General features: G+C 51.4%; 5 protein-coding genes across 6 annotated transcripts; 2 read left to right on the top strand and 3 right to left on the bottom strand.

Moving 5' to 3' along the window:
* Positions 1 to 41436: 41436 nt before the first annotated feature.
* Positions 41437 to 48963, top strand: LOC311195683 (endothelin receptor type B-like). Its single transcript, XM_084269106.1, has 7 exons — positions 41437 to 41910; positions 44355 to 44467; positions 44942 to 45146; positions 45930 to 46079; positions 46824 to 46957; positions 47610 to 47718; positions 48585 to 48963. Exons 1-7 carry the CDS (start codon positions 41461 to 41463, stop codon positions 48732 to 48734), a joined length of 1311 nt encoding a protein of 436 aa, XP_084125232.1. The 5' UTR covers positions 41437 to 41460; the 3' UTR covers positions 48735 to 48963.
* A 2845-nt stretch (positions 48964 to 51808) lies between these two features.
* LOC311195593 (DNA-directed RNA polymerases I and III subunit RPAC2-like) lies at positions 51809 to 58711 on the bottom strand. Its single transcript, XM_084268998.1, has 5 exons — positions 58652 to 58711; positions 54683 to 54780; positions 53464 to 53540; positions 52358 to 52440; positions 51809 to 52016 (listed from the first exon to the last, which is right to left on the bottom strand). Exons 1-5 carry the CDS (start codon positions 58688 to 58690, stop codon positions 51969 to 51971), a joined length of 345 nt encoding a protein of 114 aa, XP_084125124.1. The 5' UTR covers positions 58691 to 58711; the 3' UTR covers positions 51809 to 51968.
* An 89-nt stretch (positions 58712 to 58800) lies between these two features.
* VAMP7 (vesicle associated membrane protein 7) lies at positions 58801 to 75925 on the top strand. 2 transcript variants are annotated; one of them, XM_084269077.1, is made up of 8 exons: positions 58801 to 58858; positions 65295 to 65453; positions 67876 to 67933; positions 68531 to 68668; positions 72277 to 72367; positions 72636 to 72703; positions 73318 to 73410; positions 74077 to 75925. In XM_084269077.1, exons 2-8 carry the CDS (start codon positions 65308 to 65310, stop codon positions 74143 to 74145), a joined length of 663 nt encoding a protein of 220 aa, XP_084125203.1. In that variant the 5' UTR covers positions 58801 to 58858; positions 65295 to 65307; the 3' UTR covers positions 74146 to 75925. The 2 variants fall into 2 exon arrangements, with proteins under 2 accessions (XP_084125203.1, XP_084125202.1); XM_084269076.1 differs by lacking the exon at positions 58801 to 58858 and adding an exon at positions 64632 to 64845.
* Positions 75926 to 78402: 2477 nt separating this feature from the next.
* Positions 78403 to 100391, bottom strand: LOC311195890 (SLAIN motif-containing protein-like; the record flags this gene model as incomplete). The annotated part of the gene is made up of 8 exons (XM_084269338.1): positions 78403 to 78509; positions 80257 to 80575; positions 80729 to 80866; positions 81788 to 82105; positions 83562 to 83702; positions 87873 to 88022; positions 90699 to 90835; positions 99682 to 100391. 8 exons carry the CDS (start codon positions 100389 to 100391, stop codon positions 78443 to 78445), a joined length of 1980 nt encoding a protein of 659 aa, XP_084125464.1. The 3' UTR covers positions 78403 to 78442.
* A 6392-nt stretch (positions 100392 to 106783) lies between these two features.
* Positions 106784 to 135307, bottom strand: ZNF185 (zinc finger protein 185 with LIM domain; the record flags this gene model as incomplete). Its single annotated transcript, XM_084269366.1, has 31 exons — positions 106784 to 106885; positions 107921 to 108019; positions 108537 to 108639; positions 108791 to 108871; positions 110385 to 110453; positions 111949 to 112050; positions 114610 to 114705; positions 114974 to 115096; positions 116412 to 116570; positions 117412 to 117513; positions 117714 to 117794; positions 117958 to 118068; positions 118487 to 118585; positions 119062 to 119160; positions 119657 to 119740; positions 120563 to 120649; positions 121046 to 121090; positions 122602 to 122685; positions 123976 to 124044; positions 125259 to 125339; positions 125917 to 125991; positions 128320 to 128394; positions 128964 to 129002; positions 130179 to 130262; positions 131207 to 131287; positions 131924 to 131998; positions 133067 to 133141; positions 133734 to 133772; positions 134316 to 134375; positions 134904 to 135042; positions 135283 to 135307. 30 exons carry the CDS (start codon positions 135305 to 135307, stop codon positions 107921 to 107923), a joined length of 2541 nt encoding a protein of 846 aa, XP_084125492.1. The 3' UTR covers positions 106784 to 106885.
* Positions 135308 to 139213: the final 3906 nt, after the last annotated feature.

Below are 139213 nucleotides of genomic sequence, written 5' to 3' on the forward strand. Positions count from 1 at the left end.
CTGCAGCCCATGCCTGCAAAGAGATGAAAGGTGCTCCAAGAAAACAAGTTACTCCGCAAGCAGAGGAACTAATGAAGTCCAATTCCCTGTAGGTTTGCCTCTTGTAGTTGGATTCTCTGATGTCTGGAGCTGTGTGAACTCAGACGAGAAGATGCCCCACACCCAGGGCACTCTGAGCAGCTTTCTTCTCCCAGGTGGATTCTCCAGTGTCTCATTAAGGTTGAACACGTGCTACAGGCTTGCCCTCTCTCAGGCTGTTTGGAGGGTTTTGGTGTTACATCCGATTGCCTCATTTCATCATATCTTTGTAGACCACATTTCCCAACCACAGCTAAATGCGGTTAAAGCTGGCCAATGAGTTCAAGTGGCACTGGGTGGAAGGCAGGTGGTAGATGCACACACAAAACCCTGTGTGTTCTTTTTCCCTTATTTTTATCTTTTTCCCCCTTGGAAAACAGTTTAAAAGTAAGTGTTCTATTTATAGGTGCCACAACATTGCGGATGGCCCCTGTTTGAGGCTGGCCCAGAACCAAATGGACACAAGTTTTCAGCTCAGTCCATGAACACAAGAGTTTCTTACCAGGAGGAAGCTCAAAGCATCCTCCCCTCCCTCCCCATAGCCCCATCAAGGACTGCAGCTCGAGCAGGACATAGAGGTAGCAGTGCCCTGAGCTCCATCTCAGCACCAGCGAGCGCGAGCGCACATGATGAAACACCACCATGGACTCAGAAGAGCAGAACAGATGAAGATAGGGAAGCAAAGGCGTGCATTTGTGAGGGTGTTTGCACCAACCAGCTTATGTGCACGTGGTAGATCAAAGCTGACATACGTACTTACCCAGTTCTGCTGTGGGTACTGCAAAGTCAGCATGGGTCTCGCCAGGATCAAGGTGCTCAGGGAGGTCACTCATTGTGGTCTCGTGAGACACTAACACTGAATTGCAAAGCTGATGGAGTCTTCTGGTGAGAAATAAAAAGCACATGCAGCTTTCAGCTGGACTGGAGGGCTGTCCCTGCTGCTGGAGCAGGGTAACATGCCTGATGTGTACAGTGTGTGCAGATCAGGAGAGCGCTCACTCTCACAGGCAGTGATGGTGGGGTGTAGCCCTTCCACTGGGGAAGAAGGAATCAGTATCAAAATCAATAGCTCTTCTTCAGAGGGAGGAGAATTACCTAAGCAGGGGGAAGTGATTCCCTTGCAGCTGGTTGGTTTTGGTAATCCATTATTAAAGCTCAAGTTACAGGCCTGGCACTCTCAAAGGTCATGTTGGGGTAAGAGCACATCAATTGTTTCCAAACATTTCATCCTGCAGCACCTCTGCTGTGGCCTGGGGAGTTCATGTGGCAATCCTTGCTGGCCTTTGCCTGTGGTTTCTCTCTGTCTGATCTTCTGCCATGTACCGTGGCAGAATCCTGGTATGAGGGCAAACACCAAAACACAACCCATTCCTTTGGGGCTGCACGTCTGTTGTCCCTGCCAGGGAGGAGGAATTGCTGGGCAGAATTTTGTCTCCCTTGCCACATTGAGATGCTCATTTCTGGAGCATCTCAAAGGGAATCGGTGGTGTTATTGGTATGGGACCTGAATGAAAAAACTAAGGGTGCAATTGAAAGGCAGGGTGCCAAATTTGGGTCAGGTCACAGTCTAGCTTAGGAGTCTGTTTAGATCCAGACTTAACAGTCTTGGCATCTAGTATTCCAGTGGCTTTGAAGCAGATGGGTGAAGCTGTCTTACATCATTTGCTCCCACAAGATTTCCACCACTTGGAAGGTATGTCTCCCAAGAAGATCTCAAATTTTCTGATAACAACTGTATCACAGCATGGAATAGCTCTGAGCCAAAATCCCAAACCCAGATCCAGCTTCAGACATAAGCCTGCAGCTCAAACCTATCTCCACTACTGGCCAGCCCCAAAGACCCTGAGCTCTAAGAAAGATGATCTGAAGTTCGATTGAGAAAGAGATGATAGAACCTCAAAGAAGATCTTGACTAATAAATAAATAAATGAAATCAGTCAATAGACTAAGTAACTCTTTAGAGTTGAGCCTGAAGCCACAATGGGATAGTAGAGAAGTTCCTTCAGTATGTTTTATGGTAGTAAAAATTTGCTGAGGCTCAGGGTAGGACGGCAAACATTTGCTTTTATACTCACCACCAGGACAAAATGTTCTCCTCCAGTCAGGCACCTTCCTTTTGGTGAGGACAGGGCACAGCTAGCTCGCTTTAGTGCTCAAGCGACATGCAGGACAAGTGCTTCACCTGGTAAGGACCCTAAAGAGAAGGTGACAACGTCTTCAAAGTGAGCAAGTGGTCCTCTGGGACACAGGATAGAAGGCTGCTGTCTGATGGATTTGTGCTGTATGGCTGGAGTCTCCAGTATCTAATTAGCTAGAAGAAGGGATTTGGGGTACTCTGAGGAACAGGTTTTTAGGTGTCTCAGGGGGTAGTTCCTTCCTCTGTGAATAAACATGCCACTTGCAGGAATATTTGCAAAGATGAAGATTACTCTGAAGCACACTTGGGAAGTGCAGATTTCTGTGGCCAGGTTTCAAGGCAGCCAGGGCACGTGCACCTGGTTTCTCAGGTGGAGGGACCTTCTTCAGGGCACTGGGTTGAGCTGAAACAAGCAATGGGAAGGTCATGTCATGGTGGAGATTTCATCCAGGCAAAGTTAAGTTCAGCAAGTTCATTTCAGAAGACCCCAGGCTGGGACCTGAGACCCCACTTGCACACACTTGAAGATGAACAGTGGAGGTCCAACAAGTACTTGCACCACCACAGGACTTTTTCTGTGGGGCAGCCTGATTCTCTTGGATTAAACTGCACCTCACTACATCTCCACAAGTGCTAGAAGCCGTCTCTCTCCCTCTCTATCCAAGGAAGGCAAAGTCTGCAACACAGCATCTTCTGCTGGTATCATCAGGCTGCACACCAAGCAAAGGGCCAATCTGGCAAAGCTGAAGCAAACTGGGCACAGATGGTGGGCAAGGTCACCTGTGGGAGATGCTGAAGAACAGGCTAGGCAGACTTTTAGCTAGATATGGTTTAGACTTGATGCAGCTTCACAACAATGGACGAACTTTCTGAGGCCTCCATCCAGCATAATTTATCAGATTTCAAACAAAATTATTAAGCTCTCTCTCAACAAAAGCTGTGGACAAATTCCATCCCCATCAGCGTCTCATGCTTTATGCTGAACTCCCTTTCCTACACAAGAGCATTTGGTACAGGAAGTGGTGCATGGAATCTGTATGGGATGGGGAGACAATCTGAAGAGAGACACCAACAAAGCCCCCTTTTCCCACTGAGAAACAGAGAGCACAGATGAGAGTAAATCCCAGCAAACTACCCAGGCAGGAGGGAACATCTCCATTTTACCAGAGGAGCTGGTCACTTTGCCAACAGTGATGCTCAGAAATAATGCTTTTATCAATAGCTGGATATACTCAAGCCAGCATTTAAATGACTCACATTAGTGTCTCTATTGCCCCTGTACCATGTCATGAGGTCACCTATTGCACATGTTAATGACCCCTAGGGTAAGAGAGTGGTTTCTGGTATCCAGCCCACACTCCTCTTTATTCAGTCCCTGTGCATGCCCCAGGTTTTCGCCCTTGTCACTTATTTTATTCTGAATCCAAACACTGCCACACAATGCACTTGACCTTTGCCCTGGAGGGAACACACTTGGGATGAAGGAAGAATTCACTCTTTATTCCTTTCTAATTCTAGTTGTTCCTATACCATCACGGACAAATCCCCACTTACACAATAGAAATCAAGTCGTCTGTTCTCACTAGTTCTGAGACCTTCGACAGGGTTTCCTCCTCCTCCTGCCCCAGATGGTCCAGCTTTTGCCCATGTCCTGTTTTCACATTCTATATCTGTCCCCATTAATCCCTGTCACAATGTGGCAGGAGCCATGGAAGGGATGTGTGGGATGGGTTCCCTGCTCCTGACACCCTGGCTGTATATGACAAGGACCTGGCAGAGGTGGGTCGCTGATGTGGCACATGGCACAGCTCAGCACATGGCTCCTTGAGGGGTTTTTTTTGGGTTTCCTGAGATTGTGCATCTGCTGTGGATGCGTGGCCAGCCTAGGGTGAGCTCTGGGCTGCCAACGCGGCATGAAGGGCATCCAGCTTTCAAAATAAGCACCCATCTGTACAGGGCATCCATCTAGCCAGACTGTTGGAGAGCCAAGGAGAAATGGCAGCTCCAGGCTCTGCCAGCAAGGCCACTGCATCCAATTTCCTCAACGTTACTAATTCCTCCAGCTCTGAATTACACACTTAACTGAGGAGCCACGTTATCCGAGGTTTTCTCTCTGGTTGGAAGCTGGTTCTGTTTCTCTGAGATACCAACCACCCTTGGAAAGGTGTTCCCATTTCTTGGAGTCTCTAGCAGGATCTCCAGGGCATCCTTTGTGTTCCTCTGTGGGTCATGTCCTGAGATGCAGACTGAAAAAGTCAGTCACTTCATTGAAGCCAGCAGAGCTCCTCCAGGATGCTGCTGCTCTGAGAGTGAAGGCAATGGGCTAAATGCCACTGCTTAACTAATTGGCTTAAACACCTTAAAACTGGCCCAGAGACTGAAGCCAAGCAGAATGTTTCAAGAACATGTCTAGGAGGGTTTGAATGTCTCCAGAGAAGGAGACTCCACAACCTCTCTGAGCAGCCTGTCCCAGGAACTTCCTCTGCTCCAGCTTGCATCCACTGCCCCTTGTCCTATCACTGGCCATCCCTGAGAAGAGCCTGGCTCTGTCCTCCTGACACTCACCCTTTACAATTTATAAACATTAATGAGGTCACCCCTCAGTATCCTCTTCTCCAGGCTAAAGAGGCCCAACTCCCTCAGCCTCTCCTCATCAGGAAGGGGTTCTACACCCTTTATCATCTCTGTGGCCCTGCGCTGGACTGTTTCAAGGAATTCTGTGTCCTTCTTGAACTGAGAGCCCAGAATTGGACACAATATTCCAGGTATGGCCTCACCAGGGCAGAGCAGAGGGGGAGAAGGACTTCTCTCAACCTACTAATGACCCCCTTCCAATACACCCCAGGATGCCATTGGCCTTCTTAGCCACAAGGGCACATTGCTGGCTCATGGTAATCCTGCTGTCTCCCAGGACCCCCAGGTCTTTTTTCCCTGTGCTGGTCTCCAACAGATCTGTCCCCAACCTATACTGGTACCTGGGGTTGTTGTCCCCCAGATGCAAGCTGGTTTTTCAGTGAAGATGAGTTCCCAACATTTGAAACATAGAGTGAGATGGGGGATGTGGGGCGTGGGGGTTGTGGGGTGTGTTGGTGTGGAGGGATGTGTGGAAAAGAGATTTGCAGAGATTTTCCTCACACCTTTATTTAGCTTTCAGCATCTTTTCAGCATCTTCATCCTGTCTGGATGCTGACGTGTATGACCTGTCCTAGGGACCCTGCTTTGGCAGGGGGTTGGACCTGATGAGTTCTGGAGATCCCTTCCAACCCCTACAGTTCTGTGACTCTCTGATTCTGTGATCTTTTGAAAGTACACTGAAGTCTTTAGTTTCCTTATCCTCCCTCCCTGATTTCATGGACAGAGCTGGGTTAGACCAGCTTTCCCACAACACATACATCTCTCAAATTAACAGCTATTTGTATGGAGTCTACACACTGATCACATGATGGACTCATCTTCACTCATCCTGCACATCTTTGAAACCCGGGTGGTTGGGACACAAACCTGCTCTCACACATCTCAGCTGTACTGATGCAGAAGGCTGAGGTCAGGATGGGCTCATCTTTCCAAGTCCCTGATGTACCTTCGGACACTGATCTGCTCTGGGTCATTTTTGTATCAGTGATTCCAATCAGTAACGGCTTCACATCTTCTTGTTATCTGTTTGTGCTGATTTATTGCCTCAAATTAGCCTAAGTGGACTAAAGCCTCTCTGCACCAAGAGCATTGCAAACCCTGAGTGCAGAGATGGCTCCTAAATCAGAGAGCATCTACCTAAATGCACAGCAAAAGACAGAAGATGGAAGAAAACTGATTTGAAAAAAGCTCAACCCATGGAGACCATGGTCAGCTTGGTGAGCACAGCAACAGCACAACTGCTGTCACAGCTCCTGAGAAGGCATTGAAGCAAAGAAGTTTGGGGAGGGTTTGCAAGAGATCAAGGAGGGACCTAGTATGGGGATGTTTCTAGGGAGGTCCTTCAGTCTGCTGGGATGCACTTTTCTCCACACCAGATGGAGGGGTGGGTGAGGATGTCCCAGATATCAGTCTGCACCTTGGGCCATTCCACCTGCGCCAAACCAGCTGGTGAGGAGCCTCATGGGCTCCCTCACTCCTTAGCTGTCCATCATCTACAACAGGACACCCCAAGGGAGACTCATCTGGAGCCAAAACACTTAACCCCCTGAAAGACCAGTCCCTGCTTGCCCAGACAGCAGACTTCTTCAGCTACAAGCATTTATTCATCCTTTCTTTTTCTTTTTTTTTTCTTCCTGTTGTGTTAACAGAGCATCTAATGTGACTAAATAGGACAACCTGCTCTCCCAATCCCATGAAAAATAAATGACGTGCTTTCTCTCGACTACCTTCCCCCACCTCCTGGCACTTCTCCCACCAGGCAACTCTTGGACCCGTCCTCCCTTGGGCAGACCTCATGGAGGGGTCCAGGAGCCTCCCCCAACCACACCACAGCAGCAGGAGCCATTGGCTTGAGCCAGTCCAAGGACGGTGGAGGCAGGAGTTTGGGGGAGTCAGAGGAGGGTGGGAAGAAGGACGAAGGGGGTGTGTGTGTGCGTACGAGGGGGTGGAATCTATGTGCAGAAAGCAGCCAAGTGGCAGCTTACCCTGTTAAATATTAATCATCTCTGCTTCTGCAATTTCGGCAATGCGTCTAGGCCCACCACTGCTGAATATTTCATTAACACCACTCTCTTCCAACTGCACTTCTCCCACTTCCCTTTCTCCCATAGACCCCCCTCTTCCCATCCCTGCCTCCCAGGCCTTCCCCCACCATTGCCACGGGTGCCGTGACGTCCATCATCCTCCAGTCCCCCGTGGTGAGCACCAGCCCGGCCTTGCTCCATCCATGGCCTGCTGATGGCGGCGGCGGTGCGGGGAGAGAGAGCGGCGAGGCCGTGCGGGGGGAAAGGAGATCATCAACTCCACGGGGAGGGAAACGTAAGTGCCCATCAACAAGTCCCCTGCTAAATAATACATGAGGTGGGCCAGGGCAGAAATGCTGACTCTGGGATGGGAGCTTTTTAAACCACGTAGTCTATGTTCCTTCACCACTGGCTTGCTCTGTGTGAGTACTCGGGGAGTGCAATCAAACGTGCTGGGCTGAGCTTTGTTGGGCCTTGAGCAATTTGCACCCTGAGCTCCTACTTGCAGCGGCCTCCTGCTCGCCTCTAGTCATGGACAATAAAGAGCCCGCGTGAGCTCGTTGGGTGGCTGCAACCAGCCCGGGGAAGTGGCAGGAGCTGGGACTAGACAAGGACCATGCAGGAGGTACCAGGATCTGCCAGGGGAATCAAAGCCATCCTGTGTTCTGGTGCTCTCATCCAGATGTGATGACTCAGTGTGCAAGTCCTCCCCAGACACAGGTGTGAATCTCTGCCTCTCCCTGCTCTGAGCCCTTCCGTCCCACTCCCTCTTTTCTCCATTCCCCACCCTTACTCTTTCCCCTGTCTATCATCACATTACCTTTAAAACTTAAACCAAATTGGTGATTGGAAAGTCCAGGTTGCCCTGAGCAACTACCTCTCCCACCAAACTCAGGTTTAAGTGGTCATATGTGATCACAAGGAGGTGGGGGAAATGAAACAAGCTACTCTGGGTCCAGACTATCTCTCCCCATGGCACATGCTGGCACTTTATTTGCTGGTGGGGATTTATTATGCTGAGAGGGAGATGTGAAAGAGGATTGGAGTCAAGGGCTCTTGCTCTGGTTGGTGTTGGAAGGGAACTTGAAGGTCATTTAGTCCAACCCCCCTGCAATGAGCATGGTCATCTTCAACTAGATGAGCTTGCTCAGAGCCCCAGCCAAGCAGGACCCTTCTGTCCTCATGGAAACACCTGGATGCAAAGCACTTAAACCTGAGCTGGTCCTCTCTCCTTCCACCACCCTTTAGGATGAGTAAAGAGAAAAAAACCCCAACTTGCAGCTCATGACCTGCGCTGGAAGAAGCAAGGCATCCAGGACAGGTTGTGTGAGTCTTGTTTCTCTCTGCCAGCCTGGGGAACCTTGGAGACCTGATTTTCAGGTATCTGGGTGAAAAGAGGCAAAAAGGAGCAGATGATATATCTGAGGTAAGTGAAAGGCTCTCTACTCACCATTGCTTCTGTGTGGTTAAAGATCAGCTAGAAGCAAGGCTAAATTCACTCAGTCTTACGTGTTTTGACATCATCGCTGACGCTGTGTGACACAGCTCCCTACTCACATGGAGAAAGACACTCAAGCATCAACTGGCATTAGTTGTTCCTCTTCCAGCTGCAGAAAGTACGAATCTCGGGCAGGATTTAATGTTGTTATCTGTCAGGAACAAAAAAAAAAAAAGAAAGGAAAAAAGGAAAAAGAAGAAGAAAACTATTTTGATCAATAGCTGGGGGAACGCCTCGAGCCAACGGTATGTCTCTTGCAAGAGAGGGGCTTCTGTGCAGAGCTCATTGGGGGATCGAGATCTTCCTTTTGTGTAATATATGAAATAAAATGTGTGCTGGAGAAGTCACTTGGAAATATTGAATGAGATAACTTCATCTGATTAACGTAGCCCTGCTTTCTTCCCCCCCCCCCCCTTTTTATTAAAAATTCACAAGGCTTCCCATCCCTTATCTCAATTAAGCAACTTGTTTGTCAGGATTATTTGTTAGGCGTTTTCATAAACATTTGATGAATTATATGCAAAAAAAAAATCTCACTAATGTATTAACAAGACTGAGGTTTTAATTACACAACACTCAAGGAGAGGGGGCTTAAGGCTCCTCCAGTGAAGTTAATTGTGCTTCCTCGTGTGTCTGTGCATTGCAAGGGGAGTTTTCCTCTGGGGGAAATCACATCATAGTCTGCAGCAGCAACACACCCACCCAGACTCTCTGCCAGCACCAGCTGACCCAGCATCATTGAATGCAACCACTTCAAGAGCTTTGATGGCCTTTGCTCAAAGGCTGCAACCGCAGCACAGACTTTGGTGGCAAGAAAAGGAATTGGGAGGGGATACAGTCAGTGTTACATCAGTTCTTACTCGTTATTTGTCCCATGAAGGTACCATCTTGAAGGGACTTCCAATAGGACGAGGGAAAGGCCATGCTTGACCACCTCCTTGAACTTGTTGGTTTACAAGGACGAGGAAAGTTTCCACCCACTGGCTGTCCTGGTCTGCTGCACAGTCAGTGTAGAGACTCATGCAGACCACCAAAGGTCAGTACCTTCTGCAGGTGGTCAGGCCTGAGCCCTAAGTCCTCCCTCTTGACTACCCAGGGAGCTGGGCTTTCACAGCACTGGTATTTAGGTGATGTTAGGATAACTCACCTGGACTGAGCTCCTGCTGTTGCGAGTGTCCGAGTGTCTCACATCAAGCCCAGCTGGCTGGTCGGGTGACGTTCACAGTCACCAAGTGAAGAAGAGGTGCCAGGTCTCAGGACAACAGCCTGACCCTGGCATCACAGCTCATGTACCTCAGAGCATCCAGACTTGGTGCTGATGCTGCTTTATCTCTCATTTTTACCCTCTGTACACTGAGATTGATTTAAGAACCAAGAATGGAGACTGGACCTGTTCCAGCCGGTGTTTGTCACTGGTTTAAAGCTGAGCTCAGCTGCCTTGAGCCCACTCTAACCCAGATTTTCTTCCTTTTGGGTTTTTTTGTGGTTTTTTTTTTTTGTTGTTGTTTGTTTGGTTTGGGTTTTTTGTTGTTGTTGGGTTTTGGTCAGGGTTTTTTTTGGAGACTTGGTGACCAGCAGCTCCCACAGCTCCCCAGCAAGGGACACCCACTGTGCAGCTGTCCAGTTTATATCCAAATTCTGCCAAAATGCAAAATGTTCTCATCTCCAGGAGTTCCCCTGTCCTACATCTGCACCAGAATGAGGTGGATCTGCAGTTCTTCAACTGGATCAAAGAGCTAATCCTACCCACTGAGACTGTAGAAGGCTAAAGACATGATAACTCCATCTCTCCCGTGGTCCTTGTTACTGCTGCCTGAGATGCCATCTGCTCCATGTTACTGGACAAGGAGAGGCTGAACAGCTCACTGTCCTCTTGTTATCACTGCAGCTTCATTCACCCATTGTCTTTTGCACCATGGGTCAGGGCTTGCACCATAATTGCAAACAAAATTGGATGTTTTTATGATCTTTTTTGCTGAGGTAGGATTTGTCCCCATCTCTTCCTCCTGGCATAGACAAGCAAAGCACAGGCACATCTCTGTGGAAGACTGATGATGTTTTAAAGCCACAAGAGTCCCAGATGCCCATAAATTCCTCAGTCCTCAGTGTTGTTGAAAGCATCATGGAGGCACCTGGAGCAATAACTCACCAGTTTTCAGGTCAGAGAGTATTTGGTTCAAGCCAAAGGGCCACCAGAGGTTAAGGAACCCTCAGATATTGCTCCAGACTTCAGCCAGTCTGGGACAGAGCAGAAAGACAAGCCTCTGGTAGGCTGTCTTTGAAAGGCTTAACAGAGCTTGTGTCAAAGTGTGATGACCATGTCACTGATGGCCATCCAGCTTGTTCTTTACATTTTTCCTTATAGATGGTAACTCAAGCAAGGAGGAAGAAGGGGAGGATGCTCAGAAGGAACAGAAGCCACAGAGCAACCCAGGCCTGAGCAATGACTGGAGGGTTGCCTGACACTTGCTCAGAAGAGGCAATTTCCCCCTAAAGCTCCCATCTTCATCACACTCAGCCCAGCCTTAAGAGAAACTCCTGCCCACACCTTTCCCTGCTCTGTGTCACCTCCTTCCCATGTCTGGACAGCACTTCTTGCTTTGATGGAGGGCTCTGAACAGCTCATCATTGCCTACGCTGCAGCTGCTCGTGAGAGGTTTCAACACCAGCTCTCTGCTGGGATCTGGGCTCCTGGGAGGCATCAACACCAAGGTTTTTTCCTTTCCAAAAATGCCCAGATCAAAACTGAAACCTTTTTTTTTTGCAAAAAGCATTTGATTTGGACTCGTTTTAGAGTATTTCACTCCCTAAAAATAATTTAAAAGTCCCTGAAGGTCCACTAGGAAATGAAATATTGACTTTGGTTAATATTAACACTTGTGCCAGCATCATTTGTTGACTAGAATTCCTTTAAGCCTCTGTTGGAGCAGTGCATACGTCACTGCTCGTGCGTACTGGTGACGTGTCACTACGTGCTGTGACGTGACAGGCTGGCTGGCTATGTTATTTATTATATTCTTAACATCAAAGCTTCTGGGTTTGTTTTCTGCCCTTTTCACTTGGCAGGTTGGAATATTTGCAGGATTTGAGACCCTTATTTCAGCCAGACAACAATTTGAGACTTTTTTTCCCCTAAAATCTGCTGCTGCCCTAATGAGTACTGAGCCCTTATCTCTTCCTCTCTTCCCCAAGTATTAAAGCATCGAACTGTTTCATTCAGCCAGCCAATGCTACTGCCTTTGATTAATAAAGTGAGCATGCAGTGCTAATTAAAGCATTAAGCCATTCATTATCGCGCCATTTATTTTGCGATACGCAGCCGATAATGGGTCTTACGGGGCTTGTTCCAGGCATCACTGGTTCCCCAGGCAGGGTCTGTCACGATAGTTCACACCCCCCAATTCAGCATTAAACTGGAGGAGCAGAATTTTAAGGAAGTGTTGGATAAAATGGAATTTAGGAAAATACAAATTGCTCCAGAACTCGTGTTCCGCGGGCGAGGAATCTGGAATCCTCCTTTCCAAGCACAGTGACTCCCTGCAGAAGGAGGCTGAGTTTTAACCTTGGAGGTGCCTTCTAAGGTCTCTGATGGCTGGGATGGAGAGAAGGATGAAGGCAACACCAGTACCCCCACCCTGTGTCCCTTCCCGCTTCCTCCACCGCCCGGCGCCGGGGCTCGTCGCTCCCTACCGAGGCCAAGGGCTTCCATCCGGGCATGAGCTGTATTTTTCTTCCCCAGTCCCAGAGTGTGTCTGTGGTAGCCAGTGAATACAAATCAAGGCAGCAGCGTTAATATTCTCATTACATTTAAATCTAAGGGGCTTTTTTAATATTCAGAATCAAAGGCACTTCACCACCAGTAGATTTTTCCTTTTAATACTTTTCTTTCTTTAAGAAAAGGAGCCCTGCATCTGGTTCCACTCTTCCTCCTCCTATTTTTTTTTTTATATTTTATTTTATTTTTTATTTTTAAGCCAGGCTAAATCACCAGGGAAGGGCCGTGCCTATAAACAGATGCCACTCACAGAGGGTCTGGGAAGCCTTCACATCATTAGACGATGGTGAACTTTGAACTTACGATTTGGAGGCTGTGTTTGCCAGAGAGGAGGAGGAGGAGGAGGCTGCAGCAGGGATGAGGCCGGGGTGGATGGTGAGGGGGGGAGCTTGACGGGGCCTCTCTGGTGAATTGCTGGCCTACCCAGCCCAGGAACGCTCAGGACTTCAAATCGGCTCCAGTCACTTTGAAGCTCCTCTCTCTTAATCTCTCTCTCTCTTTCCCTCCCTCCCTCCCTCTCTCTCTCTCCATCTTTTTCCCCCCTTGCATCGATGAATCATTCATGTCTTTTTTTTTTTCTTTTTTTTTTTCCTCCCCTCAGAGGTTCCTTTAGAAAAAAAAAAAGAAAAAGAAAAATAAAAGAAAAAGAAAAAGAAGGGGGGAAAAAAAAGAGGAGGAAAAAAAATCACCCAGGCTCGCTCACACAAAGCCCTGCCTGTGTTTATGTTCTTCTTGCTCTGCGTAGCTTATTATCACCAGTGTTGAACAAATTACTTACACGATGTTTGCGATGTGCCGCCGTCCCTCGGAGCTCAGATGCTCGTGATGGGGCCGAGTAGTTTGTTTTAGATGTTAATGTGGAGCGGGCAGGGCGCTGGGTGTAAATACAGGGGGAGCTGTGTTTACCCAGCCCACGGGAAGGAGCCTGGATCCGGCTGCCGGGCGCAAGGAGGGGTTGGCACAGGAGTTCACCAGAGCCAAGGAGGCAAAGGGGCTGGGTGGGAGAGGGCTGTGTGCTCTTTGTAGGCACATACTACCTGGAGGAAGGGTGGATAGCCTTCGGGGAAGGAGGTGAGCTCCAGCGTGAGCCTTCAGCCGATGCACTGCCTAGTCCTGGGAATTAGATCCTTTGGCTTGGAGAGCAGGTCTGTGCTCCCACACAAACCCAGGAGGGGCTTGGTCCCATGTTTGTGGTTACACCTGTGTTCAGGCTTGGTCTTTGCTGAAAAGAGGGGTTGGACCTGCCTTGCAGTAGGAGCAGACCCTCCCCTGGGCCACCCCAAATGCAACCTGGGTCTCACCTCGGTCCCAGCCAAACCAGACAGTAAGTGTGCCAGCACACGTGCAGCCTTGACTTCAGGTACCAACTGGACTCAGACTCCACTGTACTTTCACCAGGCCAGGGGTCCACAAGGTCATCCCTGGGGCATCGATCCCCTCTGACAGCCAAGAGGAGCCCAGGACCGGCTCTTGTGCTGAGCTTGGGGTCAAGCAGAAAGGGGAAGGAGAAAGGGCAAAGGACATTTGCTGGGAGGGATGGGAGATTCCACAGTTCCCACAGAGGATGAGGGGTCTGGGTGGTGGGGGTGAAGGGGGACGAACCACCCAAGCAGTGGTGTTACAGCAGCAGGTCTTTAAGGGACCAGCATCAGTTTTGAGAAGAATCCCCTGGGTCTGGGCCACTCCAGCATCTGCTGATTTCCTTTGCCACCTCCTGGCTGCAGCCAGTGTGTTTGGAGCGAATGGCACCAACGCCCCCCCACACAGCAAGCCTGAGTGTGGGGGCTTCACAGAGCTGCAGCCTGGCTCAGCTCCTGCTGCTCTGCACCCTGAAGAACACAAACACTTTGGATCTCCTGGGAACAGCTTGCTTTCAGACACCTCACGCCCCTGACTGAAGCCACCAAACTAAACACAACTGCTCGTCACCACCCTACAAGACTTCTTCAACCCTTCTATGTTGTGCACGTCTCTCATGCTCCCCTTTTCTCTGTTCTCTTGCAAATCCAGTCCTGGAGATCAGAGAGATGTAGGTTAGATTCCTGGAGCACACCTCCAGTCCCCAAAGCTAAAGGACAGCCTCTCACCTGGAAATGGGGGAAACTGAGGCACGAATGGTGGTGGATGTAGGTCACTCAACACCACCCAGCTGGCTACTGGGGCTGGGAGGAGAGTCTGGAGCCTGGTGTTGTGCTTTGCATTGCTGTGAGGGTAGGAATAGGAGCTTCACTGCGTTTGGAAGGGAATCCACTGGGGGATACCCAGCTTCCCTTAGCTCCTGGAAGGCCGCAGTAGATTGATGTGGGGTTAATGCCACTGGATGGGGATTTTAAAATGCCGGGGGCTTTGTACAACACTTGTTTCCCCCCGACACCTGGACTTGGCAGCAATTAGTTCCTGAAGCACTTAAGTATCCAGCTAACTTCAAGATTTCAGCCTCTGAAGCTCGGGAAGCTTTGTAGATATTTGCTTAATGATGTCTCTGAAGGGGGAAAAGAGCATTTGCTGTCACCATGTGCCTCCCAGTCACTTCGGGGATCCCCAAGGGCTGGTTGGTGCAATCCCATTTCCAGACTGAAGCCCGGTCTAAGTTAAGTGGTTTATCCATCTTGACACAGGGAATCCCTGGATGGGCTGAGACTTGAACCTGCACCCCCTGCTCTAAGCCCACCTCTTGGTCAGATTTCTAGAACATGTCCCTGGGAGGCACCAGAAGAGGCCACACATGAGGGAGACTTTCAGCACTCCAGCAAACCTCTCTATCACTTTTGAGTAGTGCAGCCAGCCCAGCCCAGGCAGGGGCTCCCTGGTCCCCACTCTCTGTCCAACCCTCAAGTGCAAAACCTTTCTCCAGCCCAACAGACCCAGCACCATATGCAGAGGTTTTATCAGATGAGATATATGACCTATTTAATATGTAAAAAAACAAACAGCTTTGGTATTAATAATAAATATTTAGGGCTCATTCAAGCTGTTCTTGTGTAACTTTGCAATATACTGTCTGCCACTGATTTTGTTCCCCAGGAAAATATTTCTACTGATGCAATGATGCAATGCTTTGTACAGCCCCTGGCTTTGTTCTGTCTTCTTTTATATTTGTCTTTTTTTCCCTCTTTTTAACATATAACCTAAGATTTTTTAAGACCTTTAAGGCAATAAGTGGCTGCAGGAAAACTGTGAGAGGCCACCCACCTCACCCCCCAGGTGTGTGTAATTCATCTCCCTCTCCCTGCCTGACTTCCACCCTGGATGCCACAGACAAGTTGCAGGCTCAGCAGCCAGCACAGCCCAGAGAAGCTGGTCTGAGGATGCGAGGATGTGATTCACCTGGCAACAGGTTCAAGGAAAGCTGGGGCAGCACATCATGAGCGTGCTGGCAGGGAAACTCTGTCACGGGATGTGAAGCTGCCACGAGCAGAGGACATGCACGTTTTTGGGTGGAGACCTGCAAGGTCTCAAGCACGGGACACCCCAAACTCCCTGCTGCTGGAGGAGAAGGATTGCCTCTGAACACGTGCGTTTCTTGTGTTCTTCTCTGCACAGCTGTGACCTGTGGTGGGCATGGGGAGATGGACACAGGGATGCTGGTACCAGGGATGCAGCAAAGGAGGGGTTGGGCAAGGAATGCTCAGCTGGGCAGTTGTTGGGTCGCCTGTACTTCCGTCCTCACAAGTGATGCTTTGAGAAGACACAGGGCAGAGTCATTTCCAGCAAATTTGGAGCTGGCACCAGCGATTGGTGTGGCCCAGACCTCTCCGGTGCTGCCACCAGCGACCTGCCTGCTGCCTCCAGCCTGTAAGGCAGCATCCCGAGCTTTCCTCCAGTGCTTTGCCTCTTCCCCAGCACCCTCTCAGTAGGGATGGCTGCAGGGCTACCGATGGCCGGCACTGAGCCCTGCGACCCCCTCATGCTGCCACCGTAGATCTTGAGGGGACCCATCTCCCCCCTCTCCCCAAAGCAGAGGTACCACCTCCCAGCCCACCAGTGTACACACCCCCCGGGGTGCCATCCCAGCCGGGACACCCCCAGCAGTGCTCAGGGCGGGAGAAGATGCCGCACCGACATCTCAGCGTGTATTGAAGGATCGCTGGGAGCAACAGACCCCGCCCCCCCAATCCTCCCCCTCTCCCCCCCGCAGCCAGCCGAGCATCGCCCCGGTGCTGCTAACCACAGCTCCTCAGCAGAACAGCCCTGTTTCTCCTTGCGTTTGCCGGGCTGGGTCGCTACACCCCCGCCCCAGCCATCTGCTCTGAGTGCTGGGCACGGCGGAGTGAGGGACGGACGGACGGACGGACGGACACCCCCGTGCCCCGCAGAGCCGCTTCGGGCAGCGCCCCGGCAGAGCAGCGGCAGCAGCTGCCGAGCCGGCTCCGGCCGCAGACGCGCTTGAGAGCGGAGCAGGGGGTGGGGAAAACAAAGGTGCTGCCGTTCCTCACCCCAAAAATCAATAGTTTTCCCCCGGAGCCTGGAGGGGAAGGTGTTTGGGTGCTGCGGATGCACACCAGTGCCTGCAGCCTTCGGGAGCTGTAACCTTCCCTGGCCCTTTGCCCCCCCCCCCCAGAATCACAGAATCACAGGGGTTGGAAGGGACCTCGAGAGCTCACCGGGTCCAACCCCCTGCCAGAGCAGCTCCCCAGCTCATAGTGCACAGGTCGGTGTCCAGATGGGGCTGGAATCTCTCCAGAGAAGGAGACTCCACACCCCCTGGGCAGCCTGTCCCAGGGCTCCCTCACCCTCACTGGGGAAAAGTTCTTCCCCATGTTGGTGTGGAACTCCCTGTGCTCCAACTTGCAGCCATTGCCCCTTGTCCTGTCCCCACAGACACTGAAAGGGGGCTGCCCATTTCCCCCTGCATCCCATACTTAAGATACTTATAGACATTAATTAGGTCCCCCCTTAGTCTTCTCTTCTCAAGACTGAACAGCCCCAGCTTATTCAGCCTCTCCTCATAGGGGAGATGCTCCAGGTCCTTAACCATCTTTGTAGCCCTTCTTTGGACTTTCTCCAGGAGAACCCTGTCCTTTTTATCCCAAGGAGCCCAGAACTGGACACAACACTCCAGGTGGGGCCTGACCAGGGCAGAGCAGAGGGGGAGGATCACCTCCTTTGACCTGCTGGCCACACTCCTCCTGATGCCCCCCAAGGATCCCATTGTCTCTCTCAGCCCCCAGGGCACACTGCTGGCTCATGGCCACCCTGTCATCAACCAGGACCCCCAGGTCCTTCTCCACAGAGCTCCTCTCCAGCAGGTCACCCCCAGCCTGTACTGATCCCAGAAGTTATTCCTTCCCAAGTACAAGACTGCACACTTGCTGTTGTTGAACCTCATCTGGTTTCTCCCTGCCCAGTTCTCCAGCCTGTCCAGGTCTCTCTGGATGGCAGCGCAGAGTCCCTGTGTGTCAGCCACTCCTCCCAGCTCTGTATCATATCCACCCCCAGCCACCTCCATTTACAAGTCGATGCTGGCACAATGGGAGCTCAGTCACTGTTTGAGCTGCCACTAAATTAAGGAAAATTAATTTCTCTAGACTTACCTATTAGCAGGAGAGCCAGGCACATTCCTCTGCAGAGAGAAAACACGATGCTCTGGGAAGATGCATGAATGGCCCCTGGACCCTGGGAGAGAGAACTGGCCTGGGGGAGAGAACACACAAGGGTTAAACTCCAGGCTTTGGGGAGGCTCCTAAAATGTCCCTGCTCTCTGCACAGAGCAGGTGAATACATGAGCAGCACGTGTTAAAGCATCAGATCTTCCCAGGCTGTATTGATTTTTGACTTTCATTCCCCCCAGCCATCGCCCGACTCATTAGCTGGGGATCAGGCAGCCTAATCTGAGCTGATCCCTAGATCTTAGGCTGACCAGCCCGAACAAAGTCACCTGCCCAGGCCTAACACACTGTCTGACGGGCCATCTGCCTGCCTCCAGCACTGGAGGATTGCTGGGAGCTCGTTAGGGAGATAGGAAGGATATCTGTGTCCCAGGGTCTGCTGGGCTGGGCAGGATGTTCCCCCCTCCCACCCTGCACCCCCCATCTGCAGTGAGGCACCAGTCTGGGTCAAGGTTAAAAGCAGGCTTTGGAAATTAAGCTTCAAGTGCAGCAGGGACCCTGTGTGCATCCACTGGTTTCCAGAAGCCAAAGGCTGGTGGGACCCAGGTTCTGGCACTCAGCTAGAAGAAATGGAGCAAGCACCAGGAGGCTTGTTCCCTGCCACAAGCACTCAGTTACACTTATTTTTAAGTAGGACCAGACAGGTAGATTATTTTTTGTTGGTGATTTGGTCCAAAAAAGAACAACAACAAAAAAAAAAAGGCTGAAAAAGGAGTTGTGGTGTGTGGGAGGAGAACACCACGGGCTGAGACCAAGCCTAAGCTCTGCATCCCAATTTGCTGAACTTTCAGGCAAGTAACATTCAGCCCACCCACCCTTTTCCCAGGCAATCCTTTTCTACCCTTCGTGCCTCAGTTTCCCCACTCACCAAACAGGGATTGCCCCTGTGGTGTCTCCTTTTGCTTTGAGATGCTGAGAACCACTCTTGGAGGCTCTTACTGTAAATTTTCATCAGCAAGCCGTGCTCTTCACACAGCTCTGGGTCACAAAGTCTGTCCTGTGTGGGTCATGGACAGCTCAGCAGTCACCAGCCTTCCTCACCACTTTGCCACATCAACAGCAGGATTCCACAATATTTTGGGCCAGAGCTGGAAAAATTGTCTTTATTCCTTAAAGCATCAGGCAGCAGAGAGCTGGGGGAGGCAGCCAGAGGGAAAAGCAGAGAAAGGAGGAAAGGGGAGTCTAGAATGGCCAAGGCATTCGTGTCCCATCATACTGTTAGGGCCAGAGGGGAGAGGACTCCCTGTCCCACCCTTTTGCCCTCACTGGTCAGCCAGGATGAGCATTGGCCATCCCTGGAGAAGCCTCTTGCCCAACTCAGCCCACCCCTGGGGCACGTTCTGATCCTGCACAGACCATGCAACAGATGCAGGTGAGCAGAAACACTTGGGGACCACGAGAAGCTTGTCCTCTCCCTCTATCCAGGGTGCTCTGTCCTTCCCTTCCCCACTAGCTTTCAATTATTTAATTTCCCCTTCCCCCTCCCCTCCCCAGCATCTGAAAGCCAAGCGCCTTAAATACAAATCACCTCCAAATCATTACGTGCAGGACCTTTCAGCCCTCTTCAGAGCAACGGGCTGTGAGTAATGAGCTCTGCTGAGAGTTTGCTGGATTTCACGTACAACAGCTGGAAAAAAAAAATGGGGCTGGTGAAGGGGGAGGAAAAGGAGAAGGAAGCTGGGTCCAGCTGGGGAGATGAAATATTCGCCACTCACCTTTCCATCCATCTGCAGCAGACAGAGGAGGCTCAGGTCCTCCTGTGGTCTGGCTCCTGTGACAAACAGGCAGGGTGCAGTGTGGAATTTTAGCCCTGAGCCCTCTGGGCTCTCAAGCATCCTTCCCCTGGTTCTCCCTTAGCAGACCTCATCTCCCCAGAGCTGTCCTCCCCTTCCTTGCATCAGTAGATCCTGAGGCACAGGGCATAGGGCTGTCCAGCTCCTCTTGTGCTTTCCAGGTGATGTCCAGGGTGACACATCCTGCACAGAAACCTCACTGCTGAGACATGGTGCACAGGAACAGCCACAGGCCAGGCTGGCTCCAGACAGAGATGGACAATCCCTGAGCTCACCTGAATCGTTCAACTCCATCCCCTGAAGGACCTTCATGGGCACCACAGTTGGGTGCCTCTCACACGTCTCCATCCCCATCTCCTCCAGTGCAAAGCCAGGTGTTTTGCATGGAAAAAAACCCCACAGCCTGGTGGGAGAGACTCCAACATACCACCCTGCCCACCCAGGCTGCACCTACACCGTGGGCTCTGCAGGTGGGTGTTACTCCACAAAGCCCCTGTGCTACCATCCACAGCATCCCAGGAGCTGGGGGAGGGGGGGTGGGCAGGATGCCATGTGGCTTGGGGTCATCAAGGCCAGGAGAGGCTTTGCACCCAGAGATGGGGTGCTACAGGGTCATGTCCTGAGGACAGCAAACAATGCTTGGGCTGGTGTCTCCTCCATGCACCAGCCCCCAGCTGCCAGGAGAGAGCAGCACGCAGGGCAGCCGACATGGACATCCCTGCGATGAAAGTGGGCTGCCTCCACACTCTGCTTCCCCCCAAATTCCTGGGGGCTGTCAGGACTCCAGCAGGACCAGGCAGGGACCTCCCATCCCCAGGGAGGAGGAGTGCAACTCTGCTGCCATCCCTTTTCCTCTGAGCATCCATACCCAGAGCACGTGGTTTGCTCCCTCCAAGGGCTCTCCAGGCCTGGGCCACCAGCAACCACAGCTTTCCTCCTGCTCCAGCACCAGAAAGCTCCCACATGGAGAGCAAAACACCCTCCACCACCACAAGCAAGACCCCAGCCCCTGATGCTGGGAGAGCCAGACCTGGGCAGGGCTCACCCTCCCCTTCCTGCCTGGGGAAAGGTGGGGATGGGGGGGGGCAGGGAGGGGGGGGGGAAGAGGAGAAAACGAGAGCAAACCCTTTCGCTGCAGACTTCAAAGTCATCATCAGCAGGAGCCTTCGGAACAGTTTAAGTACAAAATGAATTGTTTTAATATTTAATCAGTCTATAATAGGCCCAGAGATCCCAGTGGAGATGGCATGCAGTTGAAAGGATGTCCAAACTGAGTATCCTCGCTTCAGGAGGGACAATGGTCCTGTAGGAGCCCTCACCCCCAAGACACATGTAAGGACAATCTCTCTACTGTCTCCCCTTGATGTGGCTCCCACCTGCTCACCTGACCTGTGCTTTGAGAGCCATCACCATAAATCCTCATCCTGGGGGGCTAGTGATTCAGTTCCCTGATGAGCTCAGAACAAATGCCAGCTTGCACACCTCCCACCCCACAACACCCTTCCAGAAGGGCCAGACCCCCTTGCACCTCACCACTCAAAGGGCAGAGTCCCAGACACTGGCATTGCTCAGGCTGGGAAGAAGCCCTTTGCCCTTCTGGGATGCACAGGGATTTAACCCAGATTCAGCTCAGGGCAGCCTTTCCCCCCCACCCAGCATCAAGCTGTGGCCACTACCAGGCTGTTACCCAGTCCAAGAGGGGTTCAGCTCCTGTCCCACTGCGTTGGGTACGATCCTAAAGCAGCTTCCTCCTGGCAGTGGGATTCATGCCCCTGCAAGCGCCTAACTTTCTGCAAGTCACTGATTTAAATCATCCCAGTTTGGAAGACTGGAATAACAGCCCAGGCACAGAAACCTCCTGCTGTGCAGCAGCTCTGTGTTTGGTAGGGGCCACTAGATATTGGTGTAACCCCCGGGAGCGGGCTGAGGCTGCGATGGAGCAGGGTGGTACTCAGACTACAGCAGGGCTCTGCCTGCAGTAGGGTCAGGGGCTGTGTGCTGGCAGGGGAGGGCAGGAAAGGGCCCCTTGCCATCCCAAGCAACTTCCAGGAGCGCATCTCCAAACATCAGCGGTACGGTAACAGCTCGGTCCCTGCAGCACAGTAGCTCAAGGCCAGAGAGGGGGTTGCCAGCAGCTTGGCAAGCCCATGTTGGTGCATAGATGGGAGAGGAAAGCTGATGGATTCTCTGCTGCTGCCCTGGGCCTGGGGCAGGTTATTCCTGGGGTCACTGCAGACACCACCAGACAGCACAGGCAGGAGCATCAGTGAGCAGCCACAGCAGCAGCTCGAGGGACCAGAGATGCCGACGTGGCCCCACAGCCTGTTGCAGAGGTGACATCCCCAGGAGGACAGTGCAGCACAGGCAGCCCGAAGCTGCAGAAGGGAAACAATCCCTGTATTGTCACAGCCTTTGCGAGGGGACACCTCCACCCCAAAAAAGACCTTCCCCAGCATGGGGTGTGCATGTCCCCCCCCCTCCCCATTTGCTACTTTTCGGGGGAATCCCCAGCGTTACCACACTGTAGGGCAGCCTGGCCTGGCCCAACCATTCAGGAAGATGTTCTGAGAAGGATCCTGGGGAAAGATAAATAAGCCTAAAACCATTATCAATCAGGGTTATGCTTCCATTAGTCGCCCAGAGAGCCCTCTGCCCAGAAGCATCCTTCGCCTCACAGGTCTCGAGTTACTGCAGTTTAGCTCTCAGTAACCTGCTGGATGCAATAAATAACTCTGGGAGCCCTGCGTGGCAGGTCTGGGACCATTAAACATGCAGAGTTATTTTTACAGTCTTTCTTATAAGGAAGGAGGAGAGGGGAGAGAAAAAAGCCCGATCTAAGCTCTGCCATCAGGAGCCTTGCAAGGTCTTTAATCACTTTCCTACCAGCACCATCTTCTGGCCAACTCCAGCCCCTTGCCCTGAGGCTGGAGAGCAGGCAGCAGCCCAGGGTCCTGACAGATGCAGGGAGCTGAAGGCTAGGGCTGGAAGAGTTGTGTTGGCTCCTGGTGCTTTGGGAGCACACAGGATTGCAGATCTCCTCCCTCTGGGCTGGGGACCTGGGGCAGGGTCCTGGCGATCAGCGCTGATGCAAAGCAGAGCATCCCACCATACCTGTTCCAGGAGAGCATTGGGTTTGTAGCTCAGAGGTCCAGTCATTCCACCCCAGCAAGGCAAAAGGGATTTCTGGTGGCATCAGCCCAGAAGAGATGCCCAGCTGTGCTCACCTCCACGTGCTTGGCCAAGGAAGGTTTCCCCACCAAAGAGCTGAACAGCAGAGCCAGCTGAGATTGCAGGTCAGCCCAGGGGCAGATGTGGAGCTTAGTGAGCTCTGCCCCCTCATCCATGGCTCCATACACTGGGGGTCTTACATGTGACAAGTACAGACAGGAGGGCAGGTGCCAAGGAAGAGGCTGGTGGCAAAAATGAAGCTGCCTGGCCTCATTTCTCCTCCTGAGAAGACCCACAGCAATGCATCAGCTGTCTCTTCACCCCTCCACACCAGAGGGCTCGGGGAGTACACCCTTCATCACACCCCAGATCCCTTTGCTTTAACCCCTGGTGCCACCACACACAGGAGGCAGAGAAGCATCATTTGAGGGTACCAGGAATGCAACCATCCCCTTCCTGAGCAAGCCCTGCAGCCAGGGCTTCGATGGAGCTCCAATGGCCCATGGCCCACCCATTTTCCCCAACCAAGGGACTGCACCAGTCACCAGCAACTGTCTGGTCCTCCAGTCTGTCCTCCTGCTGCCCCAGTACCTCATGGGGCAAGGACACCGTCTCTCCACAGCCTCCTGCCCTGGCCACCACTCTTGATGGGAAACACCAAGAAGCACCCAGTGATCTTTTCTGGCTCAGGAACACAAAGTTAAGGCTCTTCCCCTCCCACATCATTTTGCCCTTCAGGAAGTCAATTCCTGGCAAGACCAAAAATAACTACCTGAGCGAGGTGACGACCAGAGCGAGTCCAGTCAGGGCCAAAACAAGCAGCAATGGTCTCAAAATAGTTCTGTCGGCATCCTGCTTCCTGAGGGGGAGGGAAGGGCTCCTTACACAGCTCTCACTCCAGTTCCCACCACGGCAACCACAGAGCAGCTCTTCCAGTTTGATGGGAAAAGGAGAGGAAGAGTCTTCCCATTTATCTGAGGCCTTGGTACTCCTGGCACAGCAGTTGGTCCCTCAGGGACCCCACCAGTCACCACAAACCCTCCTCACCAGCAGCCTCCAACCATCAGGTGGACATGGTTTTCCACCCCATCAAAGGCAGCTATGGTGGGCAGTCCTCCAGTGAACCATCAGCTGCAGAGTTGAGGACAGAAAGACTCCACCATTGTGGAGTCCAGGCATGAAGTAGCACACTGAGAACAGAGCAGTTCCTTACACAGCAGCAGGGCTGTCACAGCATCACAGCATGGCACCCAACACAGACCTGCACTCCAGTGTAGCACCCCCTGATCCCATGGTATCACAGCCACATCTTAGAGGGATACAGGCATGAGAAGAAAGGCCAACCACTCACAGCAAACTGTGTATGAAAGACAACCAAGCCATTTCAGGACCATAAAAGCATCATCAGAAGCCATGCTGTTCTGAATAGTTCTGCCAGCATCCTCTCCTGCCACCAGAGTACATGGGAAGGAAGCTTATGAGGGAGGAACCCCATAAGCCCATGTGTCAGGACCCATTTAGCTCGTTGCCTTGCCACTGCTCCAAGCTCTTGGCTCTGGGAGTAGTTTTCCTCATTGTTTGGTAGCAAGATCATCAATAGCTTGCAGGAAGGGCAAGAGAAAAAAGGCACAAGGAGTTTGTTGACCCACCTTTCTCATGCACCCCTAGTGTGGGCTCCATCCCAGCCCAATCAATGCCTAAAGATACCACACAGACACTCAGACTTACAGCAGCCTGTGTCGGTCTGTGCCAATGACCCCGTATCTCTCCATGCAGACAGGCAAGATCTGAGCAAACTGTCATCTTGCAAAGCAGTTAAACTCTGGGCAAATATCCTGGAGAATGAACTCCCAAAAAGTCCTTTCTTCTCCCTGGTTCATTGACACATCAAGAGACGACACTCATGTCCTGCCAACGCAGCTGAGATAAGCCTTGCAGACCATTGCACTTTCAAGCAGGCCTTGGGGGGATGTTATCTTGCTTGAGTTCTGCCTTCTGCATTTTCCTCCCATCACGTGGCTGTGTCCCACCAAGATGCTCCTGCTCATTGTCTCTCTGCTGCCTGTATTCTGCCCCAAAGTCCTCACAGCTGCCCAGATGCTCCTAAGAGGAAAGCTAATGTGAGCCAAGGTGTCCAACAGTCCCGCTGGAGACTGTGGTCACAGCATCGTGTCTGTGCATCACAGCCATTGAGTTGACCCAAGCCAGGCTACCATGAGAAAACACCTACAGCTCCTGTACCAACAGCCAAACACTGAGCAGTCTGGTGTTTGGTGGCTCAGCTTTCTCAGGGGTGAGAGAACCTTCCTCCCTCACAGGCACCGCCAGGCCCCACTGAGCAATCTCAGCTCCCTGGGAGCTGGGGGTCTCTGCACCTCACCCACAGTTTGCAGTGCTGCCGGGGTCTGTGCTTGGTTGTCACCTGGACTACCATGGGAGAAGAGGTGTCAGCCAGCTCTGTGACCTCAATGCCACTCTGATGGAAATCACCCAGTGGAACAGCCACACCATGTTGGAGCTGGGTCTCCTCTCTGCTCTCACGCAGTGGGAGCAGCAGAAGGTTCTATTAATTCTGATGAGGGGTTAGTTACAGACTGGAGGATGTTTGTGGGCAAGACAGAAAATGATGCCCAGAAGAGTTGTGGCCATAGGTTTGATCCCCAAGGATGTGAGCTGGACAGCCTGATGCTTGCAAACCCAGTGCCCAGCCTGACTCCATGACTTCACCTGGGAGCACCGTTTGGGGGAAGAAAGGAAAACTACAGCTGGTGCAGGGAAAGCAATGGAGAGTGGGTTTTTCTCCATTGACCAGGACAAACAGCATCTGCCTGTTACCATACAAGACAGTCTTAGGCATCTGGAGTGACAGCTGCCACTGCCAGCAGAAAGGGTCACCACTCCTTCCCCCATGACTGAGGGGACGGTGGGGGGTTCTACCCATTCCCCTGACCCAAGCATCCCTACCACTGCAGTTTTGCTGGTGCCAGCTCTCTCCCTGGGAGCCACACCACTCCCATCTCAGCATTGGTGACAAAGATCAAACTGGGTGTCCTGCAGCCAACACCACCAGCTGCCACAGAGCCATTCCAACACAGAGAAACACCAACTACCATCCTCCTCCTCCTCCTCCATCAAAGGGAATCACCCAGATGCCATGCAGGGATTTGAGCCTGGCAGTGCTGGAGATGTCTCCATTAACCTGTGGGCTGCTGGCAGAAGGGGTTCCTGGGCAGGGAGATGCTTTTTTAGACTCTCTGTATTTCAGGGCAAAAGGTTAATTAGGTAGCAGGGTAATGAGGAGTCATTAAATCTGCCTGCACCGTGCTGTTAGCATAACAAGGACAGACCAAGAAGGTTAAAGCTGGGATTCTTGTTTTCCCATTGCCTTCAATTAACCTTTCCATGTTTTTTGCAACACTCTGGGCCCCAGAGATATGTTCTGGGTGCCTCTTGGGGGCTGTTAATTAGCAGAACACAGAAACAAACTTTTCTTTTAAGTAACCAGCACGATCATTTTGGCTTTCAACTTAAAATAAACAGGGGGGACCCAGCTTACCCCCTGAGCAATGCCACGGTCCCATCAAAGTTTAGGAGGGTGAATTAGGTTCCTGGGGTTTATTTAAACTGGTTTTCTACTCCTGCTGTCACCTCCTCAAGCAGAAAGCCCTGGGCAGTTCCGTGCCAGGAGATTCAGACCTCCCATTAATTAGCAAGCAGGGGCTAGGATCTTGATTTAGGTACCAAAAAACGTGTGATGCTGATGACAAAGGGATCTCTGGGACACACAGGGATAGCAGGCACATCCCAAGGAGTCACAATGTGAAAGCTCTGGCTATTCCACCACCCAGGGAGGATTCCTCAGTGGGTATGGACACCACCTCCATGGCCAGGACACCACGTCAGGCGTACAGAGCTGCACAGGATGGGGAAAAAGCCCCTGGCTGCAGGATTTGGTTCCTCTAACGTGACTTTTGCCTAATCAAGCAGAGTATCTCTCTCTGAGATCTTCAACCTGCCTCCATTGACTGTTGGCAGGCTCTGTCTCTGGTGGGGAGATGTGCTCCAGGAGAGGCAAACTACTTGCCCAAGTTTTCCCCCTGCCATAGGGACCACTTGGAATGAAAAGGCTTGTGAAGCATTTGAAAGCTCCTCCTGGATGCCAGGACATCTCCAGCAGAGCAGGCTGTGGGCGGAGGCAAGCCTTCCTCCCAGGGGCTGGAACACCAACTGGCAAAGTACCTTCAGAGTCCGTGGTGCGTTGATGAGCAGAAAGACCTCCCAGCCTAAAAAAACCTCCATCACCAGCAGAACAGAGGGCATCATCTACTGCCCAAGTGCTGCCTTCATGTCATAGATCCCTGAGGAGATCTGTGGGTGAAAAATGAGGAGTGTCCCCAAGAAAAGCCGCCTTCTCATCACTCTGTAGCAGCAACGACTGCGTTCCACACCTCCTGTGTGCACGAGCTACCAAGGCTCCTCTGAAAGTGATATTTCAAAGCCTCAGATGGGACACTGTGAGCACTTTTAACATGAAACACTTAGGAAAAAAAACCCAAAATGCACAGAAAACAACCCAACATTCCCTTAACTCCCCTGCTTGTGGGTGTTCATGGGGCAGGGAGGGGCTTCCCGAGGCAGGATGTCCTCGCACGCACGGTCTGTAGCTCCACCGTGGAGATGGATTGGCCACGGTGAGGCCCAAGCTGGGCCAAGAGTCTCCAGTCACATGTGCTGCTTGTGACCCAGCGGCTCTGCAGGGACGTGCAGCCCTCCACAGAAGGCCAGTGTCTCCTCCACACAGAGACACTATTGAGAAGCCTCACATGAACCCAGTCAGCCCTAACACGCGCGGCTGGGCTTTGTCTCCAGGCCATCCTGGATTTCCAAGCAACTCCTCGGTTTAGAATTCATTCTTTTTCTGCTTTCCTTCCCCCATCAGCATCATCCCAGCCCTGCTCCAGGGGGGTGAAAATCCTTCTCTAAGCCCCTCCGTAGAGCCACGTCACTTGACTCACCCTCAGCGCTGGGGGAAGAGTTTCACGCTGCCTCTCCCAGCACGTCCCCTCCAGCCTGAAGCTGGCAAGGACAAGTTGGCTGCTCTGTTTGGAGCAGGCACTCAGAAACACGAGTGGGGCACTTGGGATAGTGACTGGGGGTTCCAAAGGGACTTACTTGTATGTTAGTGGCATTAAGTTCAAGAATGGAAGTGAGGAGAGCTACCTGCTGCTGGCACGAAGACAATCTTGGGGCATTTGGGTGGGACAGATACACTTCAGATGAGTGTATTTTTGACTGATGGTTAATTTATCAAGCCAGCTTTCTGCACGTGCACTAAATGCTTTTTCTATCTTCTTTCAAGATTACCCTGCAGCAGCAAGATAATTGCTAGCAGGGTTGGGAAGGTTCTTGGCAACTCTCTTCTTTCTCCAACTGTTTTGGGGACACTAACTTCAAGAACCCAGTTGCTTGGCCTAGAGAAGACCATCACACACCATGGTGTGGGGCTGCCTACTAGCAAGGCTCTTGCCTTGAGAGCCTCTCTCTCAGCAAGAGACATCCCAGTGGCATGATTCAGTGGTTGGCATGATCCCCTCACAGGCTCCTCACTCATTCTCCACCCTGGAAGGATGGGAATGGAGCAGAGATCTGATCTCCACTCTGGCAGAGCAATAAAACTCAGCTGGTTATCATACAAAGCCTCCTCCCTGTCACTGCAGACCCCTTAAAAAAGGGTCAGGTCCTCTTTTGGCAGTGGGGAGTGCCAGGGGCAGAGATTTTCTTTGATGGTATTGATGGGCCTGTTTTTGTTTAGGAAGCTCCAGTTTCAAAGGGCAAGTTTGAAGCCAGCACAGGCAGGAACAGGCCAGTTGCAAGTTCGCCACCACCTACGTTAAATTCTGGCTACCAAGTTGCTGAAAGTTATCAGCAAAGCCCAGAGTGAATAAAGCCTTGAGTCCCTCCCTGTATTTTTTGGCTCTTACTCATTTTTCCCAGGGGTAACCAAAGATCAGACTGGAGGACAACGGCATCACCTATCAGATGTTAGGAGAGGTAATACACACTTGTGTTTTCCTCCACCTTCCCTTACTCCAAACACATTTTTCCACTGTCTCTGAGGCATTTTGCACTTTACCCTTCTTGACTTTATGGCTGGTAAGCAGCCAACTAATGCTGTTTGTCTGCAAACTGCAGCGCAGGGGGGGTGGTAGGGGTTGAACGTGGGGAAATCACATCAGTCTTGCTCTCCCCATAATTTTTAAAGAGCCTAAATTACATTTTGTTTACCCAATCCATCTCCCACTGCATTTCCTCATTCCCATTTCCTGGAAAGGTCATTGGTGCTTGAAGCTGATGAAGCCTGCACTGGTGATTCTTCAAAAAGAGGCCATTAATCTTTATATAATTATCTGCAATTACTTCAAGAGCAATAACCCATCCATCCAAACTTTTCTCAGAAGCTTGTTAAATGGAGTGAGGGAATGGAAGGTAGGGAGAGAAGGGGAAAGAGTCCAGAAAAGTTACCACTGAGCTGCTTCTGGGTGCTGTGGCTGCTGTTGCTCCTCTGCTGTGTGGTCCTGAGCTGATCAGCAAGTGGCCCATTCCCAGGTTGGCAAGAACACAGGAGGATCTGGTGATTTCCCTAGATTCCTTGTGGACTTGACATGATGTGGCTGGATTTGTGCCTGTACCAACAGCCCTCAGATTTACTTTACTGTAACTGACTTCTAGTAGCCCAGGAAGATTGATCCCAAAGTGAATTCACAGCTTCCAGGTCTCAATCTGATACAACTCCCCAAAAAACCACAAGGAGAGAATAAACAAATTTCAGACATTAAAAACCAAAATCCATTTTCATTTTCTATCATATTAATACCCACCACATACAGGATTATTTAAAGCAGCCACACAGGGCAGGACAGTTTGCTCAGCTCTGTGAAGCCCTATGATATTGTCACTTTTAAGGCCAAAACCATTTAGAATTCAGTCAAAGAGCTGCTAAAGGGAGACTAATATAATATTTACATCTCAGTTGTGCTGCCAGGTGCAGTACCCTACCTCTCCTCTAATCAGGCTGTTAGCTAACAGCATCAGTGCTTTCTAGGGAGGTTCACATGAAATCTTCCCAAAACCACTCAGGGAAATGCACCTTGTGATGAAAGACCTCTGGAAAAGGTGACATTTCTGTGTTGATGTACTAAGGTTCACACTCTTCCTTGAGCTTACAGCCAAAGTGCTTGTGACACGGTAGCCAGGGCAATCTGAGAGGCGTAATTTGGCAGGACCCTCTGTGCTCCCAGGCAAAATGTCATTCTCTTATGTCCAGGAGAGCAGGGATCCACAGTTCTACATCTGTTCAGGAGAGCAGGGATGCCCCTGGTCCAGGTACTGTGGCAGAGCCCTGGGTGAAAAGAGATGTTTCCCTGCCAGCGCAGCATCCACATGTGGGGAGGATGCTCTGTCATCTCCCACTTTGACAGCAGCAATCCTGCCTTTGTGGTCCCAAAGGGTGGGACCGCACTTACAGATGGGTGCTGCTTCACCAGGACAACCCAAAATACTCCTTCCCACCCATCCACAGACATTCTGTTACAACTTTTTAAACCTCTCTGTAAAACGTGCTACATCATCTGGCAGACTTTTTCACCCCTCTCTTCAGCTCTATTCATCCCAGAGTCAAACCCAACAGGGGACTAAACTCCTTGGAGTACCCAGAGAAGATGCTGCCACGGGCCACTTTCTGAATGCAGAGACAGACCAGCCTTATGGATGGTTTTATCCCAAAACAATCAATCACACCCAAAACAAGCTGGAACTTTCCCTCCACTTTCACAGGGAGGAGAAGAAATATCAAATCACTTCTATTTACTTTTATTAATAGGATACAGCTATCATCTTTACAGTCAGTATTTGGATAGTTATCCTGAACTCCAATGGCTTAAATCAGGGCTGCCTTCTAAGGAATCTGGAGATGACAAGAGGCATCTGCTCATTGCAGTCCCCAATTTATCAGCTGTGGAGCAGGAAGTCACATCTACACAAGCGCCCTCAGACTTGACACCAGGACAGAACAGGCAGCCTTCAAAGAGGAGAAGCTGGCAAGCATCCCTTTCTATTTGTGACTGCTGTCATGAAACTCCCTGTGCCTCAGAAGTCAGAGCTGGAAACGCCCCGTCATCCCCAGCCAGCCTGACTTTGGTTGGCCCCAGCTGATAAGAGAGTTACAAGTTAGAAAAAAACCCCACAAACCAACAACCCATCAAGTGCAGGGTCAGCCTGGGCCCGTGGGAACAGCAGTGATCTGGCTCTGCAGCATGGAGATGCTTTCCAAGACATCCCCTCCTCCCAATGGGCAGGAAAGTCCCAGCACCCCACGTGCTTTAAACAAGCCTGTTCCTCTGCTGCTCACCCATCCTGACAGGTGGGAAGGGACATTGGCTGCAGACACTCACCTGCACACAGGCAGATGCCAGTACTCAAACAACTACCTTTGGCTAGCCCTTTGTGAAGGAGCACATCAGCAGAGGTTGGTGGGGTCTCTCCTGGAATTGCTGGAGGGTTTTGTCATGCCCACAGGAGATCACCTCTAGCTCCTCCTGGGCTGGTACAATGGTGGGGAACCATTGACAAACATATGGGGTAAGGGGGGCTGATTGTCCCGCTGCTTCAGAGCTTTCCCAAGCCAAGGGAGCATCTCTTCAAACTGCCCATAAGAAAAGGGGACGGGGAGAGGGCAGATAGGCATTGGCACCATCATCTGCTCTCTTCACTGTCACTGCACCGGTTACACCAGGGGGTTAAAACCATCAGCCTGGAGAGGGTGAAGGATATAGCAAAGTTCAGAGATCAGCAGCACCACACAGCTTGATGAGAATGAAAATATTTGCTGCAAACAAGCACCCCTGGAAAGGTGCCAGAGCTCTGCTCCAGGGCTCCAGACTGCTCAGGCTAAAGAGGCAAGATCAAGTGAACGCTGGCATCAAGACTTCAAGAGGACGACTAGAAATGCAGGCATAACTTTGTCATTATTATTATTATTATTTTAAAAATGCCAGTGAAGATACCAGCTTTGGAGGCAGCTTCTGGGCTTTTGCCATCAGCACTCCCAGTGCCCCAGAGTTAAACCCAAGCCTTCCAGGAGGATCCCCACAGAAAAACACACCAAGCGCTTACCCACTCACATCTCTGTGGAAGCGTGTCCCCCAAGGATTTGTGTGTGCAGGTCCCCAGCAGTCTCCTCCCCAGGATGTTTCAACTGTCTGGATTCCTGAGGGACCATCTCCAAGTGTTCCTGTGCAGGTCCCAGAGGAGAGTCACTACACCTGGCATCCACATCTGTATCCTCTTCTCCCAGGCATCCCTGCTCCTCTTTGTGTTGCTTCCTACAACACAACCCTTGCACTTGTGGTAACATAAACTCATGCCCTGGGAGGGGGAAGAAAGTACATCCCCCTGGCTAATCAGCAGGATTAATTACAGCCAGGCTCACACTGACATTGTCTGAATTATATCACTCCCCATGAGCACCATAACTTTTCATCCATCACATCAGAGTAGAGCACAGGAGCAGATGTATAGGCTGGAGACTAGGACTCCTAAAGCTGACCTGAAATAGAGCTCAGGGGTGGGATGGAGTCTCAGGTGAGGCTTCTCAGGGCCATTAACACCAATTAGTGCCCTCAGGGTCCTGACAGCCACCTCCAGCCCAGCCCTGAAGGCATTTCAGGGCAGAGAGCTGCACTCACTTTGCAGGAGGCTGAGTGTCTGTGCGTTAGGGGTGTGTAAAATGCACCTCTGAAATGATCTTCTAGATATTTCTCTGCTGTAGGGCCACACCTGTGTGGTCTGGTCCCTCTCATGTGATGACACACAAAAACCAGAGCACAACTGTCTCTTTGTGGGGCAGGTCCAAGCTCGTTTATCTGCTGGTTAAATCCAGTGGTTCAGGCTCGAAGCAGAAGGGATTATTTTTACCAGTGCTTCAGGGACTGCTGTTCTGGTGGCTTTGGCTAGGAAGCCCATCAACATGTTCCCACAGCTGGCAAAGCTATGAAGAGTGGACATCCTAATCTGTGCCTCTCAGATCAGATCTGCTGATCCCACCAGCAAACTGATTTCTTGCTGTGACACGGTATCATGGGACTTGGCTTCGCTTTGGTGTGTCAGCCTTAAACAGCAGCTCCCAGGCAAAGCCGTGCACTGGGATGACTTCCTCTGAGATGAGCAGGAGGGCCAGGAACAAGCCCATTTTGGCTCTGGAGGACTAATTCCTACAGGTATCTCAAACTGGGAATGCTGGACCTAAAGTTACTGGTCAAAGACAGTCCCAGAGTGCACAAACATCACAATACTTGGTTACCATTCCCTTCGCCTTGGTCTGACCCCTTCCATCCCAGTGGCACTCCTTGGGTTATTCAGAAGCTCTTTGCTATGATCTGAGAAGTTCATGCCACTTAGCTTTTGTCTATTAGCCCTTTCTCTGGTGATGTTCAAGTATCATGTGGAAAGGTACAGGCTGGGTAGGAATGGGAAAGAGCAGAAGGTTTTGAGGTAGGTCCCACTAGGTCATCACCATGCAGGCACAGGGCACCCAGAGAGGCTGTGGAAGCCCCTGGATCCCTGGCAGTGTTAAGGCCAGGTGGATGAGGCTTTGGGCAACCTGGGCTAGCAAAGAGGGTTTGGAACTAGGTGGGCTTTGAGGTCCCTTCCAACCCAAAGCATTCTGTGACTCTATGACTGTAATACACCAGTGAGGAGTCAGAGAATTCTGAGCTGTGGCTCCTCTGAGCTTGCCGTGCACAGGACGAGCCAACCTTGCCAAGCCACCTTCTGTGCTGCTGGCCTGGAAATCGGTTAAGCACAAAGGGCAGCAGAAAGCCAAATCAATTATACCTGATGTGTCACCTTCAAAATGGAAGGGCAGTCTGTGCAAAACAGCTCCCATGAAGCCATTGCTGGCCTGCACGATGCCACACTGCTGGCTGCTGCTGAGCTGTGCCGTGGCTGGGTTCAGAAGTAGCTTCTTCAACTCTGATAATTTGAAACTGAATTGTCTTTCAAGGACACTGGTTGACTGTACAAGAAAATTTCTGTTTTCCTGGGGGTCTCCAAAGGGGGCTGGAGCCACTCTTCATCTCCAGCAGAACAGAGAGGCCCATTCATCCCTCTGTCACATGCAGAAACGTGACTGTCCCAGAAAAGGGCTGCAGGATACCCCTGCAGTGGGGTTGGGAGGAGAGGTGCCATGCGGACTCGTGTGCTCTGGGAAGGGAGCCAAAGCAAAGCTGAAGCCCTCCAAAACAGGCCAAAGGGTTAAAGGAGGCATCGACCCATCTGCAGTGACTTCTGCCCCAGGCAGAGATGAGCTATTTGAGGGACATACTTCCCCATCTCTCTGGGGAGTGTGGGGCAGAGGGCAGACTCAGGGTCACCTCCTGATGCCCTTCAAAGACACCAGCCAGTAATGAACTTGTCCACTCCCATCTTGGCCCAGACACTTCACCAAGGTCCAGAGTTAACTTCAAGACACAAGCTTTGCAAGTTGTAGACACCTATGAGCATTACTGAGCAAAATGGGATGGGGGTGGTGAACCATCTGACTGCCCCTGAAGCAAGGCTGTGCCCATCCAGCCCAGACCACTAGCTGGCTTTACCCTATGTTTCCATTCTCAGAGACTCATGTTGGTCTGCCACACGCTAAGAGGAGATGGGCAAGGAAGAGTGAAGCTGGGGAAAAGAAAGCAAAACAGCCAAGTCTAGTCACTGCCTGGAAATGTCAGCAATGAAAGTGAGAAACAAGATCCTCAAGCAGACTCCATAAGCATCCTTCTGCCCCAAAATAAACATAAAACAAGAGTTACAACTAAAACATTCAACTTAAAAAATAAAAACAGACCATGAAAATCAGATGCCTCAACACCTGCTTATCACCTGGCACCTTGCTAGACCAAAGTGCTGCTGGGGACATGTCTGTCTATGTGCTTTCACATCTCTCTACAGAACAGGCATATGCCAAGACTTGAGAAGTCACAGAGAGATGAGAGGATGACAGATCTCTAAGGTGGATTCTCCCATTTCGGATGCTTCATAGGATGAAGGGAGTTGAGTCTGGATGAAGGTTTTGTCCTCCTCTCTTCTATGTGAGGTGTCATCTCTGATAAACAAGGCTGTGCAGTAAATACATAAGTTCTCTGTGGATTTTCTCAGAGAGAGAGGTTGGGCACTGGAAGGGGCTGCCCAGGGAGGTGGTGGAGTCACCGTCCCTCGGGGTGTTCAAGGAAAGGCTGGATGAGATACTTAGGGATGTGGTTTAGTTAGTAAATATAGGTGGTAGTAATAGTATATTACTAGAGGTTAGGAATTAGTAATATAGTTTGGACTAGATGATCTTGGAGGTCTTTTCCAACCTTAATGATTCTGTGATTATCCACAGCTCTGCCTCATCACATCTTCAAGGAATCATGGAAATGATACAGTGGAGCAACACAGATCATTTGCTTTCACACAGACAAGGATTGTCTCTACCCTATGTACAAACCTTGGCCACTGAGAAAAGCTTGGCTGGTCAAATTCTCTTGTTTGCCACATCTCAGGGTGGGGGGGATGGACACTGATCCATTCGTGTGTCCGGATCCACTCATGAAAGGGGATCAGTATTTTATTGTGAACTTCTGCAGTTTTCCCATAAGTGGCAGAGATTCTGCACAAGTTCACTCATGATCCCCCTGAAGATGGATAGCCACAACTTTGAACGAGTTGGAGTCCATTATAAACCAATGGAAATGTAGCATCTCCTCTCTCTCATTGCCTGGCAAGTGCCAACAGTAACATCAGACAGTTTTCCCTGTCGAGAGCTGTGTCAGTTGTCATGGTCTGATCCTTTTTTAACTTCAAGATCTCTTCCTCTTTGATCCACTTCTATGCTTCAGCACCAAGTTATTCTGTTCTTTTCTCAGGCCTTAAAGGAGACTTGAACAACCTCTTGTGTCTTCTCACTGAACCCAGTTTAAAGACCAAGATCCATTTCAAAACTAGGGCAAAACTTCTCAGTGTCAGAGCAGAGATTTACTTGCACCCCCACATTAATGAGGATTATTTTTGCTTCCTTTTTGTCCATGACTCTGAGGTATCTTTGCAAACTGGTGTCTTGCTGGTTGGATGGGATCCACACCTTTTGCTGTGAGGTTGCAGTCAAGCCAGAAGTCCTTCTCAGGGTTTGGCACAGCAGGGATGGACGGACCTGACATGAGGAGTCTCTGCAGGGAGAGTTTAGGAATTAGCATGGATTTGATGAACTCTCTGAATCTGGACATCTAACCCCCTCATCCTTCTGCTGACGAGGCAGGACGCGGCCATCGCACACAGCCGGTGTTGCAGCCCGACTGATCTCCTCCCCAGGGGACAACAAACACGTCCCACGAATAACATAACAAACCAAACCTGGGCTCTTGTTGGTTTCTGCTCCTGCCCTACATGCTCCTGCATCAGGAGTGTTCATAGAATCATAGAATCACAGGCTGGTCTGGGTTGGAAGGGACCCCAAGGATCACAGAGCTCCAACCCCCTGCCACAGGCAGGGACACCAACCTCCAGGCCTGGAGCTACACAAGGTTGCCCAGGGCCCCATCCAACCTGGCCCTGAACACTCCCAGGGACGGGGAATCCACTACCTCTCTGGGCAGCCTGTTCCAGCCCCTCTCCACTCTCTCTGGAAAGAACTTCCCCCTAATATCTAATCTCACCCTGCCCTCCTTCAGCTTCACTCCATCCCCCTTGTCCTGCCATTATCTACCCTTTTAAAAAGTTGATTTCCCTCCTGTTTCTCTGCTCCCTTCAGGGACTGGAAGGCTACAATGAGGTCCCCCCACACCCTTCTCTTCTCCAGGCTGAACAAGCCCAGCTCCCCCAGCCTTTCTCCGTAGGGGAGCTGCTCCAGCCCTCTGATCATCTCCGTGGCTCCTCTGACCCCTCTCCAACAGCCCCACATCTTTCTTGTACTGGGGCCCCAGCTCTGGACACAGGACTCCAGCTGGGGCCTCCCGAGGGCAGAGCAGAGGTACTGCCTGGGCACCTGCTCGGCTCAGAAGCTTACAAGGATCAGGGCAAGACACAGTGGGGTCTAAACTCAGCTGCCTCTCGATGGTCTGGGAGGAAAAATATTAACCAGGGCTGCAAGAAGGTCTGCAAACCCCAGGTGGGTATGGCCTGAGTGACAGTGCCTGCTGTGCTGCTCCCCAGCATGAATGCAGAGCTTGCAGCAGCAGAGCACCAAAGAGGTTTTTCCCCCATGGAAACGTGTTCCTCCTGAGGCTGTGAATGTGTCTCCCCATGTGCTGGTGCCCTCTGCCTTGTGTGCAGCACTCGACTTCCTCGTGCATGCTGGCTGAAAAGCTCCCAGGACAGCAGCTGGCTCTGTGCACCCTGGGCAGAGAAGGTTTTGATGCCCCTTCTCCCCTGCCCAAAGCACAGCCACGGGGGCTCCTGCCAGCCCCTCGCTCCGGCGTGCCAAGCCGACACGCTGCTCTGCGGTCAGCAGCCTTCTCCCAGCTCCCCTCCCCCTCCAGCTTTGTTTGTTTATTATTTTCATCTCCTTCAGGGAGCCCATCCTGCTTCCCTCCTGCTTTGCCCTCCTCCTCCTCCTCCATCCCCGTCCCGTGCTTCGCCTATTGGTTGCAGGGGCTGCGCTCGGGGGGAGCCCTGGGATTTTCTATATAACCAACTGCTGGGTGCAGAGAGACCTCAGCAAGTCACAGGAGGGGAGAAACGTTCTCCTCCTGAGCACCAGCCCCCTGCACAGCAGCCAACTCCAGGACCTACAACGCTGCAGTCGCAGCGGGACGGGGCTGTGAGAGGGGAAGAACCTGATCCTGGGAGCACCTGAAGTTGGTGGTTCTGAGGAAGGTAACTGAATTCCAATGAAAAGCTTTGCTGTTCCATGGGCTAATTTGCAAACAAAATGATTTCCTCTTTCAGGGTGAGTTTTTGCATGGATTTCAGATCTCCCCAGCCCCCCCACCACCCCTCCTCAGCCCCCAGTCTGAAGGAGGTGCTGAAGGGACCCGGGTGCCTGAGCAAGGTCTGACAGGTGGGCAGGGAGAGGGGTGCACAGGAAAAAGGTCCATCTGCTTACAGACCGGGGAGGGTTCAGGCCTGGGAAGTGGCAGGGGACGTGCTGTTATCATCTGCCTTTCTCCTTCCTTTTCCCCCACCCATGGTGGTTTTGCTGCAAGAGGTGTTTATCCAGAGGAAAGGGCTGGTTTGTGTTTGGCAAGGTTAGTTGGGCAGAGGGGAGCAAGTGGAGCTGCTGTGGGCAGGACAGCGGGCAGCAAGCTGTGCCAGCAGAGGCTGCCTTGAGAGGAGGACTCCAGCAGGGATGTGGTCGGCTCTCCTGGGCTCCCAGGCAGGAGGAATCCTGATCCCCCCACAGCCCACCAGTGGGAGCTTTTGATGGGAGCAGGCTCTGCAGGGTTGTGACAATGGTTTTCAGTCTCATCTCCTCCCTGGGAATCATTCTCTGATGGACATTGAGTCCAAGGATTTCAGCTGCCATCTGGACTCAGCTCTCCTGCACCCACAGGGGAGCCCTGGCCAGGCAGGTGGGATGGGGGTGGCCCCTTTGGGCACCAAGTCACTTCCCTGGATGATTTGCAACGTAAGGAAAGCTCAGAGGATTTGGGGTCCAGTGATGCTGGCATTGGCTTCTCATCTCTAGGGCACTGAACAAGCTTGCTGACCCTCCTGTGCCTCAGTTTCCCCTATGAGTGATAGAGAGTTATGCTTTCAAGCACTCTGAGATGTGAGAGGCAGCATGGAAGGCAAGAAGTAAATGGGCTGTTGAAGAGAAAACAGCACTTCTCTTTTAATAAACTCTGGATTTTAAGGCAAGACTGGGGAGAAGTGCTTTTTCTCTTCAGTGCTTCGCAGCTGCGCTGTGGAGGGATCGGTCAGGATCCAGCGAGCCGTGTCCTGTGATAGTTACTCACATGAGCTCTTCTGCCAAATCCCCGGGGGCTGCACAGCCCCATGCCAGTCTCTGCCGTCCTGCACTGGGCAGAGAGGATGTGAGCAGCTCATTGCTGCAGAGAACATGGGACACAGCTTCCCAGGGATGCTCTGGTACCCCTCTGGTACCCCGTGTCTTTCTCCAAGCCCCCAGACAGCCTGCAGTGGCAGATGCTGGTCTGTGCCTCCTGAAGCTGCTCCCCGTGAGCTGCCCAGGCTCTTGTGGATCCTGGGCAAGGATTTTGAGCTGGGTCTGCCCTCTCCTATGAGCCCCACTCCAGGTCAGAGCAGGGATTTGAGCCCCAGTCTCCAATGAGAGAGGTGTCTGGTCCTTCGGGTTATTTATCTGTTCTCTCCCATCTTTTCACACTCTCCTCACCATAGCTGGGTGCTCTGCACCTGAGCAGGAGCCAAGCTGAGAATAACTTCAAAACACCTCAGAACAAAGTCCAGCCTGGCCAGCTGTCTCCAGGAGAGTTGGAGGAGATGCTTAGATAAATATTAGGAAGAAGGTGGTGGTGGAGAAACTCCTCTGCTCACAATGTCCCAGATTTGGCAATTAGCTGGATGGGGATGTGTTGAGACCAAGAGTGGACACCACGACTTTTGTGGCCAGCAAGGACCAAGAGTGTTCCTGCAAGCAGGTGGGAACATTCCTCTCCACACACTTGTGATGACTTTAGGAGTCCTCAGCTCTGAGGAACACTATGGGCTGAGGGTTTCCTCAGTTTTCAGATCACGGCAGCTGCAGGCAGCCCTCCACACCTCCTGATTCTTCTTCCTTATTTTTCCCCAGCCAGAGGCAGGCAGATCACTTCCCAGTGCCTGCTCTGGCTCGCACTGGTGCAGTCTGGCTGCAAGATAAGTTTGCAAAGTGGTTTGAGCCCCCACAGATAAAAGGCACCAAGAGCACAGAAAGATCACCAAGCACCAGGCATGAAGGCTTTAGCTGGCAGGAGATGGGTTTCACCACTTCCATCTGGTGAAACCATGTCTATGGTGCAGTTACAAGGATTCCAGCTAGAAAAGAAACATCTTTAAAATGTCATCAAAGGGATTTGGTTATTTTGGGTTCTATTCAGATTATATTTGTCACAGAAGTTTTAGGCTTCCTCCTAAGGCTGCTTGTTTACAGTCTGAAGTACTAAGGACATGTCCGAAGGACAAGGGAAGGTCAGGAGGGACTAAGCCTGATTTAGGTTTTCTGGCAAGAGGAGTAGGGTGAGACAGAAAAGGGAAGACCTGGCTGGGCTGGTTTGATGGGAAAGAGTCTGGAGACACTCTGGTTGCACCCTGCGGGACTCATGGTCGGCTTGGTCATGCCTTCCTGGGGTGGGAGCAGCAGGGCCCCACTGTGCATTCACTGCTGGTCTTGGTGTGTCCCCAGGCCTGGGCAGGGGGAACCGTGCTGCAACCCAGGAGTGCCTCATCCAGATGGTGCTGGGCAGTGGATCCCCAGGGTACAGCTGGTTTGGGCTCAGACCCCAACTCTGCCTTGTGAAGTCAGAGTGGAAGTTAAGTCCCATCTCCAGCCCCAGGCTGACCAGGGGATCTGACCCAATCCCTGCCTAACTGTCTCCCCTGGAGCCAAGCATATCCCAGGGAAGCTCAAAGAGGCTCCAGCTCTCAGTCTAGGCACAGCAATTTTTCATCCCTTGAAAGCTCTAAGATCCACATCGTGCCAGGACAGTGCTACAGCCTTCCTCAGCCTTCCCTCGTGGTGATGGAGCAGCAGCTTAGCCAGTCCTGCCTGGAATCCTTGTCTGAGATTGGCCAAGCTCTGGGATATTTATTGGTCACGTTGGGGAACTTGAGAGCCCTTTCACTGTGCTCAGCAGCCAGACCTGCAAACAGCACAGGGAGATGGATATCCCCGAGTATCGAGTTGAATGGGCACGGTGGGTTTGGAGGGGAAGTGGTTCAGTTAATGGTGATAAGGATGGGGAAGGAGGGGCTGTTCTACTCACACATCAATTGGAATAAGATGTCAGGTATCAATACAGGATTTCTGGGGGAAAAAAACCCACCCTTGTAGTTGTTTTCCCACCATGGTTCCCAGCAAGACTGTGCTGAGTCTTTTCACTTCACACTGAAGGACAGCACAGGGCAGCCCATGGGACCTGCTGAGGAGGGGGATGCTAGGGAGGCTCCAGGCTTCCCACAGCATGAACAAGAAGAAAAAGGCCACAAGTTCCATGTCCCCCCAGAGACAAGGTTTGCAGAATCACCCAGATGGGCAGGCACCAACAGGGTGGGTGCCCAAAACTGCTACTTCAAACATGCTAATTAAGACTAATTACTAAATGAGGCTGAGCTGGGTGAAAAAGTCAGATTGGCTGGGGAGCAGCAGGAGGTGCAAGAGCTGACTCGATGCGGCTCCTTGAGAAGGGCTCCCCTCTCTTGCTGAAATGCTGCCTAGGAGGCACAAAAGGCTGCTTGTTTTCCTTCTAGTTTGTGTTCCTGAACCAGCACGTTTGATTTTAGCAGCAAAGGCTCCTGCCCACAGGGGCCGTCTGCTTTGCCCAGATGGGGACTAACCTCACGTTATTCTTGGTCGCTGTGATGAAGGACTTTCTCCAGCAGTTGCTTCCATTCCATCTCATCTCATCTCCTTCCTCCTTCCTCTGCTAACTGATCTCTCTTCTCTGCCTCTTTCTCCATCTGCAGATCCAACCAAGACCCAAGCGAAGACGTCCCACGAGCACAGCGAGGGCTTCTGCACCCAGCGTGGCCACTCGGTCCTCAATGGCTCAAGCCCCAGATCCCACCACTCTAACCTTCTTCCTGACTTGTCTCCTCTCCGGGGCACACGGCCAGACCCCAGGGGCTTTCCAGGAGAGCACCATCCCCTTTGAGGTGCTTAACCAGGAGCAGGCTTACAGCCTGGTCCAGCCAAGCCTGTTCCAGGACACCCCACCATCCAACCACTCGGAGAACCTCCCCAGGAGCACCAGCTCAGAGCCACCCCTGCTGCCCGTGTGCGTGAAGCCCACGGACATCAGGCACATCTTCAAGTACATCAACACCATCGTGTCCTGCACCATCTTCATAGTCGGGATCATCGGGAACTCTACGCTCCTGAGGATCATTTACAAGAACAAGTGCATGAGGAACGGGCCAAATGTCCTCATTGCCAGCTTGGCACTCGGAGACCTTCTCTACATCCTCATCGCTCTGCCCATCAACGTGTACAAGGTAAGGTCCCCGTGCTGCAGGGACGGTGTCTGCTCCCACCTGCCTCCGTGCCCTGGGGAAGACAGAAGCTCTGCTCCTTACTGCAGGCTCTGTTTTCATAAGGGAGAGAGGGAGGGTGTTCTTGCTCTCCAAAGGATGAGAAAAACACAAAGAAGCTCGGGCAGCTCACAAGGCCAATGGTATCCTGGGCTCCATCAGCAGAGGGGTGGCAGCAGGGACAGGGAGGGGATTGTCCCTCTCTGCTCTGCCCTCGGGAGGCCCCAGCTGGAGTCCAGTGTCCAGAGCTGGGGCCCCAGTACAGGAAAGATGTGGGACTGTTGGAGAGGGGTCAGAGGGGCCACAAAGATGGAGCAGCTCCCCTACGGAGAAAGGCTGGGGGAGCTGGGCTTGTTCAGCCTGGAGAAGAGAAGGCTGTGGGGGGACCTCATTGCAGCCTTCCAGTCCCTGAAGGGAGCAGAGGAACAGGAGAGGAATCAGCTTGTTAAAAGGGTAGACACTGTCAGGACAAGGGGGGTGGAGTGAAGCTGAAGGAGGGAAGGTTTAGATTAGATATTAGGGGGAAGTTCTTTCCAGAGAGAGTGGTGAGGGGCTGGAACAGGCTGCCCAGAGAGGGGGTGGATTCCCTGTCCCTGGAGGTGTTCAAGGCCAGGTTGGATGGGGCCCTGGGCAACCTTGTGTAGCTCCAGGCCTGGAGGTTGGTGCCCCTGCCTGTGGCAGGGGGTTGGAGCTCTGGGACCCTTGGGGTCCCTTCCAACCCAGACCATTCTATGGTTCTATGATAAGAAACTCAGAGCACATTCCTGGGAAAGCAGAGGTGTCCCCAGCTATGGCTGCATTATGCACACACAGACAGACACACACAAACACACAACCTCCCAGATCTCTTAACTCTCATTCAGAAGCACAATCCAAGAATCACTTGCAGCCTCCTGACATTACAACCCGATGTTCAGTTCAGCTGAGCAGAAATTAATGTCCTTGTGCACCAGGGACCCTTCTCCCAGCACAGTTCAGTGAATCAGCCCCAAGCAAGGATCTTCTTTATTGGAACGTGGAGCCTCATCCAGGAGCAAGGACTGAGGCTGTGTTATAAACCAGGGGCTTCTCCCAGAGACACTGCTGCCTGAACTAGAGAGGAGGCCCAGCAAATAATGAGGGGAACCTGGGCTCTGCATGACAGGGAGGTGCAGGCAGCAGAGCTGAGCCCCCAGTTCAGAGCAGGAGGTGCCTTAGGACGTCTGTGAGATGTCTCTGGGCTATTGCAGCTCTTTCTCTCCCACTGTTTGAGACAGGTTTTGGTGGGCTGGAGCCAAAGGTTTCTATGAGAGGTTGGAAGGGATGCTGTGGGGGGGAAGGACTCAGAGCTCAGCCAGATTTGTTAGCCTGTAAAATGGAAATGGAGTCCTGGGTTGAGCAGGCTGGTGGGAAGGGGGAGGCAGAGAAATTTGAAGGTGCAGGTAATCTGGCAGTGAGAGCAAGCAGATGCAGCTGGTGGAGGGTCTCAAATCTCTGTGAATAGATACACTTTGAGTGAAAATGGACTGAAAAACTATAAAGGTTTTTCAGCTCAAAACAAACAGGTTCTCCATGAGCTGGACAATCCCTGTTGTCACAAGAATCTGAATCCATGCAAGAAAACAGAGTATCTTGGGGCCAGCAGCACCGACCCAGGGGAAGGTTGCCCCCCTCCACCCATGGGGTAGAGCCCACCTCCCCGTTCCCTTGTGACGTGTCTCAGCAACAGAGGAGATGGGTGGACTCCTTGGGTTTGCAGATCAAAGGGGAAGGCTCTGTTTTCACCCAAGACCTTGACTTCCAGGAGAACTTCTGGATCAATTTGTCTTGCTGACAAGGCCAAACTAATGAGCTTGCACAGTGGGCTGGTTCTGAGTAGGAACAATCTTGGGGTGGCTCCAAATGTCATGGGATGGAAGGGGTGTGAACCCAGGTGCACTCACATCCCCATGAGTGGCCTGGATTTCTCCTGCCTTCAGGACATCTTGTCCCCACTGACACCCTCTGCTTCCCCAGGCTGAGCTTGGGGTCGCAGTGTGTGTGTGCTACAGGGTCTAAGAAGCCATCCTCACTGGATGTTGGCTGCTTCAGAGCGACACCCCTTTTCCCTCTGCAAGCAATCCAAAGCCCATTGTGGCATTTAGGAATCAGATCCACCCAAAACCACCCAAGGTATGAATTCAGAACCCGGTGTCTGGACCATCTACGTGGCAGCTCATCTCACAACAAGTCCTTTGGGAATCGAAGGGTTCTCAGTACAACAAACACCACCAGAGAGCACACCCCACGTAACCCCAGCGGACGTGACCTCAGAGAGCTTTCAGCTGCTCTTTGTGGGCTCCTCACACCTTGTGGGTAACCCCCTGCTGTTACAGGAAGCTGGACAGGCTTTCCTGAAGCAGCTTGTTAACCCTGTGGTTCTTCCCCAGCTCTTGGCAAAGGACTGGCCCTTTGGTGTGCAGGTGTGCAAGCTGGTCCCCTTCATCCAGAAGGCTTCGGTGGGCATCACGGTCCTCAGCCTTTGTGCACTCAGCATTGACAGGTAAGAGGCAACTTCTGCAGCTGCACTGCCTGGCCTGACCCAGGTCCCTTCACTGTCAGTGAAAGGCAGACTGCAGGGCAGCTTGGGTCTGGGCCAGATCCAGGGGTGGAGACAGTGTGTTGTCATGTGGAGTTGATATCCAACAGGAACCGACTCTGGTGGCAGAGTTTAAGTCCTGCTGGGAGAGGTTGAGGGGAGGATCGTGGTGTGCTGGTACAGCTGCTGGGGTGGTGGGGAAGGGTGGCACCTCCCCAATGGCAAGTAGACATTGGGCAAGGATGGCTACTGGTCCATTCATCCCATTCGTTGCTGGCATTTCCCACTCCACTGAAGGGGAAGGCTCAGGGGTGGAGTAAGGAAGGAGTAAGAGAAAGGGCCACAGGGGACAATGCTACTCTGTACCTTCTCATCACCTTCCTGATGGTCACTTCTCTCACTCTGATCTGCTTTCTTGCATCCCCACACATTGGGCAGGTACCGAGCAGTAGCATCCTGGAGTCGGATCCAGGGGATAGGAATCCCCATGTGGAAGGCAGTGGAAGTGGTGCTGATCTGGGCAGTGGCCATTGTGCTTGCAGTCCCTGAAGCTATAGCCTTTGACATGGTGGAGCTCAACTACTGGGAACAGCACCTGTGGGTGTGCATGCTCGCCTCTGAGCAGAAATCCACCTTCATGATGGTACGTACCCTGTCCCACCTCAGCTGCAGCACAAGGGAGAGGGAGACACAGGTAACCAGGGCATCCTCCCTCCAAGGCATCCTCCTCTCTCGATTAGATGCTTTTGTAGATGGTTTCTTCCAGCCATCAGGGTGAACACAGGGAGAGCAGGATCAGAACAGGCAGATGGTCCTTACACTACACTGTGTCTTCACAGAATCAGAATCAGAATCACAGAGTCATTAAGGTTGGAAAAGACCTCCAAGCTCATCCAGTCCAACTGCCCCCCTACCACCTCTATTACTCACTAACCCATGTCTCTAAGTACTTCATCCAACCTCTCCTTCAACACCCTGAGGGATGGTGACTAGTCATGACATCTCAGGGAGCTTCAGAACATGCTATGCTGTCCCAGCAGGCTGAAGAGCATCTCCACAAACTGCTTGGGTAGCCATTATTACAGTGTTGGGTAAGGTTGAGCAAGGCAACAAGGACCCTTACAAAGCATCAGATCTTATCCCACCATGTCTACCAAATAAGCTCCTAGTGACTGTTCCCTGCTCAAGAGTGCTAGGTGGGGCTGGCAGCTGGATGCACACAGCCATTACTTCTATACATTCCACACATGCACCAGCCTTGGGGGAAGATAATCCTGCGTGTGCTTAGCACAGGAGCTGTTGCCCTTTCACTCATGACAAGTGTTGGAACCAGGACAGCATCAGTGTCAGAGACCAGGGTCGGCTCGTGCCCCACTTGCCCCCTGCCCTGTCCCTGGTTTGCAGTTGTTCTTTCTTTTGTGTGCAGTTCTACCGTGATGTGAAGGACTGGTGGCTTTTTGGCTTCTATTTCTGCCTCCCCCTGGTATGCACTGGCATCTTCTACACCCTCATGTCATGCGAGATGTTGAGCAAGAGAAACGGCATGAGGATTGCTCTGAACGACCACATGAAACGGGTAAGAGAACTGGGAGGGCAGAAACCCCAGTAGTTCCCAAAGCAGGAGGGAGTCCCAGCAAAGGGGACAACACGTGGCTGTCCCTCTGAAGGACACCCGTGAACTGACATGGCCTCACAGTGGTCAACAGATCCTGGCACGTTGATGTGGGTATGTGGATTAAACTGGGAAACTGGGCCTTCAGCTCCACAGTCTCCAGTCCCAGAGACAACCCAAACCACCAGCCTTGTGACCATGGACCAGCCTGACTTTCTATTTCCTATGGTCCTTTATCCCTGGCTGTTCTGTACCAGGCCAGGTCACACCAAATGCTTAACGTGGCCTATCCCAGACAAGGGGAACAGCTCGCTGCCCCCTCCCACACTTTGCAGACTGATCCCTTGAGTCAGACCAGCTGGTTGGCACAAGAATGGTGTGAAAGGTGGGGAATGAGGCCCCACCATGTCCCAGGGAGTATCACCCCAGCAAAGCCCCCCAGGAGAAATGGTGGGAAGGAGTCTGGTCCATACTGTGCTGGTGGTGGCCTACACCTTTCTGCAGCCTGGATCTCAGAGTCCTCCTCATGATGCAGGGTTTGGGACCTGCACGTCATGTGCTAGACACAGAAAGAGGTGCCCAGCTGTCACCAGATGACAGGAACTACCTGAAGGGCCCCTGCTCAGCATGAGGAGATGGTGTTTTTCTCCCTGCTCTCCAATGTTTGGCCAGACCATCCCATTTCTCCTGCCCACCTTCTCTCCTCAGCGCCGGGAGGTGGCCAAGACCGTGTTCTGCCTCGTGGTGATCTTCGCGCTCTGCTGGCTGCCGCTCCACCTCAGCCGCATCCTCAAAAAGACCATCTACGACCAGACAGACCCCAACAGATGTGAACTGCTCAGGTAGGGGCATCAGGAGGGGGATGCCATGCTGGGGGACCCTGCAGGCACTGGTAGAGTCTCTACTGAGCTCATTGCAGGCTGGTGGAGTTGCCTTCCAAAGACCTTGTTCCTTTAGCTCCTCTCTAGATGGCTCTGCTGTCCTGATAGGCACAGAGAAAGGGGTGGAGGGACACACACAACCATAAAAAGAGGAGAAATTAAATTCTGAAGTGTGTCTAAAAAGCTATGGGTAGAAAATGCCTCCTGGGCAGAAGAACTGCAGGGCTAAAGGGACTGCAGCAAGTCTGAGGGCTGTGCACGGTTTCTGCCATGTGGTAGGTGCCTTGTCTTGCCTTCTCCTCTTTACCCATCATGCCAAAATCCAGTTCAGGACAGTCACTGCTACTGTGCTTGTGTTTGAGAACATCAAAGTTGCCAGGGGAAATCAGATCCCATGCTTTTGATTTCCTCAGGAAATGCTCCTGGCAAGAAAAAGTGTTGGGCAGCTGCCCCACTGCAGGGGTTTGTGCTGTTCCATGCTTATTACCTCTGTCATCAGTCACTGCCTTCTGTGGAAGCAGGTTCCCAGGCCAGGCAGTTTGGAAACCCTCCTCAGTTCTCCACTTGGTGAGCTTCTAACATGTCCACCCCCTTCTCTCCCCTCCTGCCTCAGTTTCCTCCTGGTGATGGATTACTTTGGGATCAACATGGCCTCCCTCAACTCCTGCATCAACCCTGTGGCTCTCTACTTCGTCAGTCGGAAATTCAAGAACTGCTTCCAGGTAGGGTTGGTCCCTCCAGAGCTCCTGGAGGTGATGACCATTCCCAGACAGGGGTCCCAAGGGCACAAGCTCCCACGGACTGGACATGGTGCAGCCAGAGGCACCCCCACATCACAGTGGACTTCTGTGCTTATGAGATGAGGGGGAAGGTAGAGAGTGGTTTGCAAAGACAGCCAACAAGCAGCAGCAGAGACAGGTCTGGACCTTGCAGCTCCTGGCTTCCAGACAAGCATCCCATCAGGGACATGCTGGGGCTGCCAGCAGCCCACAGGATTCCTCTATTTGCTGATCATATTTCTCCTCCCAAATTTCCCCCCTGCTATGTGCCTCTCTTACCAGCTTCAAGTACAGGGGAGCTCTGTGTGCAGTGGGGAGGCTTTTGCCCAGGCAGGACCTAGGACAAGCCAAAAAAGCCCCTGCCATTCTGGATCAGAAGCATCTCCACAAAACATCAGAGCAGGGACTGCAGCTGCTTAAAACACTAAAGCCAGTTATTGGGAGATGACTTTCAGGAGCAGCGAAGCCCTGAGAAAGGAAGGGGAGGGAATGGGGTGGGTGTCACCCCCCAATTACTGTGGCTGAAGGAAGAATTGTGCCCAGCTAAGCACTGTCCACCAAGGACACACAAAAAAATCACAGCTGCAGAAGGTACCCAAGATTTTGGTACCTCCACTTGCAGCCCAGCCTTACCTTGGGATAGCTGCTCCCAGCAGGTCTGTGGGATAGCCAGGCTCAGGAGTGCTGTGATTCCCAGCCTGGCACTACGCTCATTGACTCACCAGCACGAGCTGAGGGAACGCTCCCTGCTCCTTCACCCTGCAGCCCACCCTTGTGACCTCTCTCCCCACCCTCCTGTCTCCTCACAGTCCTGCCTGTGCTGCTGGTGCCAGAGACCGGCGCTGAGCATCACGCCCACGGACGAGAAGGGCTCTGTTGGGAAGTGGAAAGCCAACGGGCAGGAGCTGGGGCTGGACCGGAGCAGCTCCCGCTTGAGTAACAAGTACAGCTCCTCCTAAGGCCGAGCCGAGGCGGCAGGGTGACCCCTCCGCTTCCCTCCCACGGCTGTTTCCCGGCCGGGCCTGAATCGTTTCTGCCTTCATGTCACAACCCACCTGGAAGGATCCCTGGGACTAACTCTGAACCACGCTGATCCGTCCTCTGGTCCAAGCCACCTCTGGAGGAGGGGGAAAGGGATTCAGATCCTTACAGGACTTTTCATCTCCTCGCAGGAAAAACCCAGTGACTTACGGCCGCTTGTCTGGGGTGGAAATGTGGGGTGGGGAGACGGGTGTGGGAAAGGAAGGAAGGTTGAGGTGCAGTCACTTTGAGATGGGTGTGGGGTGAGGAGGAGAGGGGAGGGCCATGACTCTGGGTCACAGTAGGTAATTCAAGGGCAATAGATGCGCTGAGCAGAGCCAGCTTCAGCCCCAAATCAGCACCAGAGTCCAGCTGAGGATGAGCATGCACGCACACACGGAACGTGATGTCCCCCACCCTGCCCACCTGCCCTCCTGGCATGTGTACTGCCCCTCTGCTAGCCTGGCCTCCAGCCTGACCCAGCAGTGCCAGCCTCAGGGCTGCCCTTAATTAAAGAGATAATGAACTGGGGTTGTCAGGAGACATAATCCTTTGGGATGAGTCAAGAGCAGCAGCTTTCATTGGGAACAAGATTGTTCCAAACCCAGGAGGGGTGTGGACACCAGCTCATCATGCCAGGACAAGGGGGAAGGAGGTATTGGTCTCTAGAACACTGAAATATTCTGGGGACACAGTAACCAGCTAAAATGCACTCAGATGCCTCAAAGAAGCAGGAGAGAGCATTGAGATCTGCATGTCCTCCTGGCAGAGAAGCCACAAGTGGCTAAAACCAAAAAGATGAAAGAGCCAATGCAAAAAGCAGCTTAGGGATCTATAGACCCGTCCCTGGGTGCTGCAGCCCTCCTTGCTGCCAAGTAAAGTTGTTCCCCTCTGGTAAAAGTCAGCCTTAGGATGCTGAGACAAGGGCAAAGCACCCAGCCCTGCAGCTTGGTGCCTGCCAGCAGCTGGGCAAGTGGTGTTCCATCCCATACCTGCACAGGGTGTGGGAAGCAGCATGTTTAGCAGCACAGCTCACTTCCTTTCAGTGAAGATTGAAGCATTTTAACAATCTCCCAGCAGGGACCTTGGGTAAAGCCAGGAGGAGCAGCACCCCCAACACCCAGGAGCCACGATCTGCTCCTAAGGACCTGCCTGTTCTCAAGGCAGACAGCGATCCCAGGCACACAGGGCATCCTCCTACCTCACTTAACTCCCCGGCCCCAAGCGGCTACGGCCTCTTTGAATGCTCTGAGAGCAGATTTAATCACTCCCACATTAGCAGCTACACTCTGATCAACATTTTAGCCTTAAATGGTTCAAACCCAGTCTCAGATCTGCACATTATTAATATTGCAACAAGCAGACTGACATGAATTCATCCCTGCTCTGGCCACCGCTGCACGCCTGTTTAACAGTGCCTTCAGCCTCCTCTGGTATCACTTTCCCCCTGTGATTTCCTCCCAGGCAGCTCCTATTAAAACCAAAGTCACAAAGTTAGAGGGGAGAACTCAGATACCAGCTTGAAACCAAACCATACCCTCTAAAGCTCTTGCACTGGGTTGGCATCCAGATGGCACTTGCCCAGCCCTAGAAATTCTCCCTTAGGCTACAGCCACAATCAGGACCAGCAAGGTTGAGCTCAGAGGGGAGGCAATGAACACCTGAAAAGAAGGAACATGTGCACAGGCTGCTTTTGGCTGCTCATGGAAGTGCAACTGCACAGACAGCTCCTTGCTGCGGCTCCCGTTCGCAGAGAAGAGCTGTAGTTACAGGCACACTCCTCTTTTCCTTACTTCCTTGAGCAGCACATGTCCAGGGTTGGCATGGTCCTTGCAGGGAATGTGTAGCTGGCCTGCAGCAGCCCCTAGATGGTGGAAGGGACCAGCAGGTCAATGACCAGCTGGGTTTTGAGACTTAGTAAATATTCCTCATGACCAAGCCTGGGTACACAAGTCAGCTCCCAGCTTCTTCACCCCTCACTCTCTCCCCACTGCCCTGGGGAAACCACTTTCCTGGGGTTTTTTTTTACATCTCCCTCTTGTCCCCCCTGTGGGACCATGCCAGCACGGGCAGGATGAACCCCTTGGGGCAAACAGGAGCTGTGCTGTGACAGGCAGGGTTCAGCTGGCTTCTCAGCCCAACGCCTGCAACCACAAACCCACCACCAGCCTGTCAGAGAGACCAAGGCTGTCAATTCATGTTTGAGAGAAGGATTTTATAGAGAAAACCTGACATATTCCATCCTCCCTCTTATTCCTCCTTCCGTTAATAAAACATGTTGGTGTTTGAAAGGAAAATCTCTGGGTGTCTCTTATTAAGCAGCAGGGGGTCCACAAAGTCTGCTAAATACTTAATTGAGTGCCAGCAGGTGCCTTTGGTAACTGCAGACCTCCAGGAGGAGACAAGCAGTGTCCCCCCTGTGCAGAGCTAAACCAGAAAGGTTCACAGTCCTCAGCCCTGTGCAGAGAAGAAAAACTCCTGCAATTTCATGCCACATTACACTCAACAAAAAGGCTTCTGACTGGGCTGGCTGCCAGCAGATCCTGAGCACAGCCACGGTTTCAGCATCAGCATCCACCCTTCAAACCTGCTCACAAGGAGAGGCCCGGGCTCGCCTTTGCCTTCTTCAGGGGGTTAAAAAAGGCAGGTGGTTTTCACTCCTCTCACCCCCCCCACATGAGCAAAGCATCATTTTATAATGATATTTTTAAGAAGGGAGGCTGGCTGTGTCTGGAAGCCAACTGCACTAGTGCCAGTAACAGGTTTGAACTGGGAGAACGGGCTGCCTCTCTAAAACCTTTAGCTTTACACGGCACCAAAGCCCTCTGCTCCCCAGGGACTCTGTGGCAGACCACTTTGGTGCCCCACACTGCCTCCAAAATCCCTGATCTAAACACCTGGGCAGCAAACAGCAAAGGCACTCTGAGGGAAAGAAAGGGGATGGAAGTGTGACAGAGCTGCCTTGGAGCTACCATCTTCCATACCTGTGTCGAGCTGAACACAGTGTCACCTCTGAGGCATCAAACTTCATGAACTTTATTATCAGAGAAAATCCAGGTTTGCATCAAAACAACAAAGGAACAAACAAACAAACAAACACACAAAACCTCCTGATACAGGGAATTTACCACACCGACGTCACACACAGCCACGGGGACTGCCAGCCCCAAACACTACTGCATCTCTTCCTCCCTCTGGGCCCTGTATTCCTTCATGCTCCTCTGCAAACAAGAGCAAAGGACAAATGTTAACAGCATACATGGGAGTGACTGGTATACCACAATGCCTCTGCCCTGCTCTGGCTGTGACCAGCAGTGGGAAATGCTGAGGGACCCGAGAAGCTCTGACAGAGCTCCAGGGACTTTGACAAGCAGCTGAGCTTCAGTCACTCCAAGGGACAGGTCACCAGGCTGTGCTGCAGGTCAGGCAGAGGATGTCTGGAAAAACTGTCTTTCAGGTTTTTCATGTCCAAAGTGGCTACAACACAGGCCCCAGCCCATTCCTCTCCCTTCTGAAACCAAGAGATAGAAAAGGCCCCTGAGCTCTTCAGGAATAGTCTCACCTCAAAGGTGTTGAGCACGTGTTGGCAAACACCCATCAGGTCATTCAGCCCTTTCCGGAACGGCTCAACAGCAGGAAGGGTCCCTGCAGGAAAGAAGATGTGTTAGAGAAACAGAGGGGCTTCCACAGGGGTCCACAGCCTCCTCCCTTGCTGCTCCAGAGCAGTGGCTGTTACCACCATGCCCAAGGGCAGTCCCCTTGACAAGGAAAGGCTCTGTGCCCACACACTTCCCTCCTCCAGCCCACCAGCAGCAGCCTGGAGCTGTGCTCAGCATGGTGGCCCAGGCTATGGTGCAGGAGCAGCAGACACAGCCTGCAGTCAGTCCCACAGGGGACACAGCAAGGCACACAGCCCAGGCACCCGTTGTTTTTAGGAGATGAGAAAGTCAGCAAGCACAAACTAGACACTTGCTTCTAGCAAGTGGCTTCTCCATAGGAGATACTCAAGGGAATAGCCCCATGAGGAAGGGGAGAACTAGCACTGTCCCTCCAGACAGCAGACAAAGCTGTGGAGCTTGCAAGGCCAGGATGGAGGGCAGCAGACCAAGCTCAAGGGGTTGGTGTGGAGTAACTACAAGAGGCTCCAAGTTGTCAGCACTGTCTATTTTCAGGGAACAAAGTCCTCTTTGGGAGGCAAGTCAAAAGACAACACAGACTGATGGGGCTTTTCCAAAGAGCTTCAGGTCATGGCCCGATGACCAAAACAGCTGAGACAGCTGAGGAGGAGAAGCAGAAACAAATTCTCTCACTGTCAGCACCCTTTTGTCTTTGCTTTCCAATCCCTTTGCTGCTTTTGGGGCAGATGGGAGTACCCATTACCTATGATAGTGAGTAGCAGATACACCCAACCCCTGCACTGCCACCCCAGATGCCCAGGACCAGGCAAGGTTTTGGGCTCCACAGCTGGCTCAGCTCAGCCCTCCAGCTGGGAAACAGAAGAGCTCAGAGCAGCCTCTCTCCCCAACTGAGCAACAGGGCACAGCAGATGCAGAGAAGAGGGAGAAAAGTCTTTTTCTAAGTGACTCATGGTGAAACCTGAGATGAACTGGGGGAATTCCACAAAAAAAAAGGCAGCCCTGGACACAAAGGGAACATGCACACCCATACCTCTGGTCTGGATTCTGAAGTTGATCTTGCTTTCAGAGGGGTGCACGATGCCGTAGCCACAGAACTCCACATCAGGGCTGCAGGAGGAGAGTGAGGAGAAGGGAGCAGTGAAACTTGGGCCAGCCCAGAGCAAATCTCAAAGTCAGAGGCTCAGGCACCCCAACCCTGCTGGGGCTCAGGATGTTTCTACAGTGACAGAGGATCTTATGGGAGAGGAAGCTACCTGTGTGAGCTTACTCACCCCTGCCACCCCCATCTGCCTCTGAGCTGCAGCTGGAGCTTCACAGGGGAAGGACACAGCTGGTGCCCAGGCACCGTCCTGGCCCTGGCAGAGCTCACACAGGAGATCCTGGATGCTTGGAACCCTCAATGCATGCAAACCTGCTGCAGCTCTGTGGGGCAAGAGGCAGATGGGGCTAGGGCACTGCAAAGATGTACTGAGATGGTCTGCAGGGTGCACGGCATCTGCCTTCACCAGCTGAGGAGGCTGGTAGAACATCTGTGTGCCCAGCAGAAAGAACAGCCCTTCACAAGGAGCCTGCTGGTTCTCTTGTCATGGGGATTTAATCAGAGGAATTCACATGACATTTGCAATGCAACTGTCACCTGCAATGATGCACTGAACTTCCTGCTGCAGCTCTGCTGAGGCTTACCAGTCCAGACCATCAGGCAGGTTTGTGGGGATGAGGCAGGTCCAAAGTCAGTCCAGGAAGTCAGTTGGTGGTCAGGTGAGTGTCTTGAGGGTCAGACACTACCCAGTGATCACCAAGTGGGTGTACAACGGTGAGGAAGGGCTGAGGTCAGGTCAGGGTGTCAGTCCATAGGTCAGCCCCTGGGTGAATGGAGCCCACAACCCAGCACAGGCTGAGCTGGAGACCCACACTGCTACAACACAGCGCAGGAGGGACTGAAAGCTCTGAGCTGAGCTTAAATGGGGCTCCTGGGGCCTTGGCAGGGCATGGATGGAAGCCCATTAAGGCTGATTAGTGCTCTCAGGGTTCAATAAGCCCTGACACTAGCAGCATGAGGAGAAAGTTAATCCTGTGAAGAAAGATGGCAGTTAAGGAGTCTTTGGCTCCGTGTCTGATATAAAGACACTAAACAGAAGTAGTTTCTGATCACTTGTCCTCTTCCAGCAGCAACCGAGATGGACAGTAAGGAGAAGGCCGGAGTAGGAGGCAGAGATGCCCTCAGCAGTGCCAGGCACCACTCTACTTACTTCTTCATCACCATGTATCGCAGGGAGTTTCCCAGTGTGTGGTCCTCGTCGTGCAACACAAACGTGATGCAGTTCCCATCTGTCCCATCCGCCTGGACCTGCAGCAAGCAGGGAGAGAAGAGATGCTGTGAGGCTCTCTGAGGTAACCAGCTCCTAGGGCTCTGTGGCTCATGTCTCAGGTGCTGCAGTGTGACATTCTCAGTGGAGGGAAAGGTGCAAAATGAGAGAGCTCAGAGAAGCCTCTCTTGGTTATCAGAGTGCCCACGTGTCCTTCCTCTTCAGGGGTGAAAAGAAGAGCCCTAAAAAAAGCTGTGGCTTCAGGACCTAGGGTGGAAAGAAGCTAGGAGTGACTGCTCAGGTTGGTGCCACCACCAGCACATGGCTAGCCACGAATGAGAGGGACAGCCAGAAAAATCCCCAGGGAGGAATGCTGCCTGCCAGCAAGGAAACCTCACCCTAGCTCCAAAGCAAAGGGAGCTGCAAGCCCAAACTCATACACTTAGGATGAGCCTGGGGAGCCCACCAGCACACCTCAGGCTGCTGAGCCCCACGTGCAGTGAACCTCACATGCCCCCAAATCCTTCTGCTGCTTTTGGCTCAGGCGCCTGAGAAGAGCTTTACCAGCCAGCGCTTCCTGGGAAGGCTGGTTTGGGATCCCCTCCAAAACCAGGAGGTCACCTAATGAATTGTTTAGCTGTCAGAGGGCTGCGGAGCCTCTGCCCTTTCCCCAGGCTCAGCGTAGCCACCGTGGAGCCTGATGTGCCCAGACAGCCCCCGACCGCTTCCTCTCCCGGCAGCAGAGAGGTTTCAAGGTTAAGTGTGGAGCTGAGCTAGGGGGGAGCACTGATTTCTTCCCATCCTGCCCACGGCCAAATCCTCACCCACTCCAGGGGTTTTACAGCCCTGCTCAATTCCCTCCCTGAGCAGTCCTGTTCCTCCTCCTGCAGGTACAGCCACCACGGGGGAATCGACTCAGCAGCTCAGGAGGCAAACACAGACTGGTTTCTGCAGAGGAAGAGATCACCCAGACAGGCAGCACGGTTCCAGGGCAGGCTCCCTGCACACCAGCAGCACAGAAAGGTGAGTTTAAGCTGTCCCTGACCCCTGGGGTTGGACTTGATGATCTCTGCAGGTCCCTTCCAACCCCTACAATGCTGTATTGTACTCTGTGCATTATCTGGCAGACAGAAGCCAGAGCATGGTTCTTTCACACAGCTATAAGAACACGTTGTGCTGAGCCTGCCTGCCTCACAGAGACTCAATTCCTGTCTCCTCCTTGGATACAATTCTGGATCTCAGCAGGACCATACGTTTCACTGCTTCTCATCCAGCTGTTGGCCCACCCAGTCAGGTATCTTGTCTCTGGCAAAGATGCTCCCAAGGAAAACAAACACATTCCCCTGAAGGACAGGTTCCTCCCAGTCCCTGCAGCAATTGGGTCTATGCCCTGAGGCAGAAGCCTGAGATTTCTCAGAGAATTTCTGAGTCCCATCTCAGAGGTGTCAAGGTATCATCACGATCACTGTTCATCACAAGAAAACTTGTTCTCCTATCAGCCAACTTGTTAAGGAAAGCCCCAAACAACAAAGCCCTGATGCCCTGGAGTAGAGAATGCTGCTTGTCTGAAGCTTTTCCTCTCTGGTTACACACCTTGGCTAATTTCTTCACCAAACTGCTCTGACTCTTGTATTACAGCAGAGGTGGAAGGAAAATCTAATGAGATCTCAAGGCACCTTTAGGATTGATCAAACCCACTTTAGTGCCTCAGAGATAATAGAGATGTAAAGCCCTGTCCTTCCCCCAAAACAATTGGGGTGCACCTCCCCTGCAAGGTCAGGATACAGCCCCTGCCACCCTGCCACCCACGCACCAGCCACCCTCCTCCTCGACCGGCTCTGCAAGCCTGAGAGCTGCAATCTCACATCACCCAGAAGCTCTCCCACTTCCAGGGGCTGTGATTTATGAAGATGAATTATTTAACGTTGTATCTGGTGCCCAGGTAGTGCTGTGGCGGATACATTAGCCCAGTGCTGAGATAGATGGGATCAGCTAGACATGAAGTGGGTGGGAAACAGTCCTACAACTCCCTGGTTCCTACACTCCCTGCAGCTCATGCAGAACTTGTCTTTTATGTTAATATATAGTCCTTTGCTGGCCTTCAAGAGCTAATACTGCTTTCTACACGTCCTGTTTTCTGTATGGTATGACATTCCTCACAGGGAATCTGCTGGGTTGCTGCCAAAGGCCTCTCTAATAACTGCAGCTCTGCAGAGATCAATTTCATTCATCACATCAGACTTCCAGGATTAGGATCAGTCTTGGGCTCCCTGGTGCAATTGTGACTTTCAGCCTGTGGACTCTGCAACTGGGGAAGAGTGTTTGGCCACCCAGAGAAGCTGGGGCTGCCCCTGGATCCCTGGTAGGGTTCAAGGCCAGGTTGGATGGGGTTTTGGGCACCCTAGGCTGGTGGGGGGTGTCCCTGCCTGTCCTGGGTTTAGCTAGGATAGAGTTAATTTGTCCCCAGGGCAGGGGGCTGGAACTAGATGGTTGCTGAGGTCTCTTCCCACCCAAACCAGTCTGGGATTCTATGAATCTGGCTCTATAGAACCTGAAGAAGGTAACTAGAAGCAGCCAGGCTATTTTGCTGAGAGACTCAGGGCTCTGATGTGCCATTAGGAAAAGTTATGGGGCTGTACATTTAGGCTATGGAAAAATGTCATATTAAGCCTTCCCCAAGGCAGCTTTTAAACCAGGCAACTTACAGAGCTCATTTGTTTATCCTGTATGGCTGTCCTAGTGCTCTGCTCTCCCCGTTTCCCCCTGACAGACAGACAGACTGACAGGCTAAGGGAGCTCCGGATGGCCCTGTGCCATCCTGTCCCGGTGTAAGCCCAGCTGGGAGCCTGCAGCCCTGTTCTCATGAAGTGCAGTGCCATCTAGTGCCTTCTGCTGCCTGCAGCGGGTTCTGGAGAGGGAAAGAGGGTCTACAAACTCCTCCACGGGGCTGGGCAACCTGAAACGGGTGCAAGAGAGATGGGCACGCTGCCTACATCCAGCAGTTAAAGCCACCCAAGGCCTGATGTTACGCAGCACTGGGCAATTCATCTTTAACAAGCAAGGCTTGCTTCAGCAAACGTTAGCCCCAACTACTTTTAATACAGAATCCCAGACTCTCCTGAGCTGGAAGGGACCCACAAGGCCCATGGAGTCCCACTCCTGGCTCCACACAGCCCAGCCAGGTCAGAGCTGGCACTGAGGGCATCGTCCAGACGCTTCTTGCCCTCAGCCCAGCTCGGGGCTGTGACCCCTTCCCTGGGCAGCCTGTGCCAGCACCTGACCCCCCTCTCAGGACAGAACCTCTTCCTGACACCCCCCCTAACCCTCCCCTGGGGCAGCTTCACGCCGTTCCCTGCCCTCCAGCTGCTTCTGTGCCGCGCTGGGCAACCTCAACACCCGGCAGCCAAGAGACAGGAGGACCGGGGCGCTCCCCGCGCTGTCCCTGCGGGTTCCGGGCTGCTCCCCTGCCCCAGCCGCTGCCACACGCCGTAACCCAGCAGCCGCCCCGCGCCAGCCAAAGCCCAACGGGCCGCGGGGCTCTGAGGGGCAACAGGCGGGGAGGGCCCAGCCCGGGCTACGCCGGGAGAGGCGGTAACGCGGCCGGTAGCCGGGGCCCAGCCAGGCTCTTTGCTGCTTCCCGCTGCCGGGACGAAGCCCCAACGCGGGGATGAGACCGATGGCGACGTGCGGAGGCGGCTTCCTCCCGGCTCCATCTTCGCTGTCGCGATTTATCCCGCTCTCAACGCCCAACATCCCCCACCACCACCCCTCGGCGGGCTCATGCTTGAGGCGGCTCCACCTCTGAGCCGGCACCCGCCGGGCCCGGGCTGCCTCGGCACCCACCAGCCGAGCGGGACCGCCCCCCCCCGCCCCATCCCCGTCCCCGCCGGCCGGGCGGCCGCACCTGCTCACCATCTCCAGCGCGGCCTTCCTCTCGCCCTCCTCGGCCATGGCGGCCAGACCACAGCTCCCGGCAGGCTCCACGCCGGTGCCGCCCCCTCCGGAAGCGCGTCGCGGCGGCCCGGTGCCGGGGCGGGGGGGTGGGTGGATTAAGGAGAGCGCGGCGGGGGGCGAAGAGCAGCCGGGCTGGGCGAGCGTTGCCTTCCGCCGCGGCGGCTGGTGAGCGGGGGCTGGGCTGGGTCGGGGCGGGTCAGTCCGGCCCTCTCGGGAGAGCCGCGCGTTGCCCCGGAGCGGGCCGCTCCGTCCCCGGCGCTCGCAGGGCTGGCAGGCCGCGGCGGGGCCGGGGCTGGCTGAGTGACCGGGCCCGCGGCACCGGCAGCCGCCGCGGCAGAGGGAGCCGGCAGCTGGCTTGCCCCTCCCTGCGAGCGGAGGTGGCTGATGGGGCGCTCTGAACGGGCCCGTGCCGCTCAGAGGCCTCGTTCCGTACCAACGGGGGTTGGAGGGGTGGGGGGAACGCGGGGCTGGGGTGGGGAGGGGGCGGCAGCTGCGACCCCGGAGCGTTGGAGGCGCCCGTGGGCTTTGCCAGGCCGGGAAAGGGGCAAATAGCGGCGGGTGGGGCTGCGGTGGGGGGGGGAGCGTTACCCCGGAGCGCGGCCGAGGTGTTCGGCGCCTCGCTCCCCTCGGGAGGGGCACCCCGCTCCTCTTCGGGGGGTACCCCGCCTTGCAGGGGCAGCCGGGAGAGGCTGGGCTGCTCTCACCTGGAGACCGGCGCGGGGGGTACCCGAAGCAGGGCTGTGCGGGCAGAGGGGAAGCCAGGCTTGTGCGGGCGAGAGGTGATGCTTCTGGGGCTTCAAGTGGGCAGATAACCCGCAGGGCTTAACGCTGGGGTAACCTTTCCAAAGCGGTGGCCGGCAGAGGAAGGGTTAAAGGGAAGTCTCGGGCGCTTTGTGCTGAAGTCACTGTAGCTAAACGGTCTCCTTATTGCAGTCAGGCGGCTGGCACCGCGGAGTTGCAACACCTGGGGCTTGTTTGGTGCTGAAAGCCAGCGGTGATGTGATGCTCGGTGCCTTCTGTAAAGAGGGTTTCTGGAGATACAAGCTGGAACCTCCTCTGTCGCTTGCTGGCGCTGAGGCTGTGGATGCTCTGGTTGAGAAGAAGGCCTGAGGACTTCTCCTGGCCTGGTCAGCTGCTGATAGTGGATGGGTGCAGTTTGCTGGGTTCACTTCTTGTGAACTTCACTGTCTTAACTCCCATCCGATAGCTTCAGCAAAGCCAGAGCAACAATCGAGTTGCTTTGTGTTTCACTTAGAAATAATAAATCATCCCGACTGAAGTGTGAAGCGTGGGGTTGAAGGTGGAACCCGTGTTTCTGACTTGAGGATGCTGCAGGTTTTTCTGTCAAATGCCATGAGAGACCTCGTAGGCAGCAGCAGTGGGACTTGCAGCAAGTGAGCGGTCACTGTGGTACAAACACAACCATCCACTTGCCTTTCTGCTTCGTGTCCGTTAGCTGCTGGCTGCTTCTGGCACTTCTCTTTGGATGCAAAGTGGCTGTTGGGTGGCTGAGGAACGCAGCCTCATCCCTTTCCCTGCCTGGCTGGGAGCCTTTCCATGCCAGGCACACCTGGTAACTGGGTGAGTTTCCATTTCATGAAGGTTTGGTCTCGTCTGTTTCCAGCCATGTGTGTTCAGTTTAGCTAGAAAGCAGTTGTGACCTCTGGGTGTTAGGTGAAGGGGTTGATCTTAATGGGTTTCACTCATGGCTCTTGCAGGTTCTGAGGAGAAGCGTTCTGTGGCAGTTCAATAGATCCGTGTTACTAACAGAAATAACCTGTGAGTTGTATGGGGCTGGCAGAGCAGCTGCTTAGGGTGAGAAACAGGCTCTGTGCTAATTGATTTTACTTAGTTTAACCACCCCTGCTCAAAGCTCAGGGCACTGCACAGTCCATTGCTGTCTCCAAAGGAAGGCTGAGGACTGAGACCTCGGGGAGTGATTGTCACAGGGCTGTGGGGTGCTACACTGTCAGCGAGCATCACCTCAGCTGTGGTACAGCTCCCACCTCGCTAGTGTCAGTGCTGCAGAGACCCAGTACTGAGGGAACTGGGACTTCAGAAGTAAGTTGTCTAAACCACTTTATAATCCTGAGTTTGAACCTGGAGTAATTCTGCTCTGGGAATTCAGATGTCTCTGCTTGGGAGAGCTTTGTGGTTCTGAGGTTACGGCGCGTGTGGCAGGGGGAGGGCTTGGTGGGTGGTTTTCCTTTTACAGCTGCTCCTTTGTATTGGTCCAGTTTGCTGAGTGACTGCAGGGGGAAGAGATTGCTTTCTTGATACCTGACCATCACCTGATGCCTCAAGAGGCTTAGTTTGTTTATTCCTGGCTGTGAGCTGGTGGTGTCCCACGTGCTGCCACGGTTCTGGTTCAGTCCCTGGGCTGCCCAGCACACCACAGGCGTTGGCACCTCGGTGGATCTGAAGGGATGTGATCATACAGTAAATTCCTCTCTGTTCAGTTAGTGCTGCTGCAGATGGGTGTGCTGTTGTACTGCTCACAGATCCCTTGACTTGTGCTGCTCAGCAGTTCCTCCCCAGGATAAGCAGGGTTTGGGAGCACCTGAAGAGCTCAGTTTGAGTACCACCTCCTGGCTAAATGGGTCAAAGGGAAGGTGGAGGGTTGGGCATGAGTCTAAGCTTGTAGAGAATCCCTTCTCAAGGATGGGGCAGTTGGATTTTTCTTAATTTGTTTTGGCCACAGTTGATTTTTTTGCTGGGGAAAAATGTTTGTGCTCTCTCTGGCCTGGTCAGATGGGGTGAGCTGCTGTCTCTTTAATCAAAGGGGAAACTGGGACCAGTTGTGTGGCAAGGCAGTTAATGGTTTCTTTTTGCAAGATCAGAATCAGCTGCTGGCTGCCCTTGTCTCTGGTGTGATAAGCATTTAACTCGAGTTAAACCTTTAATCCCAGGTTTAGTGTTTCCATCTCTGTAAACCTGTTCAGTCTGGTTTTTGGCTTAGTTTTTGGCTTGGTTTCTGTTACAGCTTCTCCAGGGGGAGGTACCGGCTCCTGCTGCAGGATGGTTCCTAGGAGTTAGAGTTTGGTTTTACTCTGAGTAATCCCCACTTCTGCTCAATAGATCCTCCTATCTTAAAGCTGTGAGCATCAGGCTGAAGCTTTTGGTCTCTTCAGGTCTGTGTGGGGAGACTTGTGGTTAGTAAATTCCCTGTGTTTAACTCGAGGTAACCAAGTTGTGACTGGGAGAACTGGAGTCTTGTGTTGTGACCCCCCAGACTCCCATGTCTGCAGCACCCTGCTTTGAAGAGCCAAGAGTGGCTTTTAAAGATCAGAGGCAGGAGAGTATTGCTGGAATCTGCGACTTCTTTCCTGCCATGGTGCCATCAGTGTGTGGTTGATGCAGCAATTTAAAGCTGGCTTAAAAAACCAGCAGTGCAAAACCTGCTCGGATGGGCACTTAAACCTTCTGTGGTGGGATGCTTGATGCAGCTTGGACACACACAGCCCGAGTGCTTTGTGTGCAGGTGGCTGGGTCTGTGAGTGCTCCCAGCACAGCTTTCTGTAGGGAAGTTTGAGTTGTGAGAGGTGGGGCAGCTCTGAGGTGGTGCTGGCAGGCTGGTTTGGTGATGCTGGATGGAAGAGGTTGTGGTCCGGCTTCTAAGAGGCTTTGCAGTGGCTTGGCTCTCTGCTGGGTGATGTGCTTGGTAGTTCAAGTGTTGTAAGAAATGACAGGGTGCCTTTGAAGCATGTTTTTAAGTTCCTTTAAGGCATTTGCTCTAAACTGGGAGCACTGGGATGTTATAGGCCTCTTACTATTAACTGTTCCCACGTGAGCAGAGCAGTGTGGTGAGCCAGAGCAGAAGTTTAGAACCTCATCTGAGGGTTGGACCATGGATTTGCTTTGGTGGGTCACCTGCTTTGCTGCTTGACAATGTTACTTGTTCTTCACCATATTGTTCCCTGGAAGAAATCCTGAGTTGCTGTGGAGTGATTGTGCTCTGTGCTGAGTCAGAGTGAAGGTGGGTCTGGCCTTACAGAGGCTGGTGGGATGCCTGGGGAAGGGTGAAGAACCAAAGAAACTCATCATCAGCTCTTAAGCTCTTGGGTGATACTTGTTCAGCAGCAATTCTCTTCCTCTGTAAACCTGTTGATGACTTGCTGGGCTCTCTTCCTCCACAATAACGTGGAGCTTCAGAGTTTGTGTTGTGTGAAGAAACAGCTGCTGCTGCTGGAACCTGTTCTTGGACTTTATTTTCATTTGTGTAGTGCAGATAGTGAGTAATGGTGACTTTCTTCTCAGCTTTGTGTTCTTTCTCCTTGGAAATCTTTGGCTGAGGAGTCTCCTTAGTAAGTGTGTAGGGGGAATAACTGTTACCCTTGCTTTCCTGTATTCCATAACTTCTGTCACCTTCAAGCAGCCATAGACACAACTGAACATAACAAGCACGTCTGTCTTTAAATATAAAGATCTCTTAGATTGTAAAATAACTTCTTGTGGGTTTTTTTTTTCCTCCAGTGCTGACAGACTTGATGTCAGAGGCAGTTGTGAGCCCGCAAGCTGACACACCTTGGGCAGAAACACCCCCAGACCTGGCTGTTTGTCACCTCTCTGCACTGCTGTTTTCGAATGAGCTGCCACTTGCTTCAGTCTGGGAGTGGGACAAGGCAGGGAGATGGCTTTTGCCACCCCTAGAGTAGCAGTGAAGGGGGTCTGCTGGTGTAGGCACCCCCCCCAAATCCAGCCTTCCCCAAAGGGGCTTTGTGAGAGTGGGTCAGACAGGCGTAAGTCCTGTTGTTTAAACCCTGAGCCACATCCAGATGAGGCTGGGGCCTAGATGGGAGCAGTAGGTAGGAAACAGGCAGCACGTGAGTGTGAGGACATGGGAAGCTGCCATGGAAAAGGGCAGCAAGGTGCCTCTCTCCTGGGCTTGCTCTGAGGCAGCCTAATCCAGGAGCAAGCAGTGCAGGGCAGCGCTCAGGGCTTCCCTCCTGCTGCCGGTAATGAGGAGGGGGCAGATGAAGGGGCACCTCTCTGGGTCAGGGGAGTGCCAGCCTCAGCCCAGGAGGAAATGAAAGCAGCAGATCTGTTGGGGAGAGCTGGTGCTTCCTCCTGCTTTCAGCTATTGGTGCCCTCTTGTATTGCTGGTCAGGAAGAGCAAAGGAGAACAGCGTATCCGGGAACTTGTGTCCGCACGGTGTGAAGAGGTGGTGTCCCCTCCCCTTTCCTGGCACTGGGAACCCTTTTAGGTTTTCTGGAGTGTGTTTGCAGGGTGCTGTGCCCCAGAGCTGTGTCCTTTGAGATGTCTGGCTCCTCTGCTCCCCACTTGGCTTGCTGTGCCCCTTGTCAAACTCACCCTTCACCCCCTGTTCCCTTTGGTGGTGCTGGCTCCGAACACCTCAGTGTTCCCAGATGGCTGTGGCTTAGCTGTGGAGTTTATTCACTGAATAAATCCAAGTTTGTTCTTTCTCATCTCCAGTGTTGAGCTCTTAAACCTCTGGGAGGTTTGGGAGATTTATCTGTTGCAGGCTCAGCCTGAATCTGTGAAGCTCAGACTAAGTGAGTCCTGATGCAGTGGGGTAGTGACTGTGTCTCATTAACAGGGCACCATCCACACAGGACTTCTTTGGGGCAGGTCTGTCTGCACAGTGGGGACGAGCCCCTCTAGAGAAGAGACTGACAGATCACTACAGGGCTTGTGGGGAGGGAGGGCTGGTTGGGTATAGTGCATCTTGGGTCTGTCTGTCTCTGCATCCTGAAGCTGAACTGCTGCTGCTCTTACTCCTAGAGAGGTCTCCGAGCTGCGTGCTTGCCCTGAACTAGGTGTGGAGTCTTGCACCTAGAAATACAGGGCAGGCAGGATGAAGGCAGTCAAGTGCAAAGTGAAAAATAAGATTTTTGGGTTTTGCAGGGTCAAAAGTCTTCCTGAGTCTTTCCTGAGCAGATGAGAGGCTTATGGATGGAGTAGCTCAGCCGAGCAGATGTCACGCTGTGGTCTGCTGGGCGGTTTCACATGTTAAATCTTGGGTCCAGCAGTAGATTAATGTGATGATACTTGAGCTGATCGAGTTGTGTCCCTCGTTACAACAAGCAGGCACGTTCTTCCAGCTCTGGAGACTTCCTGGGAGTCCAACCTTCAGAAGCTGCTGTGTGGCTGAGGATAACCAGAGCTGAGGCCTCCCCCTGAGCACTCATGTGTGAGGGGTGATGATGGGGTGGGCTGGGTCTGTATGACAAGTGGTGAGACAGCTACTTCCTTTTGAGCTGGAGCGTGCTGGCAGCAGGCAGACTTCTCAAGCACCAGCAAGAAAAGACTTCCAGGGTCAGTCAAAGAGCAGAAAAGAAAGTGCTAGCAACTAGGGATGTGGGTGGAGATGGGGTGGGCAGAATTCGCCATGGGATCGCTGGTGACTGTGGGACACCACGTGGAACTTGCTCCTAGAGAACGATCTCGTGGAGCTTGTTGTAGTCTGGGTGCTGTTCTGAGCAGAACCTGAAAGGGGAAATGAGAGCAGCTTTCTGGTAACTGTGTCCTGTCGAGGTACTGAACAAGCTCCTGCCTCCCTGGCCTTGGGTACTGTGAGGATGCTGGTGCTGCCTCTGCTGCAGAACCTGGCTGACTCTTGGGCTGTGTCTTCCCTTCCAGGTAGTGTGGAGTCATGGCAATCCTCTTCGCTGTGGTGGCCAGGGGCACAACCATCCTTGCCAAGCATGCCTGGTGTGGAGGGAACTTCCTGGAGGTGACAGAGCAGATCCTGGCGAAAATACCCTCGGAAAACAACAAGCTGACTTATTCCCATGGGAAGTGAGTGAGGCTGCTCTTGTGGGCATGGGAGGGGAGAGCAGGGTGGGGGGGGACAGGAGTTAATGGAGTGGAGCCACGTTCATGCCAGGGTGTGTTCCTGTGCTGCTTGAATGTGTGCTCAGCTCAATAGCTGCTTCCCTCCCTCCCCAAACTTTGCAGCATAACCAGGATCTGAATTTCACTTCAGCAGTAAGTACTGAGGCAATTGGTAAGAATCAAGCTTTCTGTTGTGTGATTGGAGGGGTTTTTTATTCCCTTGACCATGATAACTGGGCAAAATGTGAAAGCTGTAAAGCTGAGTGAGCACAAGGAGTCGTCCTTCCTGTCTGTAGGGATTGGGGATCCTTCAGCTTTGCCAAAATCCCAGCCTGCAGGCTAGAAAATTGCCATTATCTGTTTGTCCAGGATGGCTTCTCTTCCTCTGAAACAGGAAAAAACCTTGAGTTTCTTTTAACTTTATTTGAACTTAAGCTCATTTAATGAGTAGTTCTTATTTTTCTTAAGCTTCTGTGTCTTTATGGAACCTCCAAGGAAAACCATCCCTTTAGCATCAGGAGTTCTTGGGGTTATTCTCTCTCTGCTGTTGAGATTCTTCTAGAAGTCACTGGGGAGAGTACAATATAGTATCAGACCAGCTTTTCCTCTCCTTCCAGGAAGGAGGGGCAGCAGTTGCAGATATGCAAGGATCTCTTGAATATTCTTTTTCATAAGAACACACCTTGAGGGCAGAAAATAACACTTCTAGCCCACTTCTAAGGCTTCTGTTAGTGCCATCTTATTTATATAATACAAAACATGACTGTGAGGGCTACTGAGCTGTGTCTTTAGAGCTGTGCCAGGCAGTTGCTGAGCAGCATGGGCACTGGCTTTCTTCTGCTGTGGTGTTTGTAAGAGGATCCAGCATGCTTGCTGGGGAAACTTCTGGGAACCCACAAAGGTCGAAGTGAAAGGACACAGATTTTACTTGGGGGGGTGGGGGGGAAGTATTCATGTGGCCTTCCTGCAACTCTGTTCCTGTTTTGTCCTGCTGTACTCATCAGAAGACATCACCTACTGGAGTGTGTCATTAGAAAGCAACAGCTAAAGCCAGGGAGTTGAATGAGAATTGTAGAAACATAGAGTGGTTGGGGTTGGAAGGGACCCCAAGGGTCACAGAGCTCCAACCCCCTGCCACAGGCAGGGACACCAACCTCCAGGCCTGGAGCTACACAAGGTTGCCCAGGGCCCCATCCAACCTGGCCTTGAACACCCCCAGGGATGGGGCACCCACCAGATTGCTCTGATCTGCCCTGGTGTGGGTTGAATTGTGTGTGAGCTGAGGGTTTGGTTGTTTCCTGGTGGGCCTAAGGTTACAGCTGGGTTTCCTTTGGGTAGGAAGGTAACTGCTCTGAACTGGTTTACCCCATTGCTCAGGGTATGGAGGATGCACTTAACTACCTCTGTGTTTGCTCAGCACCACCAAAGGCATCGGCACATGAACAGGTAACCCAGCCACGAGATTCAGCCTATGGATTACAGCCTGGCAACACTTCCAGGGGTCCCACAGGAAAGAGGGAGAGGGGCTGCTCCCAAGGGAGTGCAGGGACAGGGCAGGGGGCAATGGCTTCAAGCTGACAGAGGGCAGGGTTCAGTGAGGCGTTAGGAAGAAATTCTTTACTCTGAGGGTGCTGAGGCCCTGGCACAGGGTGCTCAGGGAGGCTCTGGAAGCCCCTGGATCCCTGGCAGGGTTCAAGGGCGGGTCGGATGAGGCTTTGGGCAACCTGGGCTAGTGAAGGTGTCCCTGCCCATGGCAAGGGGGGTTGGAACTAGGTGATCTCTGAGGTCCCTTCCAACCCAAAGCATCTGTGATTCTGATTCAAGCCCGATGAGCCTGATTGTTGTTCTGTCTAATTGATTTCCTGCTGTGGTTGCTCTTGTCTATTAGCCTTTGGGATGAAAACCAAAGGCAGTGCAATCCAGTGGTCACATAAACAAGGCTAAAGGGGCCAGCTGTACTGGGGAGGCTCACAAAAGCATTGTATTTCTGGTCACCCCAGTGAACCACAGCTCTTTCCACTTGTGAACTGGATCATGGATGTTTGTATGGTCATTGATTTGGATTAGACACAAACCTTACCCCTGGGTTCCCTGTCAGGGTTTTGTTGTATAAGCAAGTAGCTGGAAGAGTGTGGAACTGAGGTGGTTTGGTGACTAGATGTCCCCAGAGAGGCCAGTGATCTTTTAACACATAGGTGAGTTTTTGTTTGGTGTAGCTTATAGGCATGGAGACACTTACCTCAACAAAGGTGGCTGGAATCTGTTGGCATTGCTGTGACTTCATGTAGAGTAACTGGAATTTGCCCTTCTCCAGTGCTTGAAGGCCCTGAGGGCAGTTTAGTCCTTTGGTAGCTCCAAATAACCTGTTCTTTTGTCTTCTCTGCAGTTACCTGTTTCATTACATCTGCCAGGATAGGATTATATACCTCTGCATCACAGATGATGTAAGTATTTTGGTTACAGCTGCTGCTCTCTGCAGGTCTTGGGGTTTTTTTGTGTTTATAGGTCAAAGAAAGTCGATAGTGGGTGCCAGTCTGAGGTCCCTCCCTTCTGTCACCATTGGAGCTGCTGCCTGTCATCTTGTTCACCTCAGTTCCAGCTTTGAAGTCTAAGCCTGGAACTCAGATGCACGTGGAGTTAGTTTTGAGGTGAAGCTGTTGGCTTTGCTGAGGTTCTCTCTCTGCAGCAGAAGGAGGGTGTAGAGGCCAGTGTTGAGCTGTCAGTGAAATACATGTAGTACTCCTCAGGTCTGGAAGTGTTGAAGCAAAAATCTTCTCCCTCACTGGGAAAAGGTGCCAGGCACAGGATCAGACCTGTGAGTACCCCAGTAAGGTCTGCTGCCAACAGCTTTCTGGGAAGCTGAGCCTGAAGTCTGGCTGCTACCCAAGGCCCAGGATAACCAGTCACATCCCATAATGTTGTGTGCAGCACGCCCGCTAAGAACTGATAATTACAGTTCCCTACAGCTGGCTCCATGCCCTGTATGCTCCATCCTGCCTGACTTGATGCAGCTCTGATGGGATCTGCTGTCTTCCTGCCAGGACTTTGAACGATCCAGAGCCTTCAACTTCCTGAACGAGATCAAGAAGAGGTTTCAGACCACCTATGGCTCAAGAGCACAGACTGCCCTTCCCTACGCCATGAACAGCGAGTTCTCAAGTGTCTTAGCAGCACAACTGGTGAGAGCTGGGGCTAAATGGGATTTTTCCTCCAGAAAGGCTCCTTGTGTCCTCTCACTTGGAACTGAGGTGCTGTGTTGAGCCTGGGCATGAAGCCAGGGAGCTGGTGGTTCTCCCTGTACTTACCTGAGTGAAGCTGGGTCACTTCACTGCTTTGCTGGTAAAAACAGGGTTAATAGTGATGCATGAACTGTTTGTTACTGGAGATTGGGTCTTAATGGTGACACTTGGGATGTCCAGCCTAGTTCCAGCTGGCCTGGCAGTGTGAGTGAATGTTGTTGCTGTGAGCAGGACAAATGTGTGTTGCTCTGGCTCTGTTAAACTCCAGGTCTTGAGTAGCCTGTTAAGCCCCAGTGCCTCCTGCTTCTCCCCTTGCTTCATGGAAACTTCAGTGGCAAACTGCTGGGGTGAGACAGGGCATTTGCTTATGGAAGTGCATCCTTGCCAGGAGAGAAAGCAGGGCTTGTGTTACAGCCTGGTGCTGTACATAGAACCCTGGGAGGCCCTGCAGCTGCCTGGCACGGGGCTCCAGGGCTTTCCCCTCCCCACATGGGCAGGAGGTTAAAGAGCAGGATGAATGGCTTGTCCCACGTTCTCTGAGCTGAGATTTGCCTTGGACCCTTCCAAGCCCAGAGTCACAACTGGGAGGGTCTTAGAGAAGTGAGAGGAATGTGTGCTTCAGCCTCAGCTTGTGCTGTAGTGGCATTCAGGGGGATGGTGGGTACCACGTGCAGTGTGACTCCAGTCTGGAAGGGGGATGCAGCCCACATCAGTGGGGTCTATGTGGGCACTGAACAGCAGCTGCCTGCAGCGTGAGGTACCTTCTGCCTGCTGCTCCAGGGGATTCCTGCTGCTGGCAGAGCTTGGTGTCCTGTGGGATGGCAGTGGCACCCCTGCCCTGTGGTGGGATGGGCACAGTCTGCACCAGCTTTCCCACTGGCAGCCCAGCAAGTGGCTTTCAGGGGCTGGAACTGCTGTGGGCTGTGCAGGGAAGGTTGGGCTGACATCCACTTCCCTCTTGATGCACAGAGGAGTTCCAGGCTTATTTTGCTCTAGGAGGAATCCCACAGAGCCTTGATGGTGCCACCCTGCCTTTGCAGAAGCGCTTTGCTGGCTGTGTGCCACCCTGAGGCCCAGAGCTGCCATGCAGGAGGGACTGGAAGCAGCTGAATAGCTTTGTGTGTTCCATTTGCAGCAGGATATGGCTGTAACTTCTGCAGTACTGAAGCACACAGTGTTGTGCTTGTGTGTGTTCAGCACACTCCAGAATGAGATGTGTTTCACAGAACACTCTTAATGCAGCACTGACCTGATGTGTAACCTGGGGCTGCAAACACCCCCCCCCCCCTTGACCTGCTTCAGGAGGGTTGTGGGAGAGAGGAGAGAGAAAGCAGACAGTGCTTTCTGTAGATGGGGGATTGGGCTGCTCTTGCAGTACGAGCTGCAGTCTGTGCTTGCCCTGCCTGGCTTGCAGTGGGATGCTCAGCACCCACAGAGGAGAGCGGCGTGGGGAGCGCACAGGCTGATGTAGATGTCACGTGGAGCTCAGTGAGTGGAGTCAGATGGAGAACAGCAAAGGAATAAATCACTGCCCAGTGCTTCATGGTTGTATTGGTGTGCAGAACCTCAGGCTAGGTGGCCCAAGCCTCCAAAGAGCCCTTGATGGACTGTGAACAGCATCCTAACCTGAGCAGTGTTGGCGCAGTGACTGGCTGAGGTGACTTGGGGCGTGCAGAGCTGCACCCGCTCTGCTGCAGGAGCTCCTTTGGCTTATGCAGCAGATAAAAGCCATGAATAGTAACTCTGGTGTGGCTCCAGAAGGGCCTGATGCATTGTGCATAATAAATTAGATTAGCTTCCTGTGTGTGATTGGCCTCTCCCCTCCACAGCTTCTCCCCTCAGCTGGGCTTTGCTGTGTGGAGTCTGACACTCTATAAAGTGACGACTCATCAGTTCATAAGCTGTTCCTGGCTGGAATAAGCTTAATGACTTGTGTTATCAGAAGAGCCAGGCAGCCTTCAGAGCCATGGTGTTGATGTTCCTCTACAAATGCTGCCCTTTCTATGGCCCTGGAGTGCTGAGGAGCTGCTGATCCCAGCCCCTGTGTATTGACAGAAATGCAGGTGTCAGCTGTCACAAGCTCAGTGATGACAGAAAGCTCTTCCTGCACATGGCTCTAAAACTTCCTGGGATGACAGCCCAGCTGTCCAGCATCACACACAGCATGGGAGCAGGGCTGTTAGCTAGGTGATCCTGGTAACTTAAGGAGTTTAGTGTGAGGCTGGAGGAAGAGGTGGTGTGGTAGCTCAGGCATCGTGCTACAACTCCTGTAGCACACAGGTAATACCAAAAAGGGAGGCTGTGTTTCCAGTAAAACCAGTCACCAGCTTTGGTAGGGTGCCAGTTCTGTACCTTCTCCTAAAAACCAACCCCTGAGGTGTGAAGGAGCTGTTGCAGTCAGTGCTGTGACTGTTAATTAAGACCCCAGTGTGTGGACGTGTGAGCACTGGGGGCTCCTGCCAAATGGAACAGTTACTCAGAAGAAAATTGGGGTTTAAGAAGCTGTGTTGGGTGGTCATGAAGCAGAGCAATCGGGGTCTGGTCCTGGCCTCTGCTGCCAGGCTCTGTAGAGAGTCTCTCATGGAAGCAGAGGTGCTTTGTGAAGCTCTTCATGTGGGAGCACAGGGGCAGAACACAAGTTTGTGGGAGTTTTGCTGCAGGGACCTGTGTCCCTGGGTGAGGGTGATGTAAAGGGGGAGGCAGGAGCTGTGGCTGGCAGGGCCTGACTACAGAGACCCTGCAGAGCTGTTGGAGGCCTCAAAGCTGGTCAGAGGGCTGGGGCATCTCTCCTTTGAAGACAGGCTGTGGGAGTTGGGCTTGTCCAGCCTGGAGAGGAGAAGGCTCCAGGAAGACCTAATGCTGGCCTGTCAACGCTTCCAGGGGTCCCACAGGAAAGAGGGTGAGGGGCTGTTCCCCAGGGAGTGCAGGGACAGGGCAGGGGGCAATGGCTTCAAGCTGACAGAGGGCAGGGTTCAGTGAGGCGTTAGGAAGAAATTCTTTACTCTGAGGATGCTGAGGCCCTGGCACAGGGTGCTCAGGGAGGCTCTGGAAGCCCCTGGATCCCTGGCAGGGTTCAAGGGCGGGTCGGATGAGGCTTTGGGCAACCTGGGCTAGTGAAGGTGTCCCTGCCCATGGCATGGGGGGTTGGAACTAGGTGATCTCTGAGGTCCCTTCCAACCAAAAGCATCTGTGATTGTGACCTGTGATAACAGCAGTGCCCTAAAACACTAGCTGCTTGTCCTAACTCTCCATCCTTCCTGCTGGATGCTTAGACCCAGAAAGGGGGTTGTTATTTCTGGGTGCTCCAGAGGCAGCAGGCATCTCCCAGGTCCTGCAGTGTGGGAGCAGGTGGGCACGTGTGAGCTGCAAGTGGCTGAAAGAGTCAGATTTTGGTCTGTTGCTCACCTAGTGCTGTCTGGGGTGGTGTGAAAACTCAGGCTGCTTGTCTGTGCTGTTTGGTAGCGACCAGGAGTTCCCTTTTATTGTCTTAAGGAGCTGAAGCCCAACGCTGAGGGTCCCTGATCTCACTGACTCTTCCTCTGTTACAGAAATACCACTCAGAGAGCAAGGGCACTGACCAGGTGGCAGAGACACAAGCCCAAATCGATGAGCTCAAAGGAATCATGGTTCGAAACATAGGTAGGTGGCTTCCCCCAGTGCCTCTGGGCTGGGCTGGGCTGGCAGTCTGTGTTACCATGAGGAAGGCTGTGGTGATGGGACCAACCTGCCCTGGGTCTGGAAGCTGTTGCTACGTTGAACGTGGCTGAGGGTGGCACGTGGGCATGGGGAGAGCTGTGGGAGGTGAACCTGCACAGCTTGTGACTGGGTGAAGGCTGTCCTGGGGCACTGGCAGCAGCTCCCTGTGCTGGGGTTCTGCCTACATCTGGATTTGTGTCTCTTTCTCCAGACCTTGTGGCACAAAGAGGAGAGAAGCTGGAGCTGCTGATCGATAAAACAGAGAATCTTGTGGATTCAGTAAGTCTGGGGAAGGGCTTGGAAAGGGGGGAACAGGTGTGTGTGCCTGGAGAAACAAACCTGTGGGGCTGTTCATGGGGAAACCCTGAACGTCTCCAGGGTGTGGGGGTGAGTTGGTCTGTTGGTCTGTGAGGATGGCTGGGTGGATGTTTGAGGTCACTTGGTGACCAAAACCTGTGTGGAATGGGTAGAATTGCAGGATACAGGGAGGAGATTTGGAACAGGGCAACCACATCCTCTAGAAAACAGCAAGCCCAAATCCTGGAGGAAAGTTCTCAGGTTAAAGGTGTAGCCCCAGAGGGAACAGGTGTCAAGGGTACCAGTATGGGCCACCTCATTTGGGCAGGTGTATATACAGTAATGAAGCTGCATGGTGATTAACTCAGCAGCTCCATAAATTCTTTATCTCATCTGTGAAGTAGAGTTTTCTCTTGGAGCCTGTTTTGTATTGGGAGCAGCAGGAGTTAAACAGCTCCAGAGGAGATAACTGCAGTGGGTTGGGTGGTTAGGGAGGCAGCAGCTGGGAGCAGGATGTGCCTCTTCACCTCCTGCTTGGGATGCAGCTTCTGCACCAGGTTCAGGAATTAATGAGTCGTTTTACCTTTCTTTTGTAGTCAGTCACTTTCAAAACTACAAGCAGGAGCCTTGCTAGAGCCATGTGTATGAAGAACCTCAAGCTTACCATCGTCATCGTCATTGTATCAATTGTAAGTCCAGAGGGGAGTAACTGGTCGCTTTTAAACCAGGGGAACTCTGGAAAATGCCTACAGGGTATTTCTGTCTTCAGGGCCACTGTGCTCCCTCTGTGCCTGGAAGGGACTCAGCTGTAAAACATCTGCTTTGTTGGTCTTGTGTGAGGTGAGAAGAGTGTCAGGCTGGGCAGTTCTTCTTGTCCAGGCAGCAGGAAGAACTCTGCAGACAATTCTGTCAAGCTTCCAAGGGCTTGTCAGAGACAGCTGCCTTGCTGGCTCCCTTTGGAGTGAAGTGTTTTGAGCTTATGGCTGCTCTACCTGTCCAGCTTTAGTCCTGTTGGTGTCTTGTTACTTATCTTCAGAGGGGCATTTTTTGGTAGGAGGGTGCACCTCCAGCCTGTAACCAGCACAGGGTAAGTGCAGGCTGGATGCAGGAGGTGTTTGTCAGTGCAGAACCCTGGGTTGTGTTCTGCTGGAGGATACCTCTCATACCCATCTGTTGCTGCAAGGATGTGGAGGAAGAGGCCTGGGCACGGAGCCCTTGGGTTGTTTCACAAGTTCTCCAGGGCTGTGATAACCTGGGGCTGCCCAGCTTGTGTCTGGATTGCTGAGTGGAGCTGGGGCTTGGCTGAAGGACAGCCACTTCAGCAGAGAACTGAGACTTCTGCTTCCTGTCTGCAGGTTATCCTCTACATCATCCTGTCCGTGGCCTGTGGTGGGCTGGCGTGGCCAAGCTGTGTGCAGAAGTAACTGGAGGCAGCTGGTGCCGGTCACTTGGAGATGGGAATCACAGGAGTGTGAAGCAGCAACCTACAGAATAACTCTTAACCTTTCACTACTGACACCTTCTCATTCTTCCATCCCTCCAGGACTTCAGACTTTGCCTTATCACCCCAAACAGGCCCAGCTGGTCACTGCTTCTGCGCAGCTGGAACCTCCAGAATGGGCTCTTTTAAATGACTTGAAGGGATTTTTTTTGTTTGGTGTTCTTTCCCCCTGTCCCAGGGACGACCTTCCCAGCTGGGGGGATGCTGGATGCTCACCCTGTGTCCGTGTAGCTTTGCGCTTCCATGGGAGCGTGTGAGTGGAGAGCAGCAGTGCCAGCAGCTGCCCCCCCCTGCGGGGAGGGTGCTGAGCCAGCTGCTGGGGGGTGAACTCCCACCTTCTGCCAGTCTGGGGGAGCGGGTGCCCCCCCTGGCACGTCCAGCCCCCCGCGGCTCCCCAGGGCTCTGGTGTGGCGCGGGGCGGGCGCGGTGCTGGTGGGGACGGGGTCCCTGTGAGATGCAGGTGCTGCTGCTGTAGGAAATCTCCTTCCCTGGAGGTTTTTCTGCAGGTGGCAGGAGAGGGTGTGTGGGGGGTCACCTCGGTGTTTTGACTTGGCTGCCTCTTCATCCTCACTTCTTTCTCAGCTTCCCCCCCCTCCCCCTTTAATTTGTGGCTAAATGATACAGTAAAGGAGATGGTTGTTTATTGTTAAGTTTGCAGTAATATATCTGCTTTCTCACATGTTGTTTCTCCTGCTCTTCTTTTGAGGGTGGACTAAAGCAAACACTGATGTTACCACTTGCTAAGGTGAAATTGGGGCCAGTCTGTTGATCTGGGTCGATAAGGTGTCAGGTATCTGCTGTTTGTGCTTCTACTCTGAAGGCCTGTGCTGGGAAGTGAGGAGGGAGAAGGGACACAAGCTTGGAGCTGATGGATCCTTGTTTTCTCTATGGAGAGGCTCCAGTAACATGTACTCCTCCAAAGAGAGGAACCAAACCCAAGGCTAGTAACCAAATGTAGGATCAGGTAGGCTGCTGCTGCTGCTCAGAGGCTGGGGTTTGCTCTGGGAAGCTGTGCAGGCTGTGCCACTAGCCCAGCTGATGGGGGAACCATCAGGCCAAGTACTGGGCAGAGGGGGTGGCCAGGGGGTACAGGCTTCTTGTGTCTTACCAGCTGGATTCCAAGGGAAGAAATAGAACAGCTGAAGTCTCACAAAAAGCATCGTGTGGTCTACAATGGAAGCTACATCTTTTTGGCCCAGGGAAGTGGCTTCTCACAGTGGCTGGAAGCTGTGGTGGTGTGGGAAGGGAAAGGCTTCAGCTGGCATCCAAGGGGGGAGCACTGAGTTGGTGCTGTGGGGTCCCTGCGACCCAGGCTTGTCCCTGGCAGGGTGAGGGTGCTTGTCCTGGTGTGTGTCACGCTGACCTTGGAGCTTCCCAGCAGGCACCAGATGAAGAGTTCTCCTGTTACTTGTATGCTTACTTGGATTTGTCTTCTGCTCTGCTGAAACCTAACTAAAGCTAACTGCATCTTGATGCCCAGACAGCGCCAGTGGTTCTGATCGGCACTGTGGGCACTGCCGTGGCTTTGAGTTGGTGTCAAGCTTCAAGAGAGATTTCCTTCCTCTGACCTCCTCCTCTTTGAGCCCCCCACAGCTCAGTGTACACTGTGCATGTTGTAGGGATCGCTGGCGTTGCTGTGTTCATTTCTATCACTTGTCTGATGTACAAATACTTTTTAAGGATGATCCTTCCTTTCCTTTTAAACAAAGCACTGAGGCATTAGTGTAAAAACGAAGTGAACTCGATTTAAATAAAGTTACTGTACAGAAAGCAGAGTTCTTCAGTTCTGTGAGCGGTGGGGCTGGCAGGAGAGGTAGACTGGTGGTAGCAACTACTGTGTGGAATGGGCACATACCTGACAAGGGCTGGAAAGACCAGCTCCAGGGCTGGTGTCACCCTACAGTGAGAATCATGGAGAAATGAGGGGTCAAAGTCTTGCTCTGAAGGTGTTTCTGTGTGTCCTGGAGGGCTGTGTAAAACCTCTTGGCTTTGGAAGGGTTCAGACATGGTCTTGATGCAGGAGCCTGTTGTGACTTGATGGATTCATTCCTGGTGAGGAAAAAGGATCTGCTGCTCCCTGGTGTGAGCTTGGAGGGGGTGTGGGTGCTGTTCCCAAGTGTGTGGAGTGAGAGGATGAGGGGTGATGGTTTTAGACTAGAAAAGGGCAGATTTAGGTTGGGTATTAGGAAGTTCCTCACTCTGAGACACTGGCACAGGGTGGAGGCCCCATCCCTGGAGACAGTCAAGGTCAGGCTGGATGGGGCTCTGAGTGGCCTGGTCTAGTGAAGATGTCCCTGCTCACTGCAGGGGGTGGGACTAGATGGGCTCTGAAGGTCCCTTCCAGCCTCACACATTTTATGATCTAAGTAAGTACCTCATCTACCCACCTTTTAAACACAGCCAGGGTCAGTGACTGGACCCCCACCCCAGGCAGCCTGTTCCACACCCAATGACACTTCCAGAGAAGAATTTTACACTTTTTTTTGGAAAGACAAAACTCCATTTAACATCTCAGGGAGACTGTGCCTGTGGCCTGGGCTGTTGTGCTTCATGTTCTAGCTGTGGCCCAGGAGCAGACAGAGCTCTCCCTGGTACCAGATTTGCACTGGAAAGTAATACCTCAGATATGGCCCTGCTGTACTCTCAGTGGAAGGGCCAGGCACCCTGCTTGCTCCAGTCCCTGGTGTACAGGACTCAGGAGGTGCCAGAGCCTGTGCTGAGAGCTCCTGCTGCTTGTGCAGGGCTGAGCACCCCCTGAGGCCCTGGGCTGGTGTTCTCTTTCTAGGCAAAAGGAACACATGTCAGCTCTCCCAAACAGTGAGTTGGTACCACCCCTCTCTTCCTCTTTTACTTCTTCCCAAAGCACACCTGATCCAGAAAGCCAGCTCTTGTAAAGCATTCATGGAGGTTCCTCAGTGCAGTTGCACCTTCAGCTCTTCCCAGAAAAGCCCTGAGCCAAGTGCTGTGAATTTCCAAAGGAACCTTTACACCCCCCACATTCTTATGTAATCTGAGGAGTTTAAGAGGTAAATATACCAGGAGCTGTGATAAGAGCCTTGCTCCACAACCTTGTTTACCCACAGAAAGCTCCAGGAGCTGCAGGTGGAAGCAGACATCCCCAGGGCTGGGCCTGTCACACAAAGCACTCAGTCAGGCTCACTGGTCGAATACAGCAGCTCTATTTCAGCACCATAACATTTTATTGAACTACACTATCAAAGTCACGTCCATGGCAGGGAGAACATTGCTATCAGTGCATATTTTCTGTCCTAAGACTGCAGTCACAGCATCCAGCACTTGCTGAGGAAGAGGACACCAGAACAGAATCCTTCATAGCCAAAGAGACAGTAGAAAACTTCTACAAAAGTCAGGAGAGTCAGGGGTAGCTGAGAGAGGTCCAAGGGAAACGCTTCAAGTCAGCCAGGAAGGGTTAATCTTAAGAGTAAACTTTTTAACTGGTGTTGAGCTTCCTCAGCTGAGAGATAGGAAGATGCTGATGAGCAGCAGTTTAAACAGTGTCCCTGTCCCTGCACCGGCCTGTTCACAACCCCACACACAAATATTGTGTACAGCTCTTCCACCTGTGAACTGTGAGGCACACACTTGGATACGCCAGCTTGGAGTGTGCTATGGTTATAAAAACCTGCTTCATCTTCTAGAACAAACAATAAAAAGTTGCAGAAATACATTCTATACAGAAGTTTAAAAAAAAAACCAACCCAAACAAACCAAACAGTTGAGTTTCAGACAAATATTCGAGTACATCAGGTTGAGTTTAAAAAGTGTTACTTCTAACATCTATGGAACTATCTCTAGTCTCCCCCAGCCACTGCTATGCAACAGCTCACTGCTGCTTTCTGGCAGGAACAGGACAACCAGCAGCCTCTTCAAGTGAGTGTCCTTGAGTCAGGTAAGAAGAGCTTTGTGACGAGCCTTCCCCAGGGCTGCAAGTGGAGGTTTGTATGAAATAAGGCTATTTTGGGTCTCCATGTGAAGACTGGTATTTCAGTACCGTTTGAAGGGCGGAGATAGGGTAAAGCAGCCATCCCACCCCATGGCAGAAGAGCAGGAGGTGAGGATGGTTTGCATTCCAGAGGAGAACAGCTATGTACACATCAGTCTGCAAGGTGAGGGGGCTCCTGGCTTTCAATTCTCCAGTAAGCTTTTTACGCCCAGCCAGCTGGGTGCTGCCTCGTGGGGGGTGGCAGAGCATCGGGGGGTCAGTAGCACCCCTCCTTCCAGGAGTCGTCCTCGGGGGCCTGAGTGGTCTGTGCTGACTGAAGGAATCTGCTCAGAGAGGCAAAAGAAAAAAAGAAGGTTGGTAAGAGGCAGCAAAGTCTCTCCCTGTGCACAGGAGCCTGTCAGAGGGTTTAGTTTACAGCTGCTCCTGCAACGTCTGTCACAGAATCACAGGGTTGGAAAAGACCTTTAAGCTCATCAAGTCCAACCATTCCCATCCTCTGCTAAACCTTGAGCACCTCACCTACCCATCTGTTAAACACACCCAGGGGCAGGGACTCAGCCCCCTCCCTGGGCAGCCTGTGCCACAGCCCCACAACTCTTTCAAGGAACATTTTTCCCCCTGCCCCCATCTGCTCTGACCCTGCCCTGGCACAGCTTGAGCCCATTGCCCCTCGTCCCATCTCCTGTCCCCTGGCTGAAGAGACCATCGCCCACCTCTCTGCACCCTCCTGTCAAGCCAGTGGAGGTGCGGAGAAGGTCTCCCCTCAGTCTCCTCTTCTCCAGGCTGAACACCCCCAGCTGCTCCTCACAGGATTTGCCCTCCAGCCCCTTCCCCAGCCTGGCTGCCCTTCTCTGGTCTCACTCCAGGAGCTCTATGTCCTTCTGATGGTGAGGGGCCCAGAACTGGACACAGCAAATGGGACAAAACTCCTGAAAAATAATCTGGCCCCATGCAGAGTACTGCTACAAGCAAAGACTTTAACTCCCTTTTGAGTATTTTTAAGTAGCTACAGTTCAATTTAAGGCTACAAGGGGACATTAAACAAATCCACAAGTGCTTTAATTAGCCTAACACTGAATCTACTCGATGGTAGAAGTTTACACTATGATTATACTGTGAGTAGCTGTACAAACCAGCTTTTGGCAATGTGGTAGTGGATTTACCAGACACAAAAGCACAGCAGCTGCCTCAGGACAGGGGGTAAGAACACGCTGGGCTGTAACAGCACTAAGCTCTCCGTGTGAGTAGCTGCTGGAAGCATTTAGAGGCCTTGTTCTTCTGAGGTGACTGAATATATTCTAACTAAACAGCTGTTGATTTAGACTATGAACTGTGTCCAGCTCTGGAGCCCTCAGAACAAGAAGGACATGGACCTGTTGGAGTATGTCCAGAGGAAGTCACAAACATGATCCAAGGGCTGGAGCACCTCTCCTGTGAAGCCAGGCTGGGAGAGTTGGGGTGGTTCAGCCTGGAGAAGAGAAGGCTCTGGGGGGACCTTACAGTGGTCTTCCAGTCCCTGAAAGGTGCCTGTAGGAAGCTGGGGAAGAACTGTTCCCATGGGCATGGAGCGATAGGACAAGGGGTGATGGTTTAAACTAGAAAAGGGGAGATTTAGGTTGGATATTAAGAAAAAGCTCTTCACTGTGAGGGTGGAGGATCTCTGGCACAGGGTGCCCAGAGAGGTGGTGGAGGCCCCATCCCTGAAGACACTCAAGGTCAGGCTGGATGGGGCTCTGAGCGACCTGATCTAGTGAAGGTGTCCCTTGCTCACTGCAGGGGGGGTAGGTCTAGATGGCCTTTGAAGGTCCCTTCCAACCCCACACATCCCAGGCTTCTGTGATTTAGCAAGCTAATTGTAAAAGCTAGAAATAAATTGGGTAAAAAAATAAAAAGCCCCAAATCTTCCTTTAAGGGCCCCCCAAGCACCACCCTAGAGGTGAAGTTAATCACTCTACACCCAGGTCACACTTCAAAATCTAAGAGGAACATGGCTTTATGAAAGGAAGTATTTCAGCTCTGTGAGACGAGGGCAGGCATTCAGGTCTGTGGGGCATCCAGCCTCACACTTACCTCTTGGATGGTGGTGCTGGCTTGCTCCTGGGCACTGAGGTTCCTCCAACAGACGCCCGTGCTTTAAGGGGTGAGTTTTTTGCCACCGTGACCATGTTACCACTTCTGGTAGTGCAACTGCTGCTGGAAGAGCCTGTGCTAAGCAAAGATGCCTGTGGCTTCCGAACTCCACTGCCAGGGCTGGTGTAACTGCAGGCTTTCACTGGCTGCCTGGGGGTTAGCAGGGAGTTTGTGCACGACCCTGCTTTCATCGGCTGCCGCACCGTTAAGGGAGACTGCCCGGCACTGGAGGAATACCTGAGCTTACTGGGAGCCAGACCTGGAAAGGGAACAGCAGAAGAATAACCCACTTAGAGGGTGTATTTTAAGAACACTTTGGGATAATGGGTCTTCTAAGGGCCTCAGGTTTAGCCAGTTGAGCAGAGCGAAGGAAACCAGCTACTGCAGTGTGCTGTGAGAGCATCACACCCACCTGCTGACCGCTGCTGAGTCCGTGGAATTCGACTGCTGGGCACCTGCAGATCCGACTCCAAGCTCCGGCTGCTCCGTACCGAGTCCAGAGCGCGCAGGCTCGTCCTGGCCAGGTTGGGCATGCTGTGCCGCATCTCCTCTGAAACAGAGAGCAAGTTCTCTACTGGCTGCTTCCAGCAGCAGATTAGGAGACACACAATTGTAAGGTGTCGCACTTGGGCTGGAGGAATCCCAGACATAGATAAAGACTGGGAGAAGAGCTCCTGGAGAGCAGCCCTGCTGAGAAGGACCTGGGTGTCATGGTGGATGAGAAACTTCCCATTAGCCAGCAGTGGCTCTGGCAGCTCACAAGGCCAATGGTATCCTCGGCTCCATCAGCAGAGGGGAGGCAGCAGGGACAAGGAGGGGATTGTCCCTCTCTGCTCTGCCCTCGGGAGGCCCCAGCTGGAGTCCTGTGTCCAGAGCTGGGGCTCCCAGTACAAGAAAGATGTAGAACTGTTGGAGAGGGTTCAGAGGAGGCCACAGCTCCCCTATGAAGAGAGGCTGAGGGAGCTGGGCTTGTTCAGCCTGGAGAAGAGAAGGCTGTGGGGGGACCTCATTGCAGCCTTCCCATCCCTGAAAAGAACATACAAACAGGAGGGGAATCAACTTGTTAAAAGGGCAGACAATGGCAGGACAAGGGGGAATGGATTAAAACTAAAGGAAGGAAGGTTTAGATTAGATATTAGGGGGAAGTTTTTTTACAGAGAGAGTGGTGAGGTGCTGGAACAGGCTGCCCAGAGAGGGGGAGGATGCCCTGTCCCTGGGGGTGTTCAAGGCCAGGTTGGATGGGGCCCTGGGCAACCTTGTGTAGATCAAGGCTGGAGGTTGGTGTCCCTGCCTGTGGCAGGGGGGGTTGGAGCTCTGTGATCCTTGGGGTCCCTTCCAACCCAGACCAGATTCTATGATTCAATGTTACACAGGAGATTGCTATAAAGAAGCAGACAAGTGTGTAACCAGTCTTAAGTTTCCATTCAGTAACTATACGTTCCTTGACCTGTATCCAAAGCTCCCAACTCACCTTCGCTGTTCGCATACTTGAGCCGGTCTTGCATTGGGCTTTGCACAGATCTCCTCGGGGGCCGGATCCGGGAGGTGGATGCCCTGCTGTAGTCTGTACTGGAGGAGGGGGACTGGCACCGGGGGGAGCTGAGCGGGGACGGGGAGTATCTGTGGGCGCTGCGGTACGACAGGGAACAGTCGTAGTCATCCTCATCCTCCAGGCTGTAGGTGTCGAACTCCTGGTCGCTGTAGGTGCCTCTCCGCAGGGAGTGCAGGGAGGCGCTGGAACTGCGGCGTGACACGGAAGCAGAGCTGGAGGCACAGTCCTGACGGAGGCCTGGGGACAGAGGGGAACGTGGCTCCCAGTCATCATGCTTCACCATGGGAACTCCCTACCCTGCTGCAGCACAAACCCAGCAGCAGTGCTTCCACCAGGGATTCATTTCACCTCCCAAGGAGAGTCAAGGTAGTAACTCTCTGTACTGACGACTCTCTGCGTATGCAACCTCTGAAGTGGAACAGTGTCACCTCTATCAGCACTGCTTAATTAGAGCAAAGAGTTAATATTCACATTGACCTGAGTTACTATATATAGTCAGGTACACGAGCAGCTGTGCCTGTGGACTATATACTGCCATGCAGACTGTTAGGGCAACCAGCTAGAGGGGTCCCAGTTACAGCATGAATTTTTCCTTCAGTTAATTACACACCCACCAGCATCCACACAGGTTCAGAGAAAGACCTGAGCTTCTGCCTCCCAGGGAAAACACCTGCTTTTCATCCCCCTCAACAGTACATCTGTCTGCTTTATCTACAGGTCCTCCCCCAGCTTAGGCCATCGCTTAAATCTTCTTGCCTAACAAAATACACACAGCTTCTTGCTAAGAAGTTAACGTTCTCCAAGAGAAAACCAGAGAGCTTCCTTCTCTCATTTCCTGTAAATCAAATTAATGATTAATTTGCATGGACCAGGAGATCCAACCACTTTGTTCCACCTTGATCTTCAATGAGGACCTCACCGAAACCACACTGAAGTCAACAGAAAGTTTATCTGTGACTTCTTGGGAACTGGATCAGGGCCCTGAAATCCTTCATGCTGGGACACAAACATGTTTTAGGCTTAAGTTTAAATTTGCAGAGCTCTCTCAGAGCACTTTACCAGAGTAACTTCAGCTCTCTCAGTCCTCTTGAACTCTTGGTTTTACTCAACACAGCGGTGAAATACTACTTGCATCTTCTGTGTAATAAGCAATGCTTAAAACTCAGTCCTGTGGGCACCTCCCAGGGTGATTTCAGGTGGGCAGCCAGCTCAGCAACCCGAACACTTATAAGCAAAACATCTATCTGGGTTGTTTTTTCAGTTCCCCAAATCGATACACCCCACAGCCAGTCACACTGCTGCTTGTGTTTGCTCAATGGGACAGCAACCAGGTGGCAGCTGTGAGCTGCTGCTGTTACCACAGTTACTCATGAAACTTCACCCATATTTCAGGGACAATCGGGGGGGAATATTTTTGAGCATTAAAGGGCATTTATATATTTAGCCAAGTAGAGGTTTGGATGATGCTTTCAGGACTATTCTGTGCTTTAACAGGTGTAGAACTTAGAGATGTTCTGCAAATGCTAGGTTTTAAGTAGTAGTTTGGGTCTGCAGATTATTAAATGAAGCCCCTGCAAACCACAAACATTATCAAACCAGCTATTAAATTATTTTCTGTTAGGGCAAAGAGGGAGAGGAGAGGAGCTGGAACCCATCTCTAAAACTGTAACAAAAGGAGATGGGGGTCACATACTTTCCTCCTGAAGGCGTGCCATCACCTGGACATCAGTCAAGTCCTGCAGTTTATATCCCATAGAGATGGAGTCATCAGATGTACTCAGCTCACTGTCCACAGAGGACTGAGAGCTCAGTGCAGAATGCATGCTCAGGTAACCTGTAGGAGGAAAGAACACAAAAAAAGCATTGGGACATTCAAATACAAACCAAGAATCAGCAGCAGAGTACTTATTCCAGTAACAAAATCAGCACAGTTGTGAAGCTGAGGCAGGGTTGCAAGAGATCATTAGGAATTACTTGCAGACACAGTGCTCAGTATTTTAACCTGCAGCTTCCAGGAGGCAGAGAGTCTCTGTGTGGGGAAAACACTGTGGACTTCTGTCCAGAAGGTGGCAAAGGGATGCTTGGTTGTATTTTAAGATGAGAAACATCCTTTTGAAGATCAGTATTCTTTCTGTCTGTTTTGACAAAGGGGAAAATACTGATCCAGATATTCAGCAGCAAAGTTACACACAGTGCTTGCTAAGGCACTGGTGAGCAGTGACAGGAGTAAGAGGATCCACATGGTTTTCAGAGTACAGCCACACAATCTGCTTATGCAAAGCAGTTTACAACTACATTGCTTCCTCGCCATTCCTGAAGTTTAATCCCCCCCTTTCTTCTTTTTTTTTCCTCCTCCCATCATAAACCAGACTCTCTGGTACAGGGCAGGACACAGCTTGGCCACACAGTGAGTCATAAAAAACAAACTGTAAAGATTTTTCCACAACAGTTTTCCCTTAATTCAGGCAACAAGTAATTTTCTTTTTGAAGAATAATAATTAAATAGCATCATAACCAGCATCAGGTGCAAACTTTCACCTGTTAGTACTCTTTCTTAAGTTGAGCAAGTCAGTATTTTCTATGGCATGAGAGTACTGCTACTTGGAAGTTGTCCTTCAAACGTGGGAGGTGTGTTTAAGTAGCAAAAAATGCAGAGAAATGAGGTATTGCAGCATCCCTGCTGCCTTTGCTTTTCCTCAGATACTACTCTTCCTGGCACCTGGGATGACTGCTGTTGCAGGAAGGCTAAGCTTCACCTAGCCCTTGGCTTATCTCCCCTCTGCAGAGGCAGGTGGATGCAGGCAGTGAGTCAATGTGGATTTTGGCTGGGGTAGCATCTTTGAGACAGAGCAGGCAATGGTGAGCAGACCTCCATCTTCTCTTCCCATTTTATAACTGCAATACTGCTTTGCACTAAACAAACAAAGCAAAGCCCCAACAAAACCTAAACCACAGAAGGATTAGGGGATGTAAAACCTCTACATGGCAAACATGCTGATCTAGGCCACGTCAGGAAACACTGCCACAGGCTCCTTGCTTAACTGCCCCTCCAACGCAGGCACACAGGGGAGCATAACTGACAGAGCTGTTTTAGGAGAGACTGCATTTCTTTAAAGGAAGCCCAAGACAAGGTTGCAATTAGTACTAAGTAGATTTAGGCCCACAAAAGCCAACTTAAAACCCATGATCTGACTGAAGATATGCCAGAGCCTAAGAGCACTTAACATCACTTTCAGCTAGAGCAGGCTTAAGAAACACAAATCCTGCTCAAGCAGGGATTTAAGACCCTCACTTAAATAAATACCAACAAGCAGGCTGCAGCACACCAGCCAACAAAGGAAGAACCTAAGTCAGCTCCTGAGAGCATCTACATGATGCTTCACCACTGGCTTTCCCTTTAGCTCCCAGTTTTACCTGCTGTGTTCTAAGAAGTCTTGAAGGCAGCGCAGCCACCAAATAGTTCTCAGCAATGACTCTAGAAATTAACTCCTAAAAACCATGGCTGAGCCATTCTTTTGAACTAATTAATTCCAGCCAGGCAGGAAAAAAAAAAATCAGGAGGTTCCAAGTGTTATTTCTTCAGCCAGAGTAGTAATTTATGACACAAAACCCAGACATAGAACATTTCTTACATGGACACTGAGCAAACTGCCTCAAATTCCACATCTGAAAAGGCATGAAGTTTTTCTAGTTCAAGATGCTTACATAAAAGAGTGACAGAAGCGTGGCTGCAGTGTGGGCAGTGTGTCTGTGTCACACAGATACACTCCCCAAGGCCAGACCCACCCCCCCAAGGAGTGATGCTGTATAACACAACCCTGTTTCTTGCCTTCTGGCTTCAGGAAAAGGCATCGTAGGCAGCTGAGATAAAGCCAGTGTGAGAGTAGGGGTTGCACCTGCAGGATAGAGTATAATGAGTAAGCACAGGTCTCTTGCTGTAGCTAACCCCTTCTTCTCTTTTGGAGCAGAGAAGGCTCAGGGAAAACCTTATAGCACCTTCCAGTGCAGTGAGGGACCTACAAGGATGCTGGGAAGGGACTTTTTAGAAGGGCATGGAAGGACAGGATGAGGAGGAATGGTTTTAAATTGGAAGGGGGTAGATTTAGATTGGATATTAGGAAGAAATTCTTCACTGTGAGGCTGGTGAGCCCTAGCACAGGCTGCTTAAGGAGATGCTGGCTGCCCTCTCCCTGGAAGTGTTCAAGGACAGGTTGGATGGGGCTTTGGGCAACCTGGACAGGGAAACCTCTCACTAGACCATGGCAAGAGGGCTGGAACTTAATGATTTTTAAGGTCCCTTCCTACCCCAACCATTCTGTGATTCCAGTACTGAAAGCTGTACTTTTAACACAGCTTTTCAGAAAGAGAAGTTCCCAGTTCAGCTGTGGGTGTGTGGCCTGGTTGCTGCATTTCAAATTGCAGGTCAGTTTAAAAAGAGTGGAGGAGAGGAAAACAGGCATTCCCATTCCTTCATCAGCAAGATTTCTGTGGCTCAACACTGCAAGATGAACTGATTATGGTTTTCATTACAGGAATTTCAAAATATACCACATCTGTGCTTTGGAAAAGGCTTTTTGGGTTTAGTTTTTAAGGGAAGCTACATTTCAAACATTTTTTGTTTGAACAGTAGGGGGGCTGAGTTTTTATTTGAAAGAAAATGAGATTTGAGTCAATCAAGTTGACAGTGAACTTTAATCTCATGTCAGCACTCTCACAAGCCATGAGGGAAGAGCCACCAAAGAGATGAAGTGAACTCTCACATTCAGAGAGAGTTCTGAACTGTTGTTTGCTTGGCTTTTTGTTCAGTACCCTTGATGACTTCAAGAGATTTCCAGACTGAATGAAGAAGTCCAGGAGCCTTGGAGATGCTCTGGTGTCTGTTTCTGTGTGAAAAGGTGGTCAGACATCTAGATTGTCAACCAACCTCATTAAAACCTAAGAAATTAATTTGAAGATTATTTTTTTCCCCAGCAGAATTGAGCTCTCAAACCCAGTTGGTTCTACACACAACCTTTTGTTTGGAAAACAGAGATAAGTGTTAATTCCTATTTACAGCAGAAAACCACCAGGTCTCAAAAGCATACCTGCAGCTGTGAAAACATCCACATGCAACCCTCTTTTTTTACATTTTCTTTTAAAAAAAGGTTTGTTTAACATCAGGTTTCAAGGCAGAAAATGTTAAGCATGCTTTATGTTTTTAAACATGCAAATTAGGATACAGCAATTTCCACAAAGCCCAAACAGATCAAGGAAGACTCCTCTGATAACATAGCCATGGGTGAAGCACAAACAGCATCAAGGACAAGCAAAGCTCCTGGAAGAGCCCACACAGACTCCTCAGGCAGCAGCTTGAACACTAAGGCAGACTTGGGGCCAGGCTATTTAGGAGAAGCTTATTACCAGACCCACAAATGCAGGCTTCTAGCCAGAACTCTGTGCAAGTTGCCTCTCAGGTAGGAAACCTTACTCCAAACACAATGAAGCCTGATGGAAAGCCTTTGTTGTTTTGTGTTCAGCTGCTCACTCAGCTAATTCCAGCAACATATCCTGGAGACTATGCCTCTCATCTTAAAGCATGAGGCTTCTTTCTGCTGCCTCTGTTAATCAGTGTTTTCAAAAGAAACTTCACCAACTCAGAAGCCAGAAAACAAAACCCAAGTAACTTTAGAGAGTTAACACCTATGTATGATACCAGCATTCAAAAGCAGTTGGTTGGTTTTTTTCCCCCTCAATAGCCATTTCCTACTTTAAGTCACTTAAAATTAGTACAATTTATAAAGAAAGTTATAAAAACAAAACCATGGAATAAGTACAAGACATTTAGAATGCAAGGAGGTTTTCTCCCACCTGACAGATGAAACCTGGGTCAGCAAGTGAGCAAATGAAAAGGAGGAAACCCCGTGGGTGGGCTTGTGTCTCTTGACAACTTTTCCCTGTATCCATTAGTACCACTCCTTGCATTTTAAACACTACAGGTTTGCACTGCTCTACTGACATGCCATACCTGAGCTGCCACAGGTTAGTAGTGCTTTGTTAGTCGATTTGAGATGCCCAGGAGAGTTTAGTGCATTGCTACAGGAGCCTGTCTCTGTATTCAAGTTATGTGCACTTGGTGATGCCAGGGGACTGCAATACAGGTTTTTCCATCTACTGGCTAGAAGGAAAAAAAAATACAAAAAAAAAAGCCATAAAGGTTATCAAGTTATGTTTAAAAACAAAGAGCATAAGAGAAAGAAAGGCATCAGATCAAACAAGAATAAATCTTCTCACAGATGTTCTTCAAGTAAGACATCCTGATGGGGTGAGTAACACCATGCAGAAAGAACATGCCTGTTCCCTTCCTCACTCTCCCCTTTCACTTCTGTCACCCCTGAAAAATTCCAAGAGCAACTACTGACCAACTGTCTTTAAAGAAGCCATGCTTTCCTGAAAGTTTCAGTGCTGGCCTTCAGAGATGACTCTTTTCAGAAAGATCTGTCACTTCTACACCCCATCTTCACCCTAAGGAACTCCATCCAACTTCATGTCCATGCAGGTGTTATTTTGAATTTGTAATGACAGAATCTAAGCAGCATTAATCCACACAAGCTACACATTCAGATTAAAGGGACAGCAAATTAATTTGAAAGACAATCAATCTGAACATTTTATTCAGCACACAGACTGCCACATGAGTTAGTGAAACAATCAAAAGGGAGACAATTAGCAAAACTCAGTGCATCCATGCTTAGTGAAATGGGCAATCAGCAGCTACCATGCTGAGGAAATGACTTAGTCTGTGATCTGTACCTATTCAAGGGGCTGCTGAATTGCCCACCCAGCCCCCACTGCTGGGAGAACAGTAGCTAAGAAAATAACAAAGATACAGGATATAGTTTTTTATTTCCCTTCCCAAATATAAAGTCAGACTACTGTAGTTAAGAAGCAGCAATATGGTACAAATAAAGCCTGAGACACTGCAGACAGGGAGCAGAGTTATCTTCAAGTGTAGGTGGTTTATAAAAGCAAGTGAAGCTTGTTCTCAAAGCTACATTCAGTTATCTCAAATCAGGAATTTCAAGGCTACAAACTCAAAATAAGCAGCACCAAAACACTGTTAGTATGTAAACTTAAAACAAACCCAAAAACAAACAAAAAAAGCCCAAACCAAAACCATACTAGACACAAACCAAAACAGCAAACCAGACTTCCAATTCCTGAGGTCAGACTGCTGGCCAAACTGCCATCAAAACAATCACAGTGGCACAAAGACAAAGCCAGCCAGTTCAAACCCAGGCACACAACGCCTTCTGCACCCAGCTGGGGGTTGTGTTCTCCAGCTGTTTAAAACATCACTGAGCCTGAAACCATTAATTCCTGCAGAAACTTCACATTCTCAAACACCACTAACCACAGCTTCAGTGTTCAGACGTTCCCAAGTCAAGCCAGGTGAGGCAGCAACAGTCCCGCTCTGCAGCGCTTCTCTCAGGGAGGAGTTGTTAGGAGAAACTAAGAAAACCAGTCACCCCTACAGCCACAGGGTACAACATCACAGCTGTAGGGCACAGGAGAGGGGAACACACTCACTGCAAAGCCCTCAGTGTCTGGACTACCAGTGCATCAGGCCAGGATTAGGCACTGATCAGTGCCATTGTACACAGAAACCCAGAGTGCCTTTGCAAAGCCAAAGGGTTTGGATTCACCAGGGGATCCCAGGTGATGTGCTACAGGAACAGAATAACCTCAGCTTTGTCCTGATGGGAAGGATGCATCTGCTCTAACACCTCATGAAAGGCTGGTAAGGGATTGATCCCTCTGTGGGGAAGAAACCCCATGAGCCTACAGCCCTGCAATACTGGCTGACAGTGGGTTGCTCCGTAGGGAGTGTGTCAGGCAGCAGCAGGGAGGGGGTTTTCCCCTCAGAGGTTAGGTAACACAGCTGAAAGCCACCAGGAAATGCTTTTGCAGGGTAACACCACTGGAAGAAATGTCAGGTTTCCAACTGACCTCATTTCTTCAGGTTACAGATTTTCACCTTTCATTACTGGCAGCTTTGAGCATCAGACAATTCCTTTGCCCAGGGGAGGTGCCACGAGCAGCGTTACAAACACACAACACCACAAGTTTTCATACAAAAAAAAATCTCCACTATTAGTTTCATTTGAAACTCCTCCCCCCCCAGGAGAGCATTTTTTTCCTTTACATACTCTTTAATGTTTAGAGATGTTTAAACATTAAAAGATAGTAAAACATCAAGAGCCTGAAAACACTAAGATATGTATCAGTGTTAGGGCTCTGAACTTATGAAAAAATCCAAACAACCCACAAAGCAAGGTGATCATTTTGGCAAAGAATTTGAATGTCTGTGTTTGTGTCTCCAAAAATACAGAGGGGCAAAACTTCACAGTTGGGTTTGTTTTGTCTCTTGGTTCTTATCAGTGTAGTTTTCTTAGTGTTTACAGAACAATCTCTTGCTTCATCACTTGAGGCATTATCAGTGTAACCCAAAAGCAGAGGGAGGATTTTATACCCTGACAAACATGGCTGTACACACAGGCACCAAAGCACACCATCTGAAATGGAGACACTTCACTACAGCAACCACAAACTTCATGTCTCCTTTGCTTTGCTGCTTCTTATGCCCCATCCCTGGAGGTGTTCAAGGCCAGGTTGGTTGGATGGGGCCCTGGGCAACCTTGTGTAGCTCCAGGCCTGGAGGTTGGTGTCCCTGCCTGTGGCAGGGGGGTTGGAGCTCTGTGATCCTTGGAGTCTCTTCCAACCCAGACCAGTCTGTGATTCTATGATTCTCAGTAATGTCAAGTACAGAAGAGGCAGTAAGAGCCTCACATACCTTGGTCGAGTCGAGTTATGAGGGTTCTGCAGGCAGCTTCTGTCTCGGGGCTGGGATTATCCAACACCTGTCGGCACCATTTCAGGGGTGAGTCTGTTTTGTGGTCTGTAGCAGATTTTCTGGGGGACACATAGAGCCTTTGCAAGCATTGGAAGGAGACAATAAAAAAAAAAGCTCATTAACTCAAAGCATACAGCCACCTAAGTAGTATTTACTAAAGTATGCCTAACAATAAGTATTAGAGAAGTTATCCAAATTAATAAGGGGGGGAAATAAAGCTTAAATTACATACCATGACTGAGAAACAAAACTCACTTAGAGATGGGTTCACCAAGGAAGTACACAGCCTCTGCAAGGCAAGGGTCAAGCCCAAGCTGTTGGGACACTGCTAAAAGTTTAAGTTGTTGGTATACTCACCCCTCCTCATTCTGCCACCTCCAGAACCATCTCATATGACAGAGACAGCAAGGGTGAGGGGGTTGGTTCCCACTTGAGATTCAAGGTGTCTACTTTGAGAACTCTAACTGTGGTATATTTTGTTTAAACACTCCCCACCCAGCTCTGGATATTCCACCTGTATTGCACTGCAGGTAACTACTGTCTCCTACCTGCAGCTCTCGGACACTCGATGCTCACAGGCTTCAGGAATAAACCATTTAATTGGAAGATCTGGAAATCTTGGGACAGCTAGGAAGTATGGCTGCACAACACCTTTCTTCTTTTATTTCTATTGTATTCCTACAGCCTAAATTGTTGACAGTTGTAATTCACCCAGCGCTGTGCTGAATATACCCACGGGATTAGCCTTGCATACAGATTTAATCCTTTTACAGCCTTGGATTATTTACAGCTGACCCTGTGTAAAGCAGTGTAAAGCAGCACCTTAACTGGATTTTGTACAAAGAAAATTTCCCTCAAGGAAGGTCAAAGGCTACAGGAGCCAGATTGAAAAGTAACTCAAGAATTTTACTTACAATTTTACCCATATTTGCATTTTTCAAGTCAAAAAGTCCCAAAGAGAGGAAAAAACAAAAAAAAAAAGCAGTACTATTTTTCAGTGAAGCATCTAATCCCTGACTTGAATTCACATCTGCTTTTAGCACCCACAGCACCTTACTGCACCAACACGCAGGGTGAAGAGCCACCTCCACTCACTCGCTCTGAAAACCTCACCTGCTGTTTACTCTTGATATTGTCTGGGTCTCAGGGGATAGGGTACAGGTGGAAGGCAATTATTCTCTTGACATGCCACTCATGACTTTACAGATCCTAATAATATTCCTGCCCCTGGCCCAGACCCATCTTTTTCAGGGAGCAGAGAGTCAGTCTCTATTCACATCTCATACAGAAGCCTTCTCATACCAAGCACCACACAAAGCCACACGAACATGGAAAAAACCCCAAACCAAATGCTAATTTGGTAGTGACAAAATAAATGCTGAGAAATAGGAACAGGAATATTCCTGCCTATTTGCCATCTCAGCTTTTATGAAAGACCCCACAAGTGTATCTCACTGCATTTCTGCAGGGGCAAATGAGCCTTACAGCCACTCTGAGCCAACAGAAGAGGGAAAGCAAAGTGCTCACTCGCTCTCCCTGGATTTATTTTACAGTTCAGAGCAAAAAAGCAGCAGTAAAACCATCAGACAAAAAAAAGAGGCCAACAGCCTCCTTAGGGCAGGTCACGCTGTTCTTCACGTATTTTAGGCTACGGGAGAAAATCCTGCTCTAGTTCAGGAAGGGGTTGTTCTGCCCAGCTCCTTGCAGGCTTGTCACTGAGTTCACAGCCAGGTCTGGGTCAGCTGGGTCTGGTACCACCCGTGCGATCGCTGGAGCTGTTTCCCTGGGGAGCAGAGCTGCCTGCTTCCCAGGGCAATGGGCTCCTGTGCTCTGCCAGAGCACTTTTGTTCAGCTGACAAGTCTCTTGGCAAGAGATGGTCTCATGTATAATTTCACTAAACTCACAGTGAGGGAGCCCTGGGACAGGCTGCCCAGGGGGTGTGGAGTCTCCTTCTCTGGAGAGATTCCAGCCCCATCTGGACACCCACCTGTGTGCCCTGTCCTAGGGACCCTGCTTTGGCAGGGGGTTGGACTCCATCTCTCCAACCCCTGTGATTCCATAACTCTATGATTCAGTAAGCACAACTGACAGGCAACTTACAGAAAACAAAGTGGGAATTATGGCTTTATTTCCCAGTGTCAGGCTTACTGTTTTCCTTTTCCAGTAGCTTTGGGGAAGGGATCACCCCGCTCAGCCTGCCAGCCTCTCAGAATCTGCTGGTGTAGCTCATTCTGCTGGAGCACTGCACACCATGTCCCAGTAAGCCAAAGCCACAAACAGAAGGCAATGTTTTCCAGGACACAGTATTAAAAACCAAAAGCCCCCTTCCACTAGCAGTTCCCTTGACATGGGGTCACCCTCTGTCAGCCACCACAGCACTACTGCTGCCCATCACGTTTCCTGCTGAGCTAAACCCTCTGAAAGGGGCTTCTGCAATAAGCTAAACTCACTCTGCTCTGTTTAAAAATATGCAGAATTGTATTTCTAGTTAGTTTTATCCCCTAAAGTGGGAGAGGGGCTGTTCCCCAGGGAGTGCAGGGACAGGGCAGGGGGCAATGGCTTCAAGCTGACAGAGGGCAGGGTTCAGTGAGGCGTTAGGAAGAAATTCTTTACTCTGAGGGTGCTGAGGCCCTGGCACAGGGTGCTCAGAGAGGCTCTGGAAGCCCCTGGATCCCTGGCAGGGGTCAAGGCCGGGTCGGATGAGGCTTTGGGCAACCTGGGCTAGTGAAGGTGTCCCTGCCCATGGCAAGGGGGGTTGGAACTAGGTGATCTCTGAGGTCCCTTCCAACCCAAAGCATTCTGTGATTCTATGATTTGTCAGGTTAACTTAATCCAGTGAGCACTGGTAAAATCCACACTCGGGCACGCCATGAAGCAGGGATTCGACTGCCAGTTTCAGAGTGCAAGTCAGTAGTGACTGAAGATTTAAGATCCTAATCATGCAGAATATTTGCACTAGTAGATCTACAGATCCTAAGAAGAGAATTCAGGCTGCAGAAAGCTCTGTAACTAGTAAATGTACCTGAGTTAAGACACATGCTTGGTTTATTATAGATCTTCCATGGCACTGAGCACCACTAACTACAGCGGTACCAGAAGGGGCAGGTATGACACTGATTTTCAAACCTGAGTTATATACCTCAATATGAGGAGAAAGAGGCCTGAGGTAACTAAATATGCTCAGAACAGTTTAGGTTTAAAAAGATACGCACCCACAAAGTCCTAAGAAGCTGAAGTCTTCTATAAAGCATGCATTTCAAACAGATAATGCATTCCATTTCCCTTCTTTTATATACCAGACTTCAGAGAGTTGATGCTCAGATTTATTACCGTGCTTATGCTGTTCCAATCTCAAATCTAACACTTCTGTTGAACAAAAATACTGATAATACAGCACTGTAGGAAGCCACATGGGTGAAACAATACTGCTAAGGACTTGGAACGACAGAAATGTAAGAGGGGAAAAAAAAACCCAAAGAAAAAACCTGTGGAGAACACTCCACACAAAACCATTATAGCACTAGCTGAAGTAGAGGCTTGAGCCTTTTTTCCCAAGAAAGAGGAATTGGGAAAGAGAACAAAACCCCAGAGAGGCACTGCTGCTTTGTGGCTATCTAGCAACTAACCCTGCTGACCAGAACACCAGACTCCAGCCACCAAGGCACAGCAGCTCTCAATGCCACACCAGCTCCTCTCACGACACAAACAAGTCTGTAAAGTGATCAAAAGGCAGCTGGTGGGATGAGTTAAGAGCGGTGTCATACATGTCCTGTGCTAGGGTGCTGAGCAGCAGGATTGCTGCAGGCTCTCCCCCTCCAGCCTGGCAGCCTTGCTGAGCAGACACATCACTGTGCCCACACCTCCTTTCACAGAGAGGACCGTGAGCCAGCACCTCCAGCATTTCAGTAAGAACTCATTCATTTTAGGTGTGCTGGTAGATGAGAAGCTCGACATGAACCAACAATGCACACTCACAGCCCTAAAGGCCAACCCCATCCTGCGCTGCATCAAAAGGAGCATGGCCAGCAGGTCCAGGGAGGGGATTCTGCCCCTCTGCTCTGCTCTGCTCCCCTGAGACCCCACCTGGAGTGCTGCGTCCAGTTCTGGAGTCCCCAACATAAGAATCACAAGGCTGGAAAAGACCTTTGAGATTACAAGGACAAGGAGGACATGGAACTGTTTGAACACGTCCAGAGGAGGCCACAAAGATGATTAGAGGGCTGGAGCACCTCTCCTGTGAAGACAGGCTGGGAGAGTTGGGGTTCTTCAGCCTGTAGAAGAGAAGGCTCTGGGGAGACCTTGTAGCCCCTTCAGGTACTGGAAGGTGCTATAGGAAAGCTGGGGAGGGCCTTTTCAGAAGGACACGGAGGGATAGAGTGAGGGGGAATGGTTTTAAATTGGAAGGAGGTAGATTTAGAATGTATATTAGGAAAAAATTCTTCACTTTGAGGGTGGTGAGGCCCTGGCACAGGGTGCCCAGGGAGGTGGTGGATGCCCCTCCCTGGAGGTGTTCAGTGCCGGGTTGGATGGGGACTTGAGCAGCCTGGTCTGGTGAGAGGTGACCCTGTCCATGGCAGGGGATTGGAATTTGATGATCTTTAAGGTCCCTTCCAGCCCAAACCATTCTGTGATTTTAAGCCTCTGCCTCTGGTGATTTGACCAGCAAGGGCAGATTTTGCACACAGTGTCAGACAAGCAGTCAGATTTCTGTTTCCTTTCAGCTTACTCGACTCCAGCACTGGCAATTACCAGCAACAAAGACTGCTGATGGTAACACTATCTTTAAGCTGTGCAGAAGGGCTTGGAAAGCATTAATCTACCCAGAGATCACATGCAGCAAGACAGACATCACAGAGAACATCATAATGTCTCTAACTGCAGCTCACACAACCGGGTAACACACTGTTCAGAGAGACAGGTGATCAGGAAATGGTTTGGAGAAGTCACCTGTCCATTATTTAACACACCAGAGGTAACTGATTCATTGTTAAAAATACCTCTAGAAGGTTTCTAAACAAGTACCAGTCTGAGAAACTACAGCCTTGCAAATTACTGTTTCCAAGTCAGGCAGTGTCTTGATGGCAAGGGGAGATCACAGGCAAACTCTTCTGCAGCCTGTGGGACTGTATGCATCAAGGACAGAGAGAACCACACAAAAACTCCTTCTGTCAAGGAGAAAACCTAAAGTTTTCCAGGCAAGGCATGGGCAGAGGCTTTGGTACCTGTTCCATCAAAGGAGATAGAGGCAAAAATTGTCTAACCCAGTGAAAAGGAGAAAAGAGCACTGAGAAAGGTTCTCACTCACTTCTGCTATTTCTTGATCTCCTCTCCATCCAATGATACAGTAGTAAGAACCTTGTACAGTTCAGAGGGGGTGGAATTTGAATCATCATAATTCCAAATCAAAATTCTCTCTCTCTCTCAAGTCTTAAGAAGAAAAATAGTAACTGACAGTTGGCAAAACACCAAACAAGTTGCACGGGAACATGTAACAAAACGCTGAACGCAAATCACTGCACCAAAAACAATCACCTAAGCACACCAGAAAAACACAGCTCGATTCTTCACTAGTGGGAGGACACAGGAATGACAAACAAACTCTGAAATGCTATGGCAAGTGTATCTTGTTTGTTCCCCTCCCCATGGGTAAGGGCTGCCCTGCAGTCAGCTCAGGAGCTGCCCTGCGCTGAAGCACAGGTAGCCAGGTCTGGGCACAGCACACTGAAGCATCAGGCTGAGCTCAGGGGCACAGGAAGAGACTTGCCCTTGACTGGGTCTCCAGGATATTTACAATTTTGAATAGCTACTTGAGAGAGGGACAGACAGCGAGGCAGTACAGAGTTACAGCTGCTGCAGGTGATGCAGGACCTCATGTTTCACAGGGGTTCAGTCTCTGCAATGTTGTTTTTAACAGCAGAGCACAGTGGACTTAAGGAGAGGTTTCAAACCTCCAGAGGAGTCATGGGGAACAAACACAATCCCACAATCAAGATCACCCTAACTAGGCCCGTTCTTAAAACTAGAATGAAGATACAAGAACTAAAGCTTCTCGTTTTGAAAGCTTCCCACTCCCTGCCCTTTAATTCTTTAAAAGAATAAAAATGAGTTCTTAGCATTCTTTAAAGTATAAAGCATCACCTCCTCTGCTAGATAAGGTTAAAGAAAAGGTCAGCAAACCAGAAAGACACGGCTGTTAAAGTTTATCACTCCAGCAGTGGTGGGAGGGAAAACAAAGCCCTGCTTCCCACAAGTTACCAAATATTGGAAGTAGAAAAGCACATATGATGTGTTCCACAGGTTTTTTCCTCATGGATAATATCAGGAAAAGGACTGCAAATCTAGCAATTAATAGTAAGCCATTTGCTCTCAGTAGTACACTGCTCAGCACATTCAGACATCACTTCCAGCCAGAGAGTACAAGATTCCCCCCAGTCAGCAAAGCCACCTCAATGAAGTTGATCTGAAATCCAAATACTGTTAAGGGGGTTTTGTTAGGGGCTTCTGGGTTGTTTTTTTAAACCATTTTTCCCCCCTGGTTACTGCTGATGGGAATGCACAAACACCTGCAGGGACAGCACGCGAGGTGTGCTTATGGAGAGAACTTAGGACACCAGGCAATAAGCACAGCCACACACTATGGACTGTACACAGTATATGTTCCCCACTTCCAGCTCAGCTGAAGAGCTCTGTCACAAGAAGCCAACGTAGAAAGGGTTCTTTGACAAGGGGACAGAACCAAACAGACTGAAGCAATGCAACACTATCAAAGGGAACTTATAGAATCATAGAATTGCATGGGTAGGAAGGGACCCCAAGGATCACAGAGCTCCAACCCCCTGCCACAGGCAGGGTCACCAACCTCCAGGCCTGGAGCTACACAAGGTTTCCCAGGGCCCCATCCAACCTGGCCTTGAACACCCCTAGGGATGGGGCATCCACCATCTCTCTGGGCTGCCTGTCCCAGCCCCTCACCACTCTCTCTGTAAAGAACTTTAATAGAGCTTTAGCTTTAATCCATTCCCCCTTGTCCTGCCATTGTCTACCCTTTCAAAAAGCTGATTCCCCTCCTGTTCCTCTGCTCCCTTCAGGGACTGGAAGGCCGCAATGAGGGCCCCCCACAGCTTTCTCTTCTCCAGGCTGAACAAGCCCAACACCCTCAGCCTCTCTCCATAGGGGAGCTGCTCCAGCCCTCTGAGCATCTTCCTGGCTCCTCTGACCCCTCTCCAACAGTCCCACATCTTTCTTTCATCATGGTTAGTAGCGCTCGCACGAAGCTCCATAAAGCCACCATTATTGGAGCACCTCGGGGTGCCTCTTTTTAATATGTCAGTCTGAATATCAACCAAACTGACGTTAAAACAGAGGTATCAAAACCCAAAGATCCTACGAGGTCTAGTGAGATGGGTGCCTGGTAAAGAACCACCACCTCATGAGGCAGCAACTCAGGGAAAGGTTAATACACTGAGCCTCTGAGTGCAGAATCACACCTGACTGCACTGGGCAGCGTCCACTGCCCATGTAAATCACTGACTCTCTTTGCTTTCTTTACCAAGTGAGCACAGTTTGAAGAACCTCTCATGTCACAGGCTAGATAAGCACGAATATAAAACTAGCAGTTTTCATTAACATGGAAATAATGAGGCCTGCCTTCCAAATTCTACTTGGTAAATACATTCCCTATTCTTAAAAGGAAAAAAAAAGCAGCTCAAAATGCTGTTTAGCTTTCCTAACGTGTTTTAGCAATCAAGTTAGAGCCAGTATCTGGGTTTTAAAAGAAAGCTTGCAAATTAAAAAGTAAAAAAAAAAGAAAACCACAGCAAGCAGAAGTAGTTAAAACCAAATGAGAAGTCACTTGGATCATCTGCAGCCAGGAGAGGGGGTGAAGGAACTTTCTGAGTGCCCAGGGAAAGAACACGTAAGAAACCTGAAGAGAACTTCTAACTTTATACATTTCTTTACAAAACTAATGCTGAAATCATCCTTCCCCCATTTGTCACCTCAAAAATCTTCTCCCCTGTTTTTAATTTAACCTTGAATTCGGACTCGAGCTGAAGTCACCAAGTCACTGAGCCCCCTTCCATTAACAGACAGCACTTTACCTCCACTTAAGAGAGACTAAAGAGTTTTTGCAGGTTAAGATATGTCTTGCATTCGGCAGCCACTCTGCAGTGCCCTCTTTGTTGCCAGACTCATCCCTAAGCTACTCCACTTTGAAACAGTTTGCAGACGCCCGAGGCTACCCTACAAAGCCTTAAAATTGAAGACTCTAGGTAAGACCTCAAGTCGCAGCTCCTGCTGGAGCTGGCTTAGCCTCCGAGTTTAACGGGCTACGGAAGGGCAGGGACATTAACCGGGTGATTTATAAAACAACTTCCAAACAAGGCTGCTGGTGGAGAGTCCTACAAAGTAAGGTCAGTTAAGGATGACATCACTGATTCGTTTCAGTTCAGGTCTCCAAACAAAGGGACAGGTTAGCTGCAAAGAAACAGTATTCAGGAAGTGGAAATGATTTGTCATCTTAGATGCCAGCAAAAGCCACAGATTGCAGATGGCTCGGTTTGCGTTTTACAAAAATTCTTATTTAAATACAGTTGCATACAAAGTTTAAAAGCTCCATTATTCCTTCATCTGCATGCCACTACACACAAATAAACAATCAGGGAAGAGAATTTTTCTGTGCTTGCTACAGCAGCATCAGGAAGAAAGGGGGAAGACAAGCTTTAGAGTTGAACTGACTTTTTAAAACAAAACAAAACGCTCTGGTATTCCTTTTGTGGGTTTGAAAATAAGAACAGCCAGTAATGAGAGCTGCACTCTTGCTGCTAAAAATCATAGGACTGCATAGGAACGGCTTATACCCTTGAAAAGTATTTCCCAGCTATGAGGAGAAACTCCCGACTGCTGAACTTCTGGAATACATACCAGCAATCTTCTTCTTCATTGCAATTTTCAAGCTCTAAGACTTTCACTTCATCCAGATCTGTGTTATTCGACAGGCTTTCTAGATCTCCACGTTTTTCACTGGGATTCTGTTCATTTGTTTTAACTGAGGAATGAAGACCTGCAACCACCACGTTTCCCATCAGCTCTGTGCTGGTACTTGTATCCACACATGAGGAAGATTGCACGTTATCATCCGTCTTCACCTCCACCTTACACACACTGGAAGACAATTCCTCAGTGGCACTGGTACAACTGTACAGCATTTGGGCATCTATGTCTTTTTTTAAGCAGTTGTTCTCCCCTTCCTCTCTTCTTATTTTGCTTAGCTGGTTGTGCAGGTCAGCCATGATCTGCAATTCTCGCTTCTCCGTGATGGCGTTGATGCTGTTGTTGATCTCCATCCCAGTAAGACCAGAGTCGTGGTTATCCACCCCAGTACGCATCTCGCTCTGCATGTTTGTCCCCAGCATGCTCCTGCTGCTCTTCGTTCTGGGGTGCTGATTCTCAATCTCCAGTCTCCTCACCAGCTCCCGCAGCTTTCGCACCTCCTCCAGCTCCGGGCCAACCTCCTCAGACACCGGCTCCGTGTCAGGGCCCATGGCACAGTTCTCTGTTGAGTCTCGTCCTAGGTCAGGCTCCAGAGCATGATCCTGCTGTATGACCGGGGCGTTTCCAGGCACTACCATCATCCAAAACGCACAGTTTCACTGCAAGACATGACAAACATAGAACAGCATCACCAAGAAGCACAGTATTTTACACATGCTGGAACGACACACCAAAAACTCTGACTTCTAGAAGCATAAACTATTTATGCAGGGGTGGAAAGGGGCTGAACTGAATCACCATTCATTGAAAAAGAATGATTGAAATTAGCATGAAGCATTTGGACAAGCACAAATTACTCATTTTAAGCAGTTAGGATGTGCAACTATTATGCTACAAATTAGACTGTATAAAAGGAAGCTGGTTTAATCATGCACAATAGTTTAGTTTCCACCTGTTTACAAACAAAATACAGGAGAAAAGCACCGATTGAGGAAAGTCAGGAAACATGATTAGCAAGGTGCTGACGTCAGACAGCGACAGCATTAAGAAAATGGTAAAAACATCCTTTGTTCATTGCCAGGTTTATCCTGGAGAAGCCCAAGAAACTTGAAAACACTCCTGCATCAACTTATACCAAAGGCTCATGATTAACGACAGGCACTGTGGTTACTGTGGCACATGGAAATAAGCACAACCCATGTCCTTACTGGTGTTTCCTTGCTACAGCTGCAGAGAAAGGCAAGCTCTTTGGTGCAAACACAGCAAAAAACAGAAGAGAAAAAATAAAACTATCCTAAGTTATATGCTCTGGTAAGTTTCATAAAACAAGCCGTCTCTGCTTTTCCCACATCAAGTGCTACCATTGACCCTGCAGTTCTCTTGACCAAGGAGGAGCATGTGCCTTTAAACTTCCCAGGTACTCAGAGCCATAAAATAAGGCTGGTGTATTTAACGTATGGTTTTACACTTACGGAAGCAGCAGCAAAGGCTCATTTTTTCCCCCTATGCTAGTGACTTACACGAGGTTCCAGTTTCACTGTGTGCATTCATGTCTGAACTGATTCTTTGCTGAAAAGCCCCCAATACAAGATTAATCCTGCACAGAGCGAGCAAAAGAGATTCCCCTAAAAAAAACAACTGCAAGTCCCTTCTGTGTTGGAGGACAAGCAGATAAGACTGACAGACAGAAGAGGGAGTTTGATGACACAGCCGATTCAAAGTTTGGGAGCTTTGATGCAGGCATTACAACTGCATTTGCACCCTCTTTTTTTCTTTGCAGCTGCAGATGTTCTTCACTGTCTGAAAGTTTCTGTTTTTCACTGCCAGCACGTAGAGGAAACCACAGAAATCAGGCATCACACGGAGCAAACGAGGTTAAAAATACAGACACCCACCTTAGCATCTCCCCGTTTCTTAGCTACTTGGAACAGCAGTAGGTGAGCACATTTTTCACAGGGTACAGTTCTGGTTTGGGGTTTTTCTGACTTAATTTTTTCTTTTGGGGCTCAAGATGCCAATTTTAGGCAGGCTTTTGAATTAGTAAGGAGCATGAGCAGTGCTTACCAAGAGCTGCGAGCACAGGGAGCTTTGAGGACAGCTTTCAAAACCCTGCCTCTGAGAAGCGCTGCTGAAGTCGCTTCAAGGCGGCAAAAGGAGGTTTAATGTGTAGTAGCCGGGCGATCCCACCCCTACTCACATATATGCTGCGAAAAACCTCCTTGCACAGATCCTCACTCCTACAGAACCCCCCCCACGCTTCCCACCTCCTGCTCAGTAACTCGCTGAGGACCCACCAGCGCCGAGCTAGAAGAGTTCTCCTGTCAAAGCCAAACAACCACCCCACGGGAGGGGGATGTTAGTGAGATCCCTCACCCCAAAAAAATCAGTTCCCCTCCACGGCTGAAGAGCAGGGAGAGCTGCCTTTTCACTCCCGGGGGTGTTGAGAGTGTATGTGTGGGGGTTTAGCCCCTTCCACCAGCAGTGAGTCTAAAACCCACCTAAATAGAGCTACAAGGATGGGGGGGTTGGGGAGTGGGGGGGGGGGTGGGGGGGTGGGCAAGATATATAAACCCGCCAAACTTAATTTCCGTGCATAACGGGCTGGGGGGAGGTGAGGGAGCACAGAAGAAGCAAAAAAAATATAATAAAAAAAAAAAGGAAAGGAAGGAAACCGCGTTTCGAGGCGCTGCCGTGCCACAGACAATCATCTGGACTTTCTCAGAAGACATCCGGGCTTTCAGCGGCAGGTTACCGGGCTGCCTCAGCCCCCCGCGGCGGACGAGATGCCGCCGGCGGGGAACAAACCCTCCCCCCCCCCCCCCCCCCCCCCCCCCCCCCCTCCCCGCCCCGGCCTTTCCAGCCGCCGGAGGGCTGCGAAGCGAGGCGGCGGCCCCGGCCCCCGCTGCGGGGGAAGAGGTTCCCCGCCCCGAGCAGCCGCGGCTCGGCTGGGAGTCCCGCGGCGTGGACAGCTCCCGGTGCGCGGGCACGGACGGGGCCGGCCGCGCCGAGGGAGGAACCGGCGGGGAGGAGGAGGAGGAGAGGAGAAGGCTGAGGGCGGGGAGAGGGTCGCAGCCGGCACCGGGAGCAGCGGGGAGCCCTGAGGCCGCCGGGAGGAGGCTGCGGCGCGGGTGGGAGTCCCGCGGGAGGAGGCGGGCGGTGGCGTCCAGCGTGAGGAGCGGGCGCGGGGCTTGTGGCGAGGGGCCGCCCGCGGCGTGAGGGACCGAGGGCGCGACCCTCCCGGGGCGCTGCGGAGGGCTCGGGCGCGGCCGGTCCACGCCGAGCGGAGCAGAGCCGGGCCGAGCCGAAGGCTCCGGACGCCGTCGAGCCCTCCCCTTCCCCTCGCACGGTACCTGCCGCGGCCGCCGATGGCCGCTTGGCGCCCGCGCCGCCGCCTTTCTCCAGCGCCGTCCGGAGCCCCGTTGGCGAACGGCGGGAGGGCGCCGCCGCCGCGCGCGCATTCGGGCCCCGCCCCCTCCTTCGCTCTCCCTCCCGCCCTCGCAGCGCCGCGCGCGCGCCCGCGTGTGTGTGTGTGTGAGGGGAGTGGGGTGTCTCTGCGCGTGCGCGGCCACAGGCGGCGGCGGGTCCCGAGGGGGCGATGGCGGCCCCGCTCTTGTAACGGTTCCGCTCTTGTAACGGTTCCGGCCTTGTAACGGCCCCGGCCCTGTCACAACCCGCCGCCAGCCAGGGTTGCCCCACGGGCACTCCCGAGCCTCTCCCGCTTCACCGGCCCGGCCCGGGCAAAGCGGAGCATGTGGCGGGGATGGGGCTGTGGCTTCCTTAAGGCGTTGCTCTGCGGGGAAGGGGCGGGGAGCGGGAAGCGGGGCACACGGGGGGTCTCTGCGCACACAGGGGGTCTCTGCGCACACGGTCCAGAAATAAAAGGCACAAAACAAGGAGCCGGGAGCTCCGCGGGTCTCTCCGGGGCAGGGCTGGCGGCAGGTGACAGCACAAACACGTCACTCACCCTCCCTGAGCCGTGTGCGTTAGACCCACACACACCCCCTGGGGTACGTGTCAGGTGTTTCCCGCGCTCAACCACGGAGAAGCGCTATACCCGGGGTCTAGCTTCGAGTCGGGTTGAAGACCGAGCCCAGGGCCCGCAGCCGCAGAAAGCTGTTCTGGGAAGGTTCAGCCGGTGTGAAGATGGCACTCTGTGCCACCATGGGCTTGTGTCCGCCACAGGAGCAGCACGACCTGCGGCCTCTGTGCTGGCGGCTTCACCTGCAGCAATGGCGCTGAGGCTTGGCCTCGCAAGCAGCACCGTGCCTGGTGAAACGAGGAACGTGTCTGCAGATGGACCTTTCTCTGCAGACCCCTGGGGAGAGCGAGAAATGGGCCATTTCCCTCTTCAGAGTATTTCTTTTCTGCTCAGGGAAAGGGGGCAGGGACGGGTAGGTCAGCAAGTCTTCAAAGGAGATTATTTTTGTGGGAAAGGGACAGGTGGGGCCTGAGAGAGCAGCGTCCAGACCCTTCTGGATGCCGTTGAGGTTTCAGGCTACACAGATCACAGCTCCCTTTTCCCTGAGAAATCACAGCTCTTTGGAGCAATCTGACTTAAATTGTGAGGAATATCAGATCACGTATTTGTTGAGCCCAGTTGCAGAACCCACTCCCGCCCCTTCAAAATAACCCTGTCTCCTCATGGGTACCATTTCTTCTCACTACCATGGCCACATCCCCCTAAGAAAGCATTCAGCATGTCACTGAGAAGCAAACGGGCACAGCCCATCAGATCGCATAACAAGGAGGGTGTGACACGGCTGAGGAAGCTGAGGCTGTTTATTAGAGCTGTATACTGAGGTTAAACACTTGCTACAGGGAAACGTGGGCTGAGGAGAGATGGTGCAAAACGTACAGTGGACAGATCTTGTTCCCTGCAAGGCCCCATACCCATCACTGGCATCGGGGAATATGTTACTTCTGCAGAGCCTACTTCAACCATGGCATAACATGACACATAACAGCTGCTGTACCAGTCCTTCCCTGCTGTTGGTACTGGTACCAGTAAGGAACCACTGGCTGTGGTTTTCAGAAACGAGAAATTTGGGCAGATGATTTGTGACCCTTTTCTGTTCAGAAAGTAATGATGTCCCTCCAGCACCTTGAGAACTTAGAACTGGAGGCATCCAAAATGAAGAGGCAGTTCTGAAAATCACGTCTCTGTGATGACTGGTGTCCTGGCTGTGCCACACGCACAGACCGGAGCTGCCCAGTGAAGTCACAGACATGGTCTTAACTGCCTCACCCTGCCCCTGCCAGTAGCAGAGCCAGTGCTGCTTTCACTGGCAGACCCCTCATGGGGTTGCTTCTTAGGTTGTGCCCGTAGTTGGGTTAAATAACTGGTACAGCGGCCTAAAAAAAGCGAAGCAGCCCTTGTAGCTGTAAAACACACCCCTGCTAAGCTTTTGCAGGCGTGCCAGCTTCCAGCCCCACACACGTAAAGAACTGGCCAGCTAATGCATGTGTGCATTAGAGCTTTTGCCATCACCTATCTCCAGGTAGGAGCTACTGCAGAGCCAAGGGGGGTGCACGCAGACATTCCTAGTGCTGCTAGAGAGAAAGCACGAACCCTGGATGCAGTCAGAGCTCTACTTTTAAGGCACAGAGGCTGACTTTGGGGCTTTGGTGGTCAGCTTTCTTAACCTCTCAGTGAATTAAGGGCTAAAATGAGGTGATTCTGACTTTTAGTAAGTACAGCATCAGCTAGAAGTTCAATTTTGTGAGTGAGCTTATGCGATGTAAATAATTCACAGCAATAAGAGAGGCATTAGAGCAAGCCTGGGCGAGGCGGGGGGAATTCAGATGTCAATCAAGCAGCAGTCCTTGTCAGGAGCAACAGCTGAGAGACCTGGTTCTGGTACAGGTTGTGTGGCCACTGGCTACCTCCCATCCAAGGCTGACTTAAAAGGACCAGGTGAATGAGTGTGTTGTTCACTATATGAAAGGCAGAGGCCCTGGAGCATGTCCAGAGAAGGGCAACGAAGCTGGTAAAGGGGCTGGAACACAAGTCTGATGAGGGGTGGCTGAGGGAACTGGGACTGTTAAGCCTGGAGAAGAGAAGGCTGAGGGGAAACGTTATTGCTCTCTACAGCTACCTGAGAGGAGGTTGTGGGTGAGCTGGGGGTCAGCCTCTACTCACAGATAAGAAGCAATAAGACAAGAGGGAATGGCTGCAAGCTGTGCCAGGGGAGGTTCAGGTTAGAAATGAGGAGACATTTCTTCTCAGAAAGAGTGGTTTGGGCTTGGAACAGGCTGCCCAGGGAGGTGGTGGAGTCACCATCCCTCAGGGTGTTCAAGGAGAGGTTGGATGAGGTACTTAGAGACATGGGTTAGTGAGTAATTGAGGTGGTAGGGGGACAGTTTGACTAGATGATCTTGGAGGTCTTTTTCCAGCCTTAATGATTCTGTGATCTTCCCAAGCAGGCAGCAGCCGCACACGCTGCTGCAGCAACGCACTAGGGAGTAGGCAGGAAAGGGAAATTAAAGCTGACACACAATTAGAGTAAAGTGAGTCTGCAAGTGCTCCTGAAAGCCTGTGGAAAGCAAATGGAAATCAGGCAGTAGCTATTTCTAGGCAGAATTTTGGGGTGAGAGAAGCAGAAATAGGCATTTTGCTAAGAACTAAATTAAAACCCTCCCAAGATTTTGAATCCAGTGTTTAACACTTCTCAGATCTGCTCTCTGTGTGCTGGCTCACACACACTGAGCTGCAGCCTGACTGCAGAAATGAAAGGGGAAAAAAGAAAAGTAGAAGGAAAAAAAATGGGGAAAGGTTTTTTGCAGTTAGCTGACACCCAAGGAGCTCTGCCTGACTTGCAGCACGGGGAGCGCTCCGGCATCTTAACAAAGTTAAAGGCAGAGGGGCTCAGCACCTTTGGAAAAATCATCCCACTTATCTTCGTAGAGGACACTGCCTTATCTTGTTAACATGGGCACTTGTCTTGTACGCAGCTGACAGCATAAACTAGCGGGTGTTAAACTCATTCATTGTGATGAGGCAGTGAGAGGGAAAATAACTCGAGGAAAGAGTGGAGCAGGAATTCTGCTATCTTAGCCAGTCAGGAGCTGCCAGAAATGTTCCCGTGAGTGCTGCTGAGGACTTCCCACCGGCTGCCTCCTCCGGCTTCACACAAGCCTGCAAGCAAATAAAAGAGAAGGTGAAGGCAGGAGCTGGGTACCGCCCAAACCCTGCGGTACAGAGGTCAGCCGAGCAGATGAAGGTGCAGCAGTGGGATGAAAGGCTGCCCGGTCACATTGCATTAGGAGGCAGAGAAAACGGCTGTGGATGCAGCGAGGCAGGCGCCCCTTGTCCTCCTCCTCTCCATCGCCAGGGTGGGAAGGAGGCAGGCACCCCTTGTCCTCCTCCTCTCCATCACCAGGGTGGGAAGGAGGCAGGCACCCCTTGTCCTCCTCCTCTCCATCACCAGGGTGGGAAGGAGGCAGGCACCCCTTGTCCTCCTCCTCTCCATCACCAGGGTGGGAAGGAGGCAGGCACCCCTTGTCCTCCTCCTCTCCATCGCCAGGGTGGGAAGGAGGCAGGCACCCCTTGTCCTCCTCCTCTCCATCGCCAGGGTGGGAAGGAGGTCCTGTTCTATCATTGCAGTACGGTAGCAGGGGTTCTGGTGGCCCTGTAGTGACTCCTGCCCCATCCAATGAAAACGTGTCCAACCCGCTTCCTGGCGGGGCTGCTGACAGAGTGCACAGCTCCAGCTTTCCTCGTGGTTTTCACCTCAAAGGGATCTTTATGTAAAGCTGCAACCACCCCTGCCGCTGCCACACTGCCTCCTCGCTGGATGTTATGGCTGCAAACAGCCCTCAGCCCCCCGCAGCAGGTCAGCTGGGGACACAAGGAGGAACTCTTTCATTTCCTTCAGGGAGGACTCCTGACCTGTGAGGGATGTTCCTCTCCTCACTCAAGCCAGCTCTCTGCTTGTCTGCCCCACATGAAGCTAACTCAGCCTGTTTGTCACATTAGGGTCAAACCCTTGGGACCAGATCTAGCCTGTTCCTAGTTAATGCTGCAAGAAGGGTCACTGCTTCCCACTAAAACATCACAGGAAAATGCCTGCATGGGTCACTCAGTAAATGCGAGTTAAATGCTCTTCCTTCAGTTAGCTCCATGAGCGCTCTCATCCAGCTGTTTACGCTGACTCTGTAAAGGGGCACTCACCTAGAAGAGTTTCTCGTAGCACTTGTCACAGTGGACAATGTCCCGGTGGATGAATATTTTATCCAGGAGATCTCCCATTGCTTTGTGGCAAATTCCACACTGCCAAAGGGAAAACAGGGGGGTTGGACAGTAACAAAAGCACCAGGCAGTAATGCCAGCGTGGAGTGGGCAGAGAAACAAGTGGTACACACATGGTTTTGGGTGGGTGTGAGGATGCCAAAGCAGTGACCTTTAAGGCTAAGCTTTTCTACAACCAACAAATACCACTGCAGGTTTCCTCATCCCACACTCACTGTCTCCACACACTTGTAAACTGTGCAAAGGCTGAGAGAGTCAGCAAGAGCCTGCCTCAAGGCCAGAGATGCAGGGAAGGGGAGTGTTGCTGGTCTATGTGATAAAGAACTTCCCTAGTTCTGATACATATTTATTTGAGGAGCTGGAAAGCTTTTGGGGTCACAACCAACCCCTCTGACTACAGGACATGTTTTGGCACACACTACATGCATTGCTCTGAAAGCCCAAGGACAGAATTTGCACTGGGATTCCTCCTCCCACCGTGCCATTTCCCAGTTGCACACAGGAGGCAGGCAGAAGTTTAAGGTGTTGGGTTTTTTACCCTGAAACAGTATTCGTGGCAGCAGATGTTAAGATGCTCTATTATGATCTTGGGGCAGTCTCGGATCTCACGGCCGCAGTAACTGCAGAGAGGTTCTCTGGACCTGTGAAGGAACAGAGAGTGAATTCCTCTGTAACACAAACTGCCTTCTTATTTCACCCAACACTCCCCAGTATTCTCAAAAAGCAAAACTTCCAAGTAATTTCTGCTTAACAGTTTGCTGAAACTCCCAAGGCAGCCCCGAACTGTCCCACCTCTGCAGGGGAGCACTGGACAGGTAGCCGTGGTGGCCGTAGGTTGCTCTCTCCATATCAGTCAAATCCACGAGGCTGCCACTGGAGACAGGAGGAAATATCAGCACTTGACAGTGACAGATGGGAAAAGCATCTCAGCTGGGATCGTTAATCATTAACCTGAGTCCCAAGTACACCCTCCCACTGCCTGTTCCCTGGAGAGAAGGTTGGTCCTTCCTAACCAGCTCAGAAAGGCCTTTCCCCAAGAGAGGGGCTGCGCTGCCTGCTGCTGACAGCCCCGCTCTGTCAGGATTTCCCCCTCTGCTGTATCACACTGAGGATTCTCCTTAGGGGTGGCAGTGTCCTGCTCCCTGCCCCACACCACAGTCACGGTGCCTCAGGTCAGACCCAGCTCAGGAGGTGGCCGAGAAGTCCCAACAACCTTGCCGGAGAAATGGGAAAGATACTGCTCCCTCTCTCCCCCTTGTTATCTCCCTCCTCCAGTGTGTTCCCACCCCCTTGCTCCTTGCCAGCCATCAGACCCCTCCGTGTGCCAGACTGGCTCATTAAAAAGGCAGAGAAGGCAAGACTGGGTGGGCTGGGAGCAGGAATAAAAAGAGGGGTGCAGGAGAGGAGATGGGTGGGGAGCAAGGGCTCCCCCATCAGCAAGAGCTCACAGCACTGGTAGAACTTCTGTGGCCTTGCTGGGGTCCTGATTTTTATGTATGGACCCTGTAAATATTTCCAGTGATTACTAAATTCCCAAATCCTGAGCTGTTACTCAGGAAAAGGGACAGAACATGTCCTTAGTCTCACCCAGCTGAGTCCTGCTTTCTGTTTGCCTGGTTTTTAGACACTGCAGCAATACTCTTTCCTTTGGTTGCTGACATCCACTTTGCCAACCGATAGGAATGGTGGGAGATTGATGGAGTCTGTAATCAGCTACCACAGTAATGCCAACACAGCGCACAGGGAGGATAAATGCCAGCAGGGAGGCATCAAACTGGGTGTTAACTGGCTGCCACGTCAATATAAGCACTGTGTTCATCGGGCCAGATTCTGCTCTCGGTCACATCGGTGTTGATCTGGGGTAGTTTTATTTAGCAGAATGCAAAAGACTGAAGGTTTCAGCTTGAAAAATCTTTTAACCTTTTCTAAGTCAGAACTAACTTGGAGTGAGACCCCCTCAGCCTCCACACTTTTCTCTCCAGTTGCTTATGTCCGCAAATGCTCCACAAAGCCTGATGCAGCCTAAAAACCTGCAGCGTGGCACTTCCACCCTGTCACCCACGTTAGGAGCCAACCTGCTTAGAGGGGGAGTTGACCCCTCTGCTGTGGCCTGTGAGACGGAGATCCTCCTGCCACAATGGGACCAGGCAGCACAGTGGGTTGCAGGGATACCCATCCAGGTCCCCAAAGCGCTACTGCTGCCTTGGCAAAACTCTGCCCACCCAATGTAATAATCCCTCCAGGACTAATTAGCTGGGGCACTGTGGCATGCTGACTGCAGCGCTGTTCCAGCTCGGGAGGTTGTATGTTAGCTGGCAAAGCCGAATGCTGTTGCTTTGCACATGTTGTGTGCAGACACACGACTGTCGCTGAACACCCCTCGTACCTGCCATAGCGCGGGGAGGCTGATCGCTCGCTGCTGTTCACATACTCCTTCACAAAGAGGACCCCTTTTCTAGGAAGGGATGGAAACAGAATGAGAAGCATTTGCATTAGAAAAGACCGGAGCTAATGAAAGGCGGTGCAAGGGACCACATGTGTGCACTTGGGCATGTAGCGCGTGCACAAACAGGCACAGAGCGAGCTGCTGTTGTTCTTGAGTAAATGCAGAATGCCAAGCACTGTCGCTAAAGAACACCTAAAAAACTCCTCTAATTAACCCACCAAAACAAATCAAGTTAATTAAAAAGAATGGGGTGGATAATATAAACTCTTTCATCCAGTTATCCCCTGTTTTGCAAGGATAAGTCTTTTCCAAATCGTGTCAGGATTACGCAGACAATAAGTATTTAGAGAGCTGGTGGTTCTGCCTGTTACCGTTAAAACCCGACAGCACAGCAGCACGTACAGTGCCTGCTCCCTCACTGGAGCATCCCCAGTGCTTTCAGCCATTGTAAATGGCTACTGGTTTGTTTGGGGGATGTTTTTCCGCTTACAGAGCTGACCCCTCCTGCATATTCCTCCCTCTTTAAAATTCTGCTTTCAAACTGACATGCCCCCATCTGCCTGTGTGTGTACAGCTCTGTCACAGACCCAGGGCAGACAGGGAGACACTGTGCCCACCGGCTCTCTTCCCAAAGCCATGAAATGAACTAATCAGGCTCTTTCTCCACGGTGCATTTTCGTTGCTGCCTATAAGCTATGATTAATCCTCTCTTGTGTGAGCAAACTAAGCCGTGTCACAGCTAAGGGGAGAAAAGCAAAGCTTTTCCCTTTTTTTTTTTTAACCTAGCACAGACACTTCCCATGTTGAGTGTTGCAGATGAGAGTCTCCTACTGACAGGTGTTGTGATAAGCAGGCTGGAACAAGGCCAGGAGGACCCAAATATTGCCCATCAAAGTCTGTGCTGACCTCTCTCCGCTTTGAAACCCCTCTCCGAAATGTGTGAGTCAAAGGTTTTCACCTTTGAGGTGGAGCCTGTGGAAAGCACAAACCCCAGAACACTGCTCTGACCTCAACAGCTGCACTGGGACGACATGCTCTCCTCTGTAATACACGCAGAGCAGGGTCCTGTGCCAGCCCCACTGAAATCCAATACACTTGCTGTAGGTGTGCTGCTCACTTGCCTGTGGCTGACAACAAGGGAAGGAGTGTCCCAGGAGCCTCACCCCTGTGATGAGTGTGAATGGGACAAGGAGCTCCAGCTACAATGCATCAGGAAGGGTTCAGGATTTTGCCATAAGAAAGAGAAAAGACACAAGTCCTACCATGAGCTACCTCCTGGTCCCTAAAAAAGGGCACTGGGAGAAAAACACCCAGCCCATCTCTCCCTCTTGAGTGGCTCTGGCTGTGATGGCAGTGTCTGTGCTCTTAACCAGCAGTGGCTGAGAAACGTCCCATGGCCCCCCAGACCGATGCCAAGCAGCAAAGCCCGGCTTGTTATCACCAAAGGGGGTGGCTGCATGCAAACCCTGCAGCAAGAGGATCAGGACCACCCGTGGCTCCTTACCCGGCAGAGCTGGGATCAGGCTGGTAGCCGGGGGCCGCGGGGCTGCTGTGCGGTGAGGTGCCAATCGGACTGCAGATCCTCTCGCTCGAACCTGAGAGGAGCCTGGCGAGAGAGAGGGAGAAGTCTGTGGCCACCGCACACACCATCCAAGCTGGCAGCCAGGCAAAGACCTACCCCCACTGCTGAGAGGGCACAGTGGTGAGGCCCTTAACCACAGAGACAAATTCATCTTTCTCACAGACCAAAAAGGCTCCTTTCTCCTTTCACATCTGCCACATGACAGGACTGCTTCCCCAAAGAAGAGATTTGGTAAAGTCTCATTTACAGGGCCATGGGAGGAAAGATCAAACAAGATCTTCAGACCATACAAGTGAATCATGTAGCCTGAACAGGATTAGTTATGGGAGAAATGGCACATGATGTGTTGCAGGAGAGGAGGGGATGAAGACATGTTAGCTAAAGTCCAGTGTAACTATCCCCAACTTAACAATTTCAAAAGCTGCAGAAGGGAGAAGGTGGCATAACTACAGCTACTAAAATGATTCCAGAGAACAGCTCTGCCTGCCCCCTCAGCTGTGGGACCTGTTAGCTTGCATTGTTATTAATGCAGTTACTAATGATTTAAAAGGTGGATGCATTCAAGGGGCTCCAGCAGGCAGTTCTGCAGTTCTTTCCTGGTTTCTACCACTACTTGCCTTGCAGGGATGGAGCAGATCCTCCCCAGAGCTGGTCCTAGGCTATCCAAGGATCCCGTATCTGCTGTTCACACCCACACCACACTGCCCTTTACAGATCCCACGCTCTGTATATAAATTTTGCTCAGTTGTTAGTAAAGTTGTCTTTGGTCCACCACAATCGGAGTGCATGCCTTTCAATACACCACAAATGGCCCCACTGTGGGGCACTGACACGACTCACTGTCGATCCGGTGGCATAGCTCAGCTGAACTCAGGGACAAACTCTGCGAGGAGGCGTTACCGGCGCACTCAGTTACCTTTCTCAGGAGGAAGGTAAAGCAGCTGAGAACTATGGGGATCAGTCTAATCAACAAGATTTTGCAGGAACATGGGAAGGAGATGGATAGTAGAGAGTTACAATGATTTTTTCTTCGGCATTTTTAAAAGTGATCGTTCCACAAACAGCCATATTTATAAAAAGGCAGCTGGTTTGTTACCCTCCTGGTGGGGCATTTTCCAGACCTTAAAGGTGCATGTGTGTTCTCGGGTGGGTGAGGGGCAAAAGAAGCCCCCCACCATGATGCCCCCCTTGCACGGACTGTACCATAAGACCTCCTAATAATACTGATGCTGATCTGGATGATCCATTTGATCCAGGTGGATAGACCTCGAAAAGGAGCCTGACTTGTATGCACCAGACTTGCACAATAAATGGGCAGCTGTAAGAAAGGGAGGGAAGCAGGTGGGGGATGTGGACATTTTGGGTGCCTTCCCAGTAACACATGCTCCTGAACGAGAACCACAATGGGAGGGTCTTTCTTACAACCATATAAAAAACCTCAGGTGTACGGTAACTGATCATGGACTCGGTGCTCCTTGTACCACCCATTTGGTACAGTCTCTTTGTGATAGTTCTGGTTTTACCCCATGTGGTTTTAAGACCATGTTTTGGTTATTATGACTTATCTGCAGTATACTATGTGGGAATCAAAACTGAGTCAGCTTGCTAGATCTCAGGCTGCAGAAAATCAGGCACTGGGTCAGCGTCACCCTCTGCGAGCTGTTGATGTAAATTTGTTGCTGGGAGAAGGTGAACTGCAGCTCCAGCCAGAATCCCTCCTGAAAGCTTGCAGCAGGTCAGGCAGCTTGCGCTCTGAGCCCTTAAAAGCGCTCCTGGAGCCAGAGGGCAACGCCAGCCTTTTGTTCGTTTAAAGCAGGAACCAGGGGAGCCATTTATGGATTTTTGGACAGACTTAATGATGCTTTACAGAAACAAGTGGTGAATGAGGCTGATTGGGAGTGTATACTGAAACAACTCGCAATTGAAAATGCCACTTCAGAGTCTCAAAAGGTTTTGCGGCCCTTGAAAAGCCCCCGTGCTGATGCGATCACGGCCTGTATGGATCCAGGCTGCAGGCAGCACGGGCTGTCTTTGCGCGCCGAGGCGCTTGCGGCAGTGCCAGTCACATGGCAGCGGTGTTATTCCTGTGCTCAGCGTGGGTATTCCCGAAACAAGTGCCCCAGGACCGATGTAGATGGAGGCGGAGCGCCGGGCGTGCGCCCGCGGTGCCTCACAGGGCGGCACTGCGCAAAGTGGGGTCGCTCCAGGCCTGGCAGGAATGGCGGCCGTTGCCTTAGGCGGGAAAGCCCGGGCAGTGCACGGGGCAGGGGAAGGTAGCCAAGGAAAGGTAGCCAAGAACCAGCTGTCAAGGAAAGGTAGCCAAGAACCAGCCCTTCATTCTCTTGTCACTCTATTGTAGCACCCCACACAGTGAAAAATCTCCAGAGATGGATGTTTTGCGGACCCTGTGCTGGGCAGCTTTTGGTAGGAATGGTTTAAGAGTAGTTCTGTGCCTCCAGATCGCATATCTGCTCCCTGGAAACCATACTTCTTTTCTTTCAGCTCTTGGTTTTGCTTCCTGGCTTCTCTCCCACAGCAGTTCCATGGAGGTTTCCCTCACAACCACCAAGACTACCCATTTACCTGGTGCTGTTATAGTTTAAGCTGTCCATGTAGAACGGCACCCTGTGGCTTCTCTGGGAAATGGACATGGTGGTATCTCTGGGAAGGGAGCCGTGGCTACGAAAGGAAGTGACACAGTCTCAAGCGCTGAACTTGAGCACGTGAGGGATTCTCACAAGCACTAAGAATCCTGGCTACATGTCACCTCCCTGCTGAGCACCAAAATCACCCCCACACCACAGCCATCCATGCAAACAGCACCTCACTGCCCGTGCTTAGACCCAGAGAATTGGTGCAGGTGGGTCAGGACACTCCAGATACTGAATAAAAGTAGCAGTGAGGCATCCTCTGGGTTAACAAGCCTGGATTCCCTCTGACTTCTTACCGTCCGGCAGTGGGATTAAATTCACAGTGCCCACTGGCACTAGTGCCGTCATATCTGTCATATCTGCTGTTCCTTGGACTGCTTCTCCCATCATAAACTCTCCCTTCGTAGTCGGGGGTAGATCTGTCAAGGAAGCAGAGAGTCCTGATCATACTGTACGAGAAGTCACTGCTGCCCCCATGTCAGCCAGACAGTGTTTCGTCTGGGCAGTTGCTGTCATGGGACATTCCCCCCTTGCCCTGCCCATGTCACCCACGCTGGTTCTGCAGCTGCAGCACCTGTACAGAGCTCTGAGGCTAGCAAAGCAGGCTCCAAATCCCCTGCCTGAGAGTGAAACCAAAGCAGTTCATAAACGGATCTATCTTCAACATTATTTCCTTTCCCAGTGCTCACCAAACCCAGCACTGCACCATCCGCACGTGGGGGCTCCTGACAGCCGGCCCATCCGGGCCTCAGGCCCCCACATTTTCACGCCTCTAAGACAGAGCTCGTTATCCAAGCGGCTTTAACCCATGGGCAGAGCTCAGGCTCTTTTGGTAGAGAAAACCAGCTTAGAGCTCATGGTCATTCTTTCCTTGCAAGTGCCTGGGGCACAGATTATGTTTATGTTGTATATCAGCGCTTTGATCCTGATTAAAGCTTCAGGCAACTGTATTACTTAATGTTAAACAATGCTGAAAAACACTGCAAATCAATGCTGCGTTACAGAGAGAGAGAGGGGCGGGCTTAGCTCATCCTGAGGGGAGAAAAGCCCTGCTCTGGGCAGGACGGGCATTTGGTCTGCAACAGAAACCCAGGGGCAGGAATGAAACTGCACTCCAGTTTCCTGCACTGGAGACACACGTCGACACTGCAAGGTGCCAGGGGGTGATGGCAATAAAGGGCTGTCCCATTTGTTCTGGTCCTACTCTGCCAACAACTCCAAAAGCACACGGGCGTTTTGCCACACCGACTTCCCCAGCACTGCTAAAAGAGGCCAATGGGGGTGCATTCAGATCACATGGCTGGAGATATATAGATTAAATAGTCATTGTAAGTGTACAACTTGTCTCTTATGCCATTGGAAGTTCATGGGGAATAAAAACCAGCCTGCTCCTAAATCATCAGCACCACAGTGCTGGAGGAGAAGCAGCTGCTACTACACATCTGTCAGGTTTCCACACACCGTGTAGGTGGTCTGAACACAACCAGCAGAGAATCCTCCAGTGTTACAGAGCAGTTATCAGCTCAGGTCTCCTGAATCCCTTCTTCAGCCCTGCAAGTCCAAACCCAATCTTGTTCCATGTGTGGTGAGACCCTGTGACACTGTCACTCCTTCTAGGAACAAAATCCTGTTCTCACTTGTTGACAGTGATCGTACAACTTAAACCAAAGTTTCCATCAGCTGTTTCCTTGCTGGCAGCTTTCCCTGTCTCTGCATGCCACCCCAAACCTTTACCTTCTGGTGCTGAACACCTGGCTGTCTGCATAGGATGGTATCCTGTGACTGGGTGCTGACAGGCTGGTGTTGTAAGGCTGGCAGTCCGTGTACAGCGGCATGGGATGCTGGGTCTCGTACGCACTGAGAACACTCTCTTTGGAGCTGAAGTGAGACCTGCTAAAGAATTAGAGCCAGTTTGACCACAAAGCAAATGACTGTGTGTGCTGTGACCAGCTCACACAAGTGTTTGGGGTCTGCCAAAACCTGGGACACCACACTGCTGAGAGGTTCAGAAGGCCAGGGGGAGTGGCAGAGGTCTGTCCTGCTTCCCCTCACCTACATGAGCTGAATTCCCAGCAAATGCTGCAAGATTCAGCAGTCGTCCAAGTTAATCTGATAACTGAAATATGAACAAGCATATGTGGGTGGCATCCTAAACCTAGTATTACACTGGTCAGTGTCATTTAATTAGCATACCCTGGACAAATTTACATAGATCCAGGACTTCAGCCAGGGTTGTATCAAAAAGCAGTAATAGCAAAGGACAAGGATTTGGGAGTGATGGGAGAAGCAAAGTGTAGGGCTACAAAGATGATTAAGGGCCTGGAGCATCTCCCCTACGAGGAAAGGCTGACTGAGCTGGGGCTGTTCAGCCTTGAGAAGCCTGAGATGGATCTGATCAGTGTTTATCAATATCTGAAGTGTGGGACACAGGGGCAAATGGGCAGCCTCTTCTCAGTGGTCTGTAAGGACAGGACAAGGGGCAATGGCCTCAAGTTGGAGCACAGGAAGTTCAACACCAGTATGCGGAAGAACTTCTTCCCGGGGAGGGAGCCCTGGGACAGGCTGCCCAGGGGGGTGTGGAGTCTCCTTCTCTGGAGATACTCCAGCCCCATCTGGATGCCGACCTGTGTGACCTGTCCTAGGGACCCTGCTTTGGCAGGGGGTTCGACCCGATGAGCTCTGGAGGTCCCTTCCAACCCCTACGATCTGTGATTCTGTGATAGTCCCACTGTACCTGGCTGCTGCTGGGTGAGGCTCATCATGTCTCCAGTCTCCTGGGCTCTCACGGTGACTATCGGTGGTGGGACAGGTCAGTTCTTCATAAGCTGGAGTGACCCTTGTCAGGGAGGAAACAGCCTGTTAGCAGCTTTACCACTTGTGCCTACACCTGTCTGTCGTGGCGGGTGACCACGGTACTGCCATGGCTGTGTCTGTTTCTGAACCGGGTAGCCGAGGGAGGAGCACTCCCAGTGCCACGGAGCAACGTGAGGTGAGGGAGATGGTGGTAAGGACACGCAGGGTCCCCTGGCTCCTTACCTCTCCTGGCAGGGGTCTGACGCGCTTGCACACTGCGTCTCTGGAGCGGTGATGCTGCTTCCTCTAGGTAGGGAGCCGGACCTGCTGAGACAGATAGCCACTGAGGCTGCAGGAGGGTCAGCACACACAGAATCACAGCTGGATGTAGGTGCAACCCCTGGTGAACCTCCTGCCTCAAGAAACCCACAATACCCTTGCAAGGGAGAATGCCAGATAATCCAAAGGTAATTACCCGGTTCCTTACCGTGTCACACCAGGTTCATGTTCAGTATGCTCCTGCGACCTGGGGGGCTCTGGGTGGACATCGTCAGGAGGTTCTTGTCCCCTCTCAGCATGATTGGTTGAGTCCGAAAACCTAAAATAAAGCTCTGTGCTTAGGGGAGTGGAGAAAAGACATGCTGGGGTAGACAGACACCCCTTCCCTAGACAGGAGTCATCAGGCTGTCAGGACACCCTGTTTGGCCAGTGAGAATCAGGCGTATGAATCCCATGCTAGCTTGCAGGATTGCAGCTGAAGGCCCTTCATCTGAGACTATCACAGAAGGAAAGTGCTAGGCACAGGAGAAAGCACTCTTGTCAGAATTCCTTGGACTGACAGATGCTTCTGACACCTCAGGACACTGCCTGGGATTGCCTGTGCCACTGGAAAGTCCTCATCCCTGGGTGCAAAGCGGAGGAGCTGTTCTGTGGTCTCAGTGACACTGGGAACAGAGCAAGACACAAAGAATTCTGAAGTGAAGAGAATCCATGGGTGAGTCCTACCAACAACGTACCCTCCTTGGATCAGCTCTGGTTTGCAGCCATCCAAGGCCCGCGTGCTCTCATGCCCACTTTCTCGAGTGGTGTTCCCCTCTCTGAAGTCTTGGAAAGACCTGGAAAAGGAAAAGAATTCCCACTCGTGTCTGTCAGGCACAAACACCTGGAAGTTCAGTTCAGTGCACCCTGAGAACAGTCACAGGGCTCTGGGGGTCAGGATATTCCCAGGGTAACCTGCAGCCAGCACCATGAAGCCCTAACTTTGGCAGGGCACTGCTTAATGGCTTGGAACTCAACTGATGGACCAAACAGCAGCATTTTCACACCCTGAAGGTAGCTCTTTAATAAAAATACCCATTCAAAGTATATTTTCTCTAGACAGATGTGTTGCTTCCTGGCACAAAAGCAGCCCTGCAGGGGGGTGGATCATTTACTGTGCCTGTATCAGGACCCACATCACAGCTGATCCAGCGTCCGATAGCACCAGAGGCTGAATCTGAAATGTTCCTCCCTCTCCAGTGTTCTGAAGGGTGGGGGTTTTTAGTAGAAATAGTGTATTAGCAAACATGGGGTTAGAACCCCAGGTCCTCACGTCGCTTCGTTCCAGTAAGGCTTGCTGTACGCTGGGACCTCGGGACTCGGGGAGCCGCTCTCTCGGGTGCTGCTTCTCTCCTTGTAGCCCAGGACAGATCTGACAGGTAAAGAAAGGCCCATTACACCTCTAACGACTGGCACATGAGTCATTGCACTGCTCAACACCAGCTACTCACTGGGCAAGGCTTGTGCCAATCTCCACCATTCACTGTCCCACACCAGGGACCATACTTAGACAACAGCAGTGTTCCAGTGGATTCCAGGTGCCTTTCAGCTCCCTTGCTGCCGCCCCGGCATCACCATGGCATTTCACTGGGTTATCAGCGAACGAGAAGGTGGGGACTGACTGAGCCCCACCAAGCACAGCAGCAACAAGAGGGGGAGAAAAGCTGGAGTGTTTGACTCATACCAGAGAAGATGGAAGAGGGCTACAACATGAACCTCTTGGTTTATTTTGCATTAGACCTCAGCACGCTTGCCCTTATCCTTGGGACAAAAGCTGTGAAGAGCAGCCTCTTTCTGTGCCTGCCCATTCAGATTTCCCTTAATCCTCAGTGTTTCCCATACCCCCACTAGATTTATCCCACTCTTACCCTTTAAAGGAATATTCTGTGTCCTCTAGGTGCACAGGGGCTGTCTCAGGAGGAGGAGAAGGGATGTCAGACTGCAAGCTGGGCCTGTCAAACAAAGGAAGTGATCTACAGCTGGATAGTTTGCCAAAGGCTTCAAGGGGGACTTGCAGGAAATATCAACACTGCACTTGATATGAGACCAGAAAACAGAGAGTAATTTTCTCAGAGAACTGATTTTCCTTCAGAAGAGGAGTTTTCACCATCTCTAATCAAGAAGAATAAAGGTTGTTGGTGGAACTAATGCAGTTACTTGGCCTCAATTCACACGTCTTGGCTGAATACAAGACTTTTCTGGATCTGCAAAGCACGGATCACTTTGGGGAGGGTGTTCCTACATAGCTAGCAGCAGCTCTAGGTCCTGGCATTTACACCACCCTACTGGGAGCCTTGTGATCCTCCTGACCTTGGCTGGGAGGTTTGAAGACATCATTTGCTCACCTCAAGTCCTTTGGTAAGCCAATATATGGAATCAAGTCCCAAAATAATGGACTAAAGTAAGTGAGGAAAACAGCTTCAGGGACATGAGTGTGTCTGATGTCAACAGCAGCAGTTCTTTCCTGACTCTGCACCTATCACACTGCCAGGGGAGCGAGCACACCCTAAGATCCACGTGGAGCAGAGACACTTGAGAGCAGTGCTAAAAGCAGTGACAAAGCTGCTTTGTCTGCTCCCAGGCTGCTTCTGCAGGAAGAAGTTGATGTGTAACAGGGAATGGAAGGAACGCTGACCCCACTGTTGAGTCACCTAGGATTTTTTTGGCTCCCCTTTCAGTTTGGTTTCTGCTTCCAAGGCTACTCTGGATGAGTTACTACTTCTGCCCCCCACCTCTGCCCTCCATGAGCTGCACTGGGAGTACCAGGCCCTGACCTTGCAGGTTTGGATGTGGCATCATCCAGGCGGTGGGAGGTGTCACACTCAGGGTGCAGCTTGTCTGTGGCATCTGCAGGTCTGTCCCTGCAACCAGAGTTGGACTCAGTAAGAGGGGTGACAGAAGGAAGCTTAGCAAGTCAGAGAACAAAGCAAGAGGCAAAAATCATCAAATATGAGCATTTCCCATCACAAACATAACATCTTTTCCTCCTTCCTGCCTGGCTCAGTAATTTTCCTGCAGCAACCTCAAGGGCAGAGCCACAAATCCAACCAACTCACACAAGTGCAAGGAAAGGAGCTGACAGATCTCAGGCTCCACATGGAGCTGGTGGATCAGGTCCACCCATCCCCTTCTGCTGCTCCCAGAAGACCTTTGTGAGGGGAGTACTAGGTCAGGAAGAAAACCAACAAACCCTCCTTGCTGCTCCAAAAATTGAGAAGAAAAAGGGAATTTTACATTGTTCATGGGTTTACACTTACTTTGGTGGGTGAAATCCATTGCTGGTCTCTGTGTGCTCGGGATAACTGAAAAGGAGAGACACCAACTTTAGGAAGCAGCTGTGGGTTGGGTAACACTGTACAGTTACTGTCCTGGGCGTTTAACTTAAGAGAGACAGACAGGAGGAAAACCCCTAAACCTTCCCAGAGATGTGCCTTGGTGTTTCTGCAAGTGAAATGACAAGAAACTTCAGGGAAATTCAGCGTGTGAGGTACAAAGTAACTCTCAACACCTGACAGATGCCAGTGGTATGGAGTCATCTGGAAATTCAAGCCAGGACTCCTCCAAAAAACAGTGGGATGCCCTTACAGCCCAGAGCTGCATCCCGGGCACCTCCATCTGCACACACAGCCCTGGCATCCCTGGCTCGTCTCAGGGGGGCTGACAAAACTGGGAACAACTTCAAGTGTCTTGCTCCAAAACTGTTCTGCTCTAAATCTTTCTGTTTTCTTGTTTCCAGGCTGCAAACAGCCCACGAGTGAACAGGGAAATGCCTTTCCACCCTTGCTTCCACTTCCTCCTGCACTTACTGCCTGTGGTTCTGGGATCTCTAACTACTTCCCACAAAGCCTTGGAGCCAGGACACAACTTTTCCTCACCAGCAAAGATTTTAGTTTGCCATAGTTTCCAGTATGGGCAATTTCCTTTGGGGTTTGGGGCTTTTTGAGGGGGTCGTCTGTTGCTAAAGTAAACAGGCAGGTGGAGGATGGAAACCTAGAGAGACATTGAGTGGTAACCTCTCTATACTGTAAAATAATAATACATAACAAACATTACATTCCAGAATTGGTTTAACTTTTAGGAATAAATTTGGAAAATGCAGGAATGACCCACAAAAGTGATTATTTAGAGGCCTGGAGCACCTTCCCTACGAAGAGAGACTGGGCTTGTTCAGCCTGGAGAAGAGAAGGCTGTGGGGGGACCTCATTGCAGCCTCCCAGTACCTGAAGGGAGCAGAGGAACAGGAGGGGAATCAGCTTGTTAAAAGGGTAGACACTGGCAGGACAAGGGGGAATGGATTAAAGCTAAAGGAGAGAAGGTTTAAATTGGATATTAGGGGGAAGTTTTTTAGAGAGAGAGTGGTGAGGTGCTGGAACAGGCTGCCCAGAGAGGGGGTGGGTGCCCTGTCCCTGGGGGTGTTCAGGGCCAGGTTGGATGGAGCCCTGGGCAACCTTGTATAGCTCCAGGCTGGAGGTTGGTGGTCCTGCCTGTGGCAGGGGGGTTGGAACTTTATGATCCTTGGGGTCCCTTCCAACCCAGACCAGTCAGTGATTCTATGATTCTATTTTTTGTGTCATAGGAACTAAAGAAGAAAACTGGATCAAACCAGAGAACAGTATTATTGAAGGGGATCGTGTTTTCTCTTTCCCCCCCCTTCTTCATTAAAATGTTAGAGAAACTGCTGCAGTTCTGCAAAGCACAGGCAGAACTGTGGTTCCCATCAGTAGATACCCATTCAGAGCTTCCAGCCAGCCCCAGAGCAGCAGGTTACTATTTGCACGATTCACAAGTCAAAGTGATCTCACACGAGCTCTACCTTCCGTTCGTGGGAACCAGGGGGGCTCTGGTGGCCAGTTCATCCCTTGGGAACGGCTCAGACTTTTCCTTTGGAGGTTTGTCACTAGGAAAAAAGGAAAATGCCAGTGAGCTACAACCTGACAGCATTTACATTGTGTCAGCCCGGAACAGTCTACTAACACTTCGTTGGAGGAGTGCAAACCGGGGCTAACTCAATGTGTCACTGGGACATAGAGGAAGGGCCTGATGGCAGTTTGTGAGTTACTTGGGAGACACACTGCTCCCTGCAGTGGGGTACTACTAACCCCTTTGCTCAGGACCGTGTATGCACCCTACACCAGTGTTCTCTCTCTGCTCACGGGCCAGAAACACCTTCCTACAGGCCCACCGGCCAGACCCGACACCCACCTTGCTCTCCGCCAGCCCTGCCAAGCTGCACGTCTGTCTCCTCCCTGCCCTGCCAATTACTCTCTCTGCAGTTTTAGGTGGCTTAAGTAATGAGGCATCCTCTAATTTCCCTGGGACACTCCATCCCAATTAGGAGCAGCTATGTGACCCGAATGACCCCAGGCACAATGAGCGCCTTGTACTCGGGCTGCCCCTGCGGTGACATACAAGGATCCGTTCACGGGCCTCAGCTGAACGACCATGACAGCAGTCCAGCCTCTACCTTTCCACTCTAGACTTCTCTCCAGCCTGAGACACTGGTCTGGGGACATTTCTAGCTTTATCTTCATTGATGGAGGTGGAGAGCGAGTTGTAATCCACTGGCTATGCTACAGAAGCTCATTTGGTGCATCCAAGCCTTCAACAGCTGCTGAAGCACAACAGAGTGAAGGATGAGGCCACGTGTGCAACTCTGCCTATGTCAGTCCAGACACAGCCAAGAATTCAGAGTGAAGACTGAGAACAAAGAGCCCTGCTATTATGGGATATAACTTAAAAATCTGAATTGCCCATTGTCCAGCCATCCCTTCAGACATTCTACAGGGCTCAGAGGACCAGAACCAATGTATGCAGGAGCCACCAGCAGCTGAGGTTCCACACATCCCTTGTACATGGAAGAAGCTCCCCAGGGAATGGCAGTGAGAGGGCAAAACTGGAGTAGTAAAATAAAAATACCGCAGGAAGTAGACGGTTTAGGGACTGAGGAGGAGAGGAGAAAGGAGGGGAGGGAAGGGGAGGGGAGAGGAGAGGCCTCAAGGGAGGCAAAGGAAGAGCAGAGAAAGCTGATGAGGTGCAGCCTAGCCAGCAGATGAGGCTCTTGGAGCGCAGCCCAGGACCATAACTGGAGAGATCCCATCTGTTTGAGACTACCAGCAGGTAGATCTATTTCTGAGCAAAGAGCAGCCTTATGTTCAGCAGCAGAGATCAGCCTCTCTCAGCTCCTTACCCAGCCCCATGCTGCGAGACAGTCTCAGATGAGGATTTCCCATTCAGGGCCTGTCTGCTTTCACCATTTCTGCAAGCAAAACAGTGAGAATGATTAGATGGGGAGATGAGGGGACACAGTGTGAGGCACAGGTGCTTGTTGGGTGTGCTACCTGGGGTGCAGGGGCTGGATTAAAATAAAGGCCTGCTCAGCTTAGGAGATAGAAAGGTCCGCAGTTTTGGGGCTCATACTCTCATCAGAAAGAGCTGAGTAATGTTCAAGCTGCAGGAGGCTCACAGCTTCCATCTGGGTGTGTTTCCTCCCAGATTGCTAATGCTTCTGTGCTGCTTGCTCAGGTTCCCTGTGCTACAGCATTTATTGTTCCAGGACTGCGCTGCGTGCAGAACAGGCACGTGTATCGAGGAGAGCAGCATCAAGCAGAGCTGAGCTCTCCTGTGCCACCCATTCACAAAAATCATAGAATAGAATCATAGAATCACAGGGGTTAGAAGGGACCTTGAGAGATCATTGGGACCAACCCCCCTGCCAGAGCAGCTCCCCAGCTCATAGTGCACAGGGCGGCATCCAGACGGGGCTGGAATCTCTCCAGAGAAGGAGACTCCACACCCCCTGGGCAGCCTGTCCCAGGGCTCCCTCACCCTCACTGGGGAAAAGTTCTTCCCCATGTTGGTGTGGAACTTCCTGTGCTCCAGCTTGCAGCCATTGCCCCTTGTCCTGTCCCCACAGACACTGAAAAGGGGCTGCCCATTTCCCCCTGCATCCCATGCTTAAGATATTGATAAACATTAATAAGGTCCCCTCTTAGTCTTCCTTTCTCCAGGCTGAACAGTCCCAGCTCACTCAGCCTTTCCTCATAGGGGAGATGCTCCAGGCTCCATAACATCTCTGTAGCCTCCTCTGGACTTTCTCCAGGAGATCCCTGTCCTTTTTATCCCAGGGAGCCCAGAACTGGACACAACACTCCATGTGGGGCCTGACCAGGGCAGAGTAGAGGGGGAGGATCCCCTCCTTTGACCTGCTGGCCACACTCCTCCTGATGCCCCCCAGGATCCCATTGTCTCTCTCAGCCCCCAGGGCACACTGCTGGCTCATGGCCACCCTGTCATCTACCAGGACCCCCAGGTCCTTCTCCGCAGAGCTCTTCTCCAGCAGGTCACCCCCAGCTATTACTGATTCAAGTGGTTATTCCTTCCCAGGTGCCAGACTCTTCACTTGCATTTGTTGAACCTCAACCTCAGTGTCCTCAGTGGAGCTTCAGGGTGATGCAGGGCCAAAAGCCTTACCTGGTTTCAGTAGAAGTGGGGATTCTCCCTGAAGTCTCACTTGAGGATGGGGTGGTTTGGCTCTTACTGCCTGTTTCAGCGCTGCAAGAGAAGGCAAAGAAAGCAAGCTGTCGTTCCTGAGCAAACTAGGTCCCCACTGCAGCTGGCCAGAGTGATCCTGCAGTGAAGCAGGACCTTTTCTGTGAATAAATAAACTGGAAGACAAGCACCACTGTTTTCAATACACTCACTTGCAAAGTGGTCTTATCAGAAGCAATTTTTGAGTTAAAAACACTGATATTGCCAGGAATATTTACCTTCTGCCAATGACACACAAAGAACACAAGTAAAAGAACAAGGTCAGTAACCAGTGCTGTGGGAAGGCATTTCAGCAGTTTTTAATACTACAGCCATCAATTCAATCAAAGGTGAAAGCGACTGAAGACTGTCCCACTGCACCTATTGGGCATGAGAGAGCTCAGAAGAGTTGGTTCTTCTCAGGTTCTGAGCACTGCTTGTGAGGATGTTGTCAGGACACAACCCGGACTGCAGACACAAAACCTTTTTAAAACAACTGCCTGCATGTCACCTCCAGAGGTGAAGTCTGACCTACAGCTACATGGGGCTGACATGGCCATGAAAGATGCTGAAGTTGTCCTGGCTGGGCTATCAAACTTACCTGGAGAGGGACACTGCTGTTGTCTTCGGCTCATTCCAGGAAGACCCAGCGGTGGTTTTTCTTAACCCAGTAATGCTGAAAAAAAAAAACCCCAAACCCCAACAAGGAACAAGCATTATAGACTATAGATTTCTTTTTAGGTGCCTTCTTCTGGGGTAGGGCACATCCTGCTTTCTGGCCCTGTCCTGGGTTCAGCTAGGGTGAATTTCCTCTCTAGCAGCAGGTGCAATGCCGTGTTTGGGAGCTGGGATGAGCAGTGCTGATCACACAGGGATGGTTCAGTTGCTGCCCAGCAGTCAGGGGCTCTTCAGTTGTTCATATTGCCCCCTAATGAGAAGGTGGGGGATGCCCAGGGAGCTGGGAGGGGACACAGCCAGGACAGGTGACCCAAACTGCCCGAAGAGGCTATTCCATGCCAATTACGTCCTGCTCAGCACAAAGGGGTGGGGAGGTTTGTGCAGCTACAGGACATGAAGTTTTGGGGGATGGTTCAGCTTTGGGGTGGCTCTGAGCCATACAGCCCAGGTTGTGCAGTTCAGTGAGGAACTGCATCGTGCAGCCCCACCTTGATATATTTTTGCTAGAAGAGACCCAGAATTACTATTTCTCTCTCTGCTGTCCCAGTAAACCATCCTTACCCCAACCCCTGAGGTTCTCTTTGGGGTTCTTTCTTTTCCCCCTTCCCTTTCCCCCCTCAGAGTGAGCAGTGCCCAGCTCCCAGCCGGGGGCAGAACCACCACAGGCCCACAGCTCTTGGGCCTGCTTCCTGCGCAGCGCGACCAGGCCCTGCTGTGCAAGGACACACACACAGCTGTCCAAGGACACACACACAACCACCTGCCCTTCTACTGAAACACGTGGTCCCTAGAAACCAGCTTTTCCTATTTGACACCACTGGAGCTGTTTCTGTTTGCACCAAATCCAACTTCCCCAAACGTGCATGTGGTGGTTTAGGCCTGGTTGGAGGCCAGACACACACCAAAGTCGCTCTATCACTCCCCTTTTTAGTTGGACAGGGGAGAAAATATATATGGAGAGGCTTAAGAGTCAAGATAAGGACAGGGAGAGATCATTCTGTAATCAATGACGTGGGCAAAACACACTTTAAATTAAAGCTTGGTGCATTCACAGATGTGAATTCAGCACATGTACGTGTGTAATATGGGAGGAAAGGAGTGTCGTGCTTCCCAGCCCTGCCTCAAACCTGCACCACCATGGCACAAAATTGCTACCAAAATTCATGAGGCGGCTCCTACATCCTGAAAAGAAAACGTTTTGGGCTGAAAGGCCTCATTTATTGGGCTCCCTGCTGGGCTCACTAAGGGCCAGAGTGGCAGAGAAGCTAATAATACCGCTGCCTGGCATCAAGCCACCCCTCAGTGCAGGAAGAGAGTGCTGAATCCCAAATTAAATGAATCTGCTTGCAAACAGAGAAGGATTCTCCCTCCCAAGGCAAACACTTCCGCTTCAGCCAAACCTTTCAGAGCACTGATCCCACATGCCAACTGTTCCTGGCCAGTGTGGACTAGGGGAGGGTGTCAGTGCTGCCACTTCACACCAGAGAGCTGTCCCCAGGTCTTGCATGCCATGGGAAGAACACCCCAGCCTGTCTGTCACAGCTCTGTATGGCTCTGCCTTTACAGTAGCCTGGGAAGGGGGCTGGGGGCTTGAAATGAGGTTAACATTTCCCCTCAAAGCAAAGACCAATTTAAAGATAATGAACCTCTCAAACCTCTCTAGTCACACCTCTCTGTTGCTATCACAGTAGAATAATGAAATCTGAAGTCTAACAAAAGCAGAGAGCTGTCTCAGGGGACTGGAAATAATGAGATATTGAGTATTTCATGACGGGGTCAGCTCACACAGCCAAGTTTGCTGGTAAAAGAACACCCCAACTATCTGATGGTGCCCTGATGGGTAGGTGAGCTCATCTCAACCTACTCCAATTCCTCCTCTGAGCTGTCTTTCCAGAACTGCCACCAGGCTCATTCCTGGGGCATATGAGCACCTTGGGAAGCCAGGACTGACTGTGTTGCAGAGCATCATCAGGAGAAGGGCTCCTGGGCAGGTTTACACCATCCAACTCACATCAGTGCTGGCCTGGGGTTACATGCAATCTGTCACCCCCAGGGCTGTCAGTTGGGCACTGTGTGACCCTCTGGCCCTGGCCCTGAGCCTGCCCATTTGTTTCACAAAGTTACCTGATGTCATTTTTCATTTGGGATCTTTCCCTTTGTGCAAGAAAAGGAGCGACCAGGATGTTGAGAGAAGTGTCTTTTGAAAAGCCTCTGTCCCCAGTTGCGTTCAGAGAGCTGCTGCCTCACAGCTAAATGCAGTTACCTGCAAGGACAGCAACTCAGTGTGCCCTAAAATCACCAGGAGCCAACACACCGAGGTAAATACCTGTTGCGATCTGGTGTCAGCCCACATGAACCAGTCGGACTCCTCCTCTGTCCTTCCTCTTCTTCTATCTCAATTCTTTCAGAGGGCAGAGAGAGAGAGAAATATCACATCATTTCCTACTGCCCACTGCTAGCTAATTCAGGCAGTTTATTGTTTTCCCTTGAGCTCTTTTCCCTCTGTTCCTGCTAGGGGTGGATTTTTCCTGCTTCTCCAGCTCCCTGTGCTCTGCCACAGGTGAGCATCTCAGTGGCTGAAGGAAGAGAGATCTCCAGCCCAAATCAGTGGCATTTTGCCTTCACAGCCACTTTACAAATGGCATCAGCTGAGTGCTTAAATTCTAGAAAGCACATTAGGCATCATTTCCCTGTCCTACCCACCACTTCAGAAGTTCAATACCTGGAGAGTATTCACTCTGTGGGTTGGAACCAGCCTTCTCTGGCAGAAGAAAAGTAGCAAACAAGTCCTTGTTTCAGGTTGCCCATAACCCAAAGCATCACCAGCCCTGGATTCTCTGTGGGCTCTTAAAGCCAGCATGATTCAACCCAAAGCTTCCTTTTTAAGGAAAGCGTCCCCCAGAATTCAAGAGCAGCCCTGGTAGAGGACAGGGATGCACAACCCCAGCAGTACTTTGAGTGACCACCTACCTCTTGGCAAACAAGGGTGGAAATTCTTGTGTTGGGCTGCTGTAAAGGAAGCATAAAGGCAGCAGTCAGAAGGCTGGAGTTAAAGACCTGCCATGGGCAGGGACAGCCTCCCCCAATCTCTCTGACCCATAATTGATGAGTACAGTGGTGTGAAGTACTACAGGGTCACACAGCACCATCTGGGCAGAGCTGAGAGCGCCTGGGTGGGTTAACCCTGTACAAGTCACAGAGCAGAGGACACACGAATAGTAAGAGCAGCTAGTTGTAACACGTGAAGTAAAGAAGGGTCCCCAAAAGGTCTTATCAATTTTATGACTTCCTCATGTAGCTGTTTTTCTTCCTGCAGACAAACCTGCCTCCCCCCACACCCCACGGTTCTCAGCACACTGGTGGAACTGGCAGCCAGTGCAGACACTCATAATGTCCTCACGAATCCCAGTGTTTCCCTCATTCTGGGCACAGTTGAGTGCTGCTGGCACATCCCCTCCCTGCTTCCTCCTGCACTAGCGACCTCCTGGTGCCTCATTGTGTCACCCCGAGTTATGTCAAGAGGAAAAGGATTTATAGTGAAAGCAAGCTGCAAAAAAGTCCCTACCACAGCTCCTGGGAGATAGGGCACCTTGGAAATCCAGGGATTTTCCTTCCCAGGAAAGAGATGCACAGCAGAGCTTTGAACACCAGTAGCTCCCACACCTCCTTAACACTCCTGTTACACATCCACGTGGTACTGAGAAGTTCTTTTTCCCCACAGAACTATTTTGAACTTGCAACTAAGATCAGGACCTTGTAAACCCAGCTATTTTTCAAACACAAGCTCCACTGCAGAAACCTGATTCATATTAGATGCAGCTTGTGTTTGTTCTGATTATCCCCTTACATACAATAAAACTGGAGAGAGCAGTGCTGAGCCTGAAAATCTAAGTCTTGATTGCAGGCCCCAGGCAATTAGGAACTAGCATGGTTTTTCCCCTCCTGAAATCTCATCCCTCAAGTAAGGAAGACCTCCCAAGATTCCTGGAGGATCTCCCCTTTTCTGCAGAAACCTGCAGATATCCTTGGCACTTCTTGACTTGGCAGCAGCCAATTCTTGCCCCCTCCTCTGGAAAGGTACCCACGGCTTTCAGAGAGCCCTGGATCAGGCTGTCATCCCTGCAAGACCGTGTTCTGACACCTTGTCCCTGTCTCCTGCCCCACAGCTGGAAGCTGAAGACTCACCCGCTGCTTTTCTTGGCGGCTGAGAGGACATAAGCGCGCTCTCTGCTGGCAGTGCTCCTCAGGACACTGTTGGCTGCCTCTGTCCTGGAAGGAAGGAAAGGGATCAGTTCTGCTCGTGTGAGCAGCCCATGGGAGGCTTGTGCTAACCCCAGCAGTGCTCACACACTCTGTGTAGCAAAAATCCAGCCAGAGATAAGAGGAGTCCCAATGTTTTCCCATTTTTTTTAGTGCCATTCCTGCCAGGCCACAGCACTTTCACATGGATGCAAAGCATCAGACACAAAAAAACTTCCAATTTCCTCTCCCAGGAGGGCAGAGGGAGCTCCCCTTTTCAATGGGCTGCTGTGATATTGTGTAGAAAAAGTGCTAAATGGACTGGCTGTGTCTGTATGGACACCTATACACCAGATGGGCCAAGGGAGAAGTGCAGGGCTCTGAAGGGACTTTCATTGGTTCATCCCCAGGGGATAAATCACCAACTTTTCCTTTGTGGAAGTCCCTTATCTGAGGAGAAGCATCATCAGAAACCCAACTGAAAGCAAGAAGGAGGCTGGCTGCATCAGATGCACCACACAGACAAAACACACCCTGCTCCTGGCAGGAGAACAAGAGACCCCTTGGGATCTGGGCTCAGAAGCCAGTCCCTGAGTGGTCCGGACCCGAGGGCGCACAGGCAGGCTGTGGGAGGCAGACCCCTCCCTTGGCTGCCAGGCTCTCTATCGTTCCACACAGGCACTACGTAGTGGATGGATTCCACAGCCCGTTTCCAGCTGCCAAATTAATTGGGGTGTGCTGTCAGGTTGAATCATGTCAGGCTTTTAATGATAGGTTGTTGGGAGCGCAGCCGCCTCTGGGCATGGATGGGCTCTGGGTAGAAATATCAGTTTATTATGATTTCATTGCAATCAGCCCTAATGGCTCAGCTGTAATCACCATTGAGCCCACCCTCCTCCCAGGAACAAACAGTTACAGGGAAGTCCACTTATCACTGCCCCTGCAAGAAAAGGGTGGTTACCTGCAGGGCATACCTCTTTTTATGCTCATCTGGAGTAAAAGGCACGTCCTCCTCATCCACATCCGATGATTTTTGCTTGACATTATATGGAGCTCTGAAAAAGAAAGGGCAGGGGAGAGCCAGGGTAAGGGAGCTGCCTCTGCAGCAGTCTGCTGAGGCAATCCAAGCAAAACCCAAGATAAATCCAAGGGCAGAGCAGGTGGAAGCGGGTTCAGACCCTAGAAGTCTTGCACACAAGTGCAGAAGACACTTGTGTTTTTCACACACACCAGGGCACATGTGTCCCCATAGGATTTCGTTCTCTTGGTATAGGGGTTAAGCCTGGAGGCTGGCTTGGGCTGCTCCAGTGGCATTTCAGATTAGAGCCACGGCCTTTGACACGAGAAGCTGTGCAGGAAATGTCAGCAGCACTGTGCTGCCACACAGCCCCTCCTCTCCCCTCTTGTTGGAAAGGCCAGCAACACCTCACACCAAGTCCCTGGGCTGCAGCCTCCAGTTTCTGCCTTCACTAGCACCACGTGATAAAATTCACTCCCTGCAAAGGCCATCACCAGTTTGAGGAACACCATATGGCCACACAGGCCTGGATGCAGCACTGGGAACTGCTCTGACTGCTGGTGAAAGCTCTGCAGGGTCAGCATGAAGCCGTGCAGAATGAAGCCGTGCAGGTGGTTGGGTGCTGCCAAGCCTGTGCACAGGCAGAAAGTGCTGCTCCCCTTCCCACACTCACAGTTTCTTGTAATCCTCAGTGGTCATCCTGTAGCCAGAGGAAGAACGGGACAGGCTGTGTCTCTTCACAGCAGTGCTGCAGATGGCACAAATCACATCTGTTAACATGAGCTTTCACCCCTCACCACCCTCTTCCCCAGCTGAGCTCATGTTTCACATGATGGTGGAAACCAGGGCAATCCCAAAGAACCATTTGCCTTCTCTTCACAGCCTTGGACCAGGATTTGAGGTCTACTTTGGTTCCCCAGGGCCACTGTAAATTGTCAGAGCTGGTGTGGGTACACCCCTCCATGGGACAGTGCTGCTCCATCCCAAGATCAGCCAGTGAGACTGAAGAAGGCACCCCAGATGAATCAAAACAGGGGGAGAAAAATGGGGTTTCAAAAAGGTTCATTTAAGGTGCCACAAAGCCTCTGCTTAGGTCAGGGCCATGCTTAGATCTTGCTTACTATAATTAAATGAGGCTCTGAGCAACCTGATCTAGTTAAAGGTGTCCCTGCTCACTGAAGGTTGGACTAGATGGGCTCTGAAGGTCCCTTCCAACCCAACACACTCTAAGATTCTATGATTTTAAAACAAACCCAAACAAACCACATTAGAACCATGCAAAGGAAGCATGGCAGCTTTGCTTGGGGTTTGTCCCCCACTCTAAACCACTCAACAAAACAAACCCAAATATCAGTGAGGACTTTCCCAGCCAACCACCATCCCGTGCTCTGGGGAGGAAAATACAGAACTTGAATCATAGAATGGCATGGGTTGGAAGGGACCCCAAGGATCACAGAGCTCCAACCCCCCTGCCACAGGCAGGGCCACCAACCTCCAGGCCTGGAGCTACACAAGGTTGCCCAGGGCCCCATCCAACCTGGCCTTGAACACCCCCAGGGACGGGGCATCCACCCCCTCTCTGGGCAGCCTGTCCCAACCCCTCACCACTCTCTCTGTAAAGAACTTCCCCCTTTTCTTTGTCCTGTGTCTGATGAGAGGAGCTGTTAAATGAACAGCCACATCTTCCAGCATTTGGTAGGGATTTAGCAGAGCTCAGCAGAAGCCCAAAAGCCCCAGCCAAATTAGAAGGATAACTAGGAATATGTACAATACTTAAAAGCTCATTTTCAGGAAGAAGAAAGACACACACATTTACCTTTTTTGTGCTTCATTAGAAGGTGAAGAATCTGGCACTGAAGAGGTTTTGTCGATAGTTTTTGTGAACACTCCTCTGGGGAGAAAAGACACACGGTCAGTTTCTTGCAGGACAGAGTTTGGAAGGAAAATTAAGAGACTCCCAGAGCTCTTTGGCCTAGTGGTGTCTGTGTCTCCTGCTGGGAGGAAAGTGCTGGCTCAAGACAGTGAAAATTAGAAGGTGCTTCCACGGGAGATACACCCTGGGAAAAGCCCTGTCTTCCCACCCCCTGGGCATGAACAAGACAACAAAACCATCTTGCACAGAGGCTTGGGAACGGTGTCCCAGCGCCTGTCAGCCTGTTTGGTGGCATCAGAGCCTCCATGGCCAGCAGTGGAAGCTGAAGCACGCAAGGCCCATCACTGATGCTGTATAGATCACAAGGATGGTGGAACATCTTCATAGCACAATACTCCATCCATCTGTGATCATACAGGGGAGATCTGAGTTTCTGGTAACGTCACCATCAAACTGCCTGTTAAACAAAATACTCTGGACTTGCTCTTCACCTTGAGCATTTTAACCTTCCTCACTAATAGGAGGACTCAAGAATGAGCAATATTTCTCATGCTTGTCGTCCCTCATCTAATCCCCCTTCCCCTGCAGCCCTCTGCTGCTCTGTACCAACCTGATAAGGTAACCGGACTGAGGTTTGGAGGCAGGAGACCTGTGCAAAGAACAGACATCAGGGAGTTAAGGACAGTGGGGAGAACCAGGAGCAGCACCAGTCCTGAGGGGAAATACCCATGTGGCTGTCAAGCCAGAACTCCAGCTAAACGGGTTTTGAGTGGTACCTCAGCTGCTGCACCAAAATGAACCTCAGAGGGATTCTTTAAAAATAAGTAATCACCAGAGCGGGGTCTAGAAATTATTATTTTCTTTTTTAACAAGAAAAGGGAGTTTTAGAGTTAGCCAAGTAAAATTAGCCAGGCTGACAGTGTCTTCTGGCTCAAAATTAAGTCCACAGACTGATGGCACAGAGGGGGGAGAATAGGATGTAGTAGAAATCCTGGTTGCTCTATCACAGGAAAACATTGTCTTGGCACTAACTCCTCTGAGGACCTGTTCTCAGGAAGGGAATGTGGCAAAGCTCCACCAGCAGGAAAGGGACACCATCGTGGGGATCTGGCCTCTTATGTTGGGGAAGGAGGAGGCATCCCTGGAACCTGCTTCAAGCTGTCTTGGAGACAGGATGGGACCCCAGAATTACCTGTTGTTCTGGGGAGCAATAGGTGTTGAGGCTGGGGATCCCCCACCGGCCTGTCTAGACCTACGTAAAGAGAAAACACAATGACATCATTAACTTCTGCAGTGAGGATTCCAGAGAGAGCTGCTGAGAGAAGACTGAATTGGGCTTGGTTTTGTTTCTAATGCAAGAGAAGCAGGTGCAGATAGTGGTGTCCCCTGGTATGGGGGTGGCTGTGTGACACAGCCCCGTGAGCCACAGGGGGATGTGAGGACAGGGCTGTTCCATCACTTAAACTCCCTCCCATCAAGGTCTGTCCCCTCGATTGTCACTCTGGCTTCAAAAAAGTTGGGAGTTCTCTTGAGGCTTCAAATCTGTCTGTGCTGCTGGACTCCCAGCTCCCAGGAGAGTTCATTCCTCTGAGTTCTTCTCCAGATTTATCAAAAATAAAGAGAAGCACCACTTCCCTTTGGCAGTGTCCTTCCCTGCCAACATGGGGACCCCAAAACATACCAGCACCACACGTGCTGCTTCTGCAGGCCAGAGAATGGAGCAAAAAAGGAAGGCTGAGGAGGGAAAGGGAAGGGAGTGTTCCTTGGTGGCCACACTTACACTGGGCTGCTGCTCTTCTCATCCTCAGAGTCTGAGTTGTGGTGGTGGATCCAGCTCTTATCTCCTTTCAGGGTGGTGCGAACCTTCATCTGCCTAATGATCCTCCTGCGGTCTTCATCCGTGGGTGGAATGGCACGTCCTGAGAGAGGCAGGGGAAAGGAAGGAGAGAGGAGAAGGGTTTCTGAGAAGGGGCAAGAATTCAGTGTCAGCAGGTGAACCTCAAGCAGGTTCCAGACAAGGAAGAGCTGCCCTCCACCCTTGGACACAGCTGGGAGAGTTGCACAGAGCCGTTACAAGATGTACAGCTGAGGAGAGAAGGCAAAGGAAAGCTGTGACAGTGGACAGATCCCCACCAGTTTGGGATGGGGCAAGGAATTACCTTTACTGACACCCAGGGACATCATGGCTCTCAGAAGCGCCTTCCCCTTCTGTTACTGTTTGAAGACAAGAAGCCCCTGCAAGAAATGAGAAAGGGGAAAAGCAGAATAGTAGGTATGATGATAAATACTGTGAAGGTGTATGGAAGGGAGAGTGTCACAACAGTGTCACAGCCACAGAGCCTGGAGGAGGGGGAGACTGTGGCACACACACCAGTTGTGACTTCTTCCCATGCCCTGTACCTACAGCATTGAGGACAAGAAAAATCAAACAGGCGTGTTCTCCACACCAGTGGGGCTTCAGATGGGACATGACAGACATGTCCTCCCAGGTCTGGGAGGAAAGTGAGGGAGAAGACCTTAGCAACAGCACCCAGAGCCCCTCTGGTGGGACAGACCTTCTGGAGTCCAAGGACCTGAGAGCAGCTGAGGCTGCTGGGGCAAACCTCAGTATTATTGTCAAGTGGGAGGATGACATCAGGGCTCTTGGCAGACTTCAGCTGGCAGAGATACCTGTTATTCCCCCAAGAGAGAGAAGATCCTGCTGCCTGCCATAGAGGCACAAGTTAGTTCTTGTGTCCGATGGCAGCTGGGCCCCTTCTTCAAATGCCCACAGTGGAGCAGCAAGGAGAAGCTCCTGGTTAATCCAGCACCTGATTACATCTTGATCCAGCATTTCTGTTCTTTTTTCCCCTCTCTCCCATTTTTGGGCTGAGCTGTGGGATGAGCCCTTGTTCCAGAGGAGAAAAATCAGGGGCAACTTCCAGCTTTCACCCCCCCCTTTTCTCTCCTTGCCAACACTCCCTGCCGATCCTGGATTCTTCAGTGACTACACTATTCCTTAATACAAACGCCCAACCCTATCTGGGAGTCTGGGAATCTAAAATTAGGCTGTTGTTATCTGCTGGTGGGCTTGTCCCTGCAAGGCTGCTGTGAAGCCACACGCCTGTAAGGAATGCCGAGCGCTGATCTCACCCCGTTGCTTCATGGCCAAGGCTGCTCCTTCGGCTTGTCGCAGCCAAAGATCTACCTGCTGCACATCCACTCCTCACACTTTGCACTGAGCTCATGAACGAGCTCCCTGCTGCTTCCCCAAGGCTCCCTCTCCCTTTTGCAAACACTTGCAATTGTTACTTCAGCTTCACAGAATCACAAGGTTGGAAAAGACCTTTAAGATCATTGAGTCCAACCACACCTGTCCTGTGCTAAACCAGATCCCTGAGTACCTGATCTACCCTTTTTTTAAACACATCCAGGGTTGGTGACTCAGCCCCCTCCCTGGGCAGCCTGTTCCACAGCCCCACAACTCTTTCAGGGAAGAACTTTTCCCTCACATCTGCTCTGACCCTGCCCTGGGGCAGCTTGAGGCCATTGCCCCTTGTCCCATCTCCTGTCCCCTGGCTGAAGAGACCATCGCCCACCTCTCTGCACCCTCCTGGCAGGTAGTTGTAGGTAATAAGGTCTCCCCTCAGCCTCCTCTTCTCCAGGCTAAACCAGGAGCAGGCAGCCCACCTCTTTTCTTATCCTTCCCTGATACCCTTCCCCACGCTGATTTAATTGACCTGCTATTTAGAGAGAAACAGAAGCTGTAACGTTGTCTTAGATATCCATGAAGAGCCTCTAAGCACTCAGGGACCTTTATACCAAAGGTGGGAGACATGGCTGCAGTCTGCAGGACCACAGCTGACAGCCCTGTCATCTAGAAACTTTGGGATCAAAAGAGATCCCAGCATCTCAGACCTGCACATGGAGAAGCAGCTTCACCACCCACAGCATCCGAGCGAGGCGGAGTGAGACCACAGCTACCTCCCTAACTGCAACTCAGAGCTGCATCCAGGGCCCTCTTCAACCTATTAAGATCTTCCCAATTCCAGGACAAGATAAAGCTGAAGCAAGCAGAGGATGAGGAGCAGTGGGAACCTATTGTCATGGGAGTTTGATACGGCCCCTCTCCAGGGCAAACCAGGGGCAGAAGCAGGTACAGACAGCACACTGGCACGTAACGGAGGTATTTGGAAGCTGGAGAGCTGAGTGATGAGTCCCAGGCTTCACCAGAGTGGGTAGTGTTTCTGGAACTTTCAGGATCCAAAAGCAAGGTTTCAGCCTGTTAGAGTCATTTAGAAGCTGGGAGCATGGCCCCTGAGTTTGGGAGCAAAGAGAAACCTCTCTCCTGGAGGCGCTGAGGGATAGCTGTGACTCTCTGGAGCTGGCTGTGAGCACAACCCCCAGCTACACACCACTGCAACTGTCTTTTCAGGACAGATTCTCAAAAAAGCTCCAAAGAAACCCTTTCCTCTACACAAGATGCCAGAGATGTGGTATTCCTTGGCTTCCACTCCCCAAATCAACTTCAACGTTAGCTCAGCGCCTAGCACACGTGGCAAAATGGGAGATAAAAAGGAAGGACCCAGTGCAGATGACTTGCCCTAGCCTAGAAATGCTGCTTCAGGACAGGAAACATTGCAAGGGCTCCCTCTGTCTTGGGCACACGAGTCCAAACACAAAGCAGTAAACTCTCATCACCGTGCAGAGAAAATAGGAGATCCCCACCTCTCATATGGGCCAAAACATCTTCTGCCTCAAACTAGCTCCATCACTTCCCTCCTGCCTGAGAGTCAGAAAATAAGCCTTACCAGGCTGGACACACCTTTTTGTCCTCTGCTTATTCATTACCTCACACAAAATGCTTCTGCTGTGTGAGCAGGAGCATCTGTTGTACAAGGACAGGCGGTAAGTCACCAAGTCTCTCTGCTTTAGATACCAAACAGCTGGTCAGGAATATTTATTTCTCCCTAAACATTCACTACATCTGATTAAAAAAAAAACATTCACTAGTACCTGATTAAAAAGAGATCATAAACCCATTTAAATAAAAATCCCTCTTCCCTCCTTATTCATACAGAAGGTTTTCCTTCAGCCCAGCTGGAACCCTTCAGAGCCAACTGCCTCCTGCCAAGTGTCTGCACACCACCAGCACAACCGGCCCTTGATCCTAATTGGCACCCTTGGCTGCCATCATTACGTCAATGAGCAATAATCCTTCTTCCCTTCCTGATCCAAGCAGCTACTGCAGGCTCTGCTGCCCCATTAAGGATTGCCCAGTGTACTCCAAAGGGCTGCACTTGGAAGGATGATTTCCTTAACACACTTTCCTGGACAACATGAGGGAGCTGCCTTGGGCTTAATGTTTGTGAAGTGCCCTGGGATCCTGAATGAAATCCCTGGTACAAAAGAAACAGGGATCTCCTGGAAAGAGAGGGCTACGAAGATGATTAAGGGCCTGGAGCATCTCCCCTATGAGGAGAGGCTGAGTGAGCTGGGGCCTCAAGGTGGAGCACAGGAAGTTCTACACCAATATGGGGAAGAACTTCTTCCCGGGGAGGGAGCCCTGGGACAGGCTGCCCAGGGGGTGTGGAGTCTCCATCTCTGGAGAGATTCCAGCCCCATCTGGACACCGACCTGTGTGCCCTGTCCTAGGGACCCTGCTTTGGCAGGGGGTTGGACCTGATGGTCAAGAATACAGCAGCTTTTGTGGCTTAATCTGTAGTTTGACATAAACATATTTGGCCTTTTCTCTGCTCCAGACTTCCTTTTGCTTTGGAATCCACAGAGTCACTACCCGGTGGGACTTCTGCACACACAGCTCTGAATGGATGCTTCCAATGGGACACTGGGGCTTGTGCTCTTCCAGCAAGTGTTAAGAGTGATATCTGGTGTTTTGGTGTATTTATTCAGAAAATAAATAGTTTGGAGGGAAAAAACCCCAACAAAACCAAAACACCAGATATAAATAAAAAATATAAATAATAATATAAATAAACATCAGATGTACAAATAAATAAATATCTCTGGAGGTGGGGGAAAAAAGAGAAACTGGTAAAAATGTGTCAATTTCCCCAGACTTTTCACCTTAAACCAGAACCAAGATGTAGA

The sequence above is a fragment of the Gallinula chloropus genome, assembly GCF_964237585.1.
Source record: "Gallinula chloropus genome assembly, chromosome: 11".
NCBI lineage: Eukaryota > Metazoa > Chordata > Aves > Gruiformes > Rallidae > Gallinula > Gallinula chloropus.

What these genes read in the sequence shown, in the direction of transcription:
- LOC311195683 (XM_084269106.1), top strand. Translation starts at nt 41,461, where the DNA reads ATGGCTCAAGCCCCAGATCCCACCACTCTAACCTTCTTCCTGACTTGT. An exon ending in AACAGATGTGAACTGCTCAG is followed by an intron (nt 46,958 to 47,609) that starts GTAGGGGCATCA and finishes CTCCTGCCTCAG; the next exon opens with TTTCCTCCTGGTGATGGATT. An exon ending in AATTCAAGAACTGCTTCCAG is followed by an intron (nt 47,719 to 48,584) that starts GTAGGGTTGGTC and finishes GTCTCCTCACAG; the next exon opens with TCCTGCCTGTGCTGCTGGTG.
- LOC311195593 (XM_084268998.1), bottom strand. Translation starts at nt 58,690, where the DNA reads ATGGCCGAGGAGGGCGAGAGGAAGGCCGCGCTGGAGATG. An exon ending in GGAAGGCCGCGCTGGAGATG is followed by an intron (nt 54,781 to 58,651) that starts GTGAGCAGGTGC and finishes TGCTTGCTGCAG; the next exon opens with GTCCAGGCGGATGGGACAGA. An exon ending in CGATACATGGTGATGAAGAA is followed by an intron (nt 53,541 to 54,682) that starts GTAAGTAGAGTG and finishes CTCCTCCTGCAG; the next exon opens with CCCTGATGTGGAGTTCTGTG.
- VAMP7 (XM_084269077.1), top strand. Translation starts at nt 65,308, where the DNA reads ATGGCAATCCTCTTCGCTGTGGTGGCCAGGGGCACAACCATCCTTGCC. An exon ending in CTGACTTATTCCCATGGGAA is followed by an intron (nt 65,454 to 67,875) that starts GTGAGTGAGGCT and finishes TCTTCTCTGCAG; the next exon opens with TTACCTGTTTCATTACATCT. An exon ending in GTGTCTTAGCAGCACAACTG is followed by an intron (nt 68,669 to 72,276) that starts GTGAGAGCTGGG and finishes CCTCTGTTACAG; the next exon opens with AAATACCACTCAGAGAGCAA.